Here is a 144,179-nt window from a genome sequence, read left to right on the forward strand (position 1 = left end):
CCCATGGAGTTGATATACCGAACGGCTGAAACATTGTCCGTCCGTAGATGAACACACGCCCTGGCCTACCCCCTGGCGAAGCTGCAGATCGCAAAAGATCCCGCCAGTAGCTCCAGTGCATTGATGTGCAGACCCGATTCGGATGCCGCCAAAGGACCTCCGGTGGATACCCCCTCGCAATGGGCACCCCATCCCAGGAGGCTGGCGTCGGACTCTACGACAAGGTCCGGACGAGGGCCGAAAATGGCCCTGCCATTCCAGGTCGAGAGGTTGGCAATCCACCAAACCAACTCGTCTCGAGTGTCCGAGTCCAAAAGAATCAGGTCCGCATAAGTTGCCCCCGTCTGCAGGTGGGCAATCTTTAGACGCTGTAAGGCCTGATAATGCAGTGGGGCGGGAAAAAAAATAGTCTGAATGGAGGATGATGAGAGACCCATCACACTGGCCAGCTGGCAACGTAATTCCTTGCGAATGGCGCGCACCTTCACTGGGGGAAGGCTGAGAGTCAAGGCCTCTGAGTCCACCAGGAAACCCAGGAACTCCATGGTCCTGGACGGGACCAGGCAGAACTTCTCCCGGTTGATAAGGAAGCCCAAATTTGTGAGGAGGGACATCGTCAAGCGCAGGTGATCCTGAATGGTGGAGTAATCCCTGGCCATGATCAAGAGGTCGTCCAGATAGGCTATGAGCCTCACCCCTCGGCTGCGGAGCCAGGCCATGACAGGGCGCAGCAGCTTGGTGAAGCACCACGGAGCGGACGACAGGCCAAAGGGAAGACACGTGAAGCACCACAGGGTGTCCCGCCAACGGAACTGTAATAGGTCCCTTGAGGATGGGGCAATCGGTACTGTGAGGCATGCATCCTGCAGGTCTAGTTTCACTAGCCAGTCGTGAGGGAGCAGCATATCTCGGAGGAGGTGGATGCCCTCCATCTTGAAGTGACTGTATCTTACGAAGGAATTTAAGGCCTTCAGATTTATTACTGGCCTGAATTGACCCCCTTTTTTCTCTACGAGGAACACGTTGCTGATCACCCCCAGCGGGACCTGGGAAGCTGGTTCTATGGCCCCCTTTAGGAGCAATCCATTTAATTCCTAGTCTATGAGGGATTGGGCAGTCAGTGCCGTCCGAGTGAACGGCGGAGTCACAATGGAATGCGGGGTAGACACCAGTTCTATGTGAAAACCCTGGATCGTGGACAAAACCCACGGATCCGAGGTGATTGAAGCCCACACATGCGGAAAGGACCGGAGTCTGCCCCCCACACCCTGATCCGAAAAAGGGAGAAGAGCCGGTTGACTTACCAAAGGGACGGCAAAGGTTCGGCTGTCCTCGATAGGATGTACCCCGTCCAAAGGAGCCTCGCGACGGGAAGAAGGATGGCGGTTGCCTCGGGTCCTGACCGGAGGACGATGATGAGGGGCCTCGTCTCGAGACTGGAAAGACGAAGGGCCGGTCAGACGGCCCCTTGTACTGCCGGCCCTGGAGGAAACCCGGCTATTGAAAACCTTGCGCAATAGAGGTTTACGCCTTATCAAGGGCAGTAAATGTGCCTACAAATTTCCCCAGCTCCCTAATAAAGGGGTCACCGAATAGGAGCCCCTGGGCGTCTCTGCCCGACTCAGTGAGGGCCATGTTGGCCAATTTAGGCTCCATCTTTATTAGGATGGCCTTTCTGCGCTCAATGGCAATAGAGGTGTTGACATTGCCAGCCAAGCATATGGCTCTTTGGACCCAGACTCTAAGCTCATCGGTGTCCACCAGACGGCCTTCCGCTTTCGGCGATTCCGCCAAATCAAAGATCTTGGCTAGCAAACCCATAGTCCAATAATTTGTCCTGGCAAGCCCGAAGGGCTGAGTCCAGGCCTCTACGGGGGCTAAATCCTGATTTAGACAAAAATTGTACGACCTTAGGTGTTTCGCACACCTTGTTCTGTATTGCCGGACGGGGGCATTCGGCCCGAAGTTTGTTCCTGGCCTCCTTACTAAGAGGTTTTAGGGTCATGGACTCAGATGACCTGGGGTGATGGAGAGAGTCAAATAAAGGGGAACCTGATGGATCCGTAAGGGATGCCTGCGCATCGGTCGAAGACGACTTAGCCGCAGTCGGGTGGGAAACCGGTTCAGGTTGCCCCTCATCCAAATCAAACTCTTCTCCCTCAGAGTTCATTGGGGAAATCAAATTAACCTCCTCCTCAGACTCCTGAGAGTCAGATTCTGGTTGCGGCTGGGATCTAGCAGTTTTCCAATTGCGTGCACGTTCTGCCTGGCGCGGACAGGCTCTTTTGCGTGACCGGAGCGCGCCGTCAGATGATGGAACTAGGCCATCAGTCAGGGAGTTTCTGGAGGTATTGGGTAGTGATACCGTGGTATCGTGAGTCATGGTTACTGTCTGGGCACAGAGGACCTGGGACAGGGAGCTGGTGAGGGCTGAGGAAACTGAGCCTATTGCGGACAAAATGGCATCCGAAATGGATTGCTGTAAAGCCTTAGTCTGGGCATCTGCCGAAGGAGGAATAGCTCCCACGGGAGGGAGCACCGCTTGGGGCACAGCGTCAGCAGGGTTAGCCTCCAGAGTGGGGCTGCCTAGAAGCAATGAAAAGGTGGCTGGAATAGGGGACATGTTGCAACTTAACCCTAGCGGCGTTCAGGCAGGAACGGGGTAACTGAGAAAACTGTCACAGTATATAGAGTAAAAACCTGTGAGGGTAACACGAACTGTAGTCCCTAGAACCTAAACTAGCTACCTGGACAGGAGCGCGGCAAGTACGGGGTTGCCGTTGGCTGCAGGCACTATGGCGTCCGAAATCTCGCGAGATCTCGGACGCCGAAGCGCAGGGAGGGAGAGCGCGCCCGAGATCCCGAGACTTCAGGCGCAATCCAAGATGGCTGCCAAACTCTCGCGATACTAGGATCGCAAGAAGAAGGAGACAAGAAAAGATGGCGCCCGGGAACCGCGACCGCAGGAAGAAACGCGGGACCCACAGTGGGATTAGGTAAGACCCAGGCACCGGCGAGACCGCTCTGACCCGAACCGGAGGGAGAAAAACTTTCCTCCCAGGAAGGGTAGAAGGGAAAAGCGTAGGAAACTACTGATAATAGATTGCAGAAACAAAAGGGGAAGATAAGAAAAGAAGAGGTGAAAAAACAACCCAATAAAAGTCCAATCCCTGAAGGGAGGAGCGACAGTCTAAATAAAACAATAAGTTATATAAACATACAAAATCCCATATAAACAGGCAAATTCCCATCCACAGCTCCGGAGGACTGTGGTGGGGTACTTAACTGAACAGCAGCAGCAAAGAAAGAGGAAGTGGAGATATATGAAGGAGGTCCCTGTATGTGGGACTAAGGGGAGGGACTTATATCCTCATTGGAGAAATGTTTTCCGATTGTCTTCTTTGCTGCTGTTTCAGTAAAGAGTTAAGCAATATGAGCCTCCATGTCTTGATATAAAATCAGATGCCAACTTTAATTTTTCACAGCTCCTTAGGCAAATGAAATGATCGATCTGATTGGTTGCTATGGGAATCTAAGCCAGTTCTCTTTTACACCAGCTTTGATCAATCTCCCTCATTGGGCACTGTGTCCTGCTCATCTGGGCACGGTGTGGCACTCTTTATCCATGCATGCTTCTTCTATGCTGTAAGACACATTGGCCGAGCTATAAATGGAATTGCACTGTGGCAGTATACTTGTGATTATATACAGATAGAAATCTATTAAATATATAAACAGGTTCAAGCAAAGGTTCGCTAAAGTCCCCGTTACTTGGACAAGTTATTGCATATGAAAGGGGCCTTTCAGGGCTCCTATACTGATGACCTGTCTTCAGGAAAGGTCATTAATATCTTATTGACGGGGGACCGACTCCCGGCACCTCCACCGATTAGCTGTTTGAAGAGGCCGTGGCGCCCAGCCCCTTCACAGAATACCAAGCACAGCACAGTGCATTGTATAGTGGCTGTGCTTGGTATTGCACCTTAGGCCTAGGCTACATGACTGATGAACACCGTCACTGATCTAGGAAGGGGCTCTGGTGCTCACTGCCTCTTTAAACAGCTGATCAGAAGGGGCTCCAGGAGTCAGAGCCTCATGATTATATATAGATGACCCATCCTGAGGATAATCCATCAGTAAGAAGATTCGTAAAACACCTCGTGTTCAACATTGCACTTTATTACTGCTCATGAAATATACCCACAACATACATATTCCACCCACAACACATACAACCCATCTGACAGATCCTAAACTACACATTACTTGAGGTACTTCATTCTTTCAATCTGTCGCAGGTTCTTAGAAGAAAGCATTGCCTATGTTTGTCCTATTCTTCTCTATTATAGCAGAACAAGACTATTATTTCCGCTTTGTCTGATTTTTTAAAATAAATGGTACAAAACAAAGTTTTACTTCTTTTTTCTAATTTTTATTTGAAAAGAGACCAGTGATCAGTAACATGGAGTCCAGGGATCCTGCACAGGAAAGGGGTGCAGACATTTATCATGCAGCCTTCATGATGCTGCAGCTTCCGGCATTCATCCTGATATCAGACATTAAATTAAAGCAAACCTACAGAAAAGAAAGAAAATAGTGTTAAATATAGGCATTAATACAGGGACAATCCCTCCTCATAATCCTCATCCACTGCTGACCTGCGATCATTAACCCATTCTATGCTCTGTATGCAGCTCTCTTATCATCATTAGGCTACATGCACACAACCGTATGTGTTTTGCGGTCCGCAAATTGCTGATCCGCAAAAAAAAAAAACGGATGACGTTCCGTATGGAATACGTTTTTTCTGCGGATCCGTTTTTTTTGCGGATCCATTGTAATAATGCTTATCCTTGTCCGCAAACTAGAAAGAAAATAGGAGATGCACTATTTATTTTATTTTTTTGAGGGGCAACGGAACGGACATACTGATGCGGACAGCACACGGTGTGCTGTCCGCATTTTTTGCGGACCCATTGAAATGAATGGGTCCGCATCCTTTCCGCCAAACAAAAAAAAAAACGGAACAGACACGGAAACGAAACACTGTCGTGTGCATGAGGCCTTAAAGGCATAAATTCACTAGTCCCTGAAATCTTTCCCATTCTAATGTGCTATTATTGTAGCGTTTAAAATGTTTGTGGGGCAATGGCAATGCACAATAGCTAACATAATGCTAAAAGGTAAAAAGAAATGTATAAGGCTGGCACTCAACTATATGGAATCAGTTGAAAATGGCTATTTATTTAATACAACACAATTCAATAAACAATCAATAGATAAAATGTACAATACATAGTGCACAATATAAAATAGGCAATAATAAAAAACCGCAAATGATCAATGCACACGCTGTAGGCTATAATCTTGGGGGTATTGTCAAATATTCCCCAGGAGGCTCAAGATGTGTCTGAGAGATCAGATGATGTCCTCCTTGAAATGGTCCTCTAATTAAAGTGCAAGCTGGTTCCAAAGACGGCACTATGGCCGAATAGCTGACGGCTGTCGGGAAAGATATCCTGGATAGTGTGGATCTACCACGCAGTGTGTATCGGGCTGCAGGTGGGGAGTAAAGCGGGGACCGGTTTATCTTACCCTGTTGGTCGGGTCCGGTGGCTGGAGAATCTGTTCCTCCTACCGCTACTCACCACGATGCGCCGGCTTCTGCTCTCGCTGTTCGGCGTCCTCGCTCGAGATTAGTGTGTCACGTGGGGATAATCTCGCGGGACTTGCCTATTTAGTAGTTCGGTTTGCTTTTCCCTCCGGCTGATTTCAAAACGGATTTCTATGGAGCGCTCCAATATCCGAAAGGTTTTAAAAGTTTGTTCGGTAGTTCCGGATCATTCCTTATAGGGGTAAACTCGCCAGACGCGTTTCAGGGACGTCTCTCCCCTTCCTCAGTGGCTCTACCCCCATTGAAATGTAGCTTCCTTTTATGGTCCACTCGGTATCATCAAAAGCCTGGGTCAAAAGTCCAGTTCTGTCTGTTTATAGCATTCATGCGGTTTATATGCGGTATTCGTGCGGTTTATCATTTTTCACTTATAATCTTTCCTACTTATTATAATGGTAATATTTATCTAATAAAGGGAATATTTCCCAACAGTATTGTCCACAAAAAATATTTTTGTACAAATAAAAAACATATAAAATCAGTAATATGAAATCAATAATATACATATATATAATAAAACGCCATCTTCTCTTCATAATAAAACATAGTATTACTGCGGTATAAATATGTAAATGACAAAATAATATCTTAAAATCATTAATAAAAAAATCATTGATAAAAAACATTAAAAAGGGTGATGGAATCAATCTGATGTAGTATGGAAGGGGGGATATAAACCCTGGACTGGTCAGCAAAAAAGATGTCTAGTATCTTGAACCTTAATAGTAATCCAATAAGGCATCCATCCCTTCATAGTAGTGAGGTAATGGGAATGTGGGCCTGTCTCCAAGGGGAGGCCACAGTGCCACGAAACGGACACACATGTGACCCTCCCTTGGACGAGAGGTACACAAACCAACGTCTACAAAAAGCCAAAAATTTCGAGTTCCGCATTGAGGCCTGCTGGAATCAGGCTGCCAAAATCATATATATGACGTGATTCTGCCCGGGACATTCGTTCTACATGTTTACCCCCTCTCCAGTGGATGTTAATTTTTTCAAGGGCCATGAATGTCAAACCCCTAGGGTCCTGATTATGGGCTTCTTTAAAATGCTTTGAAAGTGAGTGTTTCTGGTATCCTTTTTTGATGTTCGAGACGTGTTCAGAAATCCTCACTTTCAAAGTTCTCTTCGTCCTCCCGATATACTGCCTGGAACAAGGACATTGGATAAGGTATATTACACTCATTGTATTACAGGCCAAGTGATCTTTAATTTCCCATGTAAAGTTGTTCTGTGTTGAGCCAATCTTTTTGATATTTTTTGGGCCTTTGGTTACTTTACAACCGGCACATTGGCCGCATCGGTAAAACCCCTTTAGGCTCATCCAGTTTCCAGTATTTGGGTTTTGTTTCAACTTGTTTTTCACTGACGGGGCTATTTTTATACCTAAATTAGGTGCCCTTGTAAAAGTAATTTTTGGTTGCACTGGAATGTGTACCCAAAATTTTGTCTTGCAGTAGATGGGGCCAGTGTTTTCTAATAATTTCTTTAATTTTCTTGTATTGTATAGTATAGGGGAGTATTATACGGAATTGTGATTCCTGTTGGGTTTCTTGAGGGGATTTATTTGTCAAAAGGCTACTTCTCTATCTTCCTAACATTGTCCAATGCATCATCTAATATCATGTTTGGATAATTTTTGGAGACAAATTTCTTCTTCATCTCTGATGCTTCTATTTCAAATTGGGAATTCTCCGTACAATTCCGTTTTAGTCGCCGGAACTGTCCGAATGGTACGTTTAATAACCAGTTTGGAAGATGACAGCTCGAATGTAGAATAAAAGCATTTCTGGCTGAAGGTTTCTGATAGGTTTGACAGATATATTTATTTTCTCTTTTAGTAATTAGTAAATCTAAAAATTCTGTCCCCTCCAGTCCAATTTTAGCAGCAAATTTAACACCAAATTAAAAACGTTGTCGTTCAATGTATCTAAAAATGAACGTAGCATTTCCTCACCCCCCTTCCAAATTAAAATCACATCATCTATATAACGCTGCCAGAGCACCAGGTCGCCCCCGCGATATGGGTCAATGGCCGCCTGTTCCCATTGGGCTAGGAACAGGTTTGCGTAGCTGGGGGCGAACCTGGTGCCCATTGCAGTGCCTCTGATCTGTAAATAAAATTCTTTCTCAAAATAAAAATAATTGTGTTGTAAGATATGCCTGATACCTTCTAATATATATTCAATTTGGGCCAACTTTATTGAACTATTTGTTTGCAATTGTCTACTGATAGCATCGATCCCTTGCTCATGATTTATGACCGTGTACAGTGACTGGATATCGAGTGTAGCCATAATCCAGTCTGGTTCTACATTGAGACCTTCTAAAATATCAATAATTTGTGTTGTGTCTTTCAAGTAAGATGGTGTTGTTTTAACTAGGGGTTGTAGCCAAGTATCGATATATCTTGAAAGATTGGCTGTCAGGGAGCCTATACCAGATACTATGGGGCGACCCGGAGGGCTCTCCATGTCCTTGTGTACCTTGGGAAGGCAATAAAAGACTGGGAGCCGTCCGGGCGACCTGGTGCTCTGGCAGCGTTATATAGATGATGTGATTTTAATTTGGAAGGGGGGGTGAGGAAATGCTACGTTCATTTTTAGATACATTGAACGACAACGTTTTTAATTTGGTGTTTGCTGCTAAAATTGGACTGGAGGGGACAGAATTTTTAGATTTACTAATTACTAAAAGAGAAAATAAATATATCTGTCAAACCTATCAGAAACCTTCAGCCAGAAATGCTTTTATTCTACATTCGAGCTGTCATCTTCCAAACTGGTTATTAAACGTACCATTCGGACAGTTCCGGCGACTAAAACGGAATTGTACGGAGAATTCCCAATTTGAAATAGAAGCATCAGAGATGAAGAAGAAATTTGTCTCCAAAAATTATCCAAACATGATATTAGATGATGCATTGGACAATGTTAGGAAGATACAGAGAAGTAGCCTTTTGACAAATAAATCCCCTCAAGAAACCCAACAGGAATCACAATTCCGTATAATACTCCCCTATACTGTACAATACAAGAAAATTAAAGAAATTATTAGAAAACACTGGCCCCATCTACTGCAAGACAAAATTTTGGGTACACTCATTCCAGTGCAACCAAAAATTACTTTTACAAGGGCACCTAATTTAGGTATAAAAATAGCCCCGTCAGTGAAAAACAAGTTGAAACAAAACCCAAATACTGGAAACTGGATGAGCCTAAAGGGGTTTTACCGATGAGGCCAATGTGCCGGTTGTAAAGTAACCAAAGGCCCAAAAAATATCAAAAAGATTGGCTCAACACAGAACAACTTTACATGGGAAATTAAAGATCACTTGGCCTGTAATACAATGAGTGTAATATACCTTATCCAATGTCCTTGTTCCAGGCAGTATATCGGGAGGACGAAGAGAACTTTGAAAGTGAGGATTTCTGAACACGTCTCGAACATCAAAAAAGGATACCAGAAACACTCACTTTCAAAGCATTTTAAAGAAGCCCATAATCAGGACCCTAGGGGTTTGACATTCATGGCCCTTGAAAAAAATTAACATCCACTGGAGAGGGGGTAAACATGTAGAACGAATGTCCCGGGCAGAATCACGTCATATATATGATTTTGGCAGCCTGATTCCAGCAGGCCTCAATGCGGAACTCGAAATTTTCGGCTTTTTGTAGACGTTGGTTTGTGTACCTCTCGTCCAAGGGAGGGTCACATGTGTGTCCGTTTCGTGGCACTGTGGCCTCCCCTTGGAGACAGGCCCACATTCCCATTACCTCACTACTATGAAGGGATGGATGCCTTATTGGATTACTATTAAGGTTCAAGATACTAGACATCTTTTTTGCTGACCAGTCCAGGGTTTATATCCCCCCTTCCATACTACATCAGATTGATTCCATCACCCTTTTTAATGTTTTTTATCAATGATTTTTTTATTAATGATTTTAAGATATTATTTTGTCATTTACATATTTATACCGCAGTAATACTATGTTTTATTATGAAGAGAAGATGGCGTTTTATTATATATATGTATATTATTGATTTCATATTACTGATTTTATATGTTTTTTATTTGTACAAAAATATTTTTTGTGGACAATACTGTTGGGAAATATTCCCTTTATTAGATAAATATTACCATTATAATAAGTAGGAAAGATTATAAGTGAAAAATGATAAACCGCACGAATACCGCATATAAACCGCATGAATGCTATAAACAGACAGAACTGGACTTTTGACCCAGGCTTTTGATGATACCGAGTGGACCATAAAAGGAAGCTACATTTCAATGGGGGTAGAGCCACTGAGGAAGGGGAGAGACGTCCCTGAAACGCGTCTGGCGAGTTTACCCCTATAAGGAATGATCCGGAACTACCGAACAAACTTTTAAAACCTTTCGGATATTGGAGCGCTCCATAGAAATCCGTTTTGAAATCAGCCGGAGGGAAAAGCAAACCGAACTACTAAATAGGCAAGTCCCGCGAGATTATCCCCACGTGACACACTAATCTCGAGCGAGGACGCCGAACAGCGAGAGCAGAAGCCGGCGCATCGTGGTGAGTAGCGGTAGGAGGAACAGATTCTCCAGCCACCGGACCCGACCAACAGGGTAAGATAAACCGGTCCCCGCTTTACTCCCCACCTGCAGCCCGATACACACTGCGTGGTAGATCCACACTATCCAGGATATCTTTCCCGACAGCCGTCAGCTATTCGGCCATAGTGCCGTCTTTGGAACCAGCTTGCACTTTAATTAGAGGACCATTTCAAGGAGGACATCGTCTGATCTCTCAGACACATCTTGAGCCTCCTGGGGAATATTTGACAATACCCCCAAGATTATAGCCTACAGCGTGTGCATTGATCATTTGCGGTTTTTTATTATTGCCTATTTTATATTGTGCACTATGTATTGTACATTTTATCTATTGATTGTTTATTGAATTGTGTTGTATTAAATAAATAGCCATTTTCAACTGATTCCATATAGTTGAGTGCCAGCCTTATACATTTCTTTTTACCATTACCCTTTGACCGCTTGGGTGAGCAGTTTTCTAGGCTAGAGCACCAGGTCCATTGGGAATAAGTAGTGAGCTATCCACTATTGTCTTATATAATGCTAAAAGGATTGTGCACCAAAAGTATTACTATGCAATGAACAGGGCGTATTAAATGAAGTATGACTGCAATACAAACTACCACTTTTTTATGTACATTACACTTTTTAGCGGGTAGCACCCCTACTGTCTATTATTCTGGTCCACCTTCTCCTACATTCAGTGATGGACCAACATGCTTATTAACTTCCCTTCTCCTATCCCCACAGTGCTGGCGATATCTGGGCTTATTCATCTGCTTCTGTATAATATTGTTCAACCATCCCTACAAAATTCCTAGAAGTATATAGCTATATCTCAGCGGAGAAAGACATTGTGGGGGCATTACATGTCACATGCATCTCTGGGGCTATATGTCAGGGACTATTTTCTATGCGCAGGAGGAAAGGCTTAACTAGAGCTGACTGCAATGCACCCTGGGACATGCAGATGCTTGATCGTCTCTTGTGACCCACAGAAAGACCGGCAATCTTTCCGTTATGCCAGTATAACACATTTGTGGTATAACCCTTTTAAAGGGGTTTCCCAGTTTATAAAACCTATTTTCAAATACCATATTCTGACATTCTGAGCTAATAGAGGGAGGTCCCTCCTTGAGAAATATATCAGAGCAAGTTTCCGTTACAAAGACCATCTCCCTCTCTGGAGGACAGATCATTATAACACAGGCAGCCAATTGATTTCAACGGACACAATGTAATGTTTCTTTTCCCCTGTGGTGGCGCTCCATGGAAACTGAAGCAGTTAGATTCTCCAGCAGATTGTAGCTGATCGCTGGGGATCCCAGTAGGGTAGAGCTACCTTTTCTAACAAGCAGTCTGATAACAAAAGGAAAAAAACAAAACTTATCCCTCTTCTCAGATTGCCGGAATTAAGGACGCAGATGTGAACCCAGCCTAATGAAATATTCTTATGTTCTAATCTATTCTTATTTTCTGATTGCAGATTTCTTTTGTATTCTTTTTCGTGTACAGATTGTGGGGCCAACCATCCTCCTTGAGCCATTTCTCTGTTCAGTTACCAGCAGTTCAAATGTATATAGGAAACTATATCCGGCCAAATCTCCTCTGGTCCCTATTATAGCTAATGGGGCCAAACAGCAAGTAGGTGGGGGCAGCAAAACCATAGAGAGGCAGTGTAGTGTGCTACACTTTGGTATATGGTTGTGCAATATAATAACATTTGCAAAGACAGGTGAACTCTGCGGTCTTACTAAACCCTCATACTGATGTTAAAATTGAGAGATTAGCCAACATATCCTGCTGTGGAGGACATGTCTGAGCCCAAGCATCGCGCCAAGGTTTCTCAAGTAGCTCGGCACCTAACACTCACTTACCTGTGCTATATGGGCAATACCAGGAGCCAGTGGGCTATGAGTCGGACCTTACGCTCCTGTAATTCGTCCACTGGCTCCTGGTATTGCCCACTGGCTCCTGGTATTGCCCATACGGCACAGGTGAGTGTTAGCCCGAGCACCGCGCCAAGGTTTCTCAAGTAGCTCGGGACCTAAGACATTTCCTCCACAGTAGGATATGTAGGCTAATCTCTCAATTTTAACATCAGTATGGGGGTTTAGTAAGACCGCAGAGTGCACCTGTCTTTGCAAATATTATATTGTTATATTGGTTATCACATCCACATAATTGCTATTGTGTGTAGGATGTCTATTATGGTACTTGTGGTCCACTGCGGGCATCCTCCACTGTATGCATTTTTGCTGGGGATCGCCATAAGCAATGGGCTACAAGTGCAGGATTTGCTCCCCTGTATACACATGCACAACTGCATATGGATTAGCTTAGAGCACTTCCTGCCTGTGTAACACCACGCCATTTTTTCTGTTGGTTTGTATATGGTTGTGCAGCAGAACCAAACCGCAATGTGCAGCACAATATGCTGTTCTAGTAGGACGCAATAGCACAGTGCAGCATAATATACTGCCCCAGCAGAAGTTCTCAGGACAGCGCTAGATTCTTATGTGTCCTAGGGTCTATGGACAGTCCGCCCCTGGAGGTCACAATGTAGGGAGGAGAAGAGGTGAGCCGTCCCCATCACCTACTGGCTATGGTGGGTCCGGTGTTATCTATAGATAGGTGTAACTTTTGCATTGTAAACCTGCCTGAGGATATTCAGATGACTGCTCAGAAGCGATCTTCACAAAACAGAACGTCAGTCTATTGTGAGGTGCAATATTTTAGTATATTTGCAGATTACAGATGAGCATATCGATTCTAATGAATCAATTAGTCTCACCAGCAGCACTTCATCTGTACGGAGCTGCCCCAGCAAGTGAAGAAGCGCTCACGCACTGCAAGACTTACATGGCCTGACATTTAGCTCAGCCCTGCCCGAATTCTGCTCCTGCAAGCACATAGGAGGCAGAGCTACAAAATGATGTGCCCTCTGCCCAGAGCTGCTTCACGGCACCCCTCTGAGTGACAGCTGTAGTCTCCAGGATGTCACTCGTAGCAGAATGGAGAGGCTGGGAAGTATCTTAATGCAGAGAGCTAATAGCACTTCACAGTGAGGCTCCACCCCCGTTGCACTTGCAGGAAGACCAGCTTCACAATGAGGTATGTTTGTAATGCTCTTCCCCCAGCACCTACCTGGTGCTGTCCGCATGGCCAAAACCGCTGGCAGACATCCCTTTATACTAGGAATACAATTTCACATGCGGTTACACTTCGCTGGTGACCAAAAAATACCAGCCTTGGATATGTATTATACACCGCAGATATCTCTGTACCTACACATTTAGTCGTCAATATATTCAAATGGCTCTGGGGGTTCTGGCTCTTGCTCCTCTTCCTCAATTTTTGGACCATGTGCAGCAACAGGTTCCACTAGCTGTTCTTCTTCCTCACTAGTATCCCTGAGAATGATGATGCCACCAATTGAGAGCTGTAGGGAAAAAGTAATTTTACCCAAAAAGTAAAAGTGTAAAATCTTAAAACAATCAACATTAGTTATCCAAGGGATAAGTAAAAACATTTCTGATCGCTAGGGATCAACGTATCACTACAGTGGGGTCCTGAGCCCTACTGGGCAGTCGTGCAGCGAGGAGGGTCTTGAAGGAGACGAATATAGATTTTGGTTGTTTCTGTCATCCCCACAGACTTTAAATGGGCAGCAGGGCGTATGTTTGACCACCCACCACGCTCCTCTCTGTAGTTTTGCACTTAGAAGGAATGGGGGCCTTGGGACACCTGTTCCAGCGATTTATGGGTGTCCCAGCGCTATTGCCCCAGCAATCAAACATTTGGCACCTATCCTGTGTAAAGGTCAGAAATGTCCACTGTGGGAAAACCCACCATTGTTCTAAATCATTGTTAAGATGATCACCACAGATCCGGCAGCTGAATCCTATAGCATTCGGCTGCTAGTGCCGGGGAAGCTGTGGACAGCCACACTTTTTTCCTGCATTCGGAAATGTGTTTTAAATGGGACCCATTTAAATGAATATTCGATCATGTAATACACAAAAAATGGATCTTGCAATGCTGGAGCAATTTTTTTACATTATTTTTTTAAGCAGCGCTCTGCAGGAGGTTCATGTAGCATTCACATACCTTAATAGGGCACATGGGCAGCAGCTCTCCTAATAGGACAAGCCCTGCATATGAACACTGTAAAAATCAGTATGCAGTGAGCACGCCCAAGAGACAGAAGTAGATATTAAAGGGTTTGTCCAGTGTTTTTCTTTTTTTTATGTTTCACATGGGGTTAGAAAAAAAAAAAAAAAAAAATGATATCATACTTGGGGTCCATTCACAAGTCCGCATCCGTTCCGCAATATCGGGAACGGGGGCGGACCCATTCATTCTCAATGGGGCAGGAATCTGCATTTCCGGAGCGTGGCCCTGAACTTCCAGGCTTCGGCCCCGAACTTCCGGGCCGCGGCTCCGCAAAAAAAATAATAACATGTCCTATTCTTGTCCGCAGCTGCGAACAAGAATAGGCAGTTCTGTGGGGGGTGCCGGCCCGGTGTATTGGACCCTTACTCTCACTGATTCCCTGCTGCTCCCACCTTCCTGTTCCAGGCTCGACACACCGGAAATGCCAGGAAAGGCCCGTTGAGCCTGGTCATTTCTAAAGCCAAAGATTCGTTAGGAGGGCCTATTTAAAGCCAGGACAGGAAGAGGAAAGCAGCTGTGACTGGAGGACGGGCGATCAGTAAGGAAGGGGACTATGCCTGCTTTTATTTTTAACCCCCTGTGAGCCATGTATGAGAAACAATTAACACTGCTGGACAAGCCCTCTAACTCCCCAACCCTTCAAGTTCATTTGCACATACTTCAAATCATTCTTTGGTACATTGACCATCAAAACTTAAACTGCACTCACAGGTTTAAAAGGTTGGTATCTGGAGCCCTCTGGCATGGTAAGTACTTTGAGTTGGGCAGGCATCACCCGAGCTGGGTTCTCAAGGAGCTGGAAGTTTGGTTCTGGTTCCTTCTTTTTCTCTTCTTTTTTTTCTGTCTCATCCTAGAAACAAAATCAAAGACTCACATGTACAAAGAATATGAGCAGGTATCACTTATAACTATATTATCATTTGTACAGTATCTTGGCGGTAAAGTCTAACTGATCTCCATCACATTTGTGACACAACCTCCTGCCAATTTCAGATCACAAGATTTTGAATACTTGGAACTGGTTGTTGTGTCACATGCTATTAAACAGGCCACTGACCGTCATTGTTTTTCCACACCACGCACCGTGTGGTATAAATAATAAGTTACATTTACTCTATGAGCTGGTACATTTATGGCGATACAAAGTTGTAATTTGGTTTGCATCAGTACTTTTGCTGAAAAAAAGCACATTTTTAGGTTTTTATTTATGTCAGAATTTTGAAAAAAGGAAAGGGTTAAAATGATAACATCCTCGGAGCCAACTGTGTACAACAATATGGGGAGCAGCCAATAACTATGAAGCCACATGCAAAGGCCCAAGAGGCCCATGTGGCGCCTGAGCATCAGGGACCCTGGTCTAGGAGGACCATGATCATTGCCGGTAATAGAACAAGGAGCCACAGAAGCAGACGACTCACCACTTCCATTTTTTCCTCCTCTTTCTTCTCCTTCTCTTTTTCCTTCTTCTTTGCCTTGGCTGTAATGGATAAGACAGCAGTGGAGACCTGAAAGAATAGAAAGTATTAAAATACCTAAAAGGTAACATCTGAATTTCCAAGATGGCGATGCTACAGACTATTCTGAGCTACATAGAGAAAAGTCCACTAAATGGATATCTTACAGGTTTGGCGCCATTGTTTTGTAAAAGGTATAATATGGTCTAGGGAATGCGTTCAGTTATTATAAGGCAATGCGTGTGCTGAAAAAACGTTCTTAAAAGAGAAATACAATTGTACATTTAAGGGTACTTTCACACTAGCGTTATTCTTTTCCGGTATGGAAATCAGGTAATGGGTCTCAATATCGGGAAAAAAATAGTTTTGTCCTAATGCATTCTGAATGGAAAGCAATCCAGTCAGTATGCATCAGGATGTCTTCCGTTCCGTATGCTGCAATATTTTTTCCAGCCAAAATCCCGGAACACTACTGCACTTGCCGGATCTGGTATTAATTTCCATAGAGACGTATTAATGACGGATCCGGTACAAAGTGCCGCATTGCCAGATCCGGTTTTCCGGTCTGCGCATGCGCCGGGACATAGGAGAAAATTTTACCCGTTGAGGTTTGAAAAATAAAATAAAATACTGGTTCCGTTATTCCGGATGATACCGGAAGAGACAGGTTCGGTATTTTAGCGGATTCATCTAACAGATCCAGGGAAAAAAAAAAAAATATTCACGTTTGCATACAGTTTTCCGGATCCGGCAGGCAGTTCCGTAGCCGGAACTGCCTGCCTGATACGAACAGCGCTAGTGTGAAAGTACCCTAAAGGGGTTGTATAGGGTTTTTTACGTTATGGCTTATCCTCCACAGTCCATCACTAGCTGATAAGCAGAGCTTGACCCTCCGCACCCCAGAAGATCAGCTGGTCTGTGTAGCTGCACTGACCGAAGTCGGCGCCAAAGCTAGACAGCACTGTTGACACTGTAGTGGCGGAAGATCACTACTACAGCGCTGCTTCACATTTTACTATGTGTACATTACATAAAAGCAAAAAAAAAACAAAAAACTAGTTAGTTATTAGGTATAAGCACAACCAAAATAACCTGAACAACTCATTTACCAGGTTATTCAGTGTGAAATGTACAGTGTAAACAAGAAAAAGAAAAAAAGCAATGTAAAAAATAAATATCGCTGTTTCTATATTTTATATGAACTCTCAAACAGCACCTAAAAATGCAATTTACCTTGCACAAAACCAGGCCTCAAAATGCCATGTCAATAAAAAACTATAAAGTAATGGCTGCTTTAACATGAAACAAAAAAAATTATCTTGATTTGATAGCTTTCACTTTAACTTCTCAAAGGAAAGACTTTCCTCTAACAGCATCTGATCCTACTTATCTGCTAATCAAAAAAATGACAGGGACCATTAAAAGTTTAGAAATTAAAATATAAAAACTTTCCACTTCGGACATTTTCTTTTGTTATAAGGCTTCTCCTTACAAAGGACTCATTGGCTATAATCTTCAGGGAAATCTGGCAATGAGTGTTCAAATCCCCTGCAGCACCCCCAGAGGAGGACATTACTTGATGCTCGGGCTGAAACGATTATTTTAGAAATCAAGTATTCTAGTGATTTTTTTTTTTTACGATTAATCGAGTAATCTAATAATAAAAAATGATTACTGTTTTCCCTCAGACCCCCCTACCATCAGTCCCCAACACCCTTCGTTCCCCCCCTGTGCGATCAGCTTAAGTGCATCAGTTCCCCCCACCCCAGTGCCATCAGCTCCGTTCCCCCAGTGCCTTCAGCTCTCCCCCACCACAGTGCCGTCAGCCCCTCCATGCCATGTCCCCCCCCAGTGCCATCAGATCAGCCCCTCCATGTCCCCCCCCCCAGTGCCATCAGATCAGCCCCTCCATGTCCCCCCCCCCCCCAGTGCCATCAGATCAGCCCCTCCATGTCCCCCCCCCCCAGTGCCATCAGATCAGCCCCTCCATGTCCCCCCCCCCCCAGTGCCATCAGATCAGCCCCTCCATGTCCCCACCCCCCAGTGACATCAGATCAGCCCCTCCATGTCCCCTACTCCCCGAGTGACATCAGATCAGCCCCTCCATGTCCCCTACTCCCCCAGTGCCATCAGATCAGCCCCTCCATGTCCCCTACTCCCCCAGTGCCATCAGATCAGCCCCTCCATGTCCCCTACTCCCCCACTCCCATCAGATCAGCCCCTCCATGTCCCCCACTCCCCCAGTGCCATCAGATCAGCCCCTCCATGTCCCCTACTCCCCCAGTGCCGTCAGATCAGCCCCTCCATGTCCCCCACTCCCCCAGTGCCGTCAGATCAGCCCCTCCATGTCCCCCACTCCCATCAGATCAGCCCCTCCATGTCCCCTACTCCCCCAGTGCCATCAGATCAGCCCCTCCATGTCCCCTACTCCCCCAGTGCCATCAGATCAGCCCCTCCATGTCCCCCAGTGCCATCAGATCAGCCCCTCCATGTCCCCCAGTGCCATCAGATCAGCCCCTCCATGTCCCCCAGTGCCATCAGATCAGCCCCTCCATGTCCCCCAGTGCCATCAGATCAGCCTCTCCATGTCCCCCAGTGCCATCAGATCAGCCCCTCCATGTCCCCCAGTGCCATCAGATCAGCCCCTCCATGTCCCCCAGTGCCAGTCAGCCCCTCCATGTCCCTCACTCCCATCTGACGCTCCATGCCATCCATTGCCAGCTGTCCCCGTTCAGTGCCATGTCCCCAGTGCCAGTGAAATAAAATACTTACCTTTCCTATAGGGGCTCCGCTCAACAGCTCCTTCCGCTTCTTCTCCGCGAGCAGCACTGCTGTCCTGATGTCATACAGCGTTGGGTCATAGAGCACGCTTACGTGTACTATGACCTGACGATGTGTCAGGATCCAGTGCAGCGCAGTACTGGCCGGTGGGTAACCACGGAGCGGTAAGTAATAGCAAGCGCTTCACTCCTGCTCCGTGGTCACATGACAAAAAATCCTTGATGCAAAAAATTTGCAGCAAGGATTTTTTTTTTGTGTCGAATTACCCGATTCAATTGAGTAATCGTTTCAGCCCTACTTGATGCCCACTGAAACCACACTCATCATAGCTGATCCGGCTACTGAGGGTTCCCTTCTTCTAACCCTAAGAGGGTATTTGAAAGTAAGTTTCCTAAAACTATGTTTGCACCATTAGAAAAAACTCCACTAAAGGATCCAATAAACGATCAGTCTGAAGAAGAAAAAAAAATGGACATCTCAATGATAGTCAAACGTGATTTAACAGGTCCTCTGATCACCATCACAGGGAAGACTTTCAGTTGAAAGCAATACAATACTGTTTTTACTTGTATATGTACATGCACTTTCTGGAAAAGTAATTCTGACAGATTTTTACATATTTGTATATTTCTGCATATACACTCCTTTACACAGAAATTGGAACACCAAGAAGGACAAGCCATAAGGTTATGCAAATCAAGGATGTAGCAGATGTCACCAAGACCTGCACATAAGCAAATTTTTAAGCACCTAGCTCCAATCTGTGCCATGTGAGAATGCATAAAGTCCAGATTGAAAGCAAAGTTTTTTTTAGCTACATGAAACCTAAAAACTCGGATCAAGTCATGTGGGATGATTGTGCGATGATAGGTTTGTGTCCAGCTATAGGTGTTCCACATACCTCACGCCACTACTCTCAAAGGCTATCATGGTAGACAGTAAGACGGCAATGGAGGCTGGAGTGGAGGTTTATCCTCCTGCATTTGTCTCAGACACAATGATAACTGGAGAGTGGTCCGAGACCACGTGGGCAATGCCTTGAAGAGGCCTTCAACAAGGTTAACGCCACACAGGTCCTCCTCCTGGATTTATGGTACGGGGTGGAATAATGTAAGGTAGCCCTGACCCCTCTAGTCTTCATTTCAGGTAAACGATGAGCTCAGTGTTACTTTGATTTGGTTGTGGAACCAATGGTACAGCAATTTCTCCAAAGTGTCCTAGAAGCATGGCCTAAACATGCTACCACGGCCTTCAGCCTCTCCGGACTGGTCTCCCATCAAACACATTTGGGATGTCATTGGTGGGCAATTGCAAAGGGAGCTGCCATCAGCGGATCTCAATGACCTGAAGGCCCGAATACATTCAGTGCGGCAGAACATTCCTCAGACAACCATTAATAACCTCATTGATGCAGAGTATATGTCTGCGCATGATATATTTGATACTAAATAATTCTAGATGTTTTTAATATTTTGTTTCTATTTTATTAATTGCATACCATTAACATGTTCACCGATCCTGTGATCTCCATAATTCCATGACTTTTTCTTCTTGGTGTAGCAATTTGAATTTTGAGTGTACTTGTATGTTTTACATTAAACAGATCTTTGAAAAAGCTTTCAATGACTTTCCACCTTTTTTAGCTATTTTGTACAATTCTTACCTTCTCTTTTTCCTTCTCCTTGGGCACTTCTAGTGGGGCGGGGTAGGCAAATGTTGAAGGTTTGCAATTTGATCGATACTGAACTTTTGGCATCTGAAAATAAAATATAGATCAACATTAACAAGTGCACAACAAAAATCTCTGGAAACTGTTTGCCACGATATACAATGGTCCTGGTTTATCATTCCTTCGCTCCAGAATTCTGGCTTCTTAGAGTTGCAAAATAGGGATCTTGTGACGTTTTGCACTCGCAAAACTCCAGTTTTGTAATTTGGGTGGAAAAGTAAGGTGTAGTTAGCCATGTAAATGAGTTTCACTCCAGTTTTATCATTGAGCATTTTTTATTTTATTTTTTTAAGTCACAATTTCACTCCAGGAGGGGGGAGTAGGAAAACTGGATTGGCTTTTCTAGACAAAAGTGTAAGGTTTAAGGATAAGACAAAATTATCAAATTATGAGATATTTGTTAAATTTGGCATGTGTGTAAGCCAATGCAGACAAGCAAAACTGACTTCAAACCCCCCCCCATGTGTTGAAACTTGAGTATGAACATAAAAAAATGTGAACCGAAATCTAAACTGCAGACCTTCATCTAACCCTGGCATACTGATAAATGGTGGCAGGTAGTGGTGAACACTTGTTTTTTCACATTTCAAGTTTCACCTATTCTTTGGCCAATCTATTCGTTATATGAATTCTATGAACCAATAAAACAACAACCTGGGGAAACTGCATTTTGCTCATTTCTAGTGCAGTTCATCATTCATAAGACTACATCTAAAAAGAAAGAGGGCAGAAATACTGGGATCCATCTTCTAATGTGCATGGAGCATGGGTAGGACATTAGGCCGCTATAGGAGACCTGCACTCTTAAAGAGCATCTATCAGCAGGATCAATCCTATTGAACCAGGAAAAATGCCTGGTAGAGCTCACCTTGTTGACTATATGCATACCTTTCTGTACCAGATCCATTGCGCCATTTCTAAGAAATCACTGTTTTACTTATTATGCTTATGAGGGCTTAAAGGGGTTCTGCAGTTTCTTTAAACTGATGATCTATCCTCTGGATAGATCATCAACATCTGATCGTCGGGGGCCCGACACCTGGGACCCCGACGATCAGCTGTTTGAGAAGGCAGCAACGCTCCAGCAGCGCCGCGGCCTTCTCACTGTTTACCGCAGGCCCAGTGACATCACGACTAGTATCAACTGGCCTGTGCGCGGCTAAGCTCCATTCAAGTGAACAGAGCTTAGCCGCGCCCAGGCCAGTGACGTCACTGGGCCTGCGGTAAATAGTGAGAAGACCGCGGCACTCCTGGAGCACCGCTGCCTTCTCAAACAGCTGATCGGCGGGGGAATCCAGAGGATAGACCATCAGTTTAAACAAACTGCAGAACACCTTTAAGTGCATAGAGGGCACCCCCAAGCCACTTTGCAGCACTAGACAGAACCCCCCCGCCCCCCCCCTTCATGACTCACAGGGCAAGGTATCAGCAATGTCACCCCACCAAGCCCTGTCAATCAATTGGAGGGGAGGGAAGCAAAAAACTGGTGATGGACTCCCTTTAAAAATGTTTCAGTGGCTTCAACATCTTAAAGATTTGTTTTAAAGGGGTTGTGCCATGATGGAAACATATCCACTGTCCACAGACAGTATCTAGTCGATGGGAGTCTGACTGCTGAGGCCAGGATAGGTGATCCATTTCCATCTTGGCACAACCCCTTTAAGGCAGCAGGGATCTGCCAATACCAGCCAAAGGAGCAAACTATATTCACAGTTTTAACCCCTTCATTCATTTCTAGATCATTCTAAAAGGGATCAATAGATGAAGAGGAAGGAGACACTGTTGTACAAGCGCTCTGGTGTAAGGAAGAGTTAATGAATCTCATTAACAGTCCTGTCCGTCATTACTATGAGCCACTAATGAGCGGCGAGTGATCCTGCATCATAAGGTCTGTAAGAGGATTATGCATTTTTCTTTTAAGTTATGGGGGTGATGCTACAACTATTGTAACCCATTCAGAGCCCTGCTAAAGGAAACCTTGCAGAACGCCCAGACCTAGTGTGTTCACACTCACCTTCAGATCCTTATTAAGACCAATCACACAGGTCGGAGTAAAAGATAAAGATAAGAAATGCGACAGTGGGAACCAGAACCAGAACTGAGTGAAAACTAACACTCCGACCACGGAAGGCATGTGAGTGTGACCGGTGCGTGACTGCAGAGAGATGGTCACATTGTGTCCGCCTGCACAGAAGAAATGAGAGAATTAGCTTCAAAACGGTTCTTGATAAATAGGCATTGCGATGCTAGCCGAGTGGCAGTCAAGTGGTTAAAATAAGGTCTAAAGCCAAGATTTTTTCCCCGTCAGCGTGGGGTGAAGAGGGCAGCAGGCAGGGTCATTACCGCCATGAGGCCAGGTGCAGTCATCTAACGTCATTATAAAGCCATTATCTGCTGACTCCTAGAGAAGAGCAATTTATACAGTGACATTCTTCCAACAAAGATAACCCCTTGGGTACCACAGGCATTTCTGTCCGACGACAAGGAGTCGCACTGTATCTAGGTTACAACATACCTGCATCAAGGATTCCCTGTGCCAGTATGGCGCCAAACTTTGCCATCACATCATCATGCTTGTCATTGATCACCTTGGAATACAGTTGCCGGAACTGATTGACCTGAAAAATAGGATGGGGTGGTTAACAGGTTGAAAAATAAAAAAAAGTCATATCAATATGCCACGGTTTCAGGAACAAGCGTGCACATTACAACCAGACGCTGACATTTTAGTACATCTAGGCTACATACTAGTCTTTGGCGTTAGGAACCTAGTGGTGGGGCCCTTAGGGAAAAAAGTGACAGGCAGCGCCCACAGCACTAATACATTCTGAACCATAATCACATCTTGAGGAAGCAGGACTACAATGAGGCAGATGCACCGCAGACGTAATGCTCCGCCGGCGCCTGTTGGAAGGGCGATGTTCAGAACACCGGACATGGGCATCGTCATGCATACAGCTTGTAACAGCACACTGACAAGTAGACGTGTTGTCCAACGTCTTCTGGGCTAACCCCTGAACTGCTGGAGAAAAGCTCACAGCCCAAAAATCCATCAATAAAAAAAAGATAGACATTAATACACCAATTGCAGGGCAATCAGCGGTTTTGGATAAGCCAAACCAACAGTCTTTAGTGACAAATTTTTGCCTTGTGCTAGTTGCCCATGTATTTGGAGGCGGAGGCGTTTCCAGGACGAGCTTGGAAGCGGGAGGTTTGAGTCACTATTGAGGTTCTGCTCAGTGCCTGGATCCAACTGTAGACACACAGACCTTATTATCTCCTTTATAGACTGTTTATTTTAATTCAGTGCGGAGTTCTCCCAGACGGAACACTCTGGAGAGAGCTGCATACTAAAGCGGGGAGACAATCTGTGCGCAGGGCAGAACATGGGGAGCTAGGACTGATGTAATATTTATAGAGGAGGAAAATAAGAGGGTTCAGTGCTTGTGCTGCGCGGAGCCACACGATGCAGACCATCTACTTCATCTGATACGGCTCATCGAGACCTACTAGCTTCATTTGGATACTTTACTAGCACTGCCTTGCAATGCTTGTGGACATCACTAAAATGGAGACGTGTGTGTAGAGGAATGCTAGTTTTCGTTCATCTTCTGCTATTCTACCTGAATTCATTAACCGTGAAATTACATTTCAATATTTGCAGCTCTTCGTTGTAATCCTGGCTGTAACACAGGTCCCTTGCATTGACAGTTTTGAGGGTTTCTACTACAGTCATCACGTTTCTGGACATACCCATGTCTTAGCCCAGAGTTATGCTATGACTTTTTGTAGAGCTAGGGAGTGAAAGCTGCAGTGCACAAGATTGTATACAACCTAGTGTATTTCTCTGGACTGAACCTGTAACTCAATGATAAAAATTAAAAAATCACCATCGCCAATAAAATTCACAGAGTAACCCTAGCATTGCAGAGGTTGTCTCACTTTAGCAAATGCCAATTATCATGTAGAGAAAGTTAATACAAGCCACTTACTAATGTATTGTGATTGTCCATATTGCCTCCTTTACTGGCTAGACTCATTTTTCCATTACATTATACACCGATTGTTTCCATGGTTACAGACCACCCTGCAAATCCATCAGTGGTGGCCGTGCTTGCACAATATAGGAAAAAGCACCGGCCTATGCGCACTAACATTCCTGGCCACCAGAGAAGCCAACACTTTTTCCTATAGTGTGCAAGCGTGGCCACTTCTGCTGGATTGTAGGGTGGTCGTAACTATGGAAACGAGCAGTGTATAATTGATGGGAAAAAAATTGATCAAGTCATTTGCTCCCAGAATGTAAACTTCCATATTGACACCGCAGCAGCGATGACCTGCTCTCCTTGTGTCATGTCAAATGGTCACACGACGCAAGTGCAAGCACATGCACAACCCCTTTTAGATGCCCATACACAAGATGAAAGAGACGACTTTGGCTAACAACTAATTAAAGGGAATCTGTCACCAGCAATCTCTCTGTCCCTCTGTTTGCATAGTAGCATAGCTGTGGTTCCCCCGATTAACAGCTTTTTGTTTTGTTGATCTCAGGCTGCGTTCCTGAGTAGTTTGCAAATAAGCCCTTTGGTGCAATGAGCATGTCACCATTGGCATCCAATCTCCACTCATTTCTGTGGTCAGCCTATCCTTCGCAGCTCTGATTGACAGGGCCAGGCAGTGGTAAAGCAGCAAGGGAGGGACTGGCCACAGAAATGAGTGGAGCTTGGGTGCAACAAGGACAAAGGTGACACCTTTGTTGCACCAAAGGCTTAATTTGCATATTAAGAATAAGTATAACTCCGAGCCACAGCTCTGTGTCTATGCATACAGCAGGATAGGGAGGTCGCTGGTCACAGATGCCCTTTAAAAATCAACCTTTGAGAATACCTCTGAATAAAATGATCGCCAGGTTGGAAAGTATCAGCCGCGGAGGCCCGAAACGCCATGTGTGTGGCATGATCCCCTGAATTCAGCCAACCATTTACCATTCTGCTCAGGCACCAGGGAGTTTCTTGTTTTTTTGGTCACCAGTTTAGCCCGATATATGGTGGGATCATTCGTTGACGCAATTCAATGGACGACAGATCTATCGTTATCTTATGTGTACAGCCACTTTTCAGGTTAGGGGGGGCTCTTTATATAATGTAATGTGACAGTCTGCCGTGAGGTTACTGGTGTTAAAAGGACTACATTTCCCAGAATTTAAGGCACCTCAGTGATATCTCTGCAGAAACTGTGGCGGAAAGGAATGCCGAGATACCGCAGCTCTGAAGAATATGTATTTAGATTACCGTAGGTCTATAGTTAAACTGTAAAATCTTCTTCAAAGGCAAGTGAAAAGGGAATGCTATATACTTACATGATATGCATATTCAGTCAGGTAGAACAGGGGTCTCAGGTTACAAAGCAGGAGGAGGCGAAGAGTCCAAAGTGGTCTGACTGTTCAGCTCGTTTTGCTTTACACCAAGTTTAAAATCATGGCGGACAGGGGATATGCTTGGTGTGAATTGCGCAAGATGTGTGTAGTGATTGGATAGTCTTACAATTCTCTTTACATTCTAAGTGCTAGCAACTCTATTGAGGGTAGGAAAACCTTCACTCACTTTTGGACAAGTGACCTCTGTCTGCTGGATCATGATGAGGGCAGAGGAGATGAGTGCACCTTGACGCACATAATTCACGGGGTCATTGGTCATGGGTTCCAGGAGGTTAATGGCTTCCTGTAATAGACACATGGACTTTAGGTCATAACACGTACAGATGGGTCACATACAAGCTAGAGAGGAATTTTCTCTCACCTTGTTTCCAGTGCCAGAACAGCAGATACCAAGCGCCATGGCAGCTCCATACCGCACGTGAGGATTGTAGCTCTCCGACAGGAGGGACACTACACTTGGGCATTGCTCCGGTGTTCTGCAGGAGGAGAAAGAAGAGATATAAAGAATCTTAGGTCTCACAAAGATATAATTTAATTAAAGGAGTTTCCTACGTACAGGTAAGCGATGGCAGATTCCCTATAAAGGGGTTATCCACCTTTTTCTGACTGATGATCTATCCTCTAACCCCGCCGATCAGCTGTTTGAGAACGCAGTGGTGCTCTCAGTAGCGCACCAGCCTTCCTACTGCTTCTGTAGGGCCAAAAAGGCGGATAACCCCTATAACTAAAGCCATCTGCCTTGTCATCAGTTTCTAATGCCGTTTGTCACTTCTCAATACGTGTCCCCAATTCAGAGAAATAAGTGTTTTTATGTAATGCAAAACCAGCATTTTGGTGCAACCAGGACATCTGCCCCAGCGATCTCCAGCCATGTACTGTGTGTGCGCTGAACGCACTGCCGTCAGACTTCAGGGCCAAGCGTGGGAACAGTCTGTTTTGCCCGGTCAAAGAGGTGGGGGCGCAGTAGTCAAAGAAAAACTGACCACAGCCTCAGGGTGCAATGAGGTGCAAGCTCAAAGACCACACTGCACCAAGAGGCTAATTTTGCTCAATATAAAAACAGTAATTTCTGTAATTGGGGGCACGTATTGAAAAGCGACAAACAGCATCAGAATCTGGGGACATGCGCAAATCTAGTGAGGCAGATGGCTTTAGTGATGACAGATTCCCTTTAAGTGTCGTACCAGCAGTTACACTGGGGTTTAGTCCAGTTGACGATAGAATGGGTTCTGCCCAGCCGCATAGGGGTTCACTTATTTCTTTCCTGAAACAAGTCTCTTGTATACTGTGCATATCATGATTTAGCGAGGCCACTACTTAGCATAGGTTCCCTCTCCATAATGGCACAACCTGTTATATCAATTTACTAAGCTCTGGTGGAAGTGCATCTCTCCAATTACATTTGTAATTGCATGTAATTAAAAATTGTGTATAACCACTGAGTCATTTAATAAAATGTACCAGTATTGCACCACCGTCTCTTTGTTCTGTTTTGTTATTTCTTTGTCCTGCTCACTGACATGGCCGCACATGCTCAGTTTGATCCTTCCACTGCCTCCTGAGCCTGTGATAGGGAGAGAATGGACACGCCCCCTAAGCTGCAGCAGAAAAGACACTACCCTTGATATAAATCTAGCAGCGAAATAAATGGGAAGATCTCTGGACCCATGTGAGGTACAGGGCTGGGTCTAGGTTATTAAAAAGAGGGTACTAGATCAGTGATGGCGAACCTTTTTAAAAAGAGTGACTGCCCAAACTGTAACCCAAAACCCACTTATTTATCGCAAAGTGCCCTCACAGCAATTTACCCCGAATACTACAGTCCAATATAGCATCTTCCATGTACTTTATCATTTAGCTATAATAGTCTGCCTACGTTCATAGTGCGTCCTGTGCTGATGAATGGCAGGAAAAGTATACGGCATATTGGTATGCCATAGACTTTTTCCAGGGTGCGGGTGCCCACAGAGCGGGCTCTGAGTGACTCCCCTAGAACCTGTGCCATAGGTTTGCCACCACTGTACTAGATGATGTGTGATTTTCATATTTTTTTTTATTATTCATGGGATAACCCCTTTAACATACAGATCATTCTGTAATCAAAAATAAATGATCGGTAGGACTATAAAAAAAAAAACAGATTATATTGCATTTAGACAGTTGGAGAATTCAGCAATATAGAGCTAAAGGAATGCCAATAAGTAATAAAATACAAAAAAATAAAAATATTATAAAATCACTATCTATATAGAGTCTGCTGAAATATAAAAAAAGGTCAAAGAGAAACAAAAACAAAAAAACCCCCAAAAAAAACAGGATCCATTAGGAAGAATGCAAATCTCATTGCGACACAAGTATGTATATACTGTACTGCAGAAAATTTGATTTCACGCAGTTCCTGACTACACATAACATAGAAGGAAGTGGACCCTCCGGACGCTACAATGAGGGGGTGGTTTGCTAGGCAAAAATGAAATATCCAGCTGCTTACCACAGCAGCATTGTGTAAGAATGCAAACCATGCAGCCCGGTGACAGTCAAGCCATTTTCTGCATATCTTTAATATTAACATCCCACCTATCATCAATGACCAAGTCTGATTCATACGATGGATCAGAGATAGACATGGGGATGACCCCACAAGGACAATGTTATTTCATGCAATGCTCTTTTTACACAACATCCGACAACGGAGCTCATCAGAGGTGTAGAAATATTTGCAACCTTCTCTATGTAACTGTACTTACATCATGGGCTGCCCGTGCCCCACAGGGAATTTTCCTCGATTGCATTGCTCACACTGTGCCCATCATATATCTCTCATGGTACCAAACCCTGATGACGGTCGGGTCATGTAATGCACCGGGTATTGGTTGATGCCGTTAAAACCGTTCCTTTCATACTCTGCATCATATACCTCTAACATACATAACTGTGGAACACAGTGGCAAATGCCAGCTATTGACTCCCATTATCAGAAACGTATACCATGTGATACCATTTGTCTCTGTAATGAATACTGCCATCTACTATGCTACTTACAGTTACAAAATAATGTCATATCTTAGTTCACTCTGACCAGCACGTATATGGCTCTACACGACAATCAGGGACTGAATAATGAATAATAAAGCGGACTTAATACTTGATAGATATGGGTTGGGACTGACAGACCAAACCGCCCAGACCAAATTCAAGTGAATGGGTCCGCATCCGTGATGCGGAATGCCCAAGGAACGGCACCCGTGTATTGCGGATCCGCAAATGCGGTCTGCAATACGGCAACGGGGTGCACACGTTCGTGTGCAGGGGGCCTTATGGAGATATGAATGTGTTCTCTGGTTTCAGCTGACAAGATGGCGGTGGTGTATTACTACATCCTGCCAGCAGGAGAGGCTTAGTAAGAGACAGCGGAGGTAGACTGGCTCAAGTGCACTACAGCATCCATGCAGGAGAAACCGTAAATCCCTATAGAGAAGCTATATCCTTTCTCAATCTCAATGGTATGAGTGTCAAAGGTTACAAGTACGTAGTAAATGAAAGCTCCTGCTGCATCCAAAGCCCATATATAGCAATCGCTCCAAATAACGAGCTGATCTACTGATATAGTCCTCCAGCTACGTACAAGACACAAAGGGTGCTGCCACATGTTCAGGTTTATTGATGCAGGAATAAATTTAAGGCAGGGAATCTGTCAGCTCCAAACAAGAGTAAGCAGTGTATAGTGCAAGTTGTGCCGAGTCCAATTATGTCATTTTTATCTACATACTTACGTTCTGACGCTGAGCGCCAACAAACCAGCAGGGAAATGCATTGAGAGGACTCTTCTTCGAGTCCTCTCCATTATGGGTGAGAGCTCAGGAGTCCTGTCGATGCATTTTGCTGCTGGTTTGTGGGAGCACAGCGTCAAAATGCAAGTTAAGTATGAAGATAATTATTTATTCCGATTCAGCATCTATTTAATGCTTACTCTAGTTTGGTTTTGAAGCTGACAGAACCCCCCCCCCCCCCCCCCTTTAATACTTTCTCTCCTCTTATGATCCACACCTGATTTTGGCTTCAAAAACAGATTAAAAACGTGTACAGCACCCAAAAGGGAGACGTACTACAAGGAGATTATTAGCCCACCTAATTATTCAATTAGTACCCACATTATAATCTTCATTGCTTCCTAGCCAACAGCCTAGGTCCATACAAATGGAGGGAAATTCCAGTGGCCAATTATGTTAAATGGCAAGTGAAAATGCCATAAAAGCAACTTATACAACGCACAGAGTTACAGTGTGTGCATACATTTGTGACCCCTCCAAGAGTGAGTAAATAGTTTAGGGGGTCTGGTTATAAGCCCTTGTAGGCACCAAACTAAAACTATGATAAAAAAAATGGGGTGGCCATTGCAAATATCTTGGCATGTTAGTCCTGGAACTTGTCTAGCCCTATTTATATGGCGCCAACATATTTCTCATAGTTGTCCGAGGATTGTAACTGCATCAGTCCAGTGAGGCTCACACCCCAATTTTCCTTCCTCACATTTTTACCCATCGCCAGTGTAGGACACTAAATACTGCGCCATTCTGCTGCCTCGTGTCTTCTACATATTCAAGAGCAAATCACAAAATCCTCAACAAATGCAGGTCCCTTGTCCTGGTAAGTTTTTGAAAACTGTCCTCCTTCATAAGCCACATAAGTTTCTAGAAAATCTGTTACACATGCGCTAACTACACACATTCATTAGGACACAGGAAAACAGGGCGACGGTCCCTGTAAAATTATAATGGCTCCACAGTAGTGGTCACCTCGCTTTCCAAAGTGGGGTTTTACAAAAAAGAAAAAGAAGGCCTTCAAATAATTGTAGCAGTTTTACTGCAGGAGAAACACCTTTTGCAACATGCAGTAAATGACTCCTCTCTCTCCCCCCCCCCCCCCCCTCCCCCGACATGGTTTCTTGTTCAGAAATTAAAAGGGCAAAATGTACGAGCGTCCATCATGCTAACATGTTGGCACACTGTGAATAAACAGTCTCCATACACTTCTTCTGAAGAACACCGGGCTGACTTCTCTAACAAACTGCACGTTGAGTCTCTGAAGAAACATTTCAACACTTCCTAACACTCACTAATTCCCCTGGATTCCTGCGGAGGTTACACCCCTCTCGTTACCACCCAAAGTCTGATAGACGGCTAGAAAGTAATACATTATTAAGATGCTGATTGTGTTTGTGTTCACAACTGTACAGGACAAATATACAGTGTCAGCCAGAAAGATGACAGTGCTCAGCGGGGGAGAAAAGTGAGCGGGGAGCCACTTATGGCATAGTAAAATATATGGAGCACAATGCTCAGCACACAGACTAGAATCAGGGGGCCAACGTGCCACAGGGAAGCAGACGCTCTGTCTCTACTGCGTGCCGTGCTTGGGTAAGGCCTCGTTCTCCATGGACAGCATACAGTCAGGTCCATAAATATTGGGACGTTGACACAATTCTAACATTTTTGGCTCTATACACCACCACAATGGATTTGAAATGAAACAAACAAGATGTGCTTTAACTGCAGACAGTCAGCTTTAGGCTAAATGCACACGACCGTCGTGTGTTTTGTTGTCCGCAGATCCGCAAAACACGGATGGCGTCCATGCACGTTCCGCAATTTGCGGAACGGCACAGACAGCCTTTAATATAACTGCCTATTCTTGTCCGCAAAGCGCGGCCAAGAATAGGACAAGTTATTTTATTTTTTTGTGGGGCCACGGAAGGGTGCAACGGATGCGGACAGCACACGGAGTGCTGTCCGCATCTTTTGCAGCCCCATTGAAGTGAATAGGTGGATTCCCACTCAAAGACAGAATAAAAAATATATAAACAAAAAATCAGGAAATCACAGTGTATGATTTTTAAAGAATTTATTTGTCTTGCACTGCTGAACATAAGTATTTGAACACCTGAGAAACAGCAATAATTCTGTCTCTCAAAGACCTGCTACTGTGCCTTTAAAAAGTCCACCTCTACCCCACTTATTAATCTAACTTGGTAGCGCCTGTCTGAGCTCTTTAAAGACCCCTGTCCACCCCACAGTCAGTCATACACCTACTACCACACCATGGGCAAGACCAAAGAGACAAAATTGTGGACCTCCACAAGGCTGGAAAAGGGCTATGGGGCAATTGCTAAGAAGCTTGGTGAAAATAGATCAACTGTTGGAGCAATTGTTAGAAAATTGAAGAGGCTAAAGACGACTGTCAGTCTCCCTCGAACTGGGGCTCCGTGTAAGATCTCCCCTCGTATAGTATTACTGATAAGAAGAAAGGTGAGGAATCAGCCCAGAACTACAAGGGAGGAGCTGGTCAATGAAATGAAGAGAGCTGGGACCACAGTTTCAAAGGTCAAAGGTCACTGTCGGTAGAACACTACGCTGTAATGGTTTTAAATCATGTATTGAATGGAAGGTTCCCCTGCTCAAGTCATCACATGTCCAGGCCCATCTGAAGTTTGCCAATGACCATCTGGATGATCCAGAGGAGGCATGGAAGAAAGTCATGTAGTCAGATGAGACCAAAGTAGAACTTTTTGGTCTAAACTTCACTCGTCGTGTTTGGAGGAAAAAGGATGAGTTGCATCCCAAGAACACCATCCCTACTGTGAAGCATGGGGTGGTAACATCATGCTTTGGGGGTGCTTTTCTGTGAAGGGGACAGGACAACTGGGGCCATTTATTGTGAGATTTTGAGCAACAACCTCCTTCCCTCAGTGAAAGCATTGAAGCTGGGTCTTCCAACATGACAACAACCCGAAGCACACGGCGAGGATAACCAAGGAGTGACTACGTAAGAAGCATATCAAGGTTCTGGAGTGGCCTAGCCAGTCTCCAGACCTAAATCCAATAGAACATCTCTGGAGGGAGCTGAAACTCTGTTGCTCAGCGACAGCCCCGAAACCTGACAGATCTAGAGGAGATCTGTGTGGAGGAGTGGGCCAAAATCCCTGTTGCAGTGTGTGCAAAACCTGGTCAAGAACTAGAGGAAACGTTTGACCTCTGTAATTGCAAACAAAGGCTTCTGTACCAAATATTAACACTGATTTTCTCAGGTGTTCAAATACTTATGTTCAGCAGCGCAAGACAAATTCTTTAAAAATTATACAGTGTAATTTCCAGATTTTTTAAAAAAAAGTTCTGTGAGTGGGAATGTACCTACAATGTGAATTTCAGACCCCTCCATGATTTCTAACTTGCAAAATCGCAGGGTGTTCAAATACTTCTGTTCCTCACTGTATATGGACATAGAGGTGACTGAATGGCTCCAGTGTCCAAATGGATACCAGAGTTTGCTGCAATCTTTGAAAGTTCCAATTAGGCTATGTTCACATCTGCATTGGAGGCTCCGTTCAGAGCTTCAGTCACAGAAACTGTCAAAATATCTGAGAGAAGAGTCCTACATGCAAGACCTTTTTTCTCCCCTAAAGAAAACGTTCTCCAGAATGGAATGGATTGATTTGTGTCAGTTATGTGCCAGGTCCGGATAAGGGCTCATGTACATGACCGCATCCGTTTCGCGGTCTACAAATTGTGGATCCGCAAAATACTGATCCCAGCAGAGTACATGAGATGCCATTTTTTTGACACTTCTCTAGAAATGTCCTATCTTGGTCCCCAAAACAGACAAGAATAGGACATGTGCGACCCCATTGAAAAGAATAGGTTCACATCCGACCCGCAAAAAAGGATCTACAGATCTACAGCCATAACTAATATGAGCCCTAACGGAGCAGAAGAAAGTAAAAGGATAGCAGTGATTTAAACGAGCCCTTAGACAAACTGCAGATTTGGGGTAATAGGAAAGAGGACCACAATACCATTCTGCCCGCAATCGTGAAAACATGGTCTCATAACAGGCCCTCTTTAAATCGAAGCATGGATAAAGGACACAAAAATTAATTTTTGGTGACGTTAGCAACCTTTGCATAGACTTCATTCTGTGTAAGGGATCATGCACATGACCACTGGATGTTTTGTGGTCCGCAAATTGCAGATCAGCAAAACACGGATATCGGCTGTGTGCATTCCGCATTTTGCGGAACAGAAAGGCTCCTAGTAGAACAGTCCTATTATTGTCCGTAATGCGAAAAATAATAGGACATGTTCTATTATTTTTTTTTGTGTAACGGCCATGTGACACAGAATGCACACCGAGTCATTTTCGTTTTTTTGCGGCCCCACTGAATGAATGGTTCTGTATACAGGTCGCCGAAAATTTTTTTTATTTTTTAAAAAAAAGCGGACATGGAAAAAATAATTGTTTGCGTGCATGAGCATCTGATGCAAAGAGAAATCTGGACCAAATACATGACAAAATCTGCATGTACGTGTAGGTTCACAGTCTTTTGGAGAAGGATTTGGGGCAGATTTTCCTACTGGTTTTTCAGCCAGAAGTGGATCCAGTCAGATAGATAAGTATAAGTCCTTGCTTTATGTATGCGATTCCTTTCGAATCTATTTCCGGCTTTGGTCGAAAAACCTGCAGGCAAATCTACCTCAAATCCTCCTCCCAAAAAACTCAGTGTGAACCTACCCTTGCATGAGCTGATTCTGCTGTAGGTCTGCAGCAAAATCTGCATTAAATTCTTTCCAGTGTGCATGCGGCCTAAGAATGAAGCGACACTCTAGGACAGTGGCGTGGTCAGCACTCCGGCATGTGGTAAAACTACAACTCCCAGCATGCTCCATTCACTTCTATAGGAGCTCTGAAAACAGCCAAGCAAGTGTGCATGCTGGGAGTCGTAGTTTCACCACAGCTGGGGGTTGCTGATCCCTGATCTAGGAATACATAAAAATGCACGCACAGGCTTCATGTTATGCTGAGATCATGGAAGTCACCAAGGGGTTAATCGTGTGGGAAGTGTCTCTGTAGCTATGAACAGAGAAAAGTTCTTTTTGATTGGAGAGGTATACGCGCTGCTGCCTTGTCCTGTATATACAATATCTGCACGTGAAATTCTCCAGACTCTGGCTCCTCATACACAGCAAGATTCATATGGCCCAAAGGTGCTGACCCAGAAATCACAAAACATGCCTTCTCGCCTTTCCGCTCAGGGAAACCCGATCACTGCTTACACAGCGTACACTGTATATCTGAGGTTAGCTGACGTGTAGTGAATAGGTAACAGTCCAATTGCACCAATACAGTTTATGCTACGGTCGGGGGCATCTGAACAGAAAGAAATGCATGCACCACAGTCATAAGGAGTGTTTCTAATAAGCTGGGCCTTGTCATCTATTTTCTAGTACACAAAGTGTTAAAGGTCTGCTGGTCTTACAAATAGTGTTGGGGGTCTGTCCTTCAGTAACTAGCAGTGAAGCCCCCAAGGGTGCAGCTAGATGGGTGGGAGGGACAGAATGGAAAGAAAGGAGGGGAAAAAAGAAAATCAAGAAGGAGTCTGGCTTCTGGCTGACCTCCAGCTCTAAACCTTCACTAGATTCTCTTAAGGAGACGGGCTCCTTCAAGTGAGAAGTGCAGATGCATTACAATCACATACTTGCGGACCAGCTATGTACTTCTGGGACACAGATATGTGGTGTGAGAGCTGGGATCAACCATATCCATGGACAACAGTCAAGCCATCAGATGTCTGAGGGATCTGATTTGTACTCCGAGTTGATGAAGGCATCTGCAAAGCGAGGATCTCAAAGGACAGAGCAAGCACCAAGCACCATTCCATCAAAGTTTCCACCTAAGTGCTTTTGGTGAGTGAGAATTAGCAGATAAGTCATTAGGATTTGTCGTTGATTTTATTAATCGATACAGAGTGAGCAGAGATTGCCGCTGCTTAAATTGGTTTCTGCCCTAGTTGGGGGCAAAAGTAAGATACTGCCAATCAGTAAAATTATTACCGCTATATTCTAGGGCACAGAACATATTCATGGGGATGGTAGAGAGATCAATATTAAGAGTTAAAGCTCTACAAGGAGTTAGGTTACCAGCAGATAATACCCATTCTGGAAGGGGGGGGGGGGGGGGGAGCAAAATCACAGACTGCTTGGTCAAAACAGATGGGTTTAAATGAAACAAATCCCTCATCTGCCTCATTACAAGGACTGACCATAGCATTTAAATGATATTAAAACATGGATACTGATAACGCTTCATGGAGATATGTATATGTTACATACTGTTCCTGTCCTGTCTAGACCATCACAACAAGAGGTTTGACAGTTTTATGCCCAGTGATTATTGGATACAACAAGCAACACCTTTGGCATCCAAGGGGTTAAGCAAACACCTCCCACACACATACAAAAATCAAGACACTCCTGGTGGGGTAGGAGAAAGAACCGAGAAGGCTGGTGATTAGAGGAAGACGCAAGTGGACTTAGACCATCTGTGCCACATGGGAGACACCCTTATGGACTGCTCATTTTCCCCACTTGCTTCCAGGAATAAACTCGCATCAAAAGACATTTACATAGGCATGGCCAAAAACCTGGAGACCTCCTAAAAAGTAAGGACAATAATGGATCTAAATCATATGGCTTGTGTCAGAGAACCAGCAAAGTGAATGGGACATGCATGAAGAAGTGACATACCCCGGGTCACCTGGAATTCTCCACAACTCTGTTCTCTGGCACGAAATGCCAGAGTTCAACCTTTCCTATACGGTTACTCCTAATGATACCAAGACAGACACAGCACCTCCGAAGTGCTGGCTTGCCCTCCTAACCCTTATGGTCATTGTGCCTACAATTGGAGGCAACATCTTGGTGATTTTGGCAATATCGCTAGAGAAGAAACTACAGAATGCTACTAACTACTTTCTTATGTCACTGGCTGTGGCCGATCTACTGGTTGGAATATTTGTGATGCCAATCGCACTCCTCACCATTATGTTCAGTAAGTATTTCAGTAGCCGTGCTATCCAGTTGGTGTTTTTTTGGCCTCAAGGTAACTGTTGTATGTTGGTTCACATAATGCAAGTTCTTCAAACTTTTTTAGAATTCTCAATAGGAAAAAAGGGACTTGCTGAAGTGTTTTTAGGTAAAATTAACTCCACTAAAATCACCTAAATATTCAGATATGATTGCATTCAAATCCCATTAAGTCTCTCCTCCCCCCCCCCCCCCCAAACGTGCATAGATGGATGCTAAAAAATAAAAAAAGGTTGAAGTACATAGCTTCAATGACAACTAGCATTCAACTTTTGTGCAACTTTTTACCCCAACGTCTATATTCTTGATATTTTGGAAGAGGCCTGCATGACACAAGTGCCACCTAATATTCCAAATGTGATCATAGAAAGGCATTAATTCACAAAATTAGGTTTCAAATATCATTCAGGACACAATAATAAGTTGAGTTTTAGTAGTAATGGGAAGCAAAAGATTTCCAGTACAAGGGACAAAAAAATAATAACTAAAACTACATAAAAAAAAGAAATAGGACTGTTCCTTTTGTTTCGACTGTTTGTCAAAGGACGTTTAGGAACATTTATACCAATACCTACATGAACCCCAAGCCTGTTTACACCATGGCCAGATAGCAGGACTCCTATAGAGCTTCTCGGCTACTGTATACAACCGCAAGTAGTCCCCATACATGACACACAGGATGAGAAATGTAACTCTGCTTTTACAACTTCAAAGGGGAAGAGAAAAATGTGTTTTAACTTTCCTTAACATGCTTTATGATCTTGTCAAGTAGAGGAAACAGTTGAACAAATCTGTGCTCTTATAAGGCCAGCGAGTGTGATCAAGTACTAGTTTTATTCAAAATCAGCAAAAATCAAATATTAGTTCCAAAAGTAACAAACATAAAAGTGAACCTCCCTGCAAAAACACAAAATATCAAGACCCGGGTATTCTAGCCTAGTAAAATAAGCAGAGGGTTCTTACACAAAGCATGCCCAGTTCTTTGTAACCGTAAGCACTGGAAAACTTGCGGCAGTGATTAAGAAGAATCCATCACCGACACACTGTTATTGTAGAAAGCACATTTAAAATCAATGGAAGTGTCATTAGCCCACAGCTATAAAAAGCACAAATGTCAAGTTAATTCAAACATTTTATGCATCTGCATTACAGGTTCCTGCGGTTCCCCTCATGAATGTGCTGCCCTTGGAGTCCAAATGACAATAGTAATAGAGAGGTATAGTAGCCTTGAAGGAAACCATGTTTCCCAGAGGAACATTTATACAAAATATTGTCAAATGTCAATAAAGTTGTCAAATACAATAATTTAGATTCTCCAAAAGTTCAAATAACAGTGTAGTATTACATTGTATAGTATTAGGTTACCCAAGTCTATTCCACACGGATTAGGCAGTATTAAATAATAATGGGAAAAAATATTGCTACCCACATCCAACCTATTACCAAACTATGTTCATATATTCTTAAAAAAAAATAATCAAGCTTCTAGTAGAAATTGTTCCAAATATATGACTGGATGGTTCTTGCAAAAAGATTTAGTTGGTAAGATGCTTTCTATACCATAACTAAAATAGATATACTGTAGTAACCTTTCACCGGGGTTATCGGACCTTGGGAGAAAATGAAAATCATAACCCAGCAGCAAATACTAGTAATAAAAAAAAATAAAAAAAAACACTCACTTCTCCAATCCCCTGCTAATACAGCACAGTTGCCTTGGCTGTCTTCCCCATCTAACTGTATAAACAAAAAGTGGCCTAAGTGGTCATGTGCCATATTACTGACATTATGGTTTTTCATATAATGCCAGTAGTACAACATGTGACCACTGAGGCCACTGATTGGCTGCAGCAGTCACATGGCAGCCGCATGTAAACAAAGTTTTGGGGAGCAAGTAGGCATCTGCCCTGGATCGGCAGATGATTAGAGAGGTACATATTGGGGTTCTTTTGTTATTTTATAGCATTTCCTAGTTTAATTTCTTTCCCCAAAGGTCGGATAACCCCTTTAATGAAGCTCAAATGTAGGTTGTCACCCAGCAACTTAAGGATAACAAAGCCCAAACGTCTTATATGGTACATTTCTAGGCACATTGGGGAGAATAGGAAAGATGGGGACAATTGTAAAGCTACCATACTGCATGTCATATTACTGTACAAGTTTCCGGTTTCCCTAGCCACTGGTAATAAGGACACATCTGAAAAGAACATCATCACATCCGGGATTTAATTATATCACCTAAACACAACGGTCATTTATGTGAAAATTAAAGTTGAAAGTTCATCAACTATAAGAAGCCACATTCACAAGTCCTACCCATTTTATTTTTAACTATTTTGACTACATCAAATGAATGAAAAGAAGAACACTGACAATGACCACTGTCTCTGTCTTTTTCAGAACCCGTCTGGCCACTGCCAAAATGCTTATGTGCAATCTGGCTATTTTTGGATGTCCTGTTTTCCACAGCATCTATTATACACCTTTGTGCCATATCCTTAGATCGCTACATTGCCATCAAGAGACCCATCCAAGCCAGTCAGTTCAACACCAGAGCCAAAACGCTTATTAAGATTGCAGTGGTATGGCTGATATCAGCAGGTAAGCCAAATCAAACCTTAAAAAAATAAAACTCAATGTCCAACCTTTAGGGAATGTTCACATAGATAAAATCTGCCACTTATTCAGCAGTGGAAAACGAGCACGTTCTGCTGCTAAATCCACATTCACAAGACCAGTTTCCTCATTGACTTTAATGTTTAAAACTCCATTTTGAGAACACAGTGTAAAACGGTTGATGTTTTTTTGCAGAGGATTTGATAAATGCTTGAGAAGTGGCATGTTACTCCTTGGAAGTAGATAGAAGTTATGAAATCCTCACTCAAATACTCTTGTAAAAATGCCTCTAAAACCTTCAATCACATTACAAATCTGCCGCCAAAAATGACTTGTTTTCAGCTAGTAATTTTTTTGCTGCTGATTTTGCCATGTGAACTTAGCCTTAGAGGTGTACTGTATTCAAAGTTCTCCAAAAACTCTAGTTCTAGGGACCTCCAGAAAGTTTCCCACACAAATACGCCTATTAGATTTTTGCTTCTTTTTATATATGTTTTATGTCTGTGCACTGAGTATTTTAGGGTTCTTTTATACAGCAGTTCATATAAAAGCTATCCATTAGTTAATCAAGAGAAGTGACTCCAGTTTTCAAGCTACTATACAGACAATAGCAGATACACCAAATTTCCTTAAATTGTGAGTGACAGCAAATAGCCAGTAACTGAGAAGCAGAACAAAGTTAGATAATACATTATATTATGTTCACAGAACATGTTTTACCGGCTACTTCACTAAAAGCTCCCTCCTAATATGCAAAATTAGAGGTTACACAAATGTCAGACATCGAGCAACCTCTGCTCCTAATCCCAAGCAAGTAGACTAACTGGCAACGGCCCTGGCTGGTTGGAAGAGCTATGACAACATGCTGATCCTCTGAATCCTGCAGCTGCGGAGGTGCTCGGCATAACTGGGACATGCTGAAAAACTATCCCTATACTACGGATCAGAAACACTTTCCTTTAATTTATTCCAGCCTGAAATAGCTTACAGAGCATAATGATCAGATTACTTGGGTCTTGCATGATAAAGCTTTGGTAATCAGTCTGCAGCAGCTGTACGGCAGAGCAGGAAATCTAAATTTTCTGAAAGATGTAACTAACCAGTAACTAAACCTCATGCTTAAGATGGAATCTCTCCTCCGCAACTCTGCACACACTGTGGGGCAAGTGAAGGAGGTATAAAGTTTAGGTAATGAAAATGCTAAACTCCATGGCATGGTTTTAAGATACACTACTGTTTCCACTAATCTTAGCACATTAGAAAATGCCAAGGAATTATGGACCGAGAAGAGTATGATAGCTACAGAAATAAACATCTTCAGTGCAGCGCTTGAAAAGAATTCATAGAAGTTTACATAAGGGGTAAATGATCTTCATTCTCTTTCAGGTATCGCTCTTCCCATACCGATCCAAGGAGTCCTAGACCCAGGCACCATCTTCAGCCCAAACGACACCTGTGTGGTTCGGACAGAGTTCTTCAAGGACTTTATTATTTACGGCTCCATGGCTGCATTTTTTGTCCCCTTTGGGATTATGGTGGTCATTTACTTCCTGACCATTCATTTACTAAGGAAAAAGGCATATCTCATCAAGAACAAGCCTCCTCAGCGCCTCACCTGGTCTACAGTTTCAACAGTCTTCCAGAGGGACATGTCTCCTGGATCCTCTCCAGAGAAAGTTGCCATGCTAGGTGGCCAAAGAAGAGATCGGGCATTGCAGATAAACAGTGATGAAATGCCGATTCGAAGGCTTTCCAGTGTTGGGAAGAAGTCAATGCAGACCATCACTAATGAGCAAAGGGCTTCCAAAGTCTTAGGGATAGTCTTTTTCCTCTTTGTTTTTATGTGGTGCCCCTTTTTTATTACCAATGTGGCTTCAGTTCTCTGCGATCCAAGTGACTGTGATCCTGAAGTAATCGAGATGTTAATGGAAATCTTTGTGTGGGTTGGGTATGTCTCATCTGGAGTCAATCCATTAGTCTATACGCTATTTAACAAAACCTTCAGAGAGGCCTTTGGGCGCTACATCACCTGCAATTTTCGGGGCATGCGGCCAGTGGGCATCCTTCGAAACTGCTCCAGTCGGATATCATTTCGGAACTCAATGGCCGAAAATTCTAAGCTGATCATGAAACATGGTATGAAAAATGGGATTAACCCAGCCATGTACCAGAGCCCGCTGAGGCTGCGGAACTCTCAGCTTGAGTCATCGGCTATCCTGCTCGACACCTTATTACTCACTGAAAACGAAGCTGGAAAGACTGAAGAGCAAGTGAGCTACGTATAAAGCAAACGCGATGCTTGATCTGATCTTACGTAATATATTTATAAAATGGAGGAACATGTTATCCATGGAGTTCGTACCTCACTTTGGTTTCACACTGCACTGGAAGTTTTTGCGTCATTATGACAGTGCCTTGTGTGGTCATATTTATAGAAAACAGTAAAAAGCCCCTTGAGAAAAGCCAAAAAAAGGGACATTAGCACTCTCAAAACTGTTTTTAGCTGGCAACACTGGGATCTACGTCTGAACAGCACTTGCAAAAGTTATAAATGGCAATTGGTTGAAATCTTATTCTCATAAAAGTACTCTGGAAAGCTGTGAGTTCAATTACATTCCAGTATCACTTTACACAAAACGTCTGGTGAGAGCGCAGAACATTAGCCACTACCTGTAAACCATCTGACATGGACAATCTGCTGTATTTTTTTATTTTTTTTCATACGGTCTCCAAAATACACACTGTGACAAAAATGGTAGGATTAGTATGACGGCAGTAGTCAGGCAAAACCAACTACAGAACCACAACTTCTGCAATAAAAATCAGTGTGACTTTATACAGGGTAAAGCGTCTATAAAGTGCCCATGTTTCATGCAGGTGACTGCTTGTGACCACAGCACTGGCTATGAAAAATCAAATGTTCTTTTTCGGAGTAAAGTCGCTTTTGTTGGGTACTGCTTGTTCAGATTGTAATTATTGTAATTATTTCTGTTAGTTTGTGAAAGCTAACAAGACAATAAACCGATAAGTTTTTAAAACTACGTGGAATTCATGTTGGTGGTGTCTGGCAGTGGCTTATTCCCCTCTCTTCCGACACAAAAATGCAGAGTTGGCCAAGCTAAGTATGATGGGTATATGAGGGGAAAATAGCAGTCAGCCAACAGCCATCTAAAGTGTATGGGAAGCTTTACACCTTAAGGACCTTGCCATTTTTCACTTTAAGGCCCCTTTTACACGGGCAAGTTTTCCGCGCGGGTGCAATGCGTGAGGTGAACGCATTGCACCCGCACTGAATCCGGACCCATTCACTTTAATGGGGCTGTGCAGATGAGCGGTGATTTTCACGCATCACTTGTGCGTTGCGTGAAAATCCCAGCATGTTCTATATTCTGCATTTTTCACGCAACACAGGCCCCATAGAAATGACTGGGGCGGCGTGAAAATCGCAAGCATCCGCAAGCAAGTGCGGATGCGGTGCAATTTTCACGCATGGTTGCTAGGAGATGATAGGGATGAGCAATCCCGGACTCCATTCAAGTAAATTCACTGCATTTTTTTACCTTAGAACATGGTTATAAGGGATAAAATAGCATTAATACAGAATGCTTACTAAAATGTGGATTGAGGGGTTAAAAAATAAATAAAAATTAACTCACCTCATTCACTTGTTCGCACAGCTGGCATAGTCTTCTTTCAGGACCTGAAAAAGGACCTTTGATGACGTCATCGCGCTCACCACATGGTGAGCGTGGTGACGTCAGCGCAGGCCCTGCTGAATGAAGATGGAAGGATTACGTTATCAAAAGGTCCTTTTGCAGGTCCTCGACATTTTAGTAAGCATTCTGTATTGAGAATGGTATTATTTCCCCTTATAACCATGTTATAAGGGAAAATAATAAAATCTACAGAACACCGAGTACCACAATTAGTTTTTTATCACGCGCGTGCAAAACTCATTGCATCCGCGCAATAAAAACTGAACGCGGCAACGTAATAACAGTCAAAACTGACTGAAATTGCGTGCGCACTCGCACGGGTTTCCCGCAATGCACACGCAAAGCATCTGGAGCAAATCAGGAACGCCTGTGTGAAAGAGGCCTAAGGACCAGGCCATTCTTTGCAAATCTGACACTTTATGTGGCAATAACTTAAAAACGCTTTTACTTATCTTCTCTACTTTTATAATAGATAGTAATAACTCCAAAAATATTTATTACTTTACATTCCCCATATGTCTACTTCATGTTTGGATCATTTTGGGAATGCCATTTTATTTTTGGGGGGATGTTACAAGGCTTAGAAGTTTAGAAGAAAATCTTGAAATTTTTCAGAAAATTTCAAAAACCCACTTTTCTGAAGTCACTTTGTAAGGCCTACATAATAGAAACCACCCAGAAATGACCCCATTTTAGAAACTACACATCTCAAGGTATTCAAAACGGATTTTACAAACTTTGTTAACCCTTTATATGATCCACAAGAAGTAATGGAAAATGGAGATGACATTTCAGAATTTAACTTTTTTGGCAGATTTTCTATTTTCATCCATTTTTTCTAGTAACAAAGCAAGGGTAACAGCCAAACACAACTCAATACTATTTACCCCGATTCTGTAGTTTACAGAAACACCCTATATGTGGATGTAAACTGTTGTACGGGCACAAGGCAGGGCGCAGAAGGAAAAGAATGCCATATGGGTTTTGGAAGGCAGATTTCACTGGAATAATTTTAAACTGCCGTGTCACATTTGAAGACACATTTGGGGGGGGCACAAAGAATCGGCCTTTTTAGAATGAGCATTCTCGTCCTGGGTCCTTAACGTGTTAAAGGGCTTTTCTGCTTTGCATCATCCTTTAAAATAATCATTTATGAAGACAGCTGTAACTTGGTGGTGTATTTCTTTTACCTTTATTTCTCCTATATTCCTTTCTGGGCTGTGGTCACATGACCATGTCCATGCAGCGCTTTATTTCTTGTGATGTTATGTCCATGGGTGTGTCAAAGCAGCAACAGGGGCAGTGATAGGAGTGTGTCTATATAACTAGCAGAGTGATCTGGTAAAAACTGGTCCAAATAAAACCCCTTTAAACAGTAGCTAGCATTGAATGTGCTCCATTTAGAGATACAAAGGGGAACATTTATCAATGTCTTTATGCCACAATAGTGAGGTGAAAGTCCCAAATTATGGTGCATGTCATATTGCGACATTTAGAGATTCTTGCAACTTAGAACAGGTGGAGGGGCTTTGTGGGGTCCGCTGGTTTTACTATAACTTATGCCAGAAACTGGCATGAGTTACAACTGAAGTCTACGCCAGCCCCTAGCTGATGTAGACTTCAGTCTCTGGCACACGGACTGCCAGAGATGCAACTAATTTATTAACAGGCATCTGCCTCTTAATAAATTAGGCGCATCACACTCCGGCACAGGGAGATCAAGACTGGCGTATGGAAACTCTAGCCTTGATAAATTTCCCTCATTGACTGTTTTATGAGCTATTCCAAGAAAAAAAAATAAATGAAAAACAAGAGAGGATGTTCAGTTTCTAAGGAGAGCAGGCATTTCTGTTAACAGAGCAGGTTTGGGTACCTACTAATATCCTGTATGTATCCACATTCAAACCTACAGGATATTGTTTTAACCTGGCACCACGTGCACACATGGCAGCCGAGGCATATCTAGAGGTCAATCCATAGCAGTGATATAAGTATGTGATTACACTGTCCCTGGCCCCCGCATACTTCCCTGTATTTGCACTGAAGGCTCTCATAGTGACCTGTGCATGTTCCCTTCAGGCCCCTTTCACACAAGCGAGTTTTCTGCGCGGTAGTGATGCGTGAAGTGAACGCATAGCACCCGCATGTTCTATATTCTGCGGGGGGGGGGTTTTTCACGCAGCCCCGGCCCCTAGAAGTGAATGGGGCTTCAGTGAAAAACGCATTGCAGGTTTTTTTCACGCACGTGAAAAATACATCAAAACTCATTGCACCCGGGCGGAAAAAACTGAATAATTGAACACAATGTCAGACAAAACTCCCTGAACTTGCCTGCAAAATGGTGCGAATTTCACTAAACGCATCCGGAGCCACGCATCCAGAGCCAATCCGTATTGTTCGTGTGAAAGGGGCCTTAAGCTATTTTTTCCTCACAGTTCTTCAAAACTGCAACACTAAAATATCTTCACACACGTGAGGCTGAGTTCACATCAGCGTTCAGCCTTTCCGTTATAGGAGCAGGAGAACGGAAAGGACGGAAAGAGCAGCACAAGGAGATGATAAATCTCCCCAATTAGGATTTTTTTTTTTTTTTTATGTACATTAAATTTTTCTCTCTGGTTGTACTCCCTGCGGTTTCTCCTGTGACCGAGATGCTGGTTTATCTCCTCAGTGGTGGACCAATATGGTCAGCGGCTTCTACGATTCCTTCCTCTTCTCAATGGTGGTGTAAAGATCTCATAGTGAATTAGCCCAGAAAATTTTCCTTCATTCATCTCTAGCCTCTAAATTCAAAGAATCACATAGCTATGTCCTTCTCTAGACACTGAAGAAGGAACATTTGGGGTGAGCACTGCATATTATAATTCTATTTATTAGTGGAATCACTGGGGCTGAGTATGAGAGATCCTTTTCTATGCAAGAAAGGAAGGGGTTAGCAATGCACTCCTGGGAGGTGCAGGTGCGTGATGGTCACAATGACAAGCTGCTGCCCACCCACAGAAACAAGAGCTCCCCTGAGGGAGAGTAAAGAAGCCAAAAAGGGTCTTTTGCATTGATACAGTTTAAATAGGAAGATTTAGGACGACGACTTTTACTCATTTTCCCCTACTTGAATGTATACCAAGCACCTGTCCTGCCTCTCAAAATTATGTGCAGAATGTCAGGAGGAAGCCAGGAAAGCTCACCGGCTTCCATCCCACGCACCAAGACGTGTAAATGTTTGCGTTATAGAAACAGCACCAAATAAACACACCAAGATGTTAAAACTCGGAATTTCAAGAGCAGCACATATTGACCTTCCTCATAAAACACCCATTAAAAGACTGCCCCATCCTGATACTTTACACAGCAAGTTATATCTATGGCTCTGTTCACACCGGTGTCATGGGGATTTGCTCTGCAACCTACCCTAACAAATCCCATTAACTTCTAAATGGTTTATTATATTACTGTGTACGCCACTCTGCTGGTCAAAAGCAACAGAACCAAACCTAATGCCAGTGTGAAAAGAGCCCAAAGCACACCATACATACAATATATTAAAATCTGCCAAACACACTGACCTTGGGAGACAATACATGTATGGGAGCAACCTGACCATCAAACCTGGTGAAAAAAAGAATCAAAATGCCCCATGCTTGTTCCCCGGGAAGTAAGTCCCTGCTAGAGGGTTCTGTGGCTTACTCCACTTTTTTATGGCTGGCTTTAAAAAAATATTTGCAACTATATAAATACTAAGCCATACTAGGCCGTGTGGCCAAATAATTTAACAGGGATGAGCCAACTTTTGTTTTCAAGTTTGGTGTACAAAGGTCGGGTTTCTCTAAGAATACAGTTATGGATTCCACTAACACGGACCATAAGTTATGGTCCGTGGTAGAGGAATCCATAACGGAATTTTTAAATAACCTGTAGTACGCCAAACTTGAACACAAGTTCGCTCATCCCTACTTATCAATGTGTTACTGGTGTCCATTTTTAAGTTTATCCAACGAGTCTATGGTAGGCCCTAAGGTCAAAGAAGCTCCTGTTATAGCCTGGCTACTAAGTCTACAGTACTGAAGAGTGGTGGTCACCAACCAATGCCTCTACAGCAGTTACCAAATTAAAACTCTCAGTATGACCGAAGAACCATTAGCTTTTGGGAATCTTGGAAATTGTCATCTACAAACAGCTAAAGAGCCACCACACATTTGAGATCACCACTATACTGGTTCAGCAGTATCTTGGCCTGAGGTTGTAGGACACATGTCCATAGAGCTTATGTTTGTAGGTTTCTGATGAGTACTTCAATTACCTTTCCCACCAATTGGCTTTACACAAAATGGGCCCCAAGTGTATGTCTACATGTGGGTACCCGAAACATTAGATTGCGAGCCCCTTTGTGACAAAGATAAATCGCTGTTAAATCTGGTGGTTCTATAATACAATGCCTCTCCAAGGTGCCACACCTGAATTATTCTGCCCGGAACACTGCTCTCTTTGTGGCCTCCTCATGTTCAGAGTGCAGCAAATGACGTATTTATGTAATAAAATGATTTACTAGCACTTTATCACCAAGCTCATCTATCACCAACTATATCCCAGCCCTTTTTTGGATGCAATAACCCTGTACGAGCATTTGGAAGGCACTGATGTTTAATTCTTTAAAACATCAAATAGGTGCATTTACTTAAAGGACTGATTCATCCCGCTTTCAAGCGAGACGACAAAAACACGACAACCGTGAAGAGAAAAAAATAAAAAAAAATAAGAAGGAGTGAAACCTAGCAGTCAGAGAAGTGGCAGGCTTCAATCTTTTAGGGTGACCCTAAGTGCCGCTGAATGGATCTAACACTGTGCCATACCCACCCCAACAGCTACCATGCACTGAAGATCTCATGAGGAACATCAAGACATGCATACGGGATAACAATTTATCCCTGAGATTCCTGTAAGCCATGCATTTCACCTTTAACGCCTTGGAAGCCAGAAGTGTACAGAACCCTTTCTCGCAGAAATGTAATTAGTCGGCCGGCTCTGTTATTTCTCCGACAATTAAACCAGCTGGCCCCAAACGTCTGCACATGGCTGACACTTGGTGACTCATGTAGCTGGCACCATCGTCTTTCTACCATTACACCGCTAACTGCTTCCAATTAGCCCAGTGGCTCCAATCTTTGCCCTCACCGACCCACAAAAACACTCATCACATATGTAACTGGTCCAAAGCTATAGGTGGAATTGTGTACACCCCATTTGACAGGCAGTTCACTTGGCGTTTGCAATCAGATTAGTCCTATATATACACAGCAATGATTTCAGAGATATGTACACACACACAAAAAAATAAATCCTTTATACACACACCAGTTAAAGGGTTGTGTCACAAACCTATACACAAAGGACTGTATTGAATTAACTCAGAAATGCAGCAAAAACATCCAGTTACGCACTGCTCTAACGGCCAATGGAAAACTCAGGGATATTCTAAAAGCATGTAGGAACAGCATGACTATTCACTGCTGTGTACAGAGCGGCAAAATCTGTCAACAGCAATGCCATAGGATCGGTACACAAGACTGAACGCTGTGAAAAGCGTGCATGGAATTTCCCTTCTGTATATGTAGGGCTGAAGAGAACAATCAATCTGAGCAGTCCTAAAATGGCAAAATAGCAAGAGAGCACCATCTGCTGGAGAAAGCCAAACATTTCCATTTAAACGTATTCAAGAAATCTTTACCATGTCAGGGAACTGGACTCACTTTTTAGACCTCCTATGAACATCTAAATGTTTGTGCAACTTATCTCCACTGCCTCTGTGAGGTCCAGTCCACCTGGTGGAACATGGACGTGTCCTTCAATAGCAGCCATGGATGCTCTATCCCTTTGAACTAAACTGTAACACCAACCTGCTACTGAAGGACGAAGCATCACAGTGGCCAAATGGACCAGAGGTGAAAAACATGTACACTCCAGAAAAACTGTGTATGCCTAATGTTTGGCCTGAAGGGGGGGGGGGGGGTGCTTTTGGTGAATTCCTGTGTAATGGACTCCCACCTCAAGCCCTGCTCTTGGGATCAGTATAAGTTCTGCACACAGAGTTCCGTCATGGCTTCTTCACACAGTGCTATCTTCAGGGTTTTTTAACTGCACGAAACAAAATTTAAAGGGGTTCTCCAGGCTATCCTCAGGATAGGTAATCAATATTAGATCAGCAGAGGTCCAACGCCCCTCACCCCCGCTGATCAGCAGTATGAAGGGATGCGCATGTGCAGTTTCCCTTCTTTCTTCCTGCTCGCTGCTGCTATGTCTATGGCAAGCAGAAAGAGAAAAGGGAAAGGGCGTGCGCGCCTTCCCTTCATACAGTTGTTTGGCGGGGATGCTGGGTGTCGGACCTCTGCCGATCCGATATTAGAAGCCCGGAGTACCCCTTTAAAGCAGCAGTGTTTTCGTAACCCGTAGAAGTTTTTTTCATTTTTCTTCCCATTTTCCTTGAGCCATAACTTTTTTATATTTCCGGTCACATAGCTGTATGGGGGCTTATCTTTTGCTGGACAAGTTGTACTTTCTAATGCCACCATTAATTATGGGCTAATAATGTAGTGGGAAGCAGTAAAAAAAATTCCAAATGGGGTGGAATTGGAAAAGAAACGCAATTCCTCCACCGGTTTACGGGTTTTGTTCCCACGGTGTATTGTTTGTAGCAAAACAACCATGCCCTTCGTTCTCTGGGTCAGAACGATTACAACGATACACCATATGTATAGGTCTTTTATGTCTAAATAGTGTAAAAATAAATATAAACTTTGCTAAACATTTGTAAAAGAAAATTTACATCACCATATTCTGACCCCCATAACTTCTTTATACTTATGGCTACTGAGCTGTTTAGGGGCTCATTTTTTGCAGGACAATCTGTAGTTTTTATTGATAACATTTTTGGAGTGTGCTTGACTTTTCGATCCCATTTTATGACTTTTTTTGGGGGTAAGAGAAGCAATGAAAAAAAATGACAAATCGGCTATTTTGACCCTTTTTACCATTACGCAATTCGCCATATTGGAAATTTAAAAAAATATTTTAATAGTATGGGAGTTTTCAGTAGTGATGATACCCATAATGTTTATATTTATTGTTATTTAGGTCTTTATTTTTTTAATTACACCGAAAAGGGGGTGATTTAAAATTACATTTTTTAAATTTTTTTGTGCTGATCATTTTGAAGCTCATATGAGCCTATAAATAATGTTTTTTAATTTTGGATTTTGTTCTATCAGGGATTTTTAAAATTAGATTTACACTAGAAATTGCACATTTCTTATCCTGGTCTGCCATCTGGTGGCCAAAATAAGAATTGCAGCATGAACATTATAAGCACAGCGTTCAGCGCAACTACAGACGCCCACATTGGCCGCACGGGGCATCGGTAGGAAGCTCAGAAACCCGTGAGGTTCTGGGTTTTTGTGCATTTAGATGCCGTGATCTCACTTGATCACGGCATCTAAAGCCTTTAATTACTGTGATCGGCATTATTGCTGGTTACGGTAATTAGCCACAGGTTTCTGCTGTTTGAAACAGCAGAGATCTACCGGCCGTGGCGCCCGCTTGCACATGTTCAGTTATCGCTCCAGCGTTGTACATGAATGGCTCCGGTAGCGAATGGGTTAAACAAAGTGTTTTTATGGTTGCTATGTACCAACCAAAAAAATGCAATTATAAACTTTAATCTAATATCTGGCCACATCGTTTTAGGACAATGGGGGGGGGGTTTGGTATTCGTTTTAAGTCTGTCTTTGCTTTGTGAGGTTGCAGCAAATTTATCGCTGACCCTGTTGTGTCTGGGGTCAGAAGGTCGCATCGGGTGGCTATATGCTAGATTTCTCGAGAGATGGCTCCATGACCTAGTGGTGAGAATAGATTTCGGTCCAGGTTTTCCTGTTTAGGTTTGCGATAGTTTTTGTTCCATTTTGCAATCTGTAGCTTTTCCTTTCAGCTGTTCTCTATCAGCCACTCCCAGCTACTATATATTCTCCCTTTGTGCTTCCCTTGTTGCCAGATATAGACCTTCCTTCCAGATCTTCTATTCTGACCTTAAGGTGGACAACTCTTGCTGTGGAGCCGTTGGAACTGGAGCAGTTGGATCTCCGGTTCACTCCTGTTGCCGTCGTCTCCCTTCGGGGATTGTTAGTGGTGTTTGTGTTGTTTGTCCTTTCACTGTTGTTACCCTAGGTGTCAGAATAGAGAACTAGTGCTCCCACCGTCCTACTCACTACCTAGGGCTTATTTCAGGGTAAGCCAGGGACGAGGCAACGTGATCGGCGTACGGGTTAGCAGCCCATCTATGGACGCCAGGTGCTAGTGCCAGGTGAGCTAGGGGTCACCACTCCCCCCCTCTCCCTAGTGGAAGTGTACTCCTCTTCCCTCCCCTCTGCACATCTATTACCTGCCATCTCACACGTGATAGGCGTACAGTAATATTTGCAAGTGTAATGTAGTGTGCGCCCATATCTGTAAAAGTACACACCAGGGGGCTGCCTGATGTGGAGATGCAACATTTTAAAAAGTTGCACATCATAGATGAGACATAAAAAGTGTACTAGTGTACTAGTCTGAAATCCTGACCTACTGTTCAATCTACTTATGAAAGTGGCGAAGATCACCAAATGTTATAATTGGGCATCACTTGTGACATTTTTACGCCACAAAACTGGCGTAGCACATTTGATAAATGTCCCTCATGGTGTTTTGCCTGTTTTTTGGGTTTTTTTTATGGCAGGGAACATGCACATGACACAGACTCCCTACTGACAATAGTAAAGTGGGCGTCTTATGGTTTAGGTGGTATTTCTTCAGACAGAAACTTCTGGAATACATATCAACATGTTGTGTCATAAATGTTAGAGGAACTACACTTTACATAATATCTTGATCAATTGGGGTCCAAATAATGAGACCCCGCCGACTGCTAAAACAAGAAGCTAGAGGCGCCGTCTCCTCACTGCTGAAGGCGGGACTGAAGACAGCCTCAGAAGAAAGTCCATCACTCTGAGATATCGAAACCATTTTCGGCATTAATGCCAGGAGTCGGCCAGAGGATAAACTGTGCTTGCACCAATGCTGGAAACAGGCCGATAGTCAATGGGACCTGGCGGTGCTCGGGCCCTTTCAACCTTACTTTGTAAGTTTGGGTTAAGTTTAATAAGTAAATATATTAGGATTAATTTACAATTTCCACCTGGGAATCATGTAGGAATCGTAAAATTAAACACATTTTGCTTACATATCAAGGGGGGAGTTAAAGGGGTGGTCTCATTTTAGCAAATGGCATTTATCATGTAGAAATAGTTAAAGGGGTTTTCCAACATTTTTATACTGATGATCTATCCACAGAGCCTTCTCTCAGCTTCTCTATCCTCGTAGCCATCTCTCAGCTTCTCCTAGGTCAGTGAAGACACATTCAGTAGTCACATGGCCTAGGCAAAGCTCAGCCCCATTGAAGTGAATGGGGCAGAGTGCAATGCCAAGCACAGCCACTGTACAATGTATGGCGCTGTGCTTAGTGAGCAGGCACCTAGCCACTCATGACAAGGATTGGCGAGGACGCCAAAACCATTCATTTAAACCCACAGATGCAGCATTCAGTAGCGATCGCGGCACCTGTGAGGTTAGGCAGAGGGATGTGCCATCCTCTGCCTTTCCGACTGGAACCCTCCTCCCTGTATTTAAATTGGGGGGGGGGGGGGGGGGGGGGGCGCTCTGATCAGTTATCATAACAGCCTGGACCTTGCTAAAGCTTCCCAGGCCTGTTATGGTAATCTGCCTGCTGAGCAGTGAATGAGGCAAGGTTCAGCAGGTAGAGTGTCAGAATCCCATTCACCATAATAGATTTATATTATAGTGAATGGGACAAGGGATCAAAAGAGCCCAGGTTCTAGCCCCCTAAGGGTGCTAAAAATTATTTTTAAAGTAAAAAAATAAAGTCAAATATTTAAAGGGTTTCTGTCACCAGAATTAACCCTACTAAACTGGCTGCATTAGCGATGTGCTAATGTCAGCAGACCCTAACGCTACTATACTTATTGATGATTAACTTTTATGATATGCAAATTAGCCTATAGGAGCAGGGGGAGTTGCTCCTGCTCCCAGAGGCTCTGTTCTCCCACCTCATGTCACGCCCTGGCGTCCTTGATTTCGCAATTTTACATAAAAAAAAAAAAAAACTATATATTTTTCCTGCTCGACATATGCCATAGCACAAAAAAATAAAAAAACATGTTTTTTTGCCACCTTATCCCCCCCCCACATTTTTTTTTTTATACCAGTTATGAAAAAGTCATATGGTACCAATAAAAACTACAGTTTTCCCCCACAAAAAAACAAGTAGAAAAAAATTAATTAAAAATCATACATTCGGTATTGCCGTAATCATATCGAGACAGAAAATAAGCATGGCATGTCATTTTTAGTTCAGAGAACGCCGTAATATCAAAACCAAAAAAAGCTTGTCGGAACTGTGGGTTTTTTCAATTTAGCCTCACAAAGCATTTTTTTTTTCCTGTTTTCCAATAGAAGACATGGTAAATTAAATGGTGCCATTAAAAATTACAAGTAAAATAAGCCCTCATATGGCTATATGAATGGAAAATCTTAAAAGTTATGGCTATATGGCTCAATGCTTAAAGGGGTTCTGCAGTTTATTAAACTGATGATCTATCCTCCGACAGCCAGGACCCCCGCCGATCAGCTGTTTAAGAAGGCAGCGGCGCCAGCAGTAGCGCCGCGGTCTTCTCACCGTTTACTGCAGGCCCAGTGACGTCACGACTAGTATCAATGGCCTGGGCGGGGCTAAGCTCTGTTCACTTGAATGAAGCTTAGCCCCGCCCAGTCCAGTGATACTAGTCGTGACGTCACTGGGCCTGCGGTAAACAGCGAGAAAACCGCGGCACTACTCACAGCGCCGCTGTCTTCTCAAACAGCAGATCGGCAGGGGTCCAGGGTGTCAGACCCCCGCCGATCAGATGCTGATGATATATCCAGAGGATAGATGAGTTAAAAAAAAAATTGCAGAACCCCTTTAACTGGTTAATTGGTTGTAATGATAGAGAGCATAAACATATTTATAGATAGCCTAGACATGCACAGACCTTCAGTAAAAAGTTCAAACAGTAAGTCCACCAGCCATTGATCCACAGTATTCTTAATGACCTCACACATATAGCAGAAAAAGGAAATACTAGACAAGAACTGAAAATTAAAGTGAACGTGAGCAGTGAAAGGGTTACCTATGGCCTAAATGCACCATTAACAAAGCAGCCTCTACAGGATTCCAAGCCCAGCCTGTATCTCATCCCGGGAGAGCTGTCACCGGCTGTATAAACACTAGCTTCCCGTCAGTAAGTTCAGTCAATACGGAGCTTGTTCCAGGCGGTGCACACTCACCAACAATTCTCAACAAAGTAGCTGCTTGCACCTCAACACCGCACAAAGCAAACCCCTGCATACCCCGGAGACGAGGGCTCAGGACAGGCTTTTCTAAACACTAAATGCCAAATACACATTGCTTGTGAGTCACACTGGAAACCAAAGATCAAAAATTCTACTAAAAAAGCTTGGGGGGAATTGTGCAAGAACTCGCCAAAAGCATGCGCAGTAGTGATCTGTGATGCGGAGTACTCTGAACCATATCTACTGTGCATGCGCAGGATTACAGGGTCACGCGAGATGCAGGGCCCTGTCAATAAAGAGAAGAGGGAACTGGCTATCAGGGCAGAGGGAATGTGTCTGCCCCTCAGTGCACTGAAGACCTAATTTACATATTAAAGAGGGCTTGTCCAGCTTTTATTAAGTGATAGGAAAGGCCATCACTAGCTGATCTGAGGGGGTTCGACACCCCCCACCGATCCGCTATCAGCAGGATCAATCCTACCAGACACAATGTCTGGTTTAGTAGGGTTGATGCTGCTGACAAATGCCGCCCTCTCCCCGCCCCCTGCCTCTGTAACTGACAGCCGAAATCCGATTCCCGGAATCGGATTTCGGCTGTCAGTTACAGAGGCAGGGGGCGGGGAGAGGGCCATGTAAGACGCCGAGGCCGCTGCCCCCGTGACTTCAAGCCTGACTTGAAGCACGGGGCAGCAGCTGAATATAACATCGATTTCTGACTGAGCATACATGCTGCAAAACTAACAAAAAGTGCATCAGGAAACGACTATACAGCACTATAAGGTACTGTAAACAGCTTAATAGGCGATTTTTGGGTGACAGGTTCCCTTTAAGTGGCTCAAGACTGGGCTGTTTAACCTCCTGACCAGTTTTTGAAAGTCATAATTTTTTCATTTTGTTATGTAAATAAGTGTTGCACCTTTATTTTGGTGATACACAGGGCTTTATCTTACTATTTTTTGTTTTAAACCTATTAAAAATTAAAAAAAATATTGCAAATCTAAATGGAAATTTTGTTTTTACACATCTTTCACTGTTTTTTAGCACAAAGTGCAAATAAAATACTTTAACTAATGCCTGATTTCAGCACTGCTCATTTTGATAGAGTTGATGTATGAGTTATGGTCTCCAGGGGCAGGGCCTTTTTTTTACAATTTGTGCCCCCCATAAGGTCATACAAGACCTTTGGGGGGGGAATCAGCAATATAAATTTCTGCTGTTTTCTCCAGTAATTAGGACTCACATATTAGCATGCAGCTGACATCTATGCAAGGATGCTCAGAAACGTCCTTGCCATGATGAGCATTTTTCAAAAAGTTGAAGTCTTAGGCAATAGCTATAAGCCTAGTCTATTGTGAATGTCAAAGTAAAAAATAACAATCGATAAAATACAAAATTTAGTTCTCAAATAGTTAGCTACCATTAGTTTTTGCCTGTCTGATGAATAAGGGTTCAGGCATTTTACTTAAGAGGAAAAAAAAAAAAAGAAGACAATGAAAGTGTTCATCACTGCTCATAGCTGGCGCAGAGACCGCCAGAAATTCATCATAATCATTAAATGGTTTCTGTCACCACACTTTTCTCTATTAAACAGACTGACATTATACATGTGCAAATGTCACCTGAATTTAACTCTGCTATTCTTTTTTTTCAGTGTGCCCCTGTTTTTGTGCAATTATAACTTTTATAATATGCTAATTAGCCGCTAGGAGCAGGGGGTGGGGGGCGTTGCACCAGCTCCTAGAGGCTCAGTTCGCCCACCTCTTTCCACTCCCTTATACTCTTGATTAACCGGGCCAGGCCAGCGTTGGTCTGCAGAGGAAATCTCGCTCCTGCGCCGTGCGGTTCAGGTATTCCGCGCAGGCGCAGTGAGGGAAGGACGCTCGCCAGCTGCCTCACTGCGCCTGCAGGAGAAGCGAGTGGAAAGAGGTGGGCGAATAGAGCCTCTAGAAGGAGGTACAACGCCCCCATCCCCTGCTCCTAGAGGCTAATTAGCATATAATAAAAGTTATAATTGCACAAAAACAGGAGCGCTCTGAAAAATTAAGAATAGCAGTGTGAAATTCAGGTGACATTTGCACATGTATAATGTCAGCCTATTAAATAGTGAAAAGTGTGGCGACAGAAACCCTTTAGGTGGCCTGTGCTAGTCTCTATGAATCCTTTTGCACACGTCCATATGGCTTTATCATTATTTTGCAGTCCGCAAAAAATACAGATGACGTCCGTGTGCATTCCGTATTTTGAGAAACTGAACAGCTGGCCCCTAATAGAACAGTCCTATTCTTGTCCGTTATGCTGACAATAATGGGACATGTTCTAGCTTTGAACCGAACTGAAAAACGGACACAGATGGCATGCGGTGTACCTTCTGTTTTATTTTGCGGATCTATTGAAATGAATGGGTCCGTATACGGTATGCAAAAAAACGGAACATAAACGAGAAGAAAAAAAAAAAAGTGTGCAAGAGGCCAGACAAAGCAGTGGAGGAGGCTTCTGCTGCAGCCAGCTGTCTTATAGTCAGACAGAGGGACATGGCTGATCAACAGGAGATTAAAGGGGTTGTCTGGCCAAGAACCCCAGTGGTTGAAAGGTGCAATCTATGTGAGAAAAACCTTACTTGTCCAGTCTCTCTGTTCCAGGTCAGACCAGAAGTGCCTCGGTCCCATGACTGTCAATCAGCTAATCATTGGTCTCAGCTTTTACATGTGCTTGAACTAGTAGTGACGTGCTATTCAAGCACATGTGTCTGATGATGGTAGTAAATGGCTGCAGCGGTCACTGGATCAAGTCACCTCCAGTCTGTACGTGAACTGGACAACAGCACCAGAACTGCGTGACTGCGGACAGGACTGTTTTTTTTTTTTTTTTTCCAGTGATTGCTTACCAATAAGGACCTAGCCTGGGTAAAGGCGCATTACCTACAACATTTTAATTAAAGCCAAAAAGGCTCTTAACCTAACTTGACCCAGGTTTAAAGTGAATTTAAAACGTCACTTTTATTAGGTGTGATTAAAACACTTCAGTTACAAGCCTTGTTTGCCACTCCAGTGTGCTCTTGAATTGTCTGCTATGAGGGCGGTGGAGAAGAGCACAATCTATACAGTATTGCCTGTGAGCCAGTTCATTCACTGTCCACCAACTGATTCATAGACAGCGTCTCTAACAGACGCGTGGACAGCGGTCCGTTTATTCACTGACTCTCTGGTGCCGTAGATACGTGATAGAACATGGCTGACTCTGTACGGAGGGTTACCAAGTCATGAATCAGTTGCTTCACTAATATACATATGTTTTACAGCAGTGCAGACTTGTCTGACACTATATCAATAGCTGTCAGACCTGCACTGCACACACTCCTATGTGTAACTGGCTGATTCGGACTTAAATTGGTGCCCTGGCTAATATACTGTCATCCTACTGCAGATTCCCTGTCTCTGAATATTGAATTCTACCTAGCTGACTGCCCGCATCGGAATGGACAAACAAACACTTACAAACATGTTTCACCAGTTGGGCAGAATTCAGAAATGAACAGGCTCACAGGCCATACTGTATAGATTGTGCACTTCTCCACCGCCCTCATAGCAGATAATTCAAGAGCACATTGGAGTGGCAAACAAGGTTTTTAAAGGGATTCTGTCACCTCGTTTTCGGTTATAGAGCTGCAGACATGCACGGCTAGATCGCCGCTAGCATGTCCGCAATATACCGGTCCTATTGGGCTGTGTGCTTTTATTGTGTTTAAAAAATGATTTTAGAGATATGTAAATGAGCCTTGTAAGGTGCCCAAGGGGCTGTACGAACCTTCCTGGTGCCCAGCCACGCCCCCCTGTGAAGGAAGCCCAGCGCCGCCTATGTCCTCCGAATCGCCTCCTTTCTTCACAGTTAGATTGCTGTAATCTTGCGCAGTGCCGATATAGTGTTCCTTCCCTGTGCTGGCATCAGCCTCAGGGAAGGAACTGCGCATGCGCGAGCTCGTGCATCGCGAGATTACGGCAATCTAACTGTGACGAAAGGAGGCGATTCGGAGGACATGGGCGGTGCTGGGCTCCTTCACGGGGGGCGTGGCTGGGCACCAGGAAGGTTCGTACAGCCCCTTGGGCACCTTACAAGACTAATTTACATATCTCTAAAATCATTTTTTAAACACAATAAAAGCACACAGCCCTATAGGACCGGCATATTGCGGACATGCTAGCGGCGATCTAGCCGCGCAGGTCCGCATCTCTATAACCTAAAACGAGGTGACAGAAACCCTTTAACTGAAGCGTTTTTTCAGTGAGGCACACTTTCTAGCCACTGGGTTCGTCGGCTCCAAACTCAGACAACCCCTTTAAGTACTCATGCACACGATCGTATGTGTTTTGCGATCCGCCAAATATACGGATGACGTCCGTGTGCATTCCGTATTTTGAGAAACTGAACAGCTGGCCCCTAATAGATCAGTACTATACTTGTTTGTAATGCGGACAATAATAGGACATGGTCAATTTTTGGCGGGAACGGATATACAGAAACAGAACGCACACAGTAACTTCAGGTTTGTTTTTTTTGCGGACCCATTGAAATGAATGGTTCTGCATACGGTCTGCAAAAAAACGGAAACTGAAAGAAAATATGTCTGTGTGCAGGAGCCCTTAGGGAGGAATGGCTAGGATGTTTTTGTGCCTTCTCTACTTCTAGTGTTGCTTTGAAGTCATTTATTATGAATAAACATTATAGACTTAACTCCACATTTGAAAACCTAGGCAATTTTGTTAAAGTTATCATTTATAGCTTTTTATACAGCATACCAGATAGAAGCATCACTGAACATCCATCGCCTAGGAAAGTTCATGGCACAAATGTGTCTGTATTGAACAAAATGTACATCATTTTCAGTATAACTGACCTGAACAGGATGAAGCCAAGCGACTCCACGGCTGCCCTTCTCACATCATCGTTCACATCGCTCACCTAACCAGAAAAGAGCAGAGCTGATGCATTTAACAGCTTCACAAATAATGGATACCCACAAAGACAGGGCGGGCATACTTACCGCAACATGGAGCAGGCGACGAATGGCCTTGTTGTTTCCGGATCCGCAATAAGCCATGGCAACAGTGTACATGCCAGAACGACGCAGGATTGGGTCCTACGCAGAACAGGACATTCAGTTACACAAGATCACAGGCTAAAGCCACACACATCTGTAAATCTAAGGTTACATCAGGCTGCGGCATAAGAAAGTATCTTGCTGCGGCCAGTAATTTGTGAAGTGTTTTGTACAATAACTCTGGAGCTTATGTTTTTGTATCCAGTTTGTACTTTACTGTCTATTCAGCTCAATTCATTTCAGAAGACAATTGATGTTTCCTGCCACAGCTTCAAACCTTAGAAGTACTTGGGAGCCAGACACGTCTGCTGCCGGGAGGTAGAACAGACATGGCCAATAAATTCTCCAGGAATGAGAAGAGGCCAGACACAGGAGAAGCATCTTACAAGAAAATGACGCCAAAGAGGAGGATTTTTTCTCTCTCTTTGTTTACAATGTAGTATAAAAGCTAGCTTACTAACGCTTTAAGAAAAATTGCCTTAAAGGGATTGTCCCATAAATAATATTCTACTGCTCACTGAGATGGAAGCAAATGCTCAGTTCCAACTGCCACTAGCTTCAGTAGATAGGACATGCCCTCTGAGAAAGGACACAACCCCTGTGCTGCCGGCTGCAAATAAGGGTCCGATCACACGTCCGCAATTTTGCGGAAAGGAATTGCGGACCCATTCATTTCTATGGGGCCGCACGATGTGCGGCCCGGCTCCGGAGATGCGGGTCCACACTTCCGTTCCCCCCAAAAAAATGTGCGGTCCACAAAATGCGGAACACACATTGACGCTGTCCATGTTTTGCGGATCCGCAAAACACGTTACGGACGTGTGAATGGACCCTTAATCTAGCGGAAAAAATTGGAGCAATGGATCCATGAGAGTTAGAGGGTCTTGTTCTAGATTTGTTAGAAAAAGAGGTTGGCATGTACTAGATTATGCATGATTTTCATATTAATCATGGGATAACTCCTTTAAAAGGTATGAGATCAGTATGTACCGGTATCAGTACACTGTCAATAGCTATCTCTCCAGTGCACATAGACACTTGGTTCGGCCAAACAAGAATATGTTGTCAGTCGGGAGAGAGAAGAAAGCCGCCGCTAGACACCTCTGCAGCAACTTATCATCAGGGGGCAAAATAAATGTATCAGCCAATACATTCAATTTGCCCAATCCTTCCCTCATCTGTCAGGGGCATCAGAGTGTCGGCCAATGCCACTGAAAACGGCAGGCAAGGTGTATGGTGCCTGCAAGCCGATTCCAAGTACATTTTATAACCTGCCCATGTAGATAAACTTATAAGGCCAAGAAAATCTCGGCTTATCTTAGGTCCGTTTTAAATCCCTTACCTTGTCTCTGCAAAGGCTCTCAATTAGAGCATCTGCCTCTTCCATACGGCCGTACATGACCAAGGCAATGCCAACTGCTAACCCTCGTAAGATCTTCTCATGCTGTGTCTCTTGGGCATATCCAACCATGTCTTCTATGGCTTGGGCATTTTTAGATCCAAGCATCACCAAGCCAAGTGCCAGGCCTGCAGCCTCCCCTATGAAACAAAGCGGTCATGTACAAATTAGTTGACTGGTCTTAATAGGAAAATATACCAAAACAAATAAAAAGTATAAAACATATAAAAAAAGAAAAACGTAAGTAACTATTCACACCTGTCACAGCATCATCCTGGTAGAGATTGGTTTTGAGGAGATCATAAACATCTTGACGTGCTGTTCCCATTGCAGCCAAACCTAAACCTAGGCATCCACCATGACGCACAATCTGTTAAAAAATGGAGAGGTAGGTTATAGTAGGGGTGGGCGATATGGCCTAAAATCTATATTGCAATATAATTTTAAGCATGTGCGATATGCAATATATATCGCAATATATTGTTTTCTATATTTGGGGGGGGGGGGGGTTAAACTTTTTATTTAATAACTATTAGCCTCCTTAAGGGCTAGAACCCTTGTCATATTCACCCTAATAGAGCTCTATTAGGGTGAATAGGACTTTACACTCTCCCTGCTGCCCTGTACTTTGTGCAAACAACAGCAGGGAGTTGACCATGGCAGCCAGCCTCTCACGTGCCCCCCAGCCTCTGATCAGCCCCCCAGCCCCTGATCCGCCCCCCCAGCCTTTCCCTCTTATCAGCCCCCTATGGTAACTCAAACCCACCCCAGTATTAATCATTGGTGGCAGTGGCCACAGGGTCCCCCTCCCCCTCCCATCATTGGTGGCAGTGGGCAGTTCTGATCGGAGTCCCAGCAGTGTAATGCTGGGGCTCTGATTGGTTACCATGGCAGCCAGGACGCTACTGAAGTCCTGGCTGCCATGGTATGTTAGTGACCAGCATTATACTCACGTGCGCTGTGGTCGCCAGGCGCTCCTTCTCATAGGTCTGTGCGGCGCATTGCTAATGCTGTAAGCATTAGCAATGCGCCGCACAGACAGAAGAAGGAGAGACCGGCGACCACGGCACACGCGAGTATAATGCTGCTCACTAACATACCATGGCAGCCAGGACTTCAGTAGCATGACTCCTGGCTGCCATGGTAACCGATCTTCACTACCACTCCGAGGTCATATCGCGGTCCGGCGATATACACAAAAACCATATAGTGGCAAAAATTTATATTGCATATGGCCTATATCTCCCACCCCTAGGTTATAGGACAAAAAAGTGAAAAAAAAAAAAAAAAAAGGGGGGTCCTCATACGGTGACAGTTTTTTCCAGCTGAAACCTAGTCAAGCATTAATTTAGGGTATGTGAGTGTGACCACCCGGAGTGCAGAACTGTGGGTGGAAGATCGGCAGAGTTTTACAGTAGAAGCAAAGATTTGAACAAATAGCATCCACATGTGGCATAAAAAACCTGCGCAGAATTCGCCCGGACATTAACATGCCATACAGATTTATTTATTTATTTTTATACATATATTTTATTGTTTTCAATAAGGGAATAACCAAATAGATACCAAAGATTTGTATGCGAGTCTACTTTTCCATTAACAAAATAAATTTGTACAAGTCTTGTGATCCCCCAACATAGGGGTTCAAGGCAATAAGGACAAATAATATTAACTTAGATTCCTTCCCAGAATTATATCGAACAGTGATAATTCACGCAATTATAGCAACCAGAACAAAAATTGCTCAGTACTGGAAAAATCCCAAACCCCCTCCACTGATGGAAATAATTAACGCCATTAACAATAATTGTTTACATGAAATGATAAGTGCCGCCATTACTAACAAAACAGCCAAGCTTAAAATCACATGGCATTTCTGGCTTCACTCTCATTTCAACAGGGTCTCAACAGATTTATGGTAAAGGATATTCGGATCACTCCTTGCCATACAGATTTAAATCTGCAGCATGCGAATATCAGTAACTGGTGGGTTTTATGTGATTGGCGAGGGTATCGGCATTCAGAGCCCACCAATTAAAACTTTTGACATGTCACTGATACGGGATTAAAAAAAAAATAATCTGTGTCTCAGGTGCGCTCTTTTACATTTTGTGCCGTTTTACGTATACTGGAAGAATATGAATTACAATTACTATTATTTTCTTAGCGCCCCAACAAAGCCTAGCACACAAGAACAATAATTAGATCAACCATATAAAAATAATTTATACAGTTTTATTTAAAATATTTTTAAACAGTTTTCTATAAACTACAACCTCTGCCAACTGGATATAAACTGAACCAGCACTGGCGGGCAGACACAAAGTTCCCCATCAGAGGAGATGCAGTATTACATGGTTCCCATTCTTGGGAATATCTGCTTTGCCTAACAGAAGTACCTCCTTCTATGACATCCGCATGGCCTATTAAGGCCTATGGAAAAGGACATGTAATAGTAATACTTTGGCGGGCGGCCTTTGTTACAAGCAATTTACGGCACAGCTGTTATGACAAACGGTTCCCAGCAGACCCATCAATCCCACACAAATCTTACATCATTGCTGGCATTCTTCAGCTGGTTGAGTAGGTAGTCTATTATATCACCACCATGGTTGGCATGAATAAGTCCCAACGCATACAGGCCTCCTCCTTCCTGGTATGCAGAGCCAGGGGAAGTGTCTTTAGGCAAATAAGTAGCCATAAGCTGCAAGGCCTCTTTCTCATGACCCTGTGGGGGAGATAAATATCCATTAGGAATTGTGCATGAATTCTTCATCTACAAATGTGGTGTAGGCTTTGGGTCACTTACCTTGTGAATGACTCCTAGACTAGCTGTCGCAGTGAACTTTGCCCAATTTGTAGCTCTTGCCAGCCACTCTAAATTATCTCTGTCAAAAAAGAGGAAAAATAAATAATTCAGTGACCACCCAAAACCACTGCAAAGGCAAGGGAATATATGGTGACTCTTTATACAATTACTAATTGCCAAAAATGAATGAACTCAGAACAACAGCATAAGGGCCCATTCAGACGGCCGTATGAACGGGTCCGCACGCATTCCGCGGAATGGGTGCGGAGTTGCGGACCTATTAATTTTTAATGGGCTGCAAAAGATGCGGACAGCACACCGTCTGCTGTCCACATCCGTACTTCCGTTCTGCGGCCATGCAAAAAAAAAAATAGAGCATGTCCTATTCTTCTCTACAAGAATAGTCATTAGCGGACAAGAATAGGCATTTTCTATGATAGTGCCGGCCATGTGCGGTCCGCAAATTGCAGAACTCACGGTCGTGTGAAGGCGCCCTAACATGAAAGTAATGTAGAGGGGAGGGATTAAGATCAAATATAGAACGTATCACTGAATGAACATATATTTGCTGCCAGTGACGCTATTGGGAGGCTTAAATATAGCTCTACGCAATCACAAAACATCATGAAACCAAAGAACTTGCCCTTACCTGAGGAACTGGTCACTGGTGGTGCCACAGTGCATAAAAGAGTTTGCTATTACCGTAGCCGTATGACACACAGAATTCCTCACTGCATCCTAAAACAAAAAGCTAATTATTGCACAAAATACAAAACAATGTTCCCGTCTCCATATGTATATGACAAACAGCAGGATCTAAGAAGAAGTTATCTAGGTAATGCACCAATGCTTCCATGAAGACGTGATGTCACATATAGGTTTTATTGCTGATGTTTTTGGAGGAGTGTGCCTTTCGGGGCTTTTTTGTGTCTGGTTTTTACAATGGGTCGCCATTTTTTGTACCAATGTATTTTCTCCACACTGCTCCGCTGCTAACACATTGACACTTTGCATTTAAAGAGGTTGTGTCATGTCATACATTGAGGGTCTCACCACTGGGACTCCCATCTCTCTCTAAAACAGTACGCGCGGTACCCTCTCCTCTTTGCGGGGCTCCATTTTAGAGATAGGTGCAGGTCCCAGAGGTACCCGCACATATCAGACTTTGGGGGCATATCCCTGCAATATGCCCCCAATGTATGAGATGGGCCAACCCCTTTAAGGTTATAAATACAATTAAATAATATGTGCAGTACCTATTGTCCTACTTCACCTTTACACTATACAGGTATACTCTATACATTTATTATATCACACTTTACACAATAAGTTCATTGTATACATATGTGGCCCTGTACATGTTGATGTTTTTTTTTCATTACTGAGATAAAAAAAATTGCGCCATTTGCAAATCGCCATAAATAATATGTTCACTATATTGTACAGCTTATTATGATTACAGGGATACCATACTTTAGGGATAGCAGACTATCGTCTCTATAACATGGTGGTGGAGTTAAACAACTCTTTTATGATTGCATTAGTTGCTTCATCTATATATCTACAATGGGAGACATTTTTACAGTTATTTCTCGGTTTGCATATTAGCAATCTCACATTATTGGAGGAACGCAATTGTTATTGAATGGATTATTGAACTGAAATCTATTAACTCAGTGCTGACCTATATTCCTCAATGTGTGGCTCACTTCTCCATTTATTTGAACTTTCACTGTTTTAGAGAGTTTATTGACTTATTTATAGTGAAACAGTATATACTGTATTTTGTGGACTATAAGGCTGAGTTCACACGAGCGTGTCCGGATTAGGTCCGGATGCGTCCCGGTGTATTGCGGCAAACCCGCGCGAGTAGGTACTCAATTGCAGTCAGTTTTGACTGCGATTGCGTTCCGATGTTCAGTTTTTATCACGCGGGTGCAATGTGTTTTGCACGCGCGTGATAAAAAACAGACTGTGGTACCCAGACCCGAACTTCTTCACAGAAGTTCAGGTTTGGGTTCGGTGTTGTGTAGATATTATTTTACCTTATAACATGGTTATAAGGGAAAATAATAGCATTCTGAATACAGAATGCTTAGTAGGTGGTCAATTGAGGGTTAAAAAAAAAAATTATAATATATATCTATCTATCTATCTATATATATACACACACACATACAGGTCCTTCTCAAAAAATTAGCATATTGTGATAAAGTTCATTATTTTCTGTAATGTACTGATAAACATTAGACTTTCATATATTTTAGATTCATTACACACAACTGAAGTAGTTCAAGCCTTTTATTGTTTTAATATTGATGATTTTGGCATACAGCTCATGAAAACCCCAAATTCCTATCTCAAAAAATTAGCATATCATGAAAAGGTTCTCTAAACGAGCTATTAACGTAATCATCTGAATCAACTAATTAACTCTAAACACCTGCAAAAGATTCCTGAGGCTTTTAAAAACTCCCAGCCTGGTTCATTACTCAAAACCGCAATCATGGGTAAGACTGCCGACCTGACTGCTGTCCAGAAGGCCATCATTGACACCCTCAAGCAAGAGGGTAAGACACAGAAAGAAATTTCTGAACGAATAGGCTGTTCCCAGAGTGCTGTATCAAGGCACCTCAGTGGGAAGTCTGTGGGAAGGAAAAAGTGTGGCAGAAAACGCTGCACAACGAGAAGAGGTGACCGGACCCTGAGGAAGATTGTGGAGAAGGACCGATTCCAGACCTTGGGGGACCTGCGGAAGCAGTGGACTGAGTCTGGAGTAGAAACATCCAGAGCCACCGTGTACAGGCGTGTGCAGGAAATGGGCCACAGGTGCCGCATTCCCCAGGTCAAGCCACTTTTGAACCAGAAACAGCGGCAGAAGCGCCTGACCTGGGCTACAGAGAAGCAGCACTGGACTGTTGCTCAGTGGTCCAAAGTACTTTTTTCGGATGAAAGCTAATTTTGCATGTCATTCAGAAATCAAGGTTCCAGAGTCTGGAGGAAGACTGGGGAGAGGGAAATGCCAAAATGCCTGAAGTCCAGTGTCAAGTACCCACAGTCAGTGATAGTCTGGGGTGCCATGTCAGCTGCTGGTGTTGGTCCACTGTGTTTTATCAAGGGCAGGGTCAATGCAGCTAGCTATCAGGAGATTTTGGAGCACTTCATGCTTCCATCTGCTGAAAAGCTTTATGGAGATGAAGATTTCATTTTTCAGCACGACCTGGCACCTGCTCACAGTGCCAAAACCACTGGTAAATGGTTTACTGACCATGGTATTACTGTGCTCAATTGGCCTGCCAACTCTCCTGACCTGAACCCCATAGAGAATCTGTGGGATATTGGGAAGAGAAAGTTGAGAGACGCAAGACCCAACACTCTGGATGAGCTTAAGGCCGCTATCGAAGCATCCTGGGCCTCCATAACACCTCAGCAGTGCCACAGGCTGATTGCCTCCATGCCACGCCGCATTGAAGCAGTCATTTCTGCAAAAGGATTCCCGACCAAGTATTGAGTGCATAACTGAACATAATTATTTGAAGGTTGACTTTTTTTGTATTAAAAAACACTTTTCTTTTATTGGTCGGATGAAATATGCTAATTTTTTGAGATAGGAAATTTGGGTTTTCATGAGCTGTATGCCAAAATCATCAATATTAAAACAATAAAAGGCTTGAACTACTTCAGTTGGTGTGTAATGAATCTAAAATATATGAAAGTCTAATGTTTATCAGTACATTACAGAAAATAATGAACTTTATCACAATATGCTAATTTTTTGAGAAGGACCTGTACATATATACATATACACACACACACACACACACACACACACACACACACCTTCTCCTCTTGATCGCGTAGCTGCCGCTCTCTTCTTACTTCTTTAATAATGAGCTGCTGGCTAAAGGAGCTGTGGTGACGTCAGATCACATGCTCCAATCACATGATCCATCACCACGGTGTTGGATTATGTGATTGGAGCATGTGATCTGACGTCACCACAGGTCATTTAGCCAGCAGATCATTAAAGAAGTAAGAAGAGAGCGGCAGCTACGCGATCAAGAGGAGAAAGTGAGCTAATTATTTATTTATTTTTTTAACCCTCAATTGACCACCTACTAAGCATTCTGTATTCAGAATGCTATTATTTTCCCTTATAACCATGTTATAAGGGAAAATAATACAGTGAATAGACTGTCACCTAGCAAGCATGCGTGAAAATCGCACAGCATCCGACCTTGCTTGCGGATGCTTGCGATTTTTACTCAGCCAATTCACTTCTATGGGGCCTGCGTTGCGTGATAAACACACAATATAGAACATGCTGCGATTTTCACGCAACGCATAAGTGATGCGTGAAAATCACAGCTCATGTGCACAGCCCCATAGAAATTAATGGGTCCAGATTCAGTGCGGGTGCAATCCTTTCACCTCCCGCATTGCACCCGCGCGGAAATCTCGCCCGTGTGAACTCAGCCTAAGTCACATTTTTCAGCGAGAAAAAAAAATAAAAATCTCTTTCTAAAAAGTGTCTGCATCTTATAGTTCGCAGTCAGGGTTGTCCAGCCATGCCAGACCTCCCTGACTGCTTCCTTAAAGGGGTTAGCTGGCAATTTATATTAATGACCTATCATCTGGATAACGAGATTTTTGTATAACTTACCAGTAAAATCTCTTTCTCGCTCTTTCCTTGGGGGACACAGAAGACCTTGGGTATAGCTCATCTCCATAGGAGGCGTGACACTAAGTGAGAACTGTTAAGCCCCTCCTCCACAGCTATACCCTCAGCCTGGAGAGAGAGACTGCCAGTTGCGTGTCCAAGCAGTGAGAAAAGGCAAAGTCCAAAAGTGGAACCAACAAGCCAACTACCCAACGGGTAAAACAAACTCTGAAACCGTGCAGAGAAAAACAAAGAATGGGTGGGTGCTGTGTCCCCCAAGGAAAGAACGAGAAAGAAAGAGATTTTACTGGTAAGTTATACAAAAATCTCGTTTTCTCGCCCAATTTCCTTGGGGGACACAGAAGACCTTGGGACGTTCAATAGCAGTCCAAGAGGGGAGGGACCACAGCACCAAGGCAAGGCACCCGAAGGCATCAAGAAACCGCCGCCTGCAGACCAGGCGGCCCAAGGCAGCATACGCCGAAGCCCCAGTGCGCACCCTGTAGAACCCGGTAAGGTGTGCAAGGAAGACCAGTGACCGCCTTGCACAAATGCATGGCCGAAGCCGTATGCCTCCGCCCAGGAGGCACCGACCGCTCTGGTGAAATGAACGGTGACACCAAAAGCAGAACCCTGCCCGTGGTGCGGTAACCACATCAATAGACACCCAGAGAGCTGAAGGAAAGCCACCCTGGAGACCGTCAACCCTTTGCGCGGACATCCCGGAAACACAAGAGACCGAACGCCGACAGAGTCGGAGATCTCCAAGGAACAACTGCAAACCCAAACAATCTCCAAGCGGTGAAGTGCCCGTTCCCGGAGACGGGAAGGGGATGACCAAGCGTCGTAGATAAGAAGGCAGATACCACCCTCAGAAGGAAGGGACGGGATGGAGAAACAGCTCTGTCCTGGAAAAGGACAGAAGGCACAGAACACGAAGGGCCACCCATCAGGCACCCGCCAGACATGATGGCAACAGCAAACACAACTGTACAGGACAGAAGGAGTAGGGAGAACTTCTACAACGGCACCAAGGGAAAGAGTGGAGCGCCAAGAGCTCAGTGTGTAGTTCCCAGGACGGTACCAGGGAACGGTACAGAGGAACCAAAGAGCCACTCTGTGGAAGAAGGTCATGACAGGCCCAGGAGGGCCAGAAAAAACGCTGCAAGGGGAAGGACAGCGCCGACCTTTGACACTTCAAGTAACAGAGTCCCAGTCCCAGGATCAGGCCGGACTAGAGAAAGACAGAACCAAAGGGAGAGAAAAGCAGAGTGGGGGAATGCCCCGCTCACCACAAACCCAGGCAAGAACCCTAAGTCCGACAACCGAACCTGGAAGAAGCACAGTCGGGAGCGAACACTAGCGCGCTCGCAGGAATCGCCTGGCAAGCGGGAGAAAACCCAATGTGATCAGGCGCAGACCAGCAACATGGCCCAAGGGTCGGGAAAAAACTGTCTCGTCGGCCCCTGAACAACATAGTCCCGTATCCAACCGGCGTGGGGGAGCAGAAGGACAGACGGAAGAAACCGGAAGGGTCCGCCCAGCAGCCGACAGATGCCAGGACAAGACAGGCCAAGTCGACGTAGCCACCACAGGAAGGAGTTCTACAGTCCTGGTGGGATCAAAGGACAAACGTGACCGAAGGGTAGTCCTCCCAAGTTACCGAAAAGGTAAGTCCAGCAGGACCATATGCCCAAAATGGAAAGGCAATCTGCACCCAGCGGGAGGACAGAACGCAATAGGCCCGGCAACAGGCACACAGCTAGTACTGCCAGCGAAAACAAGGGAGACAGTACGAGACCACAAGTAACGCCAGAAACATCCAAGTGAACAACCATGCTCACCCCCGAGGGGGAGGGGGCAATGACAAAACAGCCTCTGAGGCCTGGCCGGTGCAGAAGCCACCTCGGAGTGACAAACTCAGAGAGGAAGCCAAAAAAATAAAAAAAATAAAAAAATAAAAAACGAGCCGGCGAGGAAAAGCAGCCGAGACAGAGGCCGGCATAACACCCTCCAAACCGAAAGGAGGAATGGCAAACAGGGAAGCCACAGGACAGTCCAAAAGCCGAATACCGGCTACCCTGTGAGACGACCTGCACATCGCCTCGCAGAAGGCGAATACCCTGAAGAACCCAAAGTGGAGGTCCCTCAGACCTGGATAGACGAGCACCCAAGAGAAGTTGGGTGACCTACCCGAGAGGAGCGGTCAGTTCCTGGTAGCAGATCAGACTGAAGTGCAGAAGGCGCCAAAGACAACACTCTCGACCCCGACGGCTTGCGCGGGGAAGCAATGTCACGGGAGGACGAACGGGTACGCATCAAGGGACCCCGAACACTCCCCAGGTGGAAGGGCCAATGAACATGGCTGGTGCAGTCACAACGGGACAACACCAGAGAATGAGTGCCACCCAGCTCGGTGCAGTAGCGAGCCAGCAGAGCCCGTCTACACCGCTGTATACCTTGTATATATGAATACATTGGGCATACAATTGTTGTGTGTTGGACAACACCTTAGGCTCATACAGGTGGACAGAATGACCTCCTCAGAAAAGAGTGCAAAGCTAGCGACAATCAGCCTCACCCCAAGAGAAAAAAGTATGTCGCAGGAGGAAGGGAGGCATACGTACTAGGAAACCGCAGGCAGCGAGAAGGCCAACCCACCCACTGGAGGAGAAGGCAAACACGGCCCAAACAACGCACAGAGCGCACAGCCACAGCATCCCACAGTATCCATGGAAGTGCAAAGTGCAACCCGAAAGGGAGTTATGCACAAGGCTAGTACAGGAGGCATGCTATGGAACGCAAGCAATCCGCCCGGAAAAGGGGAGAGAAAGGCACCTGGCAAACTCTGCAGACGGCAAGAGCGCAAAGGCCCGCACCAAAAGGACCTAGTGAAGGGGGAAGGGTATGCACAGGATTATCCTAGCACCAAATGATTGTGCAATAATCCACCCAATACCGAATTTTGTGAGAGTGCAACGAGTAGTTTGCCAATGAAAGGGGAACGTCCAGTACAGCATACAGAAGGACAGCCGTGAATCTCATGAGCGCGCAAAATACCGCCCATGGAATGAGAAGTGGTCATGCACAAGGGCAGCACCGTTTCCAAAGGGAGTGCAAGCAGCGCACCCATGTTTAGAGGGCCATGCTCCTGGCCAGCAACGTATTCGGTGAGGGTGCAATGAACCGCACACGGCAGCATCGCATCCCAGGAGAGCGCGAGCACCCCGCCACGGATGGGGCCATGCACATGGCCAGCAACGTACTGGCGCAAGAACAAACACCGTCAGTGAAGGTGCATGTATGTCGCCTAAGGAGAGGAGGCATGCCCACGCCGGCAGCAAAGCAAGCGAGAGTGCGGTACACCGCCCAAGGAAGGGGGGGGGGGGCCATGCATATGGCTGGCAGCGGATCCGGTGAGAGTGCAAGCACCCCGCCATGGAAGGGGGTCAAGCACGTGGCCAGCAACCTACCGCGAGAGAACAACCCCAGCCAGGAAGAGTATGTATGCCGCCGGAGAGAAGGAGGCATGCTCAAGGCCGGCAGCGAAACCAATGAGAGTGCAGCCTACCGCTTATGGAAGGGAGTCATGCACAAGGCCGGCAGCGAATCCAGTGAGAGTGCAGCGTTCCGCTTATGGAAGGGGGACGTGCACATGGCCGGCAGTGAATCTAGTGAGTGCAGTGTTCCGCATATGGAAGGGGGACGTGCACATGTTTCATACCCATGGCCGACAGCGAACCCAGTGAGAGTGCAGCGTACCGCCATAGAAGGGGGTTACACACATGGCCGGCAGGAATCCAGCGAGAGTGCCGCGCTCCTCAAGAAGGGGGGTCGTGCACATGGCCAGCACCGTATCCGGTGAGAGTGCAATTATTCTGCCCCAGAAGGGGGTCATTCACCTGTCCGGCATTAAATCCAGTGAGAGCGCAGCATTCCGCCTATGGAAGGGGGGCGAGCACATTGGCAGCACCGATCCGGTGAATGTAGCACTCCGCCTAAGAAGGGGGTCATGCACATGGCCAGCCTGTAACTGGAGAGGCGACGTTCCGCCTATAGACGGGGCGCCTACCTTTGGTCAGCGCCGTATCCCGGGAGATGGCAAGGGTTCGCCTAGAAGGGGAACATGTAGCTGGCCAGAACCGCAGCCGAGGAGCGCAACATGCCGCCCACGGAAGGGGGGCATAGCGTGCGGCCAGCACTACTGCATCAGGCTGCAGCGTCCTGCGCAGCCATTCCGTTATTTATTAACCTTATTTTTTTTTTTAAACACAGCCACTCTGAGGCAAAAAAAAAAAAAAAAAAAAAGGGGCCACCATACATGGCACAGTCACGTACAGGCCAGCTAGGAAGCCCAGAACAGAGATGGTGTCCTCTAGATGGGAGCCGGCAGCTTCTGGAGCGGGCTCCTGGCCCTAGACACCGGTAAGGAGGGCGGGGGGGGGGGGACCTGAAGTCCAGCACTGCACCCCCTGCCCTAACGGACCAGGTGCCCGTGGAGGAGGGACAGGGCAGCCAGCGCGGGCCCCCTGCACTTAATCTGCGACCGGTAAGGGGGAGGGCCGGCATAACCCCTGTGTCAGGGGCAGCTAGGAGCGGGTCTCCGGCCCTAAAGCAGAACTCCTCCATGTGCAATGCCCTATGGAGGGGCAGTGTATAGTCGCCCCGCGGTCACCAGTATGGTGGTGGTGTGGGGCTATATGATTATTGGGAACCTCAGGGGCCAGCCTAGGTCCAGCAGGGACCAGTATGGGGGTCCAGCACGCAGGAGACCGGGGAGGGACTGAGGGGAACGTAGGGCTGGAGAAGCCTCTCTCTTACCACAGCCGTCTTCACCCTCGGTCCGTTCCAGCAGGCTCGCCCCTTCAGCTACTGGCACCGTAGTGGCAGGACGCTGGAAGAGGGACTTGGCGTGCGGACGACCCTTGCGCTGGCGGGATGCAGGGGAGCTGGGCTGCCCTGGTCCACCTTGCCTTCTGTGGGGGAGGCAGCAGTGCGGATGACCGGCACTGGCGCAGCTCGACCCCGGGAGAAACAGAGAGGTCTAGTGCGTCTCTGTTGTCCCTGATGATCTGAAGAAAAAAAACAAAACTAAAAAACCAAACAGGAGAAAAACAGCCCTGCAGAGCAGGGAGTGTCTTGCCTCCTTGGACACTAAGAAAAAACTGGCACTCTCTCTCTCCAGGCTGAGGGTATAGCTGTGGAGGAGGGGCTTAACAGTTCTCACTTAGTGTCACGCCTCCTATGGAGATGAGCTATACCCAAGGTCTTCTGTGTCCCCCAAGGAAATTGGGCGAGAAAGGTTAATATCAAATCGGCAACACCCAGGACCCCCACAATCAGTATTAGAAGAGTTTGGCACCCCGCAAGCGCTGCGGCCTCTTCCTAGGCCATGTGACCTGGCCTAGTGGCAGCTCAGTCTCATCGAAGTGAATGGGGCTGAGCTGCAATACAAAGCACAGCTGCTATATACAATGCGGGCACCACATTGATCTGTGTGTGTATAATGTCATGATCATAAACAGTAAAAAAAATATAATAAGCTAACAGAACAAGCATGGCTGGACACTACACAGCAATGACAGGAGACACATTCACTTGGATTGGTACATTAATTGAGGTGACCACATGCGTCATTGCTGTTTGTTACAGTGGTCGGCAGATGACACACTAAGGTTAACAGGAGCTAACCAAAACTATTAACCCCTGTACACTAGACCCCAAAGTTAGTGTCCTTGACCCCTACCACTTCAATAAACCACCAGGGAAAGTTTATAAGTAGAAAATATATATATTTTTAATTTTCTGTTGTGCGTATTATAGTCCGAAAAATACGGAATATTGCAGGGCCTATTCTTGTCCGCGCTTTGCGGACAAGAATAGGCATTTATATTGAAGGCTGTCCGTGCCGTTCCGCAAAATGCGGAATGCGCACGGACGCCATCTGTGTTCTGCGGAACGCAAAACACCACGGCAGTGTGCATGAGGCCTTAGTTTGTGGTACTGCACATATCACAAGCTCTTGTGGGCACTGCTATAGTAAAAAGGTGAAATATTACAGCCAGTATAACCAACCTTAGTGTTCTTTAGGATCATCAAGTCTGTATTGTTATTCCGGATCAAAAATTGTAAGTGCAGCTCTATAGCCATCTCCCCACTTAGGATTTTTATCATTTTGGAAATCTGATCTTTCGGTTCTGGACTCTGAAGAAAATAAATAAATCAAAAGTAGAAAATGAGACGTAACATATCATGCAGCCAACAAAAAAAAAGCACAGCAATTTTAATTGCCTGCAGCCCCAAAGGAATATCTCGTGCAGTGGAGCCATCACCCATTTACAGAAAGAAGATGCAACATTTCTTAAAATCACAGAAAGTTACTGCAATTCTTTACTCTATTCAGTTATTCACAGAGCCACACATACGACATGCACATTTAGGATTTCAGGAACAGGTGTCCCTGAGCGAGAATATATAATCACGGGGGTCCGACTCCCAGCACCTCTATAGTGACCAATTGACTGATGAAGTTACAACGCTCAAGCCCTTTGCTTACCAGGCACAATTAGGTAGTGGTCGTACCTGGTCTTCCAGTTCAGCCTCATTCACATGAATATGACTGAGCTTCAGTGAAGAGAAGGTGTACATAGGGGTCATCAATATTTTTAGTCTCAGAAAACTCCTTCAAAAGGGGAGCAGTCAGCAGGTAATCATCTTATTTTCATGGATCATTTAGTAGCTTGTAGTCTATAACCATTCATTGCTGCTGAGCTTTTCGTGCACCGACTTCCTGGTGCTTACACATTACACACTATGTAACCAAGTAGAGCAGCCGCCTCAACCAATGATGAGAGTGCTGGTTGATATTAGACTAATTGCTGCAGTCACAGATCTCACCCCTCTTCTATTGGAACAAAGCTATGAGGATTCATGCATGCATTTTTTTTTTTGTGTGAGGTGTTTGTTTGTTTGTTTTTTAAACCTAATAGAAGCAAAAATAAGGAAAACGGATGCCTTTCTCTTGCGTGCACACTTATACTTTGCATGGGTGAATCCAGCCTCTATTTTAATCAATCATGAAAAACCGATGCAAGCCATTTTCAAGTAGTTATCAGTTCTGATCGGTTACAAAGGGTGTAATTACACACAGTGTTTTTCTGCAGGAATTTACCAAAAAATGATAAAATCTCAGCAGTTTCAAAAAAAAAATAATCATTGCGTTTTTTTTACAGTCATTTAGCACAGGTTTCCTGTCCTGTGTGGAAAATACACTGCGTGTGTGAGCGTGATGTCCCGTTATGAACACCGCTCGTTTCACAGGCGCACACGGCATTATAATGATTTATAATGCTGTGTGTCTCTGCATGACCTTACTTCTACAGAATTATACTGACATAAAGCTGTCGCTATAATTCTATAGAAGTAAGGTCATGCAGAGACGCACAGCACTATAAATCATTATAATGCCGTGTGCGCCTGTGAAACGAATAGTGTTCATAACAGGACATCACGCTCACACACGGAGTTTGATTTCCACAAATTACGCTCTCATCTGAAAGCGGCCTTAGGGGATTTTTCATGGATTTTAAACTCTGTAAAAATACAACATGAAGGACCATACAACAATTACTAAGGACTTTGTGTGACTGCAACCCAACCAACACCGATTATGTGAACATACTAACCGAGTCTGTTGATTTGCTGCCAGTTGTGCTTGTGGGTTTCTCCTCCGTTTCCATTGCTTCACTGTAGGATGAGACATAAAATAGCATAAGAAATAAAGGCAATCATACACCTTACTCTTTACTTTGAAATAATGGAATACTTTACTGTCATTAAATAAGGGTATTTGACAAATGACATATGAATTTGCTGTGGATTTCTGTCTGAGACTGTAAAAAGACAACTGTAAAACCTGCCTGTCTTTTGCAGTCCCTGGTACTGTGCCGGTGTTTGTTGACCCTGGTACTGATGGAATGGGGGCTCCGACAGTCCGGAGATTTTGAATGACAGAGGACAGGAACTGTTGGCTGGCACTCTCATACAAGTCAAAGCATATCTGATACGCCATGAGCAAGTTTTCCTCCTTCACCAACTTCTCTAAAATGTCACTAACAGCTTGAGGATCATCCAGGAAGATGAGGCACTGTTGACAAGAAAGAAAACAAAATGTTCAGCAAATGTCCAGCACATTACAGCCACGGAGTACAATATCACCATACTATGAAAACGGTGTTACCTGGCACACATTGATGAAGTCTGGTTTTTCCAAGTTCATATAGATTTTGACCAAGACTCGAAGAACTTTATTCCTGAACTGCTTGTTTTGCATTAGAGACATGCAGACCTTCAAACTGTAGGCTAACATTCCAGGGACATCATTCTGAAACACAGAGAGTTAGAGTTTCATCATTTATTAAATGCAGAGATGGTCTGGAAGGATAGCAGACAATCACAAAATGATCACATAAAAGTGAAATCACAGAGGTCAGAACCATGGATCTCACCGATTCTAAAATGGTTTTCTGGAAAACATCCAACCGTCGAGTCTCTAGAGCAATCCCTATTGCCTGCTTATATTTGTGGTCATCCAGGCAGCGCTGGAACATCTTGTTCACGATCCCTTCTAAGCGCTCATCCACCGGCTTCTTCTCACCCTCTGGGAGCTCAGCATTTTCTACACACTGCTTGGTGTAATGGTCTATACATTTGGCTGCACAAGCAGAAGAAGAAATGTTTGAAATTAGGCAGCTGGCAATCTAACTGGGCACAAAGTGGATAAGATAGAGCCTTATTCAATTTATGCATTCAAAATTACGTTAAAAAAATAAATAAAAATACATCATGCAAGATGTCACAGAATGAGGTCACTAAACCATTCTGCCAATCCAGAACAGCGATCCCATTAATAAGATTAGGGTCTATTCTTACAGGGGTCTCCCGGTTGTTAAAAGTTATCCCCCATCCACAAGATAGGGTATCCCTCAGAGCAATCCCAAAATGAACAGGTCAGGCCCGTGAACTGCTGCTTCATTCATCTCTATGGGAGTTCTGGAAATAGCTGAGCGCTGTTATGAGCCGTGTCCAGAACTCTCAGAGAGAAACGGAGCAGCAATTTGCATGCCTGACCTGCCCCTCCATTCATTTCGGGGAGCTCCGAGGGGTACATGCTCTGATGATCATGGGGGTCTCAGCAGTAGGACCCTGTCTAATCTAATAGTTATCCCCTATCCTGTGGATAGGTGATAACTTTTAACAACGGAAATTAACCTTTAAAAAGGTGTACTCCTGCCACACGCATTTACAACCCACCACAGGCACAGCGTTCTGCTCCATCACTCATGCATAATTTGAATATAGCAGCGGCTAGCATGTTTGGCCCCTGCTCCATTCAATGTCTTCCTTGCCAGGCTTGTGTGGCTGCCTGCACAAGGTTCCCATTCTAGCAATCCTTGGGGTTCCCGATGGTGTGACTCCCACTGATCTAACATTTATCAGCTATTCTGAAGATTGGCAATTAATGATTGTGGTTTCAACATCCCTTTAATGAAACTGTTACTGAAGCATATTATGTCCTATATGTAATACAGCAAGTCCTAGAACTACTAAACTACGTGACATATATCACTTTGCAGGGTGCCAGCCAGCTTTGCTATTCTCCTGGCTTCATACGGGTGAATATGGGCATAAAAATACATTTAAATGTTTACGTATAAACCTTTCCATACACTAAGACCTTGTTCACATAATGCAGTTTTTACTGCCTAACCAAGAATGGATCATTTCAAATTTACTGTATTTTGGATTCACTTTTGGATTTAGTGAGGAAAACAAAACAAAAAAGAAACACAGAAGTGTATCTAGAACTTCTCACATTTTACACTTCCCTTGTTCTCTCCAAGTTTCTTGTACAGTTTGAGGGCCTATAACCAGTTAGTTACACAACTTACCTATAATAGTCTCCACGTATTCAGAATTGTCATTGACATTAAACAGATCTCCAGCACCCAGGGCGTAGTTCAGGGACTCTTCAAAAGCCCCGAGGTGGTAAAACACTTTGGAGGCCACAAGGGCAGCAAACTGCCTGCTTCTAAAGGTCTCATCTTCATATAGCACTTCACTGTAAACCAAACAGCCACATCTTACTGAATGTCAGTGTAAAAAGTCATTATGGAAATATTGTAGGTTTTGATCAAATAAAACAATGGGAGACCATTAAAGGGAACCTGCTACATTGAACATGGTGGAGTTGCAGGTAGCATGTTATAGAGCAGGAGGAGCTGAGCAGACTCATATATAGGTTTATGGAAAAAGATTCCATACAACTTGTAATTTATACATTTACTGGACATTATGCCCGTTACAATAACGGGCGCTAGAATTGGCTGGAGCACAGCGCAATCCTCACACCCCGTGCGGCAAAGGCTGCGCATGCGCACTGGCTGGACAGCATACTGGAAGGGGGCGGGGGAGCTGTGGCAGGAGCGGAAGGCGGCAGGGGGGGGCTGTGGCCTGCCTATAGGGTGACATCCTGCAGGGAAACTTGTGTGTAGCGCTGTGTCCATGTGGAGCGCGGTGTACTGATTGGATGCCGCGCATGCCCAGTGCAAAACTGGTGACACACACGGACACCGCGCACTCACACAGGGATTTTATTATTATAGATATTCCTGCTCATTCTGGGCTTTGAATTTAAAGAGGCGGTCCTATCATGGTGTCTGCAAACAGAACTTCAACTGCAATGCGACAGGCTCCTTTTATAAAGGTTATTCCACAAAATTATTTAGAAAAAGGCGATATCTAGCAGATCACAGAGGGAGACCCAAGATCATCTGCAATCCATGTTGTCAAAAATCAAAGTTGTATTTTGGGGAAAAAAATTATCGCCTGCTCAAAAGAACCATCAAGATAACAAAGATGTGAAAACGTCTTACATTTTATCCACAGACTCCGATATCTCTGCCCAGAAATCATTGACGACTGCATTCAGTTTCTGTAGGGCAAATTCCTAAAGGAAGGAAAATGTTAGAAAGACTTGTCAGATCTATAGAAAAATTCACTAAACTTATAAAATGTGAAATGCACATTGTAAACAAAATTTTACAGTTTACTGAAGACTTGGGAGCCAGATAGAAAATAATCTACGAGCACAGTCTAAGTGGTTTTCTGGCATTCTGTTATTGATGGCCTGTCTCATTAATTTAATATCTGATTGGTGAGGCTACCCCCCCTCCCTACTGATCAGCTGTTTGAAAATGTGTAGAATTACCAAGAACAGTGCCATGTATATTGTACAGCACCTGTGCTTGGTACTGCAGCCCAAGCCCACTCACTTCTAGGAGACTGAACTGTGTCTAGGCCAAGTGACTGAAGAATGCAATGTCATCACTGGCCTAGTGAGACTGCAGCACTTATCGCAGCACCATAGCCTCTTCAAACAGCTAAATGGTGGAGTTGCTGGGAGTTGGATCCCCACCAATCAGATATAGAAGGTCTGTCCTGAGGATCGGCCATCAATACAAAAGAATTTGATAACTCTTAACCTGAAACAACTAAAATGATATGATCTGATAATAAATTAAGAAAAAAAGAAGAGAAAAAAAAAAAAAAAAAAAAAAGGGAAAAGAAATGGCTACACCCGCCACCCCTGCGCTCAGCAATAGCTCCGGCACCAGAAGTTGGCGCTGGAGCTAAGCTCTGTTCATTGTCTGCAGTGGATGGAGCTGGATACTGCAGCGCTGCTCTCATTCACGTCAATGGGAGTAGCACTGCAGTAACCAGCTTTGCCCACTACATGGACAGCGCTGTAATTCTGTTGCAGGAGCTACTGCAAAACATCCGATCGGCAGGGGTGGAAGGCGTTTGACCCCCCACCAATGACATATTGATAGCCTATCCTGAGGATAGGCCATCAGTATAAAAGAATCAGAAAACCCCTTTAAATGGGCACTGAGTTTTCATAAAACTTTTGATATATCATAGAAACACATCAAACATTTTGATCAGTTGGAGTATGAGCGCCAAGGGCCCCCACCGATCACTAGAACAAGTGCTATATTTGAGCGCTTCACTCTCCTCTCTGCAGGGGGGAGAATCAAGACAAGCCCATAGACTTTGCAGTGAGGCGAGGGAGCGCGCCATATACGAGCATTTCTCTCTCCCCGTTCTGCACTCAGACCCCCACCAATCAAAACCTTTGATGAAATATCAAACGTTCCATAAAAACTCAGCGACCCTTTAACCCTAATCAACTAAAGCAATACATGATCGTTAAGAATAAAGGAAAAAAAGGAGGAAAAAAATGGCTCAAATCCACAATTGCATCAGTCAGTAATTACTCACACACTTCACAATAGTAACAATACAAGGTACAAAGCACAACAGACATTAATAAAATGTCTATGGTACCTATGGGTGCTAAAAAAAAAAAAAAAAGTTCTATAGGAGATAGGTAATAAAAAAAAAAAACTGAATTTCCAAACCTTCAGCTGAGGCTCCTCTTCATCGAGAAGGGACAGAATACCAGCTGTGGAAGAGAAGACAATGTGTGTAACGTCACTGTAGTCTAAACAGTCATTTACACAAGACAGTATAACTCAACCAGAAGATTAGAGCCAAAATATAAGATCAAAAGTAATAGTATATTAGTAGGATGCACAAGGTGGTTCATACACCAAGAAGGGTGCTCTCAGTTTCGCAGCGTCACCCCACTGCTGAGATAAAGTTAAAAATTCTAAATGAAAAACCTGAGCACACCTAGGATATTTGGTAACTTATCTTTATTAATTGTGGTGATGGATCAATAAAACATACTAGTAGTGTTAAAAGATATTGAAGGATATTAAAAGAAAAATGCAGCCACAATAAATTACAATAATCTATTATTAATTAATTGTAATCTATTGTAATTTATCGTGGCTGCATTTTTCTTTTAATATCCTTCAATATCTTTTAACACTACTAGTATGTTTTATTGATCCATCACCACAATTAATAAAGATAAGTTACCAAATACCGTATTTTTCGCCGTATAAGACGCACTCCCCCCCCCCCCCCCCCAAAAGTGGGGGGGAAATAGCAGTGCGTCTTATACGGCGAATGTAGCCGATTTTGCTTAGTTTTCAATGATACACCCGCCGCAATGCCGTGCGGCGGGTGTATCAGCTGTGAGGGAGGAGGGGCTGGGGGCGGCATCTGCATTTATAATGACAGCGGGGCCCGTGCAGTGACTGTATAATCATATCCCTAATACCGTAGTTAATTGTTGTGTGCACACAGCGCTTCTAATTGTAAGTAATAGCGCTCATCATCGCACATTATGCTTTTACATGCAGTGCACACAACAATTAACTACGGTATTAGGGATATGATTATACAGTGAGCGGGGCCTGTGTAGTGGAATACAGTCACTGCACGGCCCCGCTGTCATTATAAATGTAGATGCGACCCCCACCCCCATTATAAAAGCAAATGCGACCCCCACACTTATGGAGGGGATCTGTGGATGACACATAGCATAAGATGCTATATATGTGTCATCCACAGATCCCCCCATAACTGTCATACACAGATCCTCATAACAGTGCCATCCAGAGAGGATCCCCTATAAGTGTCACCCACAGATCCCCCATAACAGTGCGTCATCCACAGATCCCCATAACAGTGCGTCACCCACAGACCACAATTAGTTCAAAATATTTTTTTTCTTATTTTCCTCCCCAAAAACCTAGGTGCGTCTTATACGCCGGTGCGTCTTATACGGCGAAAAATACGGTATCCTAGGTGTTCTCAGGTTTTTCATTTAAAATATAAGATCATTTTACTAAATTAACCATTTTAGGTCAGATCATAAAAATAAAAATAAACTGAGCCCAGATGTCTTATATGGCGCCCCATCAGATACATGCTACGTAGCAATGGTGAGCCAGGGCAATCCTTTCCGGATGCAGGGCGTCCTCTGCGGCTCCTAGTTTTAGTGGGTGCCCTTCAGAGATGATGATTATGGGGACCTGGTAGGCCCTGTGACCGGCAGAGGAGCAGCAATGAAGATGGATCACGAAATAGCCTTAGATTTGTAAATTACTATCCCTCCGCCACAGCAGCTTCGAACTTTACATTTTCTAATGCGCCAAAAAGGTAGCTCTCCACCGCCTGTCATGCGATCGCCAGGTCTAATCCGCTCGGCCGGCTGCTCTAATACAGTCCAAATGGCGTAAATCACAACTAGCGGAGCTCTCTGATAAACTTAGATACTAGATACATGGGACCCCAAAATCCAATGGTAGGAGCTGTAAAGTGGCTGCAGAAAAGCCTATATTACAGCAATACACCACTTGTAACCCTTTCACTGCCAAAGACTTGAGGGACTAAAATAGAAGGACGAGAGCTGATATCTCGGTATCATATGAAGGCATAGGAGACCAACCAGGAGAAATAAGTATAGCTCAAATATCTGGAGGAACAGTATTAGGGCTCATGCACACGACCACAAAAAATACGGATAACGTCCATGTACATTCTGTATTTTGCGGAACGGAACAGCTGGCCCCTAATAGAACAGTCCTATGCTTGTCCGTAATGCAGACAATTTTAGGACTACCGTTTTGCGGAACGGACACACGGAAACGGAATGCACACGGAGTAACTTCCGTTCTTCTTTGCAAACCCATTGAAATGAATGGTTCCGCAAAAAAAATAAAAAATGCGGAAAGAACGTTCGTGTGCATGAACCTTTACTGTATGTGTATGGGACAGGAGCGGAGGGGGGGGGCTCCAGGGAAAAAGACCACAGCCTGTAACTGTGACCTTTACCGGGGTACAATGACCCCAGGGGCGGAGGAATGAAGGAACCCCCAGAAATCAGAAATGGGCGAGAAGATAAGCACTTGCACATCTAATCACACCTTAGGGAACTTTCACACTTGCGGCAGAGTGATCCGGCAATCTGCATGCAAACGGACAGCATTTGTAGACGGATCCGGATCAGTATTACAAATGCACAGCAAGAACGGATCCGTCTCTCTGGATGTCACCCGGAGAAACTGATCCGTTATATATTTTTTTCACATTTTTACCGAAGGACGGATCAGGCATTGCAGAATTTTTAACGCCTGATCTGGCACTATTACATTTCAGCGTAAATTAATGGCGGATACGGCATCTGATCCGGAATTATGGACGGAGATAAAACCGGAGCATGCTTGTATTTTCTCCGTCCAAAACGCCGTTCAGTGACTGAACTGAAGACATCCTGAACGGATTGCTCTCCATTCAGAATGCATGGGGATATGACGGATCAGTTCTTTTCCGGTATAGAGCCCCTAGGACAGAACTCAATACCGGAAAAGAAAAACGCTAGTGTGACATGACTCCAATGTTTACAGATATCTGGATCTTTTGGTCTCTTCAGTTTTGATCATTTTTTTTTTTTTAAAGATGTTTCCATATTAATTGCTGGCACCCAGGAGATCGGTACAAGCGACACGTGTGACATGTAGGCACAATGTATACCATGTGTGCGCTTGGGAGGCACGCACATGCCTGGATCTGGCGTCTCAACAGTGTCCAAAATAAAAAAAATAAAAGATCCAGCTTCCCATAAAAGCGGAGCTAACCTTTACTCTCCAAATAGCGAAAATCCAGACGTGACACAATACAAACAGATTGCGCTAACGTCTACGCGTTTCAGATGTCCTTACTCATGACAGGTTTGCTCGATATCCTAAACGCATAGACGCTAGCGCGGTCTGATTGTATCACTTCTGGATTTTAGCTGGTTAACTACGCTTTTGTGGGAGGTTGGATTTATTTCTTTCACATAATGTATACCAATTCTATCAATGGCACACACAGGGAATTCTAAATGCTACAGAAGTAATACGGACACAGACTGATCTCCTACAGATCGTCCGATCAGGTCTGCCAATATAAGGGTCCTCCGTTCTTTATTAGTAAGCCGGTGACAGGGCAGGCCTCCCCGGGGTGACTCAGCATGGGCTGCCGTCTCCTCTAGCGAGGCCTGTCCCCTCCACCCTGGTCTCCGCAGCACTGACAGAATACACAGCCCACCGGCCCCGTCTGGAACCTCCGCCAACCGTACATGACCCCGCCACACTGCACGATGAGTCAGCGGATCCCGGCCTCTCTACTCCGCCACCTGTACGACCCAGCCCCCCTCCGCCTGGCATGTGCCCGCTCACCCGCAGAGGTAATCATCGTGCCCGGTGTCTCGTCTCCTCTCTTTTACGGTATCCCGGTGAACTGCTCCCGGCAAAGCGCTGTATCACTCTGCCACTTCCGGCGCACACTGCACGTCATGACGGGACCGGAAATGACGACACCTCGAGTCCGTTGTCTTTCCCATGTACAATCAGCGCCATTTTAGAATTGGGCAAGAGCAGCTTGTTGTCAGCTGACGTCTTGTTAGATTGGATTTTGCCGTAGATGCAGCATTTTTTTAAAATAAATATTGATGGATATCTGAGGTAGCAAACAACAAAAGGCAAATTAACCACTTAAGGACCTAGACATTTTTTAATTTCTGCTCTTTTGTTTTTTTTCTCATTGTCTTCCAAAAGAGCTATAACTTTTTTACTTTACCTTATGAGGGTATTTGTTTCTACAAGGCAAGTTATATTTTTTACTGCCGCCATTTAATTCACTATATCTTGTATTGAAAAACTGGAAAAAAAAAACTGTAGGGTGAAAGTTAAAAATAAAAAAAATCCCAGTGGTTTTTCAGGTTTTGTGGTTTATATTATACAATAAAAGTGACATGAAGTGCTTATTCTAATAGTCCAATTACAGCAATACCAAATTTGTAGTTTTTATTATGTTTTACAAAAAAAAAACGTAATACTTTTCAAAGCATCACCATATTCAGATACCCGTAACTTCTTTTATATTTCTGTCTACAGAGCTGTGTGGGGGCTTGTTTTCTTGCAGATGTGTTCTAGTTTTTATTGGAACTATTTTGGGGTGTATATGCCTTTTTGATCCCTTGTTACTCAATTTTTTGGGAGGGGCAAAGCTACCAAAAAATGACCAATTGCTTATTTTTTTTCTTCCCCCATTAAGCTCCACTTGATTCTGTGGCCAGTCGACCCCTGGTTGCTCTGATTGACAGAGCCTGGCAGTGGTAAAGCAGTGAGGGAGAGGCTGGCCACAGAAAGGAGTAGACCTTGGGGGCAGCAAGAGCAATGATGATGCCCATGTTGCACCAAAGGCCTAACTTGCATAGTAAGAAAAGTTATCATAACTCAGGAACAGAGCCTGAGACTATCAAAAGAAAAAGAGCGTGAACCACAGCTATGTGCCTTATGCAAACAGTTGGACAGGGAGGTCGCTGGTGACACCATACTGACCTAGCATTACTGCCTGTGGTTCAGACCACTCCCTGCCCCTGAATTCCTGTATACATAAGATGTGGTATAGGTGATATACACGTTTGCATACTATTTTTTGTTGTTTCAGTGCATTTAACATTTAAAAAATAAAGCAACTTTGCAAAAAGTCTTACTTCAAAATTTTCTATCATTTTCTACAGAGTCTATAGAACAATGTAGGGGTTATTTATCAAAACTGGTGTAAAGGAAAACTGGCTTAGTTGCCCATAGCAACCAATCAGATTCCACCTTTCATTTTACAAAGTAGTTCTGAAAAATGAAAGGTGAAATCTGATTGATTGCTATGGGCAACTAAGCCGGTTTTCTTTTACACCAGTTTTGATAAATCTCCCCCAGTTTCCATGCTAACTGACCATGAACAAACCCTGTAAAGTCTGGTCCTGCAGTCTTGCTCTCTTCCATCTGTCCAAGAATTAAAGGGCATCTGACAGCAGATTTGTACCCATGAAACTGGCAAACCTGTTACATGTGCACTTGGCAGCTGAAGGCATCTGTGTTGGTCCCATGTTCATATGTGCCCGCATTGCTGAGAAAAACGTTTTAATATATGCAAATTAGCCTCTAGGAGCAACGTGGGCGTTGCCATTACACCTAGAGGCTCTGCTCTCTCTGTAAAATGTACAGTGTACAGATAGTCCCCAAAAATAATAGTACCAAGCACATAAGTGCATCAACGGTATTGATGCCCCCAAACAATAACCATAATCAAGCAGATGGTACCCCCACAGTAATAATGCCATGTAGTACCAGCCCAAAAATAATTGTCCTCGGCAGTTATTGACCATAGTAGTTATAGTGCCTACAAAATAATTGCATGAATTGTGCCCTCATGGTGCTTAGAAGCATGCGCCCAACAGTGTAATGTTCACATAGTATTCATCAAAATAATTGTGCCAGAGTGCCCCCAACAGAAAGAGTGCCAACACTTCCCCCCAAAATAATTGTGCCAAACATAGTGCTCCAATAGTATGCCCAAGCACAGTGTGTAACTTTGTGTATAAAAAAAAAAGTAAAAATTCTCACCTAACCCCATTCCCATGTTGCACACTGTGGTAAAGGCTTGTCTAACCTGTAGCCTGAATGATCTGCAGGATGGCACAGGCTGATGCATTGGCATGATTGTGCCTACTTACAGCCATCTTATAGGCAGGGCACATATCAATAGCTTCCAAGCTCCAACACAATTTTTAAAGGGCTTCTGTCACCCCCCAAAACTTATTTATCATTTTTGGGCATATTAAAATCCTTATTGGATGACTATTCCCTATATAGGGCTCTTACCTTGTTCTGTGGCTTGGTTTCACTAAAAATCTATATTTTAAAATATGCAAATTACCTCTCTACCAGCAAGTAGGGTGTCTACTTGCTGGTAGCCGCCGCATCCTCCTTTTAAAAAAACGCCCCCTCCTCCTGCTGATTGACAGGGCCAGCGAGCGCTCTCCTCCTCCGGCTGGCCCTGTCTGCAATTCAAATCCCGCGCCTGCACCTTATGTGTCTTCATTCGGCGCAGGCGCTCTGAGAGAAGGATGCTCACTTCCTCAGCACTTCCTCAGTGCGCCTGCGCCGATGACGTCACCTCTAAACCCGAAAGAGAAGACGTCATCGACGCAGGCGCACTGAGGAAGTGAGCGTCCTTCTCTCAGAGCGCCTGCGCCGAATGTGGTGCAAGCGCGGGATTTGAATTGCAGACAGGGCCAGTCGGAGGAGGAGAGCGCTCCCTGGACCTGTCAATCAACTGGAGGAGGGGGTGTTTTTTTAAAAGGAGGATGCGGCGGCTACCAGCAAGTAGACGCCCTACTTGCTGGTAGTGAAGTCATTTGCATATTTTAAAAGATCGATTTTTTGTGAAACCAAGCCACAGAACAAGGTAAGAGCCTTATATAGGGAATAGTCGTCCAATAAGGATTTTAATATGCCCAAAAATGAAAAATTAGTTTTGGGGGGTGACAGAAGCCCTTTAACTTCATCCATGTGCTGAGATGTGAATAAACTTGATATACTTGCTTTGCCCGCGATCTCTATGGGACCCATCGCCAATTGACCTGTCAGTCGCGATTGCCAGTCTGCTATATGGTATCACAGTTATGTCTTGCTATAAGGGCTCATGCACATGACCCAATTGTCCGCATCCCATCCAAATTTTTTGCGGATCGAATGTGGAGCCATTCATTTCAATGGGGCCGCAAAAGATACATACAGCCCCCACCTGCGCTCTCCACATCCGCACTTCTGTTTAGCATCCTCGCAAAAAAGATAGAACATGTCCTATTCTTGTCTGTTTTGCGGACAAGGATAGGACATTTCTACAGAAAAATAAATGGTGGCATGAACTCAGCCAGGATCCGCGTTTTTCAGATCCACTATTTGCAGACCGCAAAACACTTACGACCATGTGCATGACCTCTAAGTGGAAATATTTTTTAAATTTCTGATAGCTAATGTTTCACTTAATAAATATAGTATGCATTTCAACCACAAGATGTCCTCATATTCACATATTTCACTGGAGCATGTTCAATTTTTAGAGCAATTTTATTTACCATTAGAATGTGCATTTATTCATAGTGCGTTATTGGGGAACCAGATACGTGGGAATCATTTGATTTGCTATATACATTGTTTCATTGTGTATTCATTTATTTAAGCCTGTTGGGACTTTACCCTTAGGGTGGCTGCACATGGTGCGGTTTTTCTGTGTGGATTTTCGTACGGAAAAACAGCAGTGTTAGGGCTCATGCACAGAAATGTATTTTCTTTCCGTGTCTGTTCCGTTTGTTTTTTTGTTACTCCGTGTGCATTCTGTTTCCATATGTCCGTTCCGCAAAAAATTAGAACATGTCCTATGAATGTCCGTATTACGGTCAAGGATAATGCTGTTCTATTAGGGCCAGCTGTTCTGTAAAATACAGTATGCACACGGACGTCATCCATATTTTTTTCCGGATCCATTTTTTGCAGACTGCAAAATACATAAGGTCGTGTGCATGAGCCCTAATACAGTACCAGCAAAGATTAGACAAATCTAATGTAAACTTTGCTTTTTTCTTAGGTGCGGAAATTGACCTGCTGTGCAGATTTTTATTTTATTTTCTATTAAGGATATCTCTGTACTTTGCTCCATTCAGCTTTCCCTCAATTCTGACCTGTCTCCCTGTCCCAGCCGTTAAAAAACACCCGCAAAGCATGATGCTGCCACCACCATGCTTCACTGTAGGGACGGTATTGGGCAGATGATGAGCAGTGCCTGGTTTCCTCCAGACATGATGCTTAGAATGGAGGCCAAAAAGTCTGAGTCATTTCTGTGCTTTTTTGCAAACTCCAGGTGGGCTTTCATGTGTGTTTTTTTATTAAGAAGAGGCTTCTTTCTGGCCATCTTCCATAAAGCCTAGATTAGTGGAGTGTTGCAGTGATGGTTGCTCTTCTAGAAGTTTCTCCCATCTGCACACAGGATCTTTGTAGCTCAGCCACAGTGAACATTGGGTTCTTGGTCACTTCTCTTACCAAGGCCCTTCTTCCCTTATTACTTAGGGTACTTTCACACTAGCATTATTCTTTTCCTGTATTGAAATTCGGTAAAGGGTCTCAATACCGGAAAAAAAAACGCATCAGTTTTGTCCTAGTGCATTCTGAATGGAAAGCAATCCGTTCAGTATGCATCAGGATGTCTTCCATTCCGTTCCGTCCCTTGTACGGTACTTGACCGGACAAAATACTGCAGCTTGCTGCAGTATTTTATCCGTCCAAAATCCCGAAACACTACCACACTAATGCCGGATCCAGCATTAATTTCCATAGAGATGTATTAATGCTGGATCCGGAACCAAGTGTTCTGGAAATTGCCGCGTTGCCGGATCCAGTTTTCCAGGAAAAAAAGGATATCAGTTTGCATACATATTGCCAGATTCGGCAGGCAGTTCCGGCAGATGACTATGGGGTCATCTACGGGGGCACTAAGAAAGGGTATTTCATACTTGCAAATTATGGGGGACACTGAGGGCATCTACTGGGGCATTTTTTTGCCGATAGAATGCATACCCTTTTATTTTAATGGGTCAGCAAAAAATGCGGACAGAACACTGTGTGCTATCCGCATCCGTATGTCCTTTCCGTAGCCCCTCAAAAAAATAGAACAGGTCCTATTCTTGTCCATTTTGCAGACAACGATAGGCACTGTTACAATGGATCCGCAAAAAAAAACGGATGCCATACGGACGTCATTCGTTTGTTTTGCGGATGGTCGAGTGAATGTAACTTAAGTGACTATGTTCTCTACAGGCAGCAGCTTCAGCGCAATGATTTTTTTTTTTATGTTGCCCATTATTGTTCTTTTAAAGGTAGCCACATACTGTATCTGTAATGATGTTCATTCCAAATTAAATTCAGTTGGTCTTCTAAGCCAATAACATAAAATTATAAAAAAGATTATAAAGGCACAAAGTAAAATGCAGTGAATGATCATTAATATAGCCTAAAGAGTTTGCTTTAGACCTGGAATATATCACTAGTGGCAAATACATGACTAGACTTATAAGCAAGTCCAAACAAAAGGTTCTTTTGAGATGAAAGGGGCATAAAAGGATCATTGTCATGACAACAGGAATAAATCCCTCAAAAATATGCTTGTTCCAAGAAGCAGTGAAGGCTAAATAGTCTTCATGAAGACTGGAGTTCTTTTGTTAGAAACTTCCTTGTGCTGGTTTCAGTCTAAAGTAATGGATTCACACTGATTCTGAAATACAGCAAGTATGCAAATCACATCCACAAATTTTGCCCACATCATGAAAAGCCTTATTTATGGCATTTTTGCATTTATGTTTTTTTTCGTTTTCATTGACCATATAAAGGGATGACCACACAGTGGGGTTGTGTGGTGTCAGGGAACCCAGCTGCAATCAAGACCCGAGCGGCCAAAAGGGCATCACTAGGCGCTAATGAGCAGGGGCCACATGGCCATTACCAATGCAGACCGGCTTGAACAGTGTTTAGTTTAATTAGGGTCCGTTTGGCTGTGTGGTTCTTGATCACAGCACGGCCATGTCCCAAATACCACACAATCACCCGTTTGTTCTTACCCTAAGGCCTCTTTCACACGGGCGTCATGTTTTTTGCCTGGATAAGATGCGGGTGGGTTGTGGGAAAATGCGCAATTTTTCTGCGCGAGAGCAAAACATTGCAATGCGTTTTGCACGCGCGTGAGAAAAATCTGCATGTTTGGTACCCAGACCCGAACCCGGACTTCTTCACAGAAGTTCGGGTTTGGGTTAGGTGCTGGGTAGATTGTATTATTTTCCCTTATAACATGGTTATAAGGGAAAATAATAGCATTCTGAATACAGAATGCATAGTACAATAGGGCTGGAGGGGTTAAAAAAGAAAATATCAAAAATAATGTAACTCACCTTAATCCACTTGTTCGCGCAGCCCGGCTTCTCTTTTGTCTTCTTTCTTCAGGACCTGGGTAAAGGACCTGTGATGACGTCACTGCGCTCATCACATGGTCCGTCACATGATCCATCACCATGGTAAAAGATCATGTGATGGACCATGTGATGAGCGCAGTGACGTCACCACAGGTTTTTTACCCAGGTCCTGAAGAAAGAAGCTTCTGCGTGAAAATCAGTGCTCATGTGCACAGCGCCGTAGAAATGAACGGGTCCGGATTCAATGCGGGTTAGTGCGTTCACCTCGCGCATTGCACCTGCGCGGAAAACTCGCCCGTGTGAAAGAGGCCTAAGTGCACAAAGAAACATGAAGAAAGAGTCATGAGAATTTTGTGGTTATCCAGACCATGAACCGCCAAAATGTGGGGAATCAGTGAAGTGAGTATTACTTATTTTAGTACTTTACACCATGGAGAATTGTAAACGGGAGGACAACCCCTTTAAAAAGTGAAGGACGTTAGAGAGAACCAAAAAATGCAATGCAATCTGAAAGCACCGTGTTATAAAGTAGGAGAAGCGAAGGAGATTGATATCTATTTTTGTGGGAAGAGTCAGTAAAAGTTGCAATTTTTACATCTACAGCCCTGTAAAGTGCTATCGGTACAGGTAGGGGGAGTTTTCAGGGACTGACAGCTATAACATGGTGCTGTCAGATTGTATGAATTTTTTTTGCGAAAGGTCCTCTTAAAATACGTACAACTCTACTTTTTGACATGAGTATACGAAGGAGTTATTTACAGTTAAAGTAGTCAGATTATGGAAAGCCCTATCCAAAGGGGTAGTAATGGCAGATACTATGTCAACATCCATAAAAGGCCTAGATACGGTATCTAATGATAAATGGCATTGAGAGGTATACATATTTAGCATTGGATAATGTAGAATTGACCTGAGAAAGGCTGAACTTGATGGATGTGTCTTTTTTTTATTTTCAAACTAATGGCCGTTAAAAACAGACACACTGTCAGTTTTTCATGGCCGTTTTTCAACCATTTGTGCATCCTTTTTGTGGCCGTCTGTCTGTTTTTGTATGGCCATTTTGCATCCGTTTTTAATGGCCATTAAAAATCGCGGTTAAAAATGGATGAATTTTATTGGCTCTTTTTAATAAAATATTAACCACTGCAGTATACATAATTGCACTGCTAGTGGCCCCTAGCAGTAATGATGTCCCCCATAGTGGCCCCAACAGTGGTCCTCAGCTGTAATGTTCATTTTTTAGCAGAAAAAAAAAATGACCTCACCTCATCGTGTGCACTCTTTTCTAAGCGTCTGATAAAAACGGTCCCATTGATTTCAGTGGGAGCCGTCTGGCAGGGAAACGGCCATAAATAGGATGAGTCCTATTTTTTGACGGCCGCTATTAACTAGCCATTAAAAAACGGCCATGTGAATAGCCCCCTAGACTGCAATGATTCTGAAAACAGCTGTGTGACCACCGTAGAAAAAAACGGAACGTGAATTTAGCCTAAGTAACATCATTAAACCACACTGGGTAGGATTCAAACAAAGAGTTCAAGTTGGAACTCCAAAGAATGTAGAGGACCTGGAGGCTTTTTGCCAAGAGGAATGGGCAGCTTTACCACGGTAGAATATAAAGAACTGCATTCACAACTATCACAAAAGTCTGCAAGCTGGCATTGATGCAAAGGGGGCAGTATACAATGGTAAGAACAAAGGTCCCTATTAGACTGCCCGATATTTGATGAATGCTGATGGACAATAAACATGTCCATCCATGCTCTTTTGCATTGGATTTCCTGATGAAAGACGGAAATCAGCTGACGAACGGCTGATCCCTTGCATGACTATATGGGCTAATTATCGGTTCCTATGAACGCTTGTTCCCAGTAGCTGGCCTGAAAAACGTTTGGTCTAATAGGGCCCTTAGGGTGCTGCCACACATTCAAGTTTTTTATGCAGTTTTTGAATCCAAAAACAGGAGTGGATTGAAAAAAGTGGAGGAGTTGTATCTGCTCTTCATACTTTCTCTCCTGATCCACTCCTGCTTTTGGCTTTAAAAACTGCATTAAAAACGTATGGCAGCACCCTTAGGGCTCATGCACACAAACATATTTTTCTTCTGTTTTTTTTTACAGGTCTGTATGCGGAACCATTCATTTCAATTGGGCTTGAAAAAAATGGAAATGACTCTGAGTGTATTCCAGGTCCGTATGTCTGCATGTCCATTCCGCAAAAAAAAACAAAAAAAAACGAGTCCTATTCTTGTCCATTTTGCAGACAAGAACAGGCATTGTTGCAATGGATCCGCAAAAAAAAACAATGGATGCAACATGGACGTTACATGGATGTCATTTGTTTTTATTGCGGACGGCAAAACACATATGGTCGTATGCATGAGCAACGTTTTGAAAAAGAGCATATTATTATTTCCTTTATTGCTGTTTTTTTTAACCTTTTCATGACTAGGATGTGTCACCAGTTTTATGGTGTCCTAGCTAAGAAACAAGTGACAAATCCGCTTAGCAACATGCTAAGCCATTTTGCCAAAACCTTGTACTGAACAGCTCCAGTGCATATTAAAACTGTCAATCAGAGGCAGGTGGGCGCGGAGAGCCGTGAGCTCATGAATATGGGGGCTCATTGTCCTGTGCTGGAGCTGTTAGAACCTAGCAGCATAAAACTGCTGACAGATTCCCTTTAAGGTCAGAGACTTCCGCCTATGTGTTTTGTTTAAAAAAATGTGTTAAAAAATGGCTTAGTTGTCGATCACAACCAGTCGGATTGATCCTTTCATTTTCCAAAGGAGCTCTGGAAAATGAAAGGTGGGGTCTGATTGGTTGCTATGGACAACTAAGTTAATTTTCCTTAGCACCAGTTATGATAAATCTCCACCGACTGGAGACTTTTCAATAATTTTCTATAGATGTAAAGTACCTTCTGTCTGTTACAGACATGTACAGACGTCAGGAACGTGGACATTTTTCAGACACAGCAGATACTGTACATACAGAAACTAGGCAAGACCGATTGGACAAGAACAAGGACGAAATCCAGACAACACACGGAACAGACTTTAACAAGCGAAGCAGAACAGGATTCAGAGTCAGACTAAGGGCCTTTCCACATCTCCTTTTTGCTGTATGTCACGTCGGTGTGTTTAGACATACAGTAAAAAAAACGTACACAAACGTATACATTTGACGGATGTGCGTATGATTCAATATGCTTGTTAACAAAAAACATACGTATATGTTTTTGTGAAACCTTTCTTTTTTAAAATAAAGATTTGAAGTGTATCGTAGGAAGTATCTGGATGAAAACCGATATGTTTAGCGGATGACAAACGTATTGTCTTACATTTCTATCCATCTCCCATTCAAACAAACATACAGGAACGTAAACAATGACAAACGGAGTCAAAATTATGTCTATGGGTATGTCACGTAATACGCTTCCATACGTTTTTTCTGTTTACAAATATGTCTGTTTGATGTACAGCAAAAACAAGATGTGAACAGCCTCTAAGGAAGAAACATGATACAAAAGCACAGTGCATCACGCTTTTTCATCCTGCAGAGTCCAGTAAAAAAAAGTATACATTTTTTACAATGGAATGCTATGGTGATGGATGCCACTGTACGACATCAGTCTGAGGCATCCGTTTTAGGGTCCATTCAGACGTCCGTAGTGCATTGCGGATCCGCCAATTGCGTCCCCTAGGGGGACTAAAAAATAAAGTTAACAAAATGTTTCAAAATATTGTAAAAAGAACAAGACAAAGGCGTGCACCATTTGTGCAATTAAAGGATTTTGAAAAGGGCTGAATAGTCGGACTTTGAGAAGCTTGATGGTCCATCTGTCAAATCTGAGAAAGAGTTGGACGAGAAGTTTCTGTAGTGCATCGATGATGTCCACAGTGGCCAGAGGAGGGCACGCACACATGTAGAGAGACAGACTGAGCTGCGCCAAGATCACCATAAAAGAATAGACGTTGTATCTCAAAGGGCAGCCATAGCATCACTAATTGGTTCTGCAGCAACCACTGCAGTGACCACCCCAACCATATGGAACCATCTGCCTGAAACAGGGGTGCAGTCGTGCACTCCACTAACTCATTTGCCACTGACATCTGATCATCGGCAAGAGTGCTTGCACTGATGCCACAAAAGAGCTTATTGGAGGCATGATTGAAAACAGGTTCTGCATTAGTAATTACAATGAGTATATCAGAGTTCAAAAGAGGGCTGGAGAGCGAGAGCGACTACTGCTATCATGCATAGTGAGGAGACACACAGGATCAAAACCAGGTGTCATGGTGTGCTGCGCAATTAGCTATCATGCCTGTTCCCATCTGGGATTCGTGGAGGAACATTGACCAATATGTTCTGCATATCGTGGAACCAGTCCTACTGCCTTTTTTTAAAGAGCGGAGACATGGTGTTCCAATAAAAATAATGCCCACCCACACACACAGCCCGCTCTTCACTGTATCCAGGGACTCATGAGAGATAGATAGTAAATAGAAAGATATGAGGTACACTGTCCAACCACTTTATTATAGATGCCCATCTAGTAGCTAATATCTGATCTTGGGCTCATTTCATATTCGTCCACATGATCCAAGGGGTGGGAAGTTTTCAGTGTAGGAGACAATAAAAGGGGTTTTTACAGTATAAAAGACAGCAGATTGGTATATACAAATAGGCACATGATATCTCAGCATTCCATGACATCTCAATGATGGCCTGTATATAGGAACACTAGACACTATTGGGGCTGCTCATTCCTTTGCAGTAGGGTGACCAGCGTGGTCAGAGGCTACAGCAGGTATGTATGTAGCAGGCCCAGAGAGGATAGAGGAGTAGAAGACAGCAGTGATGGTAGCAATAATGATGGTAGTAGTTACAGTGGAGGTCCTCTCTCTGCCACTGCCTGGGGCCATGCAGTGATAGGAGGGCACACACTTTGTTCCCTCAGGGAACACTCTGGTTTTGGGGGCCCTATAGGATTTGGGGGAGGAAGGGAGGAGTCTCACAGATGGGAGATAGTGGGCACAGTCAAAGCTCCATCTGACGGCAGGTATGTATGAAGGTTCTCCAGCTTTCTCTCACACACACTGGGGGATTAATTATTGGGGAAAGATAAAAATCCAGTGAGAGATGGGTGGTGCAGTAGTATTCTTCCAGTATGGGAGGATGGCTTTGGCTGTTAGAACTAATTGTGCCACCAAGGTCTTTTGAAATCAGATGGAAACTTGGGCGGAAGCTCCAGGAATATCAATGTTGGGCTTAGCATTGGAGCCTTAGGGCATAGTTTGGAGATAATACCCTCAACATCCTGCCAGAAAGTTTTAATTGCTTTACACTTCCACCATACCGTATATGCATCTAGGAGCTGGTTTGGAGAGGCAATTCCAGCATATGGAGAGAATGTTGCTGTCCAATTTGTTCAGAACAGCTGGAGTTTTATACTATTTGCTAACCGGTTTATAATTGGCTTCTTGAAACTTAATGCAGCAGGATGGCCTACAATAATTCCCATATAGTTGAAATTTCAGAAGAGGAGAGCTTCAAGTTTAGCTCTTTTTCCCAGGCTCCAATATAAGGCAAAGCTAAAATGGGAGGTAGAGTAATCAAAACTTTGTAGATTGTGGATTTAGTTTTAGGGGCTAGTGAGGATGAGGGTGCCACACACTCAAACCTAGTGAGATACATATATAAGGAAGTGAGCTTCAAAAGTTTCTTAAAGCCTGAGGCCAATTGAGAGTATGTGAGATAATTCAGGTCAGGAAAGTAACTGTAACTGTAAAGTCGGGAGGTCAGGAAAGGTGCCATCTTACTAATACATCTCCCACTTTCTTCTTGTTTAAACCCTACTGAAGTTGTAGTCACATTGAAGAGTAGGGAACACTAATACCAATTAAGTCTTCCAGTCCTGTGTGAGGAGAAGGGTAATAACGTATGGCAGTAGATTTATATAGCAAATCCCAGGTACGTAGAAGTGCTTTAGTTAAAATATTAAGCATAGGCATACAGCCAGGGAGAAGGAACGCCCTGGTGTTCCGATGCTGTTGCTTAGCATACAGAGCGGAAGAATGTAACGGGGGCTGGAGCGGTGCCAAGAAATAATATGGTAGTAAGTGCAGGGACATCCCCCATGTATGTCCTATATGTCCTTCTACTTAGTTAATAAAGTATGGACCCATGAATGTGGCAGCGGCACTTGTGTTCTCCCTCTTGCCCAGGGTCCAGTCAACCCTGGGTATGTCCCCTTGTTGACCAAGTCTTTTGTGCTGTTCCTGTCCATAAAATGATAGCTGATGGAGGGTCATGTGACCAGGCAAAAATAACTCCAGACACAGCATTGAGCCCCCTCCGTTCATATACACTGTGCCTGCCATCTGCTCTTGTACTGCTGGAAGTTTTGCGCAAGAGATTTCTGTCTGGTCACATCACATGACCCTCCATCAGCGGCAATCTTGTGGATAGGACTAAGCTTGAGCGAATCAAGCTTCAGATCATATATCTGAAGTCGATACGTAGAAAAACTTAGTTTGAAGTGCTGTTTCCATATAGCATTAAAATGTATTTGCTCCGTGGAGGAAAACTTCATCTTGCCTGAAGTTGTGCAAGACTTCGGTATTTCTATCTGCTTATTTAAAAACATTTTAAAATAAGAATACAAAGTCAGGTTTGATACTGGCTGGTACCTCGGTACCAAAGCCCACTTCGGATTCCTATTTTAATGTTGTTTTAATGATTTTGGAGGAGGTCAAGCCGAGCAAAGCAGTTTGAGGTGCTCAGCATTATGAATTGTTTTGGTGTAGCCAAAGTAAACGTCCAAAAGGCAATAGCCAGCAATATTGGATGCCATTACTTCTTAGAGCGTTGGTAACTGGTTTAAGTAAGTGCCTTTCAGTAAGTCACTTGAGAAATGTCTGGTTACATAATGTCAGCAGAATTTCACACTTTCCTTAAAGGGGTTATCCAACTCTTTGAAACTGATAAGCTGTTTGAGAATGCTCTGGCACTCCTGTGAGCACCGCAGCCTTCTCGTTGCTTAACCTAGGCCAGTAATGTCATGATCATCGGTCATGTTGTCTAGGCACAGCTCTGGCTGGGTGTCTTGATGTCTGGAATTCAGAGTTCTGCAGAGTGAAGGATCCTCTGGTGGGCTAGATTGATGCTGCCTGGCCAGCTCGATCGCCAGATCTCTCCACCATCCAGAATGTCTGGGACTGGATGAGGCGACAGATCTCCATGCATAGCAGCCAACAAACACCTTGGCTAAACTACGGGTCTAACTTGATAGAGCTTGGAATTAAGGATGAGCAAACCAGTTTGAACCAAACCGAGTTCAGTCCAAACTTTGCTATTTTTCAGACTGCAGATAAACCCGAATCTTTCCAGGTTAGTTTTGGACAAATCCACTAAATGCTATTTTTGTGCAAATGGCGGGAAAAAAGCACTAAGGAAGAAGAAGACGGTTTCTTACGTGACCCTGAGATGAAGTGGGGGAGGGGGCTTGGCCGATTGTCTCCCAGGCATACAGACAACCTTGATGAGCCAATCAGTGCTGCAGAAGGCAGCGAGGTACCCTAGCAGAACACGCAGAACATCATTCTGTGCTGGGCTGTGAAAGAGGATGGTTGGGTATTACAGTGTCTGCAGGAAAATGATCATGCCTCAATCGTCCATTTACGTATTTTCAGTTTCCACATGATCAAATTAAATTTTTTTTGTTGGGGCGGTGCTTTCAATTTAGTTAAGCAGCATATATACGTGATTACTGCAACAATACCCATGGTGTGGCAGCAATCTGCCTGTGTGTGTTAAGTTGAAATTGAGAGCCACCCCTCAATCATCCAGTTACCTATCTTCAGTTTTCACACGGTCGCAATTTAATGGCCTTCTGCATGCTCACTTGCTTTTCAGTGACAGGCATATCGTTGACATCAAGTGAATCAGGGCTGAGCATGATACCAAGCACAGCTGCTATACAATGTACATCGATGTGCTAGGTAAGCTTTGAGAAGGTAGCGACACTCGCAGGAGCGCCGGTGCATAGGTGTGTCAGACCCCCACCGATCAGATACGGAAGACCTATCCAGAGGATAGATCATCAGCATAAAAATCTCAGAAAACGCTTTTACATTTTTTCTGGTGCCTTTAAAAAAAGAATCTATATACATTTGGTACTACTGTAATTGTTAAATAAAAAAAAGTTTAAGTTAACATGTCGATTGTACTGCATAGTGTACATAGTGAAATTTGAATAATAATAATTAAATAAATAAATTATATGTACCCCCAAAATGGTGTAATTGAAAAATACAACTTTTCCTGAAAAAACACAAGCCATCATAATGTGGCTACACTGAAGGAAAAAGTTCCAGCTCTTGGAATGAGAAGATGAAAAACAATTCTAGGACTTTACAGGGGTTGTCCCATTTAGACAATTTATCCCTTATCCACTGAGCACAAGAAAGGGGGCCAGTGCTCTACTGTTTAAATTGAGTCACAGCTGCTCCATTGAGCTCTATGGGTCTGCTGAAGATAGCACAACGATTTTACTCTGATATCGTTGTCAGTCCTATAGAGATGAATGGAGTGGTGGACACACATGCGTCTTCTGCTCCATTCAAATTGGGAGTATGTGCCCCCATTCTTATGATCGTTGGGGACCCCAGCAGCTGGACAACCCAACAAAATCAGGTCATTAAAAGGGGCTAAAGATGGCTGTACGATTTTTACCTCTTGAGTCACCCCTATCCTCTTAGATTGTAAGCTCTTGCGAGCAGGGCCCTCACTCCTATTATTTGAATTATTACTACTTTGTAATGCCTGGTTTTTGGTTGTACGTCTGTCCTCTGATTTGTAAAGTGCAGTAGGACATGTTGGTTTCTACAGCATGTCACTGAATAAGCTCTCTTTCTTTCAGAGCGTGAAACACACCCAGACATGACCTTTGTATTCCTAAGAGATAAAGTATTTTCTGAAATATGTCACCTTTACTGGAGCTCCATATAAACAAGTGCGACAGTTATGCATCACATGACCCAGTAGTGCATCCTGGAACGTGTGAGTCACGACTACTACGCATTTCCATAACCTATAAAGATAGAAAAACTCTGCAATCTCTAAAAACATTTGCTATGTATTACTTTGAAAACACATATAGCAGAATAGAAGAAAGGCCTTCATCCAGTTGTATAGTGTCCAAAAGTCACACATTTTTACACCAGCAGCAATTTGCACAAAAATGTGCAATTATTCCTATTTCTACCATAAAAAAAAAAAAAGAAGTGTATTGAACTTAGCATGAGGGGCCTGGCCTCCTGCGACCCATCAAACTTTTCTGACTGGAATTTGGGGTAGCTCATAGTGGGTGTAGACTTGCTCCACAGGATACTGGATAAGTATCAGATCGGTGGGGGTCCTACTGTGGATCACAAGAATGTACCCAGTGGAGCCCCCCCCCCCGAAATGGACACAGCGGCTGGTTGTAAATGCGCGCCGCCACTCCTTTCATTTCTACGGGGCAGCTACGGAGATAGCAGATTACTGTACTCAACTATCTCTGGCTGTCCCATAGAAATGGAGCCGCTATGCCTATTTCAGAGGGGCTCCATGGAGTGCGGGGCCTCCTGTCACGGACACTCCCGTGACAGGTGCCAGGAGATCAGAGAGATTGGCAACACGTGGGTTAATCTGACTTGTTCCTTGTGGATCATTTGTTTGTGTTGTTTTGGCCACACCTCTTGGTTTAGTCATTTAAAGGGATTCTGTCATTTGGATTTTGCCTAGATTGCCGCCAGCACGTCCGCAATATACATTTCCCATAGCTCCGTGATTTTATTGCATCCAAATATATTTTTATATATATATATATATATATATATATATATGTGTAAATTAGGCAAGTAAGGTGCCCAAGGGGCTGTTACTAACATTTCTGGTGCCCAGCCACGCCCACTGTGAAGGATGCCAGCACCACCCACATCCTCCGAATCTCCTCCTTGCTCCTCAATGTCACAAATTTAGAGCATCGTAATCTCGCGCATGCGCGAGTACACCGCATGTCAGTGCCGACATAGTGTTCCTTCCCTGTGCTGGCATTAGCCTCAGGGAACAAACTGCGCATGCGCTAGCTGCGAGATTACGGCGCTTTAACTTTGTGACAACGGGGAGCAAGGAGGAGATTCGGAGGATGCGGGCGGTGCTGGGCTCCTTCACAGTGGGGGCGTGGCTGGGCACCAGAAACGTTAGTAACAGCGCTTGGGCACCTTACTTGCCTCATTTACATATATAAGCTATGGGGAATGTATATTGTGGAAGTGCTGGCGGCAATCTAGCAGCGCATGTCCGCAGCTCTATAGGCAAAATCCAGGTGACAGAATCCCTTTAAATTCCCCTATTTATTACTGCTTACCCCTTCTGGGAGTGCGGTTTATAGTTTCAGTTTCTGGACTATGGCCTGCTGGTTGTTGGATCTCAGTTGAGCTCCTGGTGCTGCCTTTGCTCCACGTGAAGTTAAGTGTTGTCTTCCCTATTTGTATTTTGTTTGTTGTATTTCCCTGTCTTTTGGATCTAGGCCCGAGGGAGACTCCTGTTCATCCTTCTGGTTGAAGAATAGGTTGTCTCAAATCCTGTCATTATATCAGGGCCCTAGAGGGTGTGTTAGGGCTCTAGGTTCTTGTGTATGAACTTTCCTACCATCGAGGTCAGTTCATACTGATAGGTAGTCAGTACTTGGATTAGGGTTGTTCTAGGAGATGACCTTCTTCTTTACCCTAGTTTACAGGCCTAGTTCCTGTCCCCTTTTTTCCTGTGCTCGGTGTGGAGTTTCCCACCCACACCGCATCTCTGACATTATAAACCGCCGAATAACCGTCATTTTTGTTTGTTTAGCCATGGATGCTATTGCTGCACTAGCCGGACAGCTGCAGGTGCTGTCTCTGGAGGTAGCTGACCTCCGAACGACTGTCTCACAGATTCAGGGACCACAGGCGGCTAATCCTAGTGGTGGTTACCAGGCCTGTCTTGAACCCAAAGTTGCTCTCCCGGATAGATTCTCGGGGGGAGGTGATAATTTTATTCGGTTCAGGGAAGTGTGCAAATTGTATTTTAAGCTACGTCCACACTCATCTGGGGATGAGAGTCAGAGAGTGGCTGTATTTATTTTGTTGCTTAAAGGGGGCGCCTAGTCTTGGGCTTTTTCTCTGCCGACCGGATCACAGTCCCTTTGATCGGTGGATGAATTTTTCAGAGCTCTAGGTCTCATCTATGATGACCCAGATCGGACCTCCCTGGCCAAAACCAAGTTACGCAGCCTGTGTCAGGGAGAGCGTTCTGCGGAGATCTATTGCTCTGAGTTTAGGAGGTGGGCTACGGATACTGAGTGGAATGATCCAGCTCTCCGTAGTCAGTTCTGTCAGGGATTATCTGAGAGGCTGAAGGATGCTTTGGCCTTTCATAAGAATCCTTAGTCTTTGGAAACCGCTATGTCTCTTGCTGTACGTATTGATAGACGCCTGAGAGAGCGATCGAAGGGCTCACTCTCTCAGGATGTTCTATTACATAACGTATCGTCCTCCTTTGACACTTTGGGTGAAGCTACTCCTGGGTTTGGGTCGGGAGATGAACCCATGCAGTTGAGGGGAGGTTCAGCTGGATCCACTGGTAAAAGGAATGGAGTGTGTTTTTTCTGCCGAAAAAGGAGACATTTTATTAATGTATGTCCAGATATGCAATGGCAAAAAGAGAAAAAAATGAAGTTTAATTCTCATTTGACTCTTGGTGGAGTGAGAAGAGAGTCAGAAAATGTGCATTTGTCTTTTACTGGTAGTACCTGATTTCCCATGACTGCCGAGGTGGCGCTAGAGTCCGAGACTGTGAGGATTGAGGTGTTTATCGACAGTGGGGCAGGGGTGAACCTGATTGATGCTCAGTTTGTTCGTATGCACGGGTTGTCATCAAGTGTATTCAAAAAAACATTCCTGTATTCGCTATGGATTCTGCACCTCTTGCTCAGAAGTGTTTGTCTCAAGTGGTACATCATATCAGATTATGAATGGGTGACTCTTATCAAGAATTTATCTTGTGTTTTGTGTTTGAAGGTCTCCCTGCGCCGGTGGTTCTAGGTTTGCCGTGGCACAATCCAACTATCGATTGGCAAGCTAGGCAGATTCTACATTGGGGTGATTACTGCATTGACAATTGCATTAATGCATCTTTTTCTGTTGTAAGAATTTACCCTCTTTTTTTTATCTGAGTTTTACAACGTGTTTTCTGAGAGTGGATGCCAGGATTTACCTCCACATCGGAAATATGATTGTACTATCAATCTTATTCCCAGAGCTAAGTTGCCTAAATCTAGGTTGTATAACCTTTCTGAGCCTGAAGGACAGGCCATGAGAGAGTATATTACCGAGATTTTGGCCAAAGGACATATATGACGTTCCAAGTCTCCAGTGGCAGCAGGGTTCTTTTTTGTTAAAAAGAAAGACGGAGGTCTTCGGCCATCTTTGGATTTCCGTGAACTTAAAGGGCTTCTGTCACCCCACTAAACCGTTTTTTTTTTTTTGGTTTACTTAGAATCCCTATACTGCGATTTATGCCTACATAATCTAATTAATCATTTTGGTCCAGTAGATTGTGTTAAAAACGTGCTTTTAAAATATGCTAATGACCTTGCTGCCAGCAAGTAGGGCGGCTACTTGCTGGTAGCAGCCGCATCCTCCGATCCTAAAGACGCCCCCTCCTCATGTTGATTGACAAGGCCAGGGAACGGGATCGTTCTCTGCTGGCCCTGTTTGCAAATCAAAATCTCGCGCCTGCGCCGTACCTGTCTTCAATTGGCGCAGGCGCACTGAGAGGCGGCCGCTCGCTCGGCCGCTCCATCCTCAATGCGCCTGCGCCGGGTGTAGAGGTGATGTCATCGGCGCATTGAGGATGGAGTGGCCGACCGAGCGGCCGCCTCTCAGTGCGCCTGCCCGACTGAATACCGTTACAGCGCAGGCGCGAGATCTTGATAGCAGATGGGGCCAGCAGAGGACGATCCTGTTCCCTGGCCCTGTCAATCAACATGCGGAGGGGGCGTCTTTAGGATCAGAGGATGCGGCTGCTACCAGAATGTAGCCGCCCTACTCGCTGGTAGCAAGGTAATTTGCATATTTTAAAAGCACGTTTTTAACACAATCTACTGGACCAAAATGATTAATTAGATTATGTAGGCATAAATCGCAGTATAGGGATTATAAGTAAACAAAAAAAAATATAACAGTTTAGTGGGGTGACAGAAGCCCTTTAATCGGAATACTGTCCATGATCCCTACCCTCTTCCTTTGATTCCCGATTTGTTTAACCAGATTATTGGCACTGAGGTGTTCTCCAAATTGGACCTAAGGGGGGCATATAATCTGGTTAGGATCAAGGAAGGGGATGAATGGAAGACGGCTTTTAATACTCCTTAGGGGCACTTTGAGAACCTGTGTGGCAGGAGCAGCACTATGAAGTGTCTTTTGCGCTGTGGCATTAGAAGAATTATTTTGGCCTCTTGTTCCCATAAAACTCAGCTCTCAGTGGAGTGAATGTCTCTTCAGCTCCTGTCTCTGGTGAATAATGATTCTAGCAGCATTCTCTGGAGCTGGGGGAATTCCTAGACATGCTGTGTGTGAGGCTGGCTGTGATTGGTGAAAACTCATGCTGTGTGAGAAGCTGGCTGTGATTGGTCTAGACTTCTGCCCAGCAGCAACAGACTAACACTATGCTTTCTGTTGTTTCGGCTGTGTCACTGAGATACCTTACATTACATTACAAAATGATTCTTAAAGGGATATTATCTTTTTATATTTTGTGTTTACAGAAGCAGAACAGTTATATGACATCCAAAACATGATGTCACAGTAAATAACTCTACTTTTGTCTTTAACACATAAACATAGGAACTGTATTAAGGCTATTGGCAGGTCAAGCTGTATACACATATAAGGCTATACTAGCAATCTAGGACAGGTCCTAGCTGGCCAACTACACTCCCACCAAAATTACCTATAATTCTATGTTCTTAGTGGTAGGACTTGAACATGAATTTGAGGAATTTTCAAATAGAACAACTAACTTCTGTATAGGATGTTCCAACTTGAGTGGAGTAGTGAGATGTTTTCCCTTTTTGTCAAGTTTTGAGTCTCCTATTTGTAACAACACTCTTCTTACTAGTTTGTCTTCATCCTTTTGAACTTCTAGAACTTTGGCCAATTTCCATTGACTTCTAGGTAAATCTTCTTCTTTTACTAACACTATGTCACTAACTTGGACATTTCTTCTGGGTGTTTGGCTAAGTACTCTTTCCTCCATCTATTCGAAAACTGTTCTGATAGATAGTAAACTCTTCGCCATCCCTTTTAGCATATAAATCCTCTTTGGTAAACTTGCCAGGCGGTGGCTGCATGTAATCAGACTTAAAAAAACTGACTTTTATATTATGCAAATTACCTCTCTAGCAGCAGGTAGGGCGGCTACCTGCTGCTAGCAGCCGCATCCTCCATTCATAATGACGCCCCCTCCTCATGTTGATTGACAGGGCCAGCGGACGCGCTAGTCCTCTGACTGGCCCTGTCTGCGTTTTAAATCTCACGCCGGTCTTCAGTTGGCGCAGGCGCACTCAGAGGAGGACGCTCGCTCGGCCGCTCCATCCTCAGTGCGCCTGCGCCGGGTTACATGTGACGTCATCGGCACAGGCGCGCTGAGGATGGAGCGGCTGAGCGAGCGTCCTCCTCTGAGTGCGCCTGCGCCAACTGAAGACCGGCGCGAGATTTAAAACGAAGACAGGGCCAGTCAGAGGACGAGCGCGTCCGCTGGCCCTGTCAATCAACATGAGGAGGGGGCATCATTATGAATGGAGGATGCGGCTGCTAGCAGCAGGTAGCCGCCCTACCTGCTGCTAGAGAGGTAATTTGCATAATATAAAAGTCAGTTTTTTGATAGAACTACTGAACCAAACAGTGTAATAGCTATATATATTAAGAAATCGCAGCATAAGGATTGTAGGGAGACCAAAAAAAAAAAATATGAGTTTAGTGGAGTGACAGAAGCCCTTTAAGGCATTGATGAATTCATCAGTAGACATATCTTCTAACATTTCCAGGTGAATTTCTCTGGAGCTCAGACATGTAAATATTAGTCCATATCTCTTGTACTCCTTGCGGTTCTGTTTGGTGATGAATGGGCGAAAACAATCCATTCCGCTATAAAGAAATGGTGGTGATGGGTTTACACGATCTGCCATTCTTTGCTCTTCGGTAGGTCTATGTGTCTTTCTGCAGACTACACATTTACTTATATACTTTGCTTCCTTTCACAATCCAGTAACCACCTTCTCTCAAACAGCTTTGGGTAAAGCTTCTTCCTTGATGCAAGGATATGTTGTGGTAGTGATCAATAATCAATCTTGTGAAGGTAGAGTTTTTGGGTACCATTGCTGGATGCTTCACTCTTCTAGGTAATGATGCATTTTCCAGTCTCCCTCCCACCTTCAGTATACCATCCTGCAGACCAAGATTAAGCTTGTACAATGGCTGGTTGTTTGGAAGCCTTTTAGGTTCTTGACTAAGTCTCTTCAACTTTTCACTGTAGAATCTCTGCTGAATGAGTCTTATGACTGTTTCTTCAGCTTTCATTCTTTCTTCTACATTCAACAATTCCTTCTTTCTGATTGCCTTTGCAAAACGCTGAATTCGAGCTACTACGTTTATGACTGTATTCCATTTTGAACATCTGGCTAGTCTTTTAAGTATGTCATCTTGACACTTGGCAGCAGTGCTCAATGTTTGTACAGCTTTTACTTCAGGTACACCCATAGACAATTCTGTGTAACCTTTACTGGCCATGATTTCCTTTTCCAAAAGGAACTCTAGACAGGTGAACCAGTTTGAATTTTCCAATTCTGTTACATTCAGGCCTCTTGAAGCATGATCTGCTGGGTTATGCTTTGTGTCAATGTGATGCCAATGTTCCTGGATTTGTTATTTCCCGAATTTTCTCAACTCTGTTGGCGACAAAGATATGGAATCTTCGAGCTTCGTTGTTTATGTATCCTAGGACAACTTGTGAGTCTGTCCAAAAATATTCTTCATCTATTTTCAATTCCAATTCTTCTCTCAGAAACGTGCTTACTGATGCTGAAACAACAGCTGATGTCAGTTCAAGTCTTGGTATTGTCTGAATACTGGTAGGTGCAACTCTGGCCTTCCCCATAACCAGGGCACAGTGTATCTTTTCTTCTCCTATTACACTGATGTCGGAGCACTGACTATAACCATAACTACTGGCATCTGAAAAATTATTAAGTTCTATTTTCTTGTACTTTTCGAAATCAGGAGGTACAAAACATCTGTGTATCCGAACTTCTCTCAAGTTTTGCAAGTCTCTTATCCAACTCTCCCACCTTGGCCTTAAATTTTCAGGTATGGGTTCATCCCATCCCAACTTTAGAGTTGAGCGACACCTGGATATTCGGGTTCGAGTTCGGGAACCGAACTTGACCCCGACCCCCAATGAAGTCAATGGGGACCCGAACTTTGGAGCACTAAAATGGCTCTAAAAAAGTAATGGAAAAGGCTAGAGGGCTGCAAAAGGCAGCAAAATGTGGTTAGGAGCATGGCAAATGCCCTGAAAACAAATGTGGATAGGGAAATGACTTAAAATAACATAAAATACGTAAAAATTAAAAATAATAATCTTGAACTAGGAGGAAGAGGTCCATATGGAGTAGGATGTTGAGGCGGTGGTGGATGAGGCGGTGGTGGATGTGGCGGTGTAGGTTGAGGCGGCAGTGGAGGAGGAGGAGGTAGCCAACACTGGTTTTTGGTTTTGTTTTTTTATTTATTTTTTATTTACATTTGGGTAGACCCCAAAACATTGGGAAATATAAAAAATAAAACAAAGAGAAAGTGCGCTGGAGTACAACAATGGCTGGGTGAGGCTGGTATGCATGTCTATTCTACACAAGGTATGGACAAGTCCTGTGGGATCCCTGCCTGGTTTATTTTAATGAACGTGAGTTTGTCCACATTGGCTGTGGACAGGCGGCTGCGCTTGTCTGTGATAACCCCCTCCTGCTGTGCTAAACAAACGTTCAGACAATACACTGGCTGCAGGGAAGGGCAGGCTAGCACTTCCAAGGCATAAAGTGCAAGCTCAGGCCATGTGCCCAATTCGGAGACCCAGAAGTTGAAGGGGGCAGACCAATCAGTCAGTACGTGTAGGCGTGTGCACACATACTACTCAACCATGTCGCACGTCCCAGTGACAGCCTTGATCCATTTGGATATGTTCTCTATCAACTTTCGATGTTCTTTTATGCGCCTACCATGGTGATCACGGGTAACGGGGAATCAGGGTTCCATGCCGGAGAGGGAGCCTGAGAAAGGGATACCACATCCAAGGGAGGTACAGTCATGTGAAAAAATTAGGACACCCTTTGAAAGCATGTGGTTTTTTGTAACATTTTTAATAAAAGGTTATTTCATCTCCGTTTCAACAATACAGAGAGATTAAAGTAATCCAACTAAACAAAGAAAACTGAAGAAAAGTCTTTTCAAGATCTTCTGTAAATGTCATTCTACAAAAATGCCTATTCTAACTGAGGAAAAAGATAGGACACCCTCACATGTATTCCCTCTTAAATTGGCTCAGATCTCACACAGGTATATCACACCAGGTGCACATAATTAGTAGATCGTTACTCTGCATGTTGAATGAGGCTTGCCCTATTTAAACCTCAGACATTTAGTTTGGTGTGCTCCTGACTGTTGAAGTGAGAGTGAGCACCATGGTGAGAGCAAAAGAGCTGTCAGAGGACTTCAGAAAAAAGATTGTAGCAGCCTATGAGTCTGGGAAGGGATTTAAAAAGATCTCAAAAGATTTTGAAATCAGCCATTCCACTGTCCGGAAGATAGTCTACAAGTGGAGGGCTTTCAAAACAACTGCCAACATGCCCAGGACTGGTCGCCCCAGCAAGTTCACCCCAGGAGCAGACCGCAAGATGCTAAAAGAGGTCTCCAAAAACCCTAAAGTGTCATCTCGAGAACTACAGCAGGCTCTGGCTACTGTTGATGTAGAAGTACATGCCTCTACAATCAGAAAGAGACTGTACAAGTTTAACTTGCATGGGAGGTGTGCAAGGAGGAAACCTTTGCTTTCCAAGAGAAACATCGAGGCCAGACTGACATTTGCCAGAGATAAAGTTGACAAAGACCAGGACTTCTGGAATAATGTTCTTTGGACAGATGAGTCCAAAATTGAATTATTTGGACACAACAGCAGAGGACATGTTTGGCGTAAACAAAACACAGCATTCCAAGAAAAGAACCTCATACCAACTGTGAAGCATGGAGGTGGAAGTGTCATGGTTTGGGGCTGCTTTGCTGCAGCAGGACCTGGTCAGCTCACCATCATAGAATCCACGATTAATTCTACTGTGTATCAGAAGGTGCTTGAAGAACATGTGAGACCATCAGTTAGAAAATTAAAGCTGAAGCGGAACTGGACCATGCAACATGACAATGACCCAAAACATACTAGTAAATCAACCAAAGATTGGCTGAAAAAGAAGAAATGGAGAGTCCTGGAATGGCCAAGTCAAAGTCCAGATTTGAATCCCATTGAGATGCTGTGGGGTGACTTGAAAAGGGCTGTACGTGCAAGAAACCCCTCAAACATCTCACAGCTGAAAAAGTTCTGCATTGAGGAGTGGGGTAAAATTTCCTCAGACCGATGTCGAAGACTGGTAGATGGCTACAAGAACCGTCTCACTGCAGTTATTTCAGCCAAAGGAGGTAACACTCGCTATTAGGGGCAAGGGTGTCCTATCTTTTTCCTCAGTTAGAATAGGCATTTTTGTAGAATGACATTTACAGAAGATCTTGAAAAGACTTTTCTTCAGTTTTCTTTGTTTAGTTGGATTACTTTAATCTCTCTGTATTGTTGAAACGGAGATGAAATAACCTTTTATTAAAAATGTTACAAAAAACCACATGCTTTCAAAGGGTGTCCTAATTTTTTCACATGACTGTAAATGGCTGAAATCTGATGGAAGAATCAAAGGAAAGGAGGGGGCGCGTGGCAATTACCCACTCCCGACTTGGGGAGGTAGTGACGATAAATAACAATACAGGACTCTTAAGATGCCCTGTTATTGGAATGAGTAATGAAAATGTACAGGGAATGTCACTGCAGTATTTTAATGTCGCCCACCAATGGAACAGATACATTTTAGAAATATAAAGAGGACCTTTCACCACTCCTGACATGCCTGTTTTAATAGCTTCATGCATTCCCCTTGTAATAACAATTCTGGAGCATCTATTATTATGGCTCTATGTTATGCCATTCCTTTATTATTTCTACCAGAAGTTATTAATTAATTGCTGGCATTCTGCAGTAAGAGTACAGAGGGGTGGTAACAAGTTGGGGGGGTGTACCTGCACAGTCTGAAAATGGCAGCACTGATTGGATAGAGGGAGTCTGTGCAGGTACACCCCCCCAACTGGTTACCACCCCTCTGTACCCTTACTGCAGACTGCTAGCTTTTCATTCAACACTTCTAGTAGAGATAATAGAGGAATGGCACGACATACAGACACAAGAATAGATGCTCAAGAATTGTTATTACATGGGGAAAGAATGTAGTTATTAAAACAGGCAGGTTAAGTCCCTGTCACCTATGCAGATAACAGATAATTTTTTAAAAATTATTTCCCTGTCTGCTATGTAGAGCAGGGGTATAAAACAGCCAACAATGCAAATATGTCAACCCCTGAACTCACAGATGGATTAACTATATTATTGTCCCTGGTACAGGTGCAGGTGTACTTAACACAAAAATTGGTTTGTCGCCCACCAGTATTAAATTATTAATATTTATTTTAGATGTTCCATTGGCCCATCAAAAAATCGCTGTAGGAAGGTCAGCCACAGAATGAACAGACAGATAAATTATCTTTCTGTGTCCGGGGTGTAAAAATGATGTATTGCACATGTGCCCTGGCTGGACAATTGTGTACCTGGCCTATGTTGGTGAAGGAACCCACCCTCCGAGCCACTTTTGAATGACTGGCCTGATAACCGTGGAAATGTCACCCCACAATCCTACAGATGGATTTACTGTATTTATTTGCCTGGCTGTCAGATATGCAGCGCAGGCTGCAAAGGTACTTTATGGCCAAAAAGTGAGTTTTTTTCCAACCGACAATGTAACAGCAGTATTTAAAGGTTTTATTGGAGTGTCAGAAATGCAGTGCAGGCTGCAAATGTACTATCTAGCACAAAAAGTGTGCTTTTTTTCAACTAAAAATGTAACAGCAGTATTTATCGGTTTTATTGGACTGTCAGAAATGCAGCGCAGGCTGCAAATGTACTATCTAGCACAAAAAGGGTGATATTTTTTTTAACCAACAATGTAACAGCAGTATTTAGCGGTTTTATTGGACTGTCAGAAATGCAGCGCAGGCTGCAAAGGTACTTTTTGGCAAAAAAAAAAAAAAAAAAAAAGATTTTTTGACCCACAATGTCACAGTTGTATTCACTGATTATATTTCACTATCAGATTTGCACTGCAGGCCGCAAAGGTACTTTATGGGGGAAAAAATATGATTTTTTCACCCACAATTAAACAGATGGATTTAACTGATTTTCTTTCACTATCGCAAAGGCAGTGCAGGGCACAAATGTACTTTTTAGCAAAAAATAATAATTTATTTGTCCCCCCAGAATCTAACAGATGGATTTACTGAATTGATTACATTAACATATGCAGCACAGGGGTACTTTACAGAAAAAATAATAATATGAATATGTCACCCCCTGGGTCCCTGAACTCACAGTCGGATTACCTATATTATTTTCCTTTCCCCTGGCACATATGCAGTGCAGGTGCACTTAAAAAAATGGGTATATGTTGCCCACTGAACTAAAAGAACAGGATTAAATTATTGTCCCTGGCACATATGCAATGCTGGTGCACTGCTGTTGCACAAAATAGCCGCCGAAGCCCACCTAACTAACAGACGGATAAAACTTATTTTTCAGTGTCACTGGGCTCAGGGCAGGGTACAAAAATGTTGCATTGCACCCACAAATAAAAAGAAATGGCTGTAGATCGCAGAGTTAACAAGTTCTGATATCAGATTCTTTCCTATTCTCTCCCTCACAGCAGCAGCATCCTATTCCTATACTAGTAAGAGCTGAGTGACGTGCGGCGCTACGCGACTCCAGCTTATATAGAGGCTGGGTCACATTCTGCACTGGCCAATCACAGCCATGCCATTAGTAGGCATGGCTGTGATGGCTTCTAAGGGCACACGAGTTTAATGCTTGTTGATTGACTGCCCTGCAACACTGAACTCAAACTTTTACTGAAATGTTCGGGTTCGGGGGTAAAAAAAAATCTTAAAGTTTGGTAGAAACCCAAACTTTACAGTTTGGGTTCGCTCAACCCTACACAACTTCTGTCTCCATAATTTTTGCAGTATTTCTTTTGCTCTGAGGATTACTGGGGCCAAGAGTCCCAATGGATCAAATAAAGAAGCCACTGCGGAAATAATGGTTCGTCTAGTCTAAACTTTCTCTTCAATAGATACTTCAAAGAACAACTTGTCGTTCTCTACATTCCATCCCAATCCAAGTACGTTCTGAACTGGAAGATGATCATAATTGAGATCTACATTCTTCATTGTTGCTCCACGTTCAGAGTCACTGATGGATTCCAGTACCTCTCTGTTGTTTGAGATGAATTTGTGAAGGCGCAGGTTTCCTCTTGCGCATAACTCTTGGCTTTCTTTCACTAGTTTAATTGCAGATTTTCTGGACTCTAGGCTTATGAGACCATCATCTGCATAAAAGTTTTTCTTCAGAAAATTTGCTGCTGATGGGCAATCCTTTTCATTCTGATTAGCCAGGTACTTTATACCATAATTGCCGTAATCTGGAGATGATGCTGCTCCAAACAAGTGTACTTTCATTATGTATTCTGCTGGCTCTGAATCTGTATCTCCGTCCTCCCACCATAGAAACCTCAGGAAGTCTCCATCTTAATTTTTCACATAAAACTGGTGGAACATCTTTTCAACGTCACACATGACCGCTACAGGATACTTTCTAAATCTACAGAGTACTCCAGGCAGAGTGTTTGTAAGATCTGGTCCTTTTAGTAGATGATCATTCAATGCAACACCATTGTACTTTGCTGAGCAATCAAATACTACTCTAATCTTATCTGGTTTCTTTGAGTGGTAAACACCCTGATGTCGGATGTACCACACTTCTCCTTCTTTAGGTTTGTTATTAACTTTCTCTGCATGTCCTTCTTCAAGGATGCCTTCCATTAATTTCAAATAATCCTGCTTGAATTTGGGATCTCTTCCCATCTTTTTCTTCAAACATTTCAATCTTGCTAGGGCAAGATTTCTGTTATTTGGCAGACGAGGCCATTCTCTAAAAGGTAAGGGCATTTCAAGAAGACCTTGTTGATTCTGCTGAATATTTTCTTCTAGCGTGTGTAAAAACTTTATGTCTTCTTGGGATACACTCTTTTCTTTAGAACTTATGTCTGCAAAGTCGGATTCAAGGATCTTGATTACTTTCGCTGGACTTACAATTGGTAACTCTTGGACAGATATTCGATGACACAATCCTGTCACCTGTCTTGAGTTTGCGATCTGCTGTTTTCCTCCAACACCCCCCCATCCTAGATCAGTTTGAACAGCGTAGGGTTCACCCTTTTCTCCTGTGATTACCTTTTGTGGTACCAAGGCTTCGGGACAATAGTAGCCTATCAAAAGTCCAACACCAAACTCCTTCAGCGGGGACATTTCATGAGATATGACAGATAGGTGCTCCCATTCATTGGCTGGTTCACATGTAGGGATGCGATCTCGATCCAGATGTATATCGTCTTTTGTATAAGCAGGAGGTAGATCTAATGTGCATTCTGAATGAAGTCCTCTAACTCTCAGTCCTTTGACTGTTCACTAATGTGTCTCTCCCCATCATTGTGGTGAGTTTGAGCGTCACTGGTTCTGTAGCCACTTGTAATTTCTTGCAGATTTCTTGATCAATGAACTCTGGGCATCCAGTACCGCATAGGCGTATAACTTCTTGTTCCTCCTTTTAGGATTTAATATGCACACTGGTACAACCATTAATATGCCATTGCTTTCTCCTTCCCTCACTCTGCAAGAGAATACCGATACTTTCTTTCCTTCCTCAGTATCTTTATTGAGGATTTATCTTTCTTTGGACGTTCTTTATGTAGTGGTGTAGGATGCCGTCCTTTGCAAACACTGCATGTGGCCTTTTTCTTACACTCCTTAGTAACATGGCCTTTTCTTAGCATCCGAAACACAGTTGGTTATCCAGCACAAATGTTGTCTTTTCTTCTTGGGACTTCATTGTTGGCACTTATGTATGGAGTGGTTCTCTCCACAGAACATACACTTGAAGGTAGTCTGAAGATTTGTTGGTTCTGTCTCTCTACTGATCCCAGTAGTGACTTTGGACTTGCTCTCGTAGGTATCTGGACCTTTAGCTGCTGTGTTGGTTGCAAAGCTATTTGCTCTTGCACGTCTTATCTCTCTTGCTGGCCTTTCTTCTAGCAATTTTAAGATGCAAGATGATGTTACTGGATTACATGCTATCCGTGCTTCTTCACAGACGAACTCAGAGAACTCTTTAAAACTTGGGAAGTTCTTACCTAGATCTAACTGTTTAGTCACATAGCAATTCCATCTAAAAGCCACTTCGTCAGGTAGCTTAGTTAGCATCCTGTGGTTTTCTAGCTAGTCGTTCAGTACTTCCAGTCCTTGAACATGTGGGATGGCATTGCTGCATGCTTGCAGGAAGTCACCATACTTAGAGTCTGAAGTGTTCTTTAGGACTAGGGATGAGCGAACCCGAACTGTATAGTTCGGGTTCGTACCGAATTTTGGGGTGTCCGTGACACGGACCCGAACCCGGACATTTTCGTAAAAGTCCGGGTTCGGTGTTCGTCGCTTTCTTGGAGCTTTTTGAAAGGCTGCAAAGCAGCCAATCAACAAGCGTCATACTACTTGCCCCAAGAGGCCATCACAGCCATGCCTACTATTGGCATGGCTGTGATTGGCCAGAGCACCATGTGACCCAGCCTCTATTTAAGCTGGAGTCACATAGCGCCGCCCCGTCACTCTGCTCTGATTAGCGTAGGGAGAGGTTGCAGCTGCGACAGTAGGGCGAGATTAGGCTGATTAACTCCTCCAAAAGACTCCATCCAGTGATCGATCTGCAGCTGTGGATCATTGAGCTGCTGATACTCAATTGCTCACTGTTTTTAGGCTGCCCAGACCGTTTGTCAGTCACTTTTTTCTGGGGTGATCGGCGGCCATTTTGTGTCTTGTGGTGCGCCAGCACAAGCTGTGACCAAGTGCATTTAACCCTCAATGGTGTGGTTGTTTTTTGGCTAAAGCCTACATCAGGGTGAAGCTGTCACACCAAGTGCATTTAACCAGCAATAGTCTGTTTATTTTTTGGCCATATACTACATCAGGGGCAAGCTGCGCCTGTCACCAAGTGCATTTAACCCTCAATGGGGTGGTTGTTTTTTGGCTAAAGCCTACATCAGGGTGAAGCTGTCACACCAAGTGCATTTAACCAGCAATAGTCTGTTTATTTTTTGGCCATATACTACATCAGGGGCAAGCTGCGCCTGTCACCAAGTGCATTTAACCCTCAATGGTGTGGTTGTTTTTTGGCTAAAGCCTACATCAGGGTGAAGCTGTCACACCAAGTGCATTTAACCAGCAATAGTCTGTTTATTTTTTGGCCATATACTACATCAGGGGCAAGCTGCGCCTGTCACCAAGTGCATTTAACCCTCAGTAGTGTGGTTGGTCAAGCTGTCACACCAAGTGCATTTAACCAGCAATAGTCTGTTTATTTTTTGGCCATATACTACATCAGGGGCAAGCTGCGCCTGTCACCAAGTGCATTTAACCCTCAGTAGTGTGGTTGGTCAAGCTGTCACACCAAGTGCATTTAACCAGCAATAGTCTGTTTATTCTTTGGCCATATACTACATCAGGGGCAAGCTGCGCCTGTCACCAAGTGCATTTAACCCTCAGTAGTGTGGTTGGTCAAGCTGTCACACCAAGTGCATTTAACCAGCAATAGTGTGGTTATTTTTTGGCCATATCCCAGTCTAATTCTGTCAGTAAACGTATACCTGTCACCCAGCGCCTAAATACTAGGCCTCAAGTTTATATCCAGCTAAATCTGTCGTTACTGCTGTACTGTTGTGGCTGGGCAAGTTATTTAGTGTCCGTCAAAGCACAGTTTTTGTTCTGGGTTGAAATACAATTCCCAATTTAGCAATTTCCTAATTTAGTGGTTTCTGCTGTATCAGGCCTACTTTAAATACATCCCTAAAAGGGTATATCAGAATCAAGGTGCTGATAGGGTCATTCTGAATAACTTCACACACACGCTACTGTGCATTTCCAAGTCTAATTCTGTCAGTAAATCTATACTTGTCACCCAGCGCCTAAATACTAGGCCTCAAATTTATATCCAGCTAAATCTGTCGTTACTGCTGTACTGTTGTGGCTTGGCAAGTTATTTAGTGTCCGTCAAGGCACAGTTTTTGTTCTGGGTTGAAATACAATTCCCAATTTAGCAATTTCCTAATTTAGTGGTTTCTGCTGTATCAGAGCTATTTGAAATCTATCCCTAAAAGGGTATATAATATTCAAGGTGCACATAGGGTCATTCAGAATAACTTCACACACACGCTACTGTGCATTTCCAAGTCTAATTCTGTCAGTAAATCTATACCTGTCACCCAGCGCCTAAATACTAGGCCTCAAATTTATATCCCGCTAAATCTGTCGTTACTGCTGTACTGTTGTGGCTGGGCAAGTTATTTAGTGTCCGTCAAAGCACATTTTTTGTTCTAGGTTGAAATACAATTCCCAATTTAGCAATTTCCTAATTTAGTGGTTTCTGCTGTATCAGAGCTATTTGAAATACATCCCTAAAAGGGTATATCAGAATCAAGGTGCTGATAGGATCATTCTGAATAACTTCACACACACGCTACTGTGCATTTCCAAGTCTAATTCTGTCAGTAAATCTATACCTGTCACCCAGCGCCTAAATACTAGGCCTCAAATTTATATCCCGCTAAATCTGTCGTTACTGCTGTACTGTTGTGGCTGGGCAAGTTATTTAGTGTCCGTCAAAGCACATTTTTTGTTCTGGGTTGAAATACAATTCCCAATTTAGCAATTTCCTAATTTAGTGGTTTCTGCTGTATCAGAGCTATTTGAAATCTATCCCTAAAAGGGTATATAATATTCAAGGTGCACATAGGGTCATTCAGAATAACTTCACACACACGCTACTGTGCATTTCCAAGTCTAATTCTGTCAGTAAACCCATACCTGTCACCCAGCGCCTAAATACTAGGCCTCAAATTTATATTCAGCTGAATTTGAATACAATACATTGGGCCAAATAATATTTTTGTTGTTGTGGTGAACGATAACAATGAGGAAAACATCTAGTAAGGGACGCGGACGTGGACATGGTCGTGGTGGTGTTAGTGGACCCTCTGGTGCTGGGAGAGGACGTGGCCGTTCTGCCACATCCACACGTCCTAGTGTACCAACTACCTCAGGTCCCAGTAGCCGCCAGAATTTACAGCGATATATGGTGGGGCCCAATGCCGTTCTAAGGATGGTAAGGCCTGAGCAGGTACAGGCATTAGTCAATTGGGTGGCCGACAGTGGATCCAGCACGTTCACATTATGTCCCACCCAGTCTTCTGCAGAAAGCGCACAGATGGCGCCTGAAAACCAACAACATCAGTCTGTCACATCACCCCCATGCATACCAGGGAAACTGTCTCAGCCTCAAGTTATGCAGCAGTCTCTTATGCTGTTTGAAGACTCCGCTGGCAGGGTTTCCCAAGGGCATCCACCTAGCCCTTCCCCAGCGGTGAAAGACATAGAATGCACTGACGCACAACCACTTATGTTTCCTGATGATGAGGACATGGGAATACCACCTCAGCATGTCTCTGATGATGACGAAACACAGGTGCCAACTGCTGCGTCTTTCTGCAGTGTGCAGACTGAACAGGAGGTCAGGGATCAAGACTGGGTGGAAGACGATGCAGGGGACGATGAGGTCCTAGACCCCACATGGAATGAAGGTCGTGCCACTGACTTTCACAGTTCGGAGGAAGAGGCAGTGGTGAGACTGAGCCAACAGCGTAGCAAAAGAGGGAGCAGTGGGCAAAAGCAGAACACCTGCCGCCAAGAGACTCCGCCTGCTACTGACCGCCGCCATCTTGGACCGAGCACCCCAAAGGCAGCTTCAAGGAGTTCCCTGGCATGGCACTTCTTCAAACAATGTGCTGACGACAAGACCTGAGTGGTTTGCATGCTGTGCCATCAGAGCCTGAAGCGAGGCATTAACGTTCTGAACCTGAGCACAACCTGCATGACCAGGCACCTGCATGCAAAGCATGAACTGCAGTGGAGTAAACACCTTAAAAACAAGGAAGTCGCTCAGGCTCCCCCTGCTACCTCTTCTGCTGCTGCCGCCTCGGCCTCTTCTGCTGCTGCCGCCTCGGCCTCTTCCTCCGCCTCTGGAGGAACGTTGGCACCTGCCGCCCAGCAAACAGGGGATGTACCACCAACACCACCACCACCTCCGTCACCAAGCGTCTCAACCATGTCACACGGCAGCGTTCAGCTCTCCATCTCACAAACATTTGAGAGAAAGCGTAAATTCCCACCTAGCCACCCTCGATCCCTGGCCCTGAATGCCAGCATTTCTAAACTACTGGCCTATGAAATGCTGTCATTTAGGCTGGTGGACACAGACAGCTTCAAACAGCTCATGTCGCTTGCTGTCCCACAGTATGTTGTTCCCAGCCGCCACTACTTCTCCAAGAGAGCCGTGCCTTCCCTGCACAACCAAGTATCCGATAACATCAAGTGTGCACTGCGCAACGCCATCTGTAGCAAGGTCCACCTAACCACAGATACGTGGACCAGTAAGCACGGCCAGGGACGCTATATCTCCCTAACTGCACACTGGGTAAATGTAGTGGCAGCTGGGCCCCAGGCGGAGAGCTGTTTGGCGCACGTCCTTCCGCCGCCAAGGATCGCAGGGCAACATTCTTTGCCTCCTGTTGCCACCTCCTCCTTCTCGGCTTCTTCCTCCTCTTCTTCCACCTGCTCATCCAGTCAGCCACACACCTTCACCACCAACTTCAGCATAGCCCGGGGTAAACGTCAGCAGGCCATTCTGAAACTCATATGTTTGGGGGACAGGCCCCACACCGCACAGGAGTTGTGGCGGGGTATAGAACAACAGACCGACGAGTGGTTGCTGACGGTGAGCCTCAAGCCCGGCCTGGTGGTGTGCGATAATGGGCGAAATCTCGTTGCAGCTCTGGGACTAGCCGGTTTGACGCACATCCCTTGCCTGGCGCATGTGCTGAATTTGGTGGTGCAGAAGTTCATTCACAACTACCCCGACATGTCAGAGCTGCTGGATAAAGTGCGGGCCGTCTGTTCGCGCTTCCGGCGTTCACATCCTGCCGCTGCTCGCCTGTCTGCGCTACAGCGTAACTTCGGCCTTCCCGCTCACCGCCTCATATGCGACGTGCCCACCAGGTGGAACTCCACCTTGCACATGCTGGACAGACTGTGCGAGCAGCAGCAGGCCATAGTGGAGTTTCAGCTGCAGCACGCATGGGTCAGTTGCACTGCGGAACAGCACCACTTCACCACCAATGACTGGGCCTCCATGCGAGACCTGTGTGCCCTGTTGCGCTGTTTCGAGTACTCCACCAACATGGCCAGTGGCGATGACGCCGTTATCAACGTTACAATACCACTTCTATGTCTCCTTGACAAAACACTTAGGGCGATGATGGAAGAGGAGGTGGCCCAGGAGGAGGAGGAAGAGGGGTCATTTTTAGCACTTTCAGGCCAGTCTCTTCGAAGTGACTCAGAGGGAGGTTTTTTGCAACAGCAGAGGCCAGGTACAAATGTGGCCAGCCAGGGCCCACTACTGGAGGACGAGGATGAGGTGGAGGAGGATGAGGATGAAGCATGGTCACAGCGGGGTGGCACCCAACGCAGCTCGGGCCCATCACTGGTGCGTGGCTGGGGGGAAAGGCAGGACGATGACGATACGCCTCCCACAGAGGACAGCTTGTCCTTACCCCTGGGCAGCCTGGCACACATGAGCGACTACATGCTGCAGTGCCTGCGCAACGACAGCAGAGTTGCCCACATTTTAACGTGTGCGGACTACTGGGTTGCCACCCTGCTGGATCCACGCTACAAAGACAATGTGCCCACCTTACTTCCTGCACTGGAGCGTGATAGGAAGATGCGCGAGTACAAGCGCACGTTGGTAGACGCGCTACTTAGAGCATTCCCAAATGTCACAGGGAAACAAGTGGAAGCCCAAGGCCAAGGCAGAGGAGGGGCAAGAGGTCGCCAAGGCAGCTGTGTCACGGCCAGCTCCTCTGAGGGCAGGGTTAGCATGGCAGAGATGTGGAAAAGTTTTGTCAACACGCCACAGCTAACTGCACCACCACCTGATACGCAACGTGTTAGCAGGAGGCAACATTTCACTAACATGGTGGAACAGTACGTGTGCACACCCCTCCACGTACTGACTGATGGTTCGGCCCCATTCAACTTCTGGGTCTCTAAATTGTCCACGTGGCCAGAGCTAGCCTTTTATGCCTTGGAGGTGCTGGCCTGCCCAGCGGCCAGCGTTTTGTCTGAACGTGTATTCAGCACGGCAGGGGGCGTCATTACAGACAAACGCAGCCGCCTGTCTACAGCCAATGTGGACAAGCTGACGTTCATAAAAATGAACCAGGCATGGATCCCACAGGACCTGTCCGTCCCTTGTCCAGATTAGACATTAACTACCTCCCCTTAACCATATATTATTGTACTCCAGGGCACTTCCTCATTCAATCCTATTTTTATTTTCATTTTACTATTATATTGCGAGGCTACCCAAAGTTGAATGAACTTCTCCTCTGTCTGGGTGCCGGGGCCTAAATATATGCCAATGGACTGTTCCAATGTTGGGTGACGTGAAGCCTGATTCTCTGCTATGACATGCAGACTAATTCTCTGCTGACATGAAGCCAGATTCTCTGTTACGGGACCTCTCTCCTCTGCCTGGGTGCTGGGCCTAAATATATGCCAATGGACTGTTGCACTGGTGGCTGACGTGAAGCCTGATTCTCTGCTATGACATGCAGACTGATTCTCTGCTGAAATGAAGCCAGATTGTCTGTTACGGGACCTCTCTCCTCTGCCTGGGTGCTGGGCCTAAATATATGACAATGGACTGTTGCATTGGTGGCTGACGTGAAGCCTGATTCTCTGCTATGATATGAAGACTGATTCTCTGCTGACATGAAGCCAGATTGTCTGTTACGGGACCTCTCTCCTCTGCCTGGGTGCTGGGCCTAAATATCTGACAATGGACTGTTGCATTGGTGGCTGACGTGAAGCCTGATTCTCTGCTATGATATGAAGACTGATTCTCTGCTGACATGAAGCCAGATTGTCTGTTACGGGACCTCTCTCCTCTGCCTGGGTGCTGGGCCTAAATATATGACAATGGACTGTTGCATTGGTGGCTGACGTGAAGCCTGATTCTCTGCTATGATATGAAGACTGATTCTCTGCTGACATGAAGCCAGATTGTCTGTTACGGGACCTCTCTCCTCTGCCTGGGTGCTGGGCCTAAATATATGACAATGGACTGTTGCAGTGGTGGCTGACGTGAAGCCTGATTCTCTGCTAGGACATGCAGACTGATTCTCTGCCGACATGAAGCCAGATTGTCTGTTACGGAACCTCTCTCCTCTGCCTGGGTGCTGGGCCTAAATTTATGAAAATGGACTGTTGCAGTGGTGGGTGACGTGAAGCCTGATTCTCTGCTATGATATGAAGACTGAGTCTCTGCTGACATGAAGCCAGATTGTCTGTTACGGGACCTCTCTCCTCTGCCTGGGTGCTGGGCCTAAATTTATGAAAATGGACTGTTGCATTGGTGGCCGACGTGAAGCCTGATTCTCTGCTATGATATGAAGACTGATTCTCTGCTGACATGAAGCCAGATTGTCTGTTACGGGACCTCTCTCCTCTGCCTGGGTGCTGGGCCTAAATATATGACAATGGACTATTGCATTGGTGACTGACGTGAAGCCTGATTCTCTGCTATGATATGAAGACTGATTCTCTGCTGACATGAAGCTAGATTGTCTGTTACTGGACCTCTCTCCTCTGCCTGGGTGCTGGGCCTAAATATATGACAATGGACTGTTGCATTGCTGGCTGACGTGAAGCCTGATTCTCTGCTATGATATGAAGACTGATTCTCTGCTGACATGAAGCCAGATTGTCTGTTACGGGACCTCTCTCCTCTGCCTGGGTGCTGGGCCTAAATATATGACAATGGACTGTTGCATTGGTGGCTGACGTGAAGCCTGATTCTCTGCTAGGACATGCAGACTGATTCTCTGCCGACATGAAGCCAGATTGTCTGTTACGGAACCTCTCTCCTCTGCCTGGGTGCTGGGCCTAAATTTATGAAAATGGACTGTTGCAGTGGTGGGTGACGTGGAGCCTGATTCTCTGCTGACATGAAGCCAGATTGTCTGTTACAGGACCTCTCTCCTCTTCCTGGGTGCTGGGCCTAAATTTATGAAAATGGACTGTTGCAGTGGTGGGTGACGTGAAGCCTGATTCTCTGCTATGATATGAAGACTGATTCTCTGCTGACATGAAGCCAGATTGTCTGTTACGGGACCTCTCTCCTCTGCCTGGGTGCTGGGCCTAAATATCTGACAATGGACTGTTGCATTGGTGGCTGACGTGAAGCCTGATTCTCTGCTATGATATGAAGACTGATTCTCTGCTGACATGAAGCCAGATTGTCTGTTACGGGACCTCTCTCCTCTGCCTGGGTGCTGGGCCTAAATATCTGACAATGGACTGTTGCATTGGTGGCTGACGTGAAGCCTGATTCTCTGCTATGATATGAAGACTGATTCTCTGCTGACATGAAGCCAGATTGTCTGTTACGGGACCTCTCTCCTCTGCCTGGGTGCTGGGCCTAAATATCTGACAATGGACTGTTGCATTGCTGGCTGACGTGAAGCCTGATTCTCTGCTATGATATGAAGACTGATTCTCTGCTGACATGAAGCCAGATTGTCTGTTACGGGACCTCTCTCCTCTACCTGGGTGCTGGGCCTAAATATATGACAATGGACTGTTGCAGTGGTGGCTGACGTGAAGCCTGATTCTCTGCTAGGACATGCAGACTGATTCTCTGCCAACATGAAGCCAGATTGTCTGTTACGGAACCTCTCTCCTCTGCCTGGGTGCTGGGCCTAAATTTATGAAAATAGACTGTTGCAGTGGTGGGTGACGTGGAGCCTGATTCTCTGCTATGATATGAAGACTGATTCTCTGCTGACATGAAGCCAGATTGTCTGTTACGGGACCTCTCTCCTCTGCCTGGGTGCTGGGCCTAAATTTATGAAAATGGACTGTTGCAGTGGTGGGTGACGTGAAGCCTGATTCTCTGCTATGATATGAAGACTGATTCTCTGCTGACATGAAGCCAGATTGTCTGTTACGGGACCTCTCTCCTCTGCCTGGGTGCTGGGCCTAAATATCTGACAATGGACTGTTGCATTGGTGGCTGACGTGAAGCCTGATTCTCTGCTATGATATGAAGACTGATTCTCTGCTGACATGAAGCCAGATTGTCTGTTACGGGACCTTTCTCCTCTGCCTGGGTGCTGGGCCTAAATTTATGAAAATGGACTGTTACAGTGGTGGGTGACGTGAAGCCTGATTCTCTGCTATGACATGAAGACTGATTCTCTGCTGACATGAAGCCAGATTCTCTGTTACGGGACCTCTCTCCTCTGCCTGGGTGCTGGGCCTAAATTTATGAAAATGGACTGTTGCAGTGGTGGGTGACGTGAAGCCTGATTCTCTGCTATGATATGAAGACTGATTCTCTGCTGACATGAAGCCAGATTGTCTGTTACGGGACCTCTCTCCTCTGCCTGGGTGCTGGGCCTAAATATCTGACAATGGACTGTTGCATTGGTGGCTGACGTGAAGCCTGATTCTCTGCTATGATATAAAGACTGATTATCTGCTGACATGAAGCCAGATTGTCTGTTACGGGACCTCTCTCCTCTGCCTGGGTGCTGGGCCTAAATATATGACAATGGACTGTTGCATTGGTGGCTGACGTGAAGCCTGATTCTCTGCTATGATATGAAGACTGATTCTCTGCTGACATGAAGCCAGATTGTCTGTTACGGGACCTCTCTCCTCTGCCTGGGTGCTGGGCCTAAATATCTGACAATGGACTGTTGCATTGGTGGCTGACGTGAAGCCTGATTCTCTGCTATGATATGAAGACTGATTCTCTGCTGACATGAAGCCAGATTGTCTGTTACGGGACCTCTCTCCTCTGCCTGGGTGCTGGGCCTAAATTTATGAAAATGGACTGTTACAGTGGTGGGTGACGTGAAGCCTGATTCTCTGCTATGACACAAAGACTGATTCTCTGCTGACATGAAGCCAGATTCTGTGTTACGGAACCTCTCTCCTCTGCCTGGGTGCTTGGCCTAAATTTATGAAAATGGACTGTTGCAGTGGTGGCTGACGTGAAGCCTGATTCTCTGCTGACATGAAGACAGATTCTCTGTTACGGGACCTCTCTCCTCTGCCTGGGTGCTGGGGCCTAAATATCTGAGAATGGACTGTTCCAGTGGTGGGTGACGTGAAGCCAGATTCTCTGCTATGGGACCTCTCTCCAATTGATTTCGGTTAATTTTTATTTATTTAATTTTTATTTTTATTCATTTCCCTATCCACATTTGTTTGCAGGGGATTTACCTACATGTTGCTGCCTTTTGCAGCCCTCTAGCCCTTTCCTGGGCTGTTTTACAGCCTTTTTAGTGCCGAAAAGTTCGGGTCCCCATTGACTTCAATGGGGTTCGGGACGAAGTTCGGATTCCGAACCCGAACATTTTCGGGAAGTTCGGCCGAACTTCTCGAACCCGAACATCCAGGTGTCCGCTCAACTCTATTTAGGACCTATTTTAGGCCAGTTATTCAGTTTCTCTCTAAATGCTCTTTCTACTAAGAAAGGATGACCATATCTTGCATTCAATTTTTCCCAAGCTTGCTTGTAGGCTTCTTCGTCTTTTCTATAGAAGTTACCTTCAAGAACTTCATTGGCTTCTCCATCAACATATATCTTAAGGTAGAATAACTTGTCAACTGGACTGAAGCAATGATGCTCAATGTTCATCTCAAAACTTGCCTTTTACTCGATGAACTTCAGTATGTGTCCTGAAAATACAGTAGGTTCCAGAACGGGAAGTCTAGCAAGCACTGTTCTCTGTGGTCTAGCTGGGACAATGGTTATAACATTCTTCTGAGCATTGTCATGGCATCTAGGAATAGAATCATCCGATTATATTTTCTCACTTAGTTCTGAATTAGGCGAGTCCTTTTCTTCATCTTTTGCGGTAAAGATAGAGGGCAAATTCACACACCTTTTTCCTAACACTGGACTGGGCCTCTCTTTGTTTTAATGAGAAGGGATGGAAGGATAATAACTTATTTCTTCATTACATGCTGGAGATTTCCTTCCATTCTCCTGGGCATATGAAGCAAAGTAGGAGTCTTTTTCTTCACCTATGACTACTCTGACTCATATCCTCCTCATGTACTCTGAGTCTGGCTTCTATGATCTTAACTTCTTTCTGCCTTTCCAGACTTTTCAATTCAGCTTCCATTTGATGGTGCTGTGCCTCCATTTCAGCTTCCATTTGATGGCGTTGTGCCTCCATTTCAGCTTCCATCTGATGACGTTGTGCATCTATTTCAACTTCCATCTGATGGCGCTGTGCCTCCATTTCAGCTTCCATCTGATGGTGCTGTGCCTCCATTTCAGCTTCCATCTGATGGCGCTGTGCCTCCATTTCAGCTTCCATCTGATGACGTTGTGCATCCATTTCAGCTTCCATCTGATGAAGTTGTGCATCCATTTCAGCTTCCATCTGATGACGTTGTGCATCCATTTCAGCTTCCATCTGATGACGTTGTGCATCCATTTCAGCTTCCATCTGATGGCGCTGTGCATCCTTTTCAGCCATCAGTTGACGCTGCGCCTCGATGGCATCTACCATTTCAATTTCTGCTTTCTTGACAGCAAGTTGTTCAGCTAATTTCTTTCTTTTGGCCAAAGTATTTGAGGACTCCGATATGTGGGTGGCACTTCTGCTAGCGAAGGAAGTCACACTTGAGATTGTGGTTCCTCCTAAGGACCTAGCATAGTCTCTCATAAAAAGCTTGTTCATTCTACTTCTTGCTTTAACTTCATCATAGTTTGCTGCAGATGATAGTTCTCTCATGAGCTTTACTAAATATTAAGTGACCGCAGTACATGTGTCCATGTTCCTTACAATATCCTGGGAAGGTATCGTAAGTGACCGCAGGTTGACAAATGCTGCCATAAGCTCTGATTCAGATTCTTCTACCGTCTCTACCATATCACTCAAGTTCCTTTTTATACTTTCTTGCTTTAGCTTTCTACGGATGTCTTTACTGTATGATTTCCACTTCTCATACATTCTGGCAAACTTTTTTCCTTTTTAATGCTGCTTCTTGCTCCAAATTTTCCAGCATCTTTGGGGTTGATTTTCTGGCACGTGATGAACGTCTTAGTTCATCTGCTTGGGCTATATTTCTTTGAGGCAAGACTAATGCTGCAAAAGAATCTTATACCTCAGACAGGTTCCCTTGCTGTTCAACTTCTACTCTATCTATCTTTGTATCCTCTAACAGTGGCATGGTAATACTAGGCTCAGGCATTTTACTTTAAATGCTATAACAATCAATACAAATATTAAAAGTCCTTTCACTTTAAATGCAATACTGACAAATGCAGAAATAAGTGACTGTCACTTTAAATACAGCAGAGATAAATGCAGGCAAATACTTAAATTTTAAATGCTTTAGAGTCCGTGTACTACAAACTGTCCTTTGTTTTTATTTAAAGGGAACCTGTCACCAGTTTTATGGTGTCCTAACTAAGGGCAACATAAATAAGTGACTGATTCTGTTAGCAAAATGCTGGCTCACTTTCTTTAATTGACCCAGTCAATCTGCCAACATCTTGTATTGAAAAGCTTCAGCTCATAATGAGGAGTCCTGAATATTCATGAGCTCCTGACTCTCCCCGCCTACCTGCTGCTGATTGACAGTTATTTTCCATATGAATCAGCAGCAGGTGGGCAGGGGAGTGGCTATAGCTCTGAATTAAAAAAACGCGGGACTCACTGACATCACGCTGGACTCAAATCAGCTCATTAGCATGCGGCATGTGGCATCTTTGTGTGTATATTATAAGGTAACCATCTGTCACACCAGTAAGTAAATACATCTAAGGCACTTTTTAGTAGTTAATAATTGTATATAATTAGATAGATTATAATCAAATATCCACATGACACTGGCGTGATGACGTGAATACGTCGCGTCTCGATCTCCCCCCCTGGCCTCCTCCCTCTATGCTCTACATCGGCTCCGGCTCTATGCTAACAGCTGACGCCGAATAACCAGCGCTGTGCCGCAGAGCTGAGGTTGAAAACTCGATGAACTGAGCGTTTGGAGCCGCATTATATCTGATTTGGCTCCTGGTCCTTCTCGCTGGTGGATCGCTGGTGTTTGCTTGCTGAGCGTTTGGTCCGGGATCGCCTCCTCTTCTACTGGGTCGACTCGTCTCTGATCTGACTGTCTCGCAGCTCTGGAGACCTCCTGCTTTGTTCCCCTGCTGGCTTCTTCCTGCGCTTCCTGCGCTTTGGTCTGGCTGCTCTGTCTGCTGTATTGTTTCTGCTGATGTGCGGCAGGTCTTGCGGCCTGTGGCACCCTCGAACTGCCCGATACCTGAATTGCTCTTCTTTCTGGGGGTCAGTGAGAGTTCCTGTCTCCTCTCTCTCCGGCTCTGATCTACTGCACTGGGACGTCTGTGCTCCGGACTGAGGCTCCTTCGGACATGTGAGAATACTGTTCCCTTGACTTTTTTTTATTGTTGGCTTTTTGTGTTGTGAAAAGGAAAGAAGAAAGGGGGAAAAAAAACAAAAAAAACAAAAAAACAAAAACAAAGATAAAGTAAAGAAAGAGAAAGAACCGGGAAAAGGGGAGAGGACAAGAGAAAGGAGAAAGGGAGAGAAAAAAAGAAAGGAAAAGGAAAAAAAAAGAGGGGGAAACGAACAGAAAGAGAGATAAAGAAAAAGGAAAAAAAGAAAGAAAAGGAAGATAAATAGATAAAGAAGAAAAGGGGAAAAAGGAAAAAAAAAAATTTTTTTAAAAGGGTAGGGGGAGAGGGAGGGGTCGCCATCTGGATTGCTCTCTGCGTGGGTGATTAGCAAGGCCTGCTTGTCCTCCCACTCTGTGGGCTTGAAAAATTCCTGCTTGGCTGGTGATGTGCATTGAGACTGTGGGCGTCTCGGATACGTGAGACCATCGCCATATTTGATTCCACTCTTCTTTTCCTTCGCCACCATTTGATTAACCTTCCTGCTATATTGAAGTGGAAAGGGGAAAAAAAAAAAAAAAAAAAAAAAAGGAAAAGGAAGAGCGAGAGGAAAGCAGGAAGGAAGGAAAAAAAAAAGGGGAAAAAAGAAAAAAAAGGGAGAAAAATGGCCCCAAAACGACGGTCAGTGGACCTTTCTGTAATAAAGTCTGGATCTAAGACCCCAGACAACAAAATTGACAAGTTCTTAAAACCGCCCCTCTCAAATGAAAATAATTCAGTAAAAACTAAACTCTCTTCTAAATTGAAGAAATCCGCTAAGCCTCCTCAAACTGATGAACTATCTGATGACGGGTCAGCAGAGACAGGTCAGGAGGCAGTAGAGGAAAGTCTCTCTACGCAATTGAGAGTTGAATATGATTCCGCAGTACTTAATAAAATTTTCTGTGCTGTGGAAAATAATGGTACCCTAGTGCAAGGGATGTCTACTCAACTGGGCTCAGTGCAGAGCGATATTACTCTAATAAGAGATGATCTGGTAAAAATTCGTGACCGAGTCTTTAACGTTGAAAAAATAGTCGACTCACTGCAAATCGACATAAATACGCTAAAGTCTAAAACCGCTTTTCTCGCCTCAGAAAATCAATTATTACAAAATAAGATGGAGGACCTTGAAAATAGGTCCAGGCGAAACAACGTTCGTATAATTGGCTTCCCAGAAGGAGCCGAAGGTCGACAGCTAGAGGAACAACTTAAAGAAGTGGTCTTCAATAACCTTGGGAGCGACTATTTCTCCCCTATGTTTCAGATAGAAAGAGCTCATCGAATCCCAGGAGGGAAACCTACTCCAGGGAGGCCGCGCGGGCAATCTTAATGAAATTACTATTGTCTGCTGATAGAGATATGATACTGAGAAGAGCAAGAGAATGTACACCTATTGAATATCAGGGCACTAAATTGCTCTTTTTCCCTGACTTTGCTCGACAGACTCAGGAGAAGAGAAGAAATTTTATAGAGATAAAGAAACGTCTGGCGTCTAAGGACATTAAATACTCGCTCCAGTATCCAGCAAAACTAAGAGTGATCCATAACGGGATTTTACAATTCTTTGAAAGACCACAACAAGTGCTAGAGTGGATGGAGCAAATGGGTCTATGATATGATATGATACTCTGCAATATTATGATGCAGGGGGGGCAAGGCTAGGGAGGGGGAGAACGGCCAGAGGTTAGAGATTCGCTGACCAGCTCGGGCGGATCAACAGAGAGGGGGGATGGGAGGGAGCAGGGAAAGGGAACTCACCTTGCAGGTCTGTTTTTTTTTTTTTTTTTTTTTTTCTTTTTCTCCTTGTTGTGATTGATGGCTACTAGAATTGTAGCATGGAATGTCAGAGGGCTCGGGGAAAGGGTCAAAAGGCAAGCTATAATGGATGCACTAAAAATATATCTTCCAGCAATTATCTGTATAGTAGAAACCCATCTTACTAAAGAAACCGTGTCCCGTTTGACAATGGGATGGTATTCTCAAGCCTATCATTCCACCTTTAGTGGATCCTCTAGGGGCGTTTCAGTTCTGATCCATAATTCTGTAGATTTTACCCTGATAGAATCTAATATAGATGATCAGGGCAGATTTATTTTTTTGTATGGCGAGCTGCATGGTTGCAGTTATGTTCTTGCTTTCTTCTATATACCTCCGCCATTCTCTATGTATCCACTAATCCAGCTATTGTTTTTTCTTGAAAAGAGACCAGAATGCCGATTAGTTCTGATGGGGGACTTTAATGCGGTCATGGACCCTAAAAGAGACAGATTTACATCAGATGCAGAATCGGGGAGGAATCCGTGCAATTCGCCACTGCCTCAGTTCTGTTTGGAGGCTGGCGTGGTGGATATATGGGAATATCTTGGCGGAGGAAAGAAAATATACTCCTGTGTTTCTAGGGGAGGCAGAGCAATGTCTAGGATTGACCTAGCATTTACTAATGAGAGCAACCTGATCAATATCCGGAAAATGCGATATGGGGTAAGAACAGTCTCGGACCACTCACCCGTACTAATTGAGGTATGCACTAGGGAGAATAAGGACAAGAGGGGGCCAGGATTCAGGCTGAATCCATATTGGCTCACCATCCTGGACAACTATCAGTCTATCAAAATACTGATCTCCTCCTTTTGGGAGGTGAACCTTCCCTCTGCTAACATCAATATAGTATGGGACGCGATGAAAGCATATTTGAGAGGGGTCTTTATAAGCGAGATTGCTGCAGTAAAGAGAATATTTAAGGAAGAGGAGAAAGAACTGGCCAAAACTGCTGCACTTACAACTGAGCGATACACGAGTCATCCGACTGAATATAATAGGGAAGAAATGCAGAAAGCGAGCTGCTCCCTCGAGAAATACTTAATCGAGAAAGCAAATCATAGAGTACTCTTCAAGGGGTTAAAGTATTTTTCTGAGTCTGGACGCCCCGGTAAGCTCCTGGCCAGAATAATTACACAACAAGATAAGAAAAATAAACTTATTCTGTCGATTCGCAACTTAGAGGGGGAAACTATAGTAGAGCCAGAGGGGATTGCGGATACCTTTCTGCAGTACTTTGCCCAGCTGTATAGATCCTCTTCTGGCCTGTCATCTGACCTGGCGATGCGGTTTTTGGATGGGATCCCATTGTCGACCTTAAGCACAGCCCAAATGGAATGTTTAGAGGAGCTGTCTCTGCCAGAGCTGCAGGAGGCTCTGGGGTCTATCTCGGGGAACTCATCGCCAGGCCTAGATGGCCTCCCATACGAATTCTACCGTAGGAATGGTGAAGTGATTCTCCCTCAGATGCTAGAGGTCTTTTCTCATGCAATGAAGGGAGGGGACTTGCCATGTTCTATGATGGAGGCCCTCATTGTTTTGATCCCTAAAAAGGATAAGGACCCGAAAGAATTGAGCTCCTATAGACCAATCTCCTTATTAAATACTGACGTTAAGTTACTATCAAAAGTTCTGGCCAGGAGGCTTTCTCGGGTTATACCCACTATTATTCACCCAGACCAAAATGGTTTTATGCCAGGAAGGGGCACACATCATAATTTACATAGGCTATTTATGAATATTCAGTCTCCGGGGTGCGGTACCCGCTCCGTCCTGTCGCTGGACGCTACCAAAGCCTTCGACAGGGTGGAGTGGGTCTTCCTTTGGGAGGTGATGAAAAAAATGGGCTTTGGCCCCAGATTCATGGCGATGGTTCAGTTATTATATAGCTCTCCAGTTGCCAGGATCAGGATCAATGATACGATTACAGAGAGTTTCTCCCTAGGAAGAGGCACCCGTCAAGGCTGCCCTCTTTCTCCCCTTTTGTTCAATATTTATATTGAACCCTTAGCAGCTAGCATAAGGCAGGATCTGCAGGTGTCTGGCTTTGGCATAATGGGGAGACAGGATCGTGTATCTCTTTATGCAGATGACATCTTGGTCTTTGTTCATCAAACAGAAACCACCCTCCCTCGCATAATGGCCTTGGTAGGTGCTTTCTCCGCCCCATCGGGTTTGGAGATCAATTGGGAGAAGACCGTTCTCCTCCCTATAGATGAGTTGCGAGGTGACTGGGATAACCAGTTAACAACTTCTGGTTTTATAAAGTACCTGGGGATTTTAGTTTCTGCTAAACCTCAGGAATATCTACAACTCAATTTAATTCCCCTGTTGACAAAGCTGAGGGCCAAAATTAAGATATGGCAAAAAATTCTGCCTGCAAGGGAGGACAGAGTTTCTCTAATAAAAATGGTAGTGCTGCCCCAGGTCCTGTATGTCCTGCGCAACTCACCTGTATGGATCGCGGATAAGTATTTTAGACTTATAGAGCGGATGCTTAACGATCTACTGTGGGGGAGGAAGCGGGTCAGACTGAAGGCACTGTATTTTTCTATGCCTTATAATCAGGGAGGTCTTAACCTCCCTTATTTTAAGGGCTATTTTGTGGCCTCTCAACTTTGCTTTTTTAATGACTGGGAAAATAGCCATTTCTGCAATAAAATGGTGAAAGACTCAGGTCTTATAGATTTTTTTTCAGTACTGGAGTCTGATTACCTATTAAATATACAGATTGGGTACACACTTTTTTTGCAGAATGGCTATAAGGACTTGGCTGGTTATAAGAAGCTGGTGTGGAGTCAAGGCATCACTTGTTTGCACCCCACTATGGCATAATTCAAAGATCTTGAACTTAGGGGACTTGAGCTGCTGCCAGTACTGGAGGACTAAGAACGTCCAGTACCTACATCAGGTAGTCAATGATGGACAAATTCTGTCCCTGATTGAGCTAAGGCAAAGGGCAAATTTGGGTGAGGTAGCTTGGTACGCATATTTTCAATTGAGGTCGGCACTTTCTAGCACTTTGAATAGTCATTTCTTCTTTATAGATACTCCTGAATTTTTACACGACTTAATCAGTAAGAAAACAGCCACGAGAACAAAAATATCACACTGCTATAGACATTTAATGAAAAAAAAATTTTCGGGTGTTTTTTCTCCAGGACAAAGATCCTGGTCTTCTTCACTTTCAGAGGTGGGTCCTCTAGATTGGGACAACATAGGGGAAAATTTAAAATTAGTTTCACATAATTTCAATCACATTGTTGTACAATTCAATATTCTTCACAAAATATATGTGACACCCATCTGGCTACACAGGAGAGGATACAGAGCCTCCTCTGACTGCCCACGTTGTGGCAACACCGAGGCAGATCACTTACATCTGTTTTGGGGTTGCCCAATGTTGAGCAGCTATTGGAGAGCGGTCCAAACCAATTTGGCTCGTAAACTTAACATTGAAGTTCCTCCGTCCCCCAGGATATGGGTCCTGGGAGACCTATCAGAGGTTAATTACCAGCCTATAAAACGCCAACTACTGACCAAGGTAATGTTTTTAGCCAGACTTCTTATTTCCAGATCATGGTTTTGTTCTTCTGCTCCAGACTGCAACAATTGGTTGGGTCTGGTTGAGAAAGTGAAGAGCTACGAGAGGATAATGCATAAACAAAGAGGATCCTATTTAAAGTGGGCTGCAGTCTGGAAAGATTGGGATAAAAATAACTAATTTAATTAATTAATTTATTGATCTATTTATAAATTTTACTTACAAAATTTTTTTTTTTTCCCCCCTGCAGGGTGGGGGGGATGGGGGGTGGATGGGGAATGATTTATTAGTTACGTACTATGTAAATGAATCTTTTGTATATCAATAAAAACTTATTTAAAAAAAAATAAAAAATATCCACATGACAGGTTCCCTTTAAAGTCTCTTATTTCTGAACACAAAAAAATGTCTCTTTATGCCAAAGCCTATGCAATGATAAGTAATAAAAGGAAAGCTCTGATCTTATTCTGAAGAGCAGGACACTGCGATCTGAAGGTTGCTGGAACAACCACTTTAAGGCCCCTTTCACACGGGCGAGTTTTCCGTGCGGGTGCGATGCGTGCGGTGAACGCATTGCACCCGCACTGAATCCTGACCCATTCATTTCTATGGGGCTGTGCACACGAGCGGTGATTTTCACGCATCACTTATGCGTTGCGTGAAAATCGCAGCATGCTCCTCTTTGTGCGTTTTTCACGTAACGCAGGCCCTATAGAAATGAATGGGGTTGCGTGAAAATCGCAAGCATCCGCAAGCAAGTGCGGATGCGGTGCGATTTTCACGCATGGGTTCTAGGTGACAGTCTATTCACTGTATTATTTTCCCTTATAACATGGTTATAAGGGAAAATAATAGCATTCTGAATACAGAATGCTTAGTATAATAGTGCTGGAAGGGTTAAAAATAATAAAAAAGTTAACTCACCTTCTCCTCCTTGTTCGCGTAGAGGCCGGTCTGTTCTTTAGCTGTGGGCTGAAGGACCTTTGATGACGTCAGATCACATGCTCCATCACCATGGTGATGGACCATGTGATTGGAGCATGTGATCTGACATCACCTCAGGTCATTCAGTCCACAGCTAAAGAACAGACCGGGATCTACGCTAACAAGAGGAGAAGGTGAGTTAACTTTTTTTATTATTTTTAACCCTTCCAGCACTATTATACTAAGCATTCTGTATTCAGAATGCTATTATTTTCCCTTATAACCATGTTATAAGGGAAAATAATACAATCTTCAGAACATCAATCCCAAGCCCGAACTTCTGTGAAGAAGTTCGGGTCTGGGTACCAAACATGCGTGATTTTTCTCACGCGAGTGCAAAACGCATGACAATGTTTTGCACTCGCGCGGAAAAATCGCGCATTTTCCCACAACGCACCCGCCTCTTATCCGGGCAAAAAACATGACGCCCGTGTGAAAGAGGCCTAAGGGTCAGCTGCAGTTTGCTAATGCTCACGAACCAGATTCCATACAAATTGCATACAAACTGAACTGCTCATACCAGATCATAAGCAATTGCGTACTGCAATTATACCTCAGATATACTTCTCAGAGATTATAAAAAGTGCTTAAATAACTTAAAGTGAGAATACAGATACTGAAGAGAGAAATATATCCACCATTATATGTTGAATGACAAGATTTAACAGTTGAACCACATCCTAATCATACTGCCATTTTGTGATAGCTTTTCAACACGTGTAATTTACATGGACTATCTGCTGCGGAGGCGGCAGTGTTATATATGAAGAAAAGTTGAAATTAATAAAGAAGTTATTTTAAGCATTTGGTATGCTCTTTAAACCAATTGTTTCCATAGAACGGCACTAGAAGAATTACAGAGTAATAGACAGTCTGGTTAGACTAAATGGCAGAGATATCAAAATTCTTCTAATGCTACAGCGCAAAAGGCACTTCGTAGTGCTGCACCTGCCACAACCTGGTCATGCCTTTCGGATTGGGGTTGACCAATGCTCCTGCGGTGTTCCAACACTTTGTGAATGACATTTTTCATCACCTGGTGCGGAGGTTTGTAGTTGTGTATTTAGATGACATCATAATTTATTCTGCAGACATGGAAACACATGAGGCTCATGTGAGACAGGTGTTGCATATCCTAAGGGACAATAATAACAATTGTATGCAAAATTTGAGAAATGTGTTTTTGCTGTACACAAGGTGCAGTTTTTAGGCTACCTGCTGTCATCTTTGGGTTTTCAAATGGATCCAAAGTACGTGCAGTATTGGACTGGGATCGAACCCGAAAATCTGAAGGCTCTTATGCAGTTTTTAGGGTTCACCAGCTATTACCGAAAATGTATTCAGAATTATTCGACAATAGTAAAACCCTTAACTGACATGACTAAGAAAGGGACAGATGTCTCAGTGTGGTCTGATTCGGCATTGCAAGCCTTTTTTGCGATTAAAGAATGCTTCTCTTCTGCCCCTATATTGGTGCAGGCGGCTGTATCACAACCTTTCATTGTGGAAGTGGACGCGTCCGAGGTGGGGGTAGGAGCAATTTTATCCCAAAGCCCGTCACCTGGTGAATGGCGATCATGTGCTTTTTTTCGCTAAAAAAAACTCTCCCGCTGACAGAAATTTGGATGTGGGTAACAGAGAGTTACTGGCCATTAAGTTGGCTTTTGAGGAGTGGCGTCATTGGTTTCAAGGGGCGATTCATCCGATCACAGTGTTCACTGATCACAAAAAACTGGCTTACCTGCAGTCGACCAAACGACTGAACCCGAGACAAGCCAGATGGTCATTGTTTTTCACCAGATTCAATTTCACTGTCACCTATCGTCCTGGGGTGAAAAACTTCAAGGCGGATGCCTTGTCACGTAGTTGTCCAGGAGGTGGTGATTTTTAACCACCTCAGCCCCGCTAGGTGAAACCCCCTTCATGACCAGAGCACTTTTTAGGCTACTTTCACACTAGCGTTCGGGCGGATCCGTTCAGAACGGATCCGCCCATAATAATGCAGACGGAGGCTCCGTTCAGTACGGATCCGTCTGCATTATTTTAGCAAAAAAAAGCTAAGTGTGAAAATAGCCTAGTACGGATCCGTCCAGACTTTCAATGTAAAGTCAATACACGTTTTACACTTCGGCACTACACTCCTTTCACCGTTATCGCTCGGTCATGCAACTTACCACCCAAATGAATTTTACCTCCTTTTCTTCTCACTAATGGAGCTTTCATTTGGTGGTATTTATTGCTGCTGACATTTTTACTTTTTTTGTTATTAATCAAAATGTAACGATTTTTTTGCAAAAAAATGAAATTTTTCACTTTCAGCTGTAAAATTTTGCAAAAAAAACGACATCCATATATAAATTTTTCGCCAAATTTATTGTTCTACATGTCTTTGATAAAAAAAAAATGTTTGGGCAAAAAAAAAAAATGGTTTGAGTAAAAGTTATAGCATTTACAAACTATGGTACAAAAATGTGAATTTCCGCTTTTTGAAACAGCTCTGACTTTCTGAGCACCTGTCATGATTCCTGAGGTTTTACAATGCCCAAACAGTAGAAAAACCCCACGAATGACCCCATTTCGGAAAGTAGACACCCTAAGGTATTCGCTGATGGGCATAGTGAGTTCATAGAACTTTTTATTTTTTGTCACAAGTTAGCGGAAAATGATGATGATTTTTTATTTTTATTTTTTTCTTACAAAGTCTCATATTCCACTAACTTGCGACAAAAAATAAAAAATTCTAGGAACTCACCATGCCCCTCACAGAATACCTTGGAGTGTCTTCTTTCCAAAGTGGGGTCACTTGTGGGGTAGTTATACTGCCCTGGCAATTTAGGGGCCCAAATGTGTGAGAAGAACTTTGCAATCAAAATGTGTAAAAAATGACCGGTGAAATCCGAATGGTGCACTTTGGAATATGTGCCCCTTTGCCCACCTTGGCATCAAAAAAGTGTCACACATCTGGTATCGCCGTACTCAGGAGAAGTTGGGGAATGTGTTTTGGGGTGTCATTTTACATATACCCATGCTGGGTGAGAGAAATATCTTGGCAAAAGACAACTTTTCCCATTTTTTTATACAAAGTTGGCATTTGACCAAGATATTTTTCTCACCCAGCATGGGTATATGTAAAATGACACCCCCAAAACACATTCCCCAACTTCTCCTGAGTACGGCGATACCAGATGTGTCACACTTTTTTGCTGCCAAGGTGGGCAAAGGGGCACATATTCCAAAGTGCACCTTTCGGATTTTGCAGGCCATTTTTTACACATTTTGATTGCAAGGTACTTCTCACACATTTGGGCCCCTAAATTGCCAGGGCAGTATAACTACGCCACAAGTGACCCCATTTTGGAAAGAAGACACCCCAAGGTATTCCGTGAGGGGCACTGCGAGTTCCTAGAATTTTTTTTTTTTTGTCACAAGTTAGCGGAAAATGATGATTTTTTTTTTTCTCTTTTTTCCTTACAAAGTCTCATATTCCACTAACTTGCGACAAAAAATAAAAAATTCTAGGAACTCGCCATGCCCCTCACGGAATACCTTGGGGTGTCTTCTTTCCAAAATGGGGTCACTTGTGGGGTAGTTATACTGCCCTGGCAATTTAGGGGCCCAAATGTGTGAGAAGTACTTTGCAATCAAAATGTGTAAAAAATGGCCTGCGAAATCCGAAAGGTGCACTTTGGAATATGTGCCCCTTTGCCCACCTTGTCTGCAAAAAAGTGTCACACATCTGGTATCGCCGTACTCAGGAGAAGCTGGGGAATGTGTTTTGGGGTGTCATTTTACATATACCCATGCTGGGTGAGAGAAATATCCTGGCAAAAGACAACTTTTCCAATTTTTTTATACAAAGTTGGCATTTGATCAAGATGTTTATCTCACCCAGCATGGGTATATGTAAAATGACACCCCAAAACACATTGCCCAACTTCTCCTGAGTACGGCGATACCAGATGTGTGACACTTTTTTGCAGCCTAGATGCGCAAAGGTGCCCAAATTCCTTTTAGGGGGGCATTTTTAGACATTTGGATCCCAGACTTCTTCTCACGCTTTAGGGCCCCTAAAAAGCCAGGGCATCATAAATACCCCACATGTGACCCCACTTTGGAAAGAAGACACCCCAAGGTATCCAATGAGGGGCCTGGCAAGTTCATAGAAATTTTTTTTTTTTGCATAAGTTAGCGGAAATTGATTTTATTTTCACTTTCCGCTATCTTAGGACAAAAATTTAAATCTTTCATGGACTCAATATGCCCCTCAGCAAATACCTTGGGGTGTCTTCTTTCCAAAATGGGGTCAGTTGTGGGGTGTTTGTACTGCCCTGGCATTTGAGGGTCTCCGCAATCATTACATGTATGGCCAGCATTAGGAGTTTCTGCTATTCTCCTTATATTGAGCATACAGGTAATGAGATTTTTTTTCCGTTCAGCCTCTGGGCTGAAAGAAAAAAATGAACGGCACAGATTTCTTCATTCGCATCGATCAATGTGGATGAAAAAATCTCTGCCAAAAAAAAAAAATGGAGGGGAAAGGCGTCTGCCAGGACATAGGAGCTCCGCCCTACATCCATACCCACTTAGCTCGTATGCCCTGGCAAACCAGATTTCTCCATTCACATCAATCGATGTGGATGAATAAATCATTGCCGGGATTTTTTTTTTTTTTTTTTATATATATATATATATATATACAAAGTGTTTGCCAAAGCATAGGAACGCCGCCTCCTCCTCAGCTCGTATGCCTTGGCAAATGTATCTGTCACTGCAGAGGAGAAAATCCCGTCTTGCAGCGCCGCATACACCGACTTGCGTGTAATCTGACAGCAGCGCAATGCTTCTGTCAGAATGCACATCGGTGCTGCAGCTAGTCAATCGGTTGGTCCACCTGGAAGGTAAAAAAAGAAAAAAAAAAAAAAAAGAAAAAACCAGGCCGCAACGCAATAATTTTATTAACTTTGCAACAGAACATATAAACTTTAACTTTTTTAACTGAACATTAACCTTTTTGCTTACTGGTGTTTTTTTTTCTTTTCTTTTTTTACCTTTATAGAACAAACCTCTCCTTCCCCATGGGTCAATGTGCAAAGCGCAAATCGCCCAAAGATGTGGCGAAGTGCGTTATGCACTTTGTCCCATGTGAAAGGAGACGTTTGCAGCAGCAGTGAGTGAATGGGCCCTAATAGCCCTGTGTGCCTATCCTGGTGAGATGATCCCTATGCTAATAGTGTACCTGTGAGTGGTACTTCCGGAAACACTCTCCAAAGCATAGGGCAGGGTGGTCAGGACAGTCAGGACAGAAATAGCGGGTGTCACGCCTTATTCCACTCCTGCTACAGACACGACATCTTTTTCGGGGTGACTGTTGGGTTGAGGTACCAGGAACGACATTGGGGAAATGTCGCTCGTGTAGACAGCTAACTAAACTGGTGGTTGGGGCCACGGAACCTCCTGGATACAGGAGGTTCTCGATGATCTCTTCCTGAAATTTGAGGAAGGATCCAGTTCTCCCAGCCTTACTGTAGAGAACAAAACTATTGTACAGAGCCAATTGAATTAAATATACAGACACCTTCTTATACCAGCGTCTGGTGCGTCGGGAAACTAAATACGGAGACATCTGGTCATTGAAGTCCACCCCTCCCATGAGCAAATTATAGTCGTGGACTGAGAGGGGCTTTTCAATGACACGGGTTGCTCGCTCAATTTGTATTGTCGTGTCTGCGTGAATGGAGGAGAGCATGTAAACGTCACGCTTGTCTCTCCATTTCACCGCGAGCAGTTCTTCGTTACACAGTGCGGCCCTCTGCCCCCTTGCAAGACGGGTGGTAACGAGCCGTTGGGGGAAGCCCGCGCGACTAGTTTGCGCGGTACCACAGGCGCCAATCCGTTCTAGAAACAAATGCCTAAAGAGGGCCACACTTGTGTAAAAATTGTCCACATAAAGATGGTACCCCTTGCCGAATAAGGGTGACACCAAGTCCCAAACTGTCTTCCCACTGCTCCCCAGGTAGTCAGGGCAACCGACCGGCTCCAGGGTCTGATCTCTTCCCTCATAGACACGAAATTTGTGGGTATAGCCTGTGGCCCTTTCACAGAGCTTATACAATTTGACCCCATACCGGGCGCGCTTGCTTGGGATGTATTGTTTGAAGCCAAGGCGCCCGGTAAAATGTATCAGGGACTCGTCTATGCAGATGTTTTGCTCTGGGGTATAAATATCTGCAAATTTCTGGTTGAAATGGTCTATGAGGGGCCGAATTTTGTGGAGCCGGTCAAAAGCAGGGTGGCCCCTGGGACGGGAGGCGGTGTTGTCACTAAAGTGCAGGAACCGCAGGATGGCCTCAAAACGTGCCCTGGACATAGCAGCAGAGAACATGGGCATGTGATGAATCGGGTTCGTGGACCAATATGACAGCAATTCATGCTTTTTTGTCAGGCCCATGTTGAGGAGGAGGCCCAGAAAAGTTTTAAGTTCGGAAACTTGGACTGGTTTCCACCGGAAAGGCTGGGCATAAAAGCTTCCCGGGTTAGCGGTGATAAATTGTGTGGCATACCTGTTTGTTTCGGCCACAACTATGTCTAAAAGCTCCGCAGTCAAGAACAGCTCAAAAAATCCCAGGGCCGAACCGATCTGAGCTGTCTCAACCCGAACTCCAGACTGGTCAGTGAAAGGGAAAACTACAGGTGCGGCTGAAGTTGGGGACTGCCAATCAGGGTTTGCCAGCACCTCTGGGATTCTAGGGGCTCTACGGGCACGTCTTTGCGGTGGCTGCGACGGGGTCACTACTGCACGTGCCACCGTACCAGCTTCAACTGCCCTTCTGGTGCTCGCTACTTCACCAGGTTGTACGGCAGTGCTGGTACTAGGTCCAGGGAGGGCTGGGCTGCTGGTGTATGCCTCACCACGTAATCCGACAGCACCAGCCCCACTCTGCTGCTCTTGAAGCGGATCCTGCGCAACCTGCGGTCTAGCGACACGGGGCCGGGTACGCCTGGTGGTATCAGGGACCTCAGCCTCCTCGTCCGAACTTTGGGTCAGAGAGCCACTGCTTTCTACAGGTTCGTATTCTGACCCGCTGGATTCATCAGATGAGGGTTCCCACTCCTCATCCGACTGGGTCAGAAGCCTGTAGGCCTCTTCAGAGGAATACACCCTGTTAGACATGTGGGCAACTAAATTTAGGGGTATTCCCTGAGACTACCCAAGAAAAAAAAAAGCAAGCCTGTCTTACAAAGGGGAGGCTAGCGAAGTACCGGAGGCCGCTGCGGTTGATAAAAAATATCAAAACTGATTTTTTTATCGCCGCAGTGCGTGTAAAGTGAATGTGCAGTGATCAAAAAAAAAATTTTTTTTGTCACTGCGGTGGGGCGGGTGTGGGCGAACGCACGTGTGGGCGACCGATCAGGCCTGATCGGGCAAACACTGCGTTTTGGGTGGAGGGCGAACTAAAGTGACACTAGCACTATTATAGATCTGACCGTGATCAGTTTTGATCACTTCCAGATACTATAAAAGTACAAATGCTGATTAGCGATACGCTAATCAGCGAATAACGGACTGCGGTGCGGTGGGCTGGGCGCTAACTGATCGCTAACTACCTAACCAAGGGACCTAAACTATACCTAAAACCTAACGGTCAATAACAGTGAAAAAAAAAAGTGACAGTTTGCACTGATCACTTTTTTCTTTTCACTTGTGATTGACAGGGGTGATCAAAGGGTTAACTGGGGTTCAGGGGGGTGATCTGGGGCTAAGTGTGTAGTGTTGGTGTACTCACTGTGAAGCCTGCTCCTCTGCTGGATCCAACCGACGAAAAGAACCAGCAGAGGAGCAGGCAGCCATATAACAGATCATATTTACAAATATGTAGCAAAAACGAGATAGGGGCGGCACCACTCACGGCGGCTCGGCGTGCAAGTGTGTCAGAATCCAATGCTGGATACGGCTGTAGAGGACACACACAGGCGGCGGTGCTCAGCTATGAAAGCAAGACTCAAGCTGAAGGTAATATAGAAAGATGAAAAAATAGCGGCACTCACCAGTGTGGTCAAATATTGCAGCTTTATTGTAATCCACAAAAACATCAGGCAGTGGGGGAGAGGCAGTTCACCGCACGCACAGATCAGCTGATCTGTGCGTGCGGTGAACTGCCTCTCCCCCACTGCCTGATGTTTTTGTGGATTACAATAAAGCTGCAATATTTGACCACACTGGTGAGTGCCGCTATTTTTTCATCTTTCTATATTACCTTCATATTTACAAATATGATCTGATATATGGCTCTGTGATTGGCTTTTTTAAAAATCAGCAACCTGCCAGCCACGATCATTGGCTGGCAGGTTGCTGACGAAATGGTGCTGAACGAAATGCCGGCGCGAACTGCGCACGCGCGGGCGCATACTCGCGTCATCTCGCGTCTCGCGAGATGACGCGTATATGCGTGACTGTGCGCAGTGCTGCCACCTCCGGACCGCACATCTGCGTTAGGCGGTCCGGAGGTGGTTAAAAACCTGGTCCCATACTGTCTAAAGGAGTAGGGGTATACGCTATTTACCCTGACCTTTAGGTGAAGGTGTTAGAGGCTCAGGGTGACGCACCGGATTCGTGTCCCTCTGGGAAACTATTTGTGCCTCCGGAATTGCATCACAAGGTGTTTGAGGAGCATCATTGTATGGTTCTTACTGCGGTGTCCCACCCTGGAAGCAGATCCACTGCTGACCTCATATCTCATAGATTCTGGTGGCTGGGGTGGTGTAAGTTTGTTAAGGACTGTGTGAGCCTGTACCACCTGTGCACGTGCTAAGGTGACACATACTTGGCCTTCTGGATCTTTACTTCTGTTACCTATCCCGTCCAGACCATTGACTCATGTATCCAAGGATTTTATCACTGATCTTCCTAACTCTTCAGGAAAGACAGTTATTCTGGTGGTAGTTGATTGCTTTAGTAAAATGGTGCACTTTATTGTTTTACTAGGCCTACCTAATGATAAAACACTTGCACAAGTATTTGTTGACAACATTGTGAAACTCCATGACATTCTCTCTGACGTGTTCTCAGACTCAGTTTGTTTCCAGGTTCTGGAAAGCGTTCTGTACTCGGTTAGGGATACAACTGTCCTTTTTTTTCGGCTTTTCATCCTTAGTAGGACAGATGGAGCGCACTAATCAGAGTCTGGAGACTTACTTGACATCTTTTGTATCCGAGAACCAGGAGGAGTGGTCTTCCTTTTTGTTTTTGACAGAGTTTGCCATAAACAATAGTCAGCAGTTCACTGGTGATTTGCTGTTTATTGGGGCATATGGGTTTCAACCGCAGTTTTTCAAATTTTCTG

General features: G+C 44.3%; 2 protein-coding genes across 3 annotated transcripts; one reads left to right on the plus strand and one right to left on the minus strand.

The window, feature by feature from the left end:
- Window positions 1-4,410: 4,410 nt before the first annotated feature.
- Window positions 4,411-84,800, minus strand: PSMD1 (proteasome 26S subunit, non-ATPase 1). 2 transcript variants are annotated; one of them, XM_044289885.1, is made up of 25 exons: window positions 84,677-84,800; window positions 80,960-81,003; window positions 79,412-79,485; window positions 78,428-78,597; window positions 76,985-77,190; window positions 76,717-76,860; window positions 76,397-76,623; window positions 76,163-76,223; window positions 74,553-74,681; window positions 64,467-64,555; window positions 63,818-63,896; window positions 63,563-63,736; window positions 61,267-61,378; window positions 60,952-61,148; window positions 59,553-59,648; window positions 59,406-59,470; window positions 26,201-26,315; window positions 26,006-26,122; window positions 22,918-23,020; window positions 22,417-22,586; window positions 20,337-20,429; window positions 15,857-15,943; window positions 15,148-15,288; window positions 13,554-13,704; window positions 4,411-4,575 (listed from the first exon to the last, which is right to left on the minus strand). In XM_044289885.1, the coding sequence occupies exons 1-24, from the start codon at window positions 84,690-84,692 to the stop codon at window positions 13,558-13,560; spliced, it is 2,856 nt and encodes a 951-aa protein (XP_044145820.1). In that variant the 5' UTR covers window positions 84,693-84,800; the 3' UTR covers window positions 4,411-4,575; window positions 13,554-13,557. The 2 variants fall into 2 exon arrangements, with proteins under 2 accessions (XP_044145820.1, XP_044145821.1); XM_044289886.1 differs by having other exon boundaries at window positions 13,550-13,704.
- HTR2B (5-hydroxytryptamine receptor 2B) lies at window positions 35,379-42,396 on the plus strand. Its single transcript, XM_044289888.1, has 4 exons — window positions 35,379-35,576; window positions 36,021-36,720; window positions 39,156-39,356; window positions 40,758-42,396. Exons 2-4 carry the CDS (start codon window positions 36,396-36,398, stop codon window positions 41,654-41,656), a joined length of 1,425 nt encoding a protein of 474 aa, XP_044145823.1. The 5' UTR covers window positions 35,379-35,576; window positions 36,021-36,395; the 3' UTR covers window positions 41,657-42,396.
- Window positions 84,801-144,179: the final 59,379 nt, after the last annotated feature.

This window comes from Bufo gargarizans, chromosome 4 (assembly GCF_014858855.1).
Source record: "Bufo gargarizans isolate SCDJY-AF-19 chromosome 4, ASM1485885v1, whole genome shotgun sequence".
Taxonomy (NCBI): domain Eukaryota; kingdom Metazoa; phylum Chordata; class Amphibia; order Anura; family Bufonidae; genus Bufo; species Bufo gargarizans.

Excerpts from the sequence above, each read along its gene's own strand:
- PSMD1 (XM_044289885.1), bottom strand. Across the intron at positions 59,471-59,552 it reads GTCGCCTGCTCCATGTTGCG|GTGAGCGATGTGAACGATGA; the intron begins GTAAGTATGCCC and ends TTTTCTGGTTAG. Across the intron at positions 23,021-26,005 it reads CAGAGGTCACTTGTCCAAAA|GTCAATCAGTTCCGGCAACT; the intron begins GTGAGTGAAGGT and ends CCTATTTTTCAG.
- HTR2B (XM_044289888.1), top strand. The coding sequence starts at position 36,396 with ATGCATGAAGAAGTGACATACCCCGGGTCACCTGGAATTCTCCACAAC. Across the intron at positions 36,721-39,155 it reads ACTCCTCACCATTATGTTCA|AACCCGTCTGGCCACTGCCA; the intron begins GTAAGTATTTCA and ends TGTCTTTTTCAG. Across the intron at positions 39,357-40,757 it reads GGTATGGCTGATATCAGCAG|GTATCGCTCTTCCCATACCG; the intron begins GTAAGCCAAATC and ends ATTCTCTTTCAG.